At 37.6% G+C, this 124,347-nt stretch overlaps 1 protein-coding gene across 3 annotated transcripts; it reads right to left on the bottom strand.

The window, feature by feature from the left end:
• Positions 1–36,700: 36,700 nt before the first annotated feature.
• BCKDHB (branched chain keto acid dehydrogenase E1 subunit beta) lies at positions 36,701–106,738 on the bottom strand. 3 transcript variants are annotated; one of them, XR_015739838.1, is made up of 12 exons: positions 106,572–106,738; positions 104,601–104,678; positions 103,996–104,064; positions 102,840–102,973; positions 99,779–99,934; positions 98,275–98,383; positions 92,317–92,414; positions 91,864–91,974; positions 78,731–78,817; positions 64,117–64,264; positions 62,439–62,485; positions 37,222–37,802 (listed from the first exon to the last, which is right to left on the bottom strand). XR_015739838.1 is itself a non-coding variant. In XM_087914931.1 (11 exons), exons 1-10 carry the CDS (start codon positions 106,702–106,704, stop codon positions 64,124–64,126), a joined length of 1,116 nt encoding a protein of 371 aa, XP_087771057.1. In that variant the 5' UTR covers positions 106,705–106,738; the 3' UTR covers positions 36,701–37,802; positions 64,117–64,123. The 3 variants fall into 3 exon arrangements, 2 of the variants coding, with proteins under 2 accessions (XP_087771057.1, XP_026550900.1); XM_087914931.1 differs by lacking the exon at positions 62,439–62,485 and having other exon boundaries at positions 36,701–37,802; XM_026695115.2 differs by lacking the exons at positions 37,222–37,802; positions 62,439–62,485 and adding an exon at positions 54,261–57,733.
• Between the last annotated feature and the right edge of the window lie 17,609 nt (positions 106,739–124,347).

The raw sequence follows: 124,347 nt of genomic DNA on the forward strand, positions 1-124,347 counted from the left end.
AATTGGTGCCTCTGAGCCGTTTGGTAGAACATGGCTCAGGATGGCCCCCACCCCAAATGGTGAGGCATCACAAGTAACAGTCAAGAGGAGTGTCTTGTTATATTGAATTAGCACTGCATCAGAGGTAAGGAGGTCTTTTACTTGTTGGAAGGCTTGTTCCTCCCGACGTCCCCAAATCCAGGAGGCCCTTTTATCGAGTAGTCTATGAAGGGGCTCTGCAACAGTCGCCTTCTGGGGTAGGAAAATGTTATAAAAGTTAATAAGTCCCAGGAAGGCTTGGAGGTCAGTTTTGTCTTTAGGTCTTGGGGCATTTTTGATAGCTGCCAATTTCTTTTCTGTAGGGTGGATTGCTTGTTTGTCAAGAAGGTAGCCAAGAAACTCCACCCTTTCTGTGCATAGCTGGCACTTTTCCTTCTTAACCTTGAGGCCAGCATTTTTGAACCTCTGTAGGACTGTTCTGAGATGTTTTTCTAATTGGTTTTTTGTGGGTGCTGCTATTAATATGTCATCAAAATAGGGCACGACCCCTTTTATCCCTTGTAATAGTCTCTCCATCAGGCTTTGGAAGATGCCTGGGGCTACGCTTACACCAAACTGGAGCCTGTTACATTTGAATGCACCACGATGTGTGACTATAGTTTGGGCTTCTGCAGTCTCGGGATCAACTGGCAGCTGTTGATATGCTTGGGCCAGATCTAATTTTGCGAATATTCTGCCACCCCCAAGTGAATGCAAGAGATGCTGAACGACTGGTACTGGATAGGCGCTCTGCTGTAGTGCGTGATTGAGGGTGGCCTTGTAGTCACCACAGATTCTCAAGGACCCGTTAGGCTTTATGGGGGTGACAATTGGTGTCTCCCATCAGGCGTGGTCAATGGGCTCTAACACGCCTTGTGCAATTAATTTGTCCAGTTGCTCATCAATTTTGGGTTTGAGAGCAAAGGGAACTCGGCGTGGCTTTAGGCGAATGGGCGCAATGTCGGGGCGAAGATTAAACGAAATAAGGGACCCCTTGTACTTGCCTAAGTTTTCGCTGAACACTTCTCAGAAATCGTGGACGAGGGCTGCCTCCCAGTCATCGTCTTCAGTATGATGGATGCCAGCCATTCCGATTCCTAATGGCGTGAACCACTGAAGACCCAATAGACTTGGCCGGTCTCGGTCTACGATGGTGAGTGGTAGAATTGCCTTATGTCCCTTGAAAGAGACCTGGAAATGGTGGGTACCTGCAACTGGAATCCAGTTGCCTTGATAATCTTTCAGTATGAGTCTCTGACTGCTGAGGTCTTGGTGTCGGATGTTGGGAATCAGTTGCTTGAGTGTTTTCCAGGATACCATGGATAGTGAGGACCCAAAGTTGACTTCCATGATGCACGGTTTATTTTCAATGGTGATCTTTACACAGATTTTTTTAGCGTCAAGCAATGAAGCGTGGCCGATGGTGATGGTTTGATGAGCCTCTTCTCGTCTGGGTGTGCCGTTAAACCTTCGGGGTCTGCTGTACTGGTTCCACTGGTTCCTAGGGTGGTCCCTCTGTGTGGTCGAGTTGCCATCATTCCTTTTTGGGCTGCTCCCTCTCGGTCTGGGGCTGGAATTTCTTTTGTTTCTGCATACTTTCGCAATATGCCCTCGTTTTTCGCAAAAATGACACATGGCGTCTAAGAATCTGCATTCGGATCGAGGATGGTTTCCCCCACATCCGGCGCATTGGTAGTTGGGTTTACGACCCCGCTGGTCTTGTTGCTCACGTTCTGACCGGAATCTGTGGACTTCTTCCTCCTCGCTGTCTGAGGATGACTCGACATCTTCATGGTGGGTGGTCGATGTGTACTTGTCTGAAGGTTTCCCAGCATCATTGGTGGGTTGGCGGTTGTTTCCGCTGGTTCGACGCATTCGTGCTGCTGATTTATGAGTGGCTTCAGCTGCGGTGGCATCTGCTATGGAATCTGCAAGCGAGATGTCTCCCTTGGCCATGATCTTGCTCTGGACAGTTGGATCTCTAAGGCCAAGGACGATTTGGTCTCTCATGGCTTCTTCGAGATTGGCGAAGCCACATAAACCGCCCAGGTTCCTCAGGTCAGCCACAAAATCCCCAACGCTCTCACCTTCACGTTGGTTCCTCTGATAGAACTTGTGTCTGCGAATGAGAGTTGGTACTGCTGGGGCGTAATGGTTGCGCAGGATGGGAGCAAGGGTGTCCCAATCCATAGTTTTAACTTTAGCTGGTTTTGCTAAGGCTTTAGCCATCTTAAAAACGGCTGGTCCACAATGGGTTAGAAAAACAGCTCGTTTCTTGCTGGGCGTGGCATCTTTGAGGTTGTTGGACTCTAGGAACATTTGAAATCTGTCCATATATGAGTCCCAGTCCTCGCTAGCTGGATCGAATGGGGCAGGTGGTATAACGCTGCTGGCCATGTTGCCGTCGTTGCGCTCTGTCAGCCATGTGCTCCTTCAGCTAGCTCAGTTCTAGTAGACTTCGTTGCCTCCGCATCCCATTCTCATCGCCAGTGTTAGATCTGGGAGGATGGTTCAAGAACGGAGGCAAGACTCAGATAACAACAACAGCTCTTTATTAGTGACTTCAGATCTGAGCGAGCTATCCTGGCCGCAGCAGCCCCTTATATAGGGCTGGCTGCGGCTAGGCAGCCAATGAAAGCGATTTGAGTTTGCCTCTCTTGGCAGGGCCAATCGCAGCAGCCTGTTTACTAGCCAATCGCATCAGTCTGCGGTGACCAATCACGATCTGCTATTCGCGGGCCAATCAGAGTTGCAGGCTTTCGAGCCTGCTAGTCCGGAACAGAAAGAACCAGAAACACATTAGCAATGTATCTTTATATGCACATATTCTGAACCTCAAAATATTATTTTGGCCATGAAGGGAATTTCTCTTTCAGAGAGAATCAACTAAAAGGGTGAGATTTGTTCATCAGTTTCTTCTAATTTAATTAATTTTCAGAGATGTGTGTGTTGCCCACTAAAACATGAGTTGTGGTTGTTTTCATCCAAGTTGGGTTTCATTCTTGTTAGGGCTCATTTTTAAATTGCTCTCCCAAATGTAGGTATTATTTTGCAGTCCTAACTTCTGTTTCCATGATGAAGAAGCAAGAAGAGATGACAATGTCTAGCAATCAATGAAAGAAACATTTGTCCTATTTTAAATAAGAAGAAATCATTAGGAAAAAGGTGTTTAGAGATGTGATTAAGAAGTGCAAGGATTACTTATTTTCCAGCAGATATGAGTCCTAATATCCTCCTGGAGAGAAACCGTGCACTGAGAGATTATAACTGTTGTTTAGCAACTTAAAATCTCTACTGTAACCCAGTATGAAGCTAATTGGACCAAAGGTGTATCTTACCAAAACAGGAGTATTAAAAACAAGGTAAGCTGTGGAAACTATGGAATTGCTATCAATGTTAAAAATCCTTTAAGGCAAAACTGAGCCATGCTCAGGAATAAGGAGTACTGACTAACTTCTTCTGCTCATAGTGGCTTCAGGAACTAAAGTTCTTTCATGACTTGTTTAATTGTCCTATAAAATTCTTGTATCAATATTGCTCTTTCTATGTTTACCTGACTGCAGAAGACTGCAAAGCTTCTAGTCACACGGATAAATAGAAAAACTGGAAAGTGTATATAACAATTTGAGGTATGTCTGCAGGCCACTGGAAACAAACTATGAGGTTCTGAATAACACCACTGTGCGTAGGGCTGATACGTCTTTGGAAGAATTAAAATGTTCAACATGACGCTGGAAATATACAGCAGGCAATCTGAGAACATTAATTTCCAAAGCTGTTCTGATACGATAATACCATAGGGTTAATCAAATGAATTGTGTGTTTGGACGTTATGAAACATGCAGCAGGAAAACACATGCGTTCTTTCCTGGCACTTTAACACCATGTCATCCTTCTCACTGTATTTAATTCCAATTAAATATGTTGTTTCTGGCTCATCTCCCTAACATATATTGATTTTCATCTTGTACGCACAACAGGCACATAGCCAAGAGCATAATTACCAAATGAACCTCTCCAAGCCAGGGTATTTGGCAATCACCACATACAGGTATTGTACAATTTAATCTGTATGGGAAAATGCCTGGAGCACAATCTTCTATCCTACTTGTTAGGCACTAGCAAGTTGCAGAAGGAATTGATAATGTATAAAAAAAGGAAGGGGGAAAAGATAACGGATGATTGGAAATTTTTTGGTCATCCATCAAAAATCAGATCTGCATGGAATTTGATTCTTAGAAAAGTCTGCCCAGCAATGTTATATCACTTTACATATGACCTGATATACTATGCTAAGAGCCACAGTGGTGCAATGGTTAGAGCGCTATACTGCAGGCTACTTTTGCTGACTGCCAACTGCCTGCAATTTGGCAGTTCAAATTTCACCAGGCTCAAAGTTGACTCAGCCTTCCATCCTTCTGAGGTTGGTAAAATGAGGACCCAAATTGTTGGGGGCAATAGGCTGACTCTGTGAACTGCTTAGAGAGGGCTGTAAAGCACTGTGAAGTGGTATATAAGTCTTAAGAGCTATTGCTATTCCTATGCTAGAAAATGAATATGATATCATAGATGTACAGGGATGGAAGAGACCTGGAAGGTCTTCTAGTTCTTCCTACCATCCCAGATGAATGGTTATTCACCCTTTGCTTGAAAATCTTTAGTGTTGGAACACCCATGACTCCACTGATCAGGCTACGGAGGAATTATTGAGTCTATCATCTGCACCGCTATAACTGTCTGTTTTGGTTATGCAACCCAACAGGACAGACCAGACTTCAGAGGATAATTAGGACTGCAGAAAAAACAATTACTACCCACCTGCCTTCAATCAAGGACCTGTATACTGCACAGGTCAAAAAGAGGGCTGTGAAAATATTTACAGACCCCTCACATCCCAGACATAAACTGTTTCAACTCCTTCCCTCAAAACGACGCTGTAGAGCACTGCACACCAGAACAACTAGACACAAGTACAGTTTTTTCACGAAAGCCATCACTCTGCTAAACAAATAATTGTTTAGGGCAACACTGTTCAACTATTTACAAAGTGTGCACTACTATTACTGTTAATCTTCTCATCACTCCTTATCACCCTTCCCCTCCCGCTTGTGATTGTAGGATTGTAACTTTGTCGCTTGTATTCTTATGATTTATATTGACCATTTCCTAGTATGATTTGATTGTACCCTATGACTATCATTAAGTGTTGTACATTGTGATTCTTGATTCTTAACAAATGTATCTTTTCTTTATACTGAGACTATTTACACCAAGACAAATTCCTTGTGTGTCCAATCACACTTGGCCAATAAAGTATTCTATTCTATTCTATTCACTGGTCAGTAGGTCTCATGGTCAGGAAATCCCTCCTTATTTCAAGTATGAATTTCCCTTTAGAAATCTTTCAACCATGAATTCCTGTTCTACCCTTGGAGCTTTGTACATACACCTGTATCCTCTTCCCTATGAAAGCTCATCAAGTAATGGAAATGCTATCATGTCTCCCCTTAATCTTCTCTTTCTCTAAATATATCCAGCCCCTTTAATCATTGTTCATAAGATCAAGCCCCATATTATCTTTAACACTCTTTGTTGCATATAATATCTTGTGATGGCAGGTAGAGCAACTTCTATGTGTAATCCTTGGTGCTCTCTAAGCTTGGTTGTTTTCTTGCTGACATTTCATTATCCAATTATTTAAGATTTACCTAGATGATTAATGAAATGTCTGCAAGAAAACAATCAAGTTCACAGAGCACCAAGGATTCCATAGTTCAACTCTGATCTGCAATTATTCTCTTCTATGGATCAAACCTGCTACTAACTGCAACAAGGATGGAAAATAAGGTTCCTGCCTTTGTCTCTCCCCATCAGAGAGAAGACTCTTCAAGAGTGGCACAGGATTAGTCCCAATAGTAAGATGAAGAGCCTCTCTTGCTTTACCCTTTTGTTAAAGAAAACTACCATTACTACACTTGTGATAGCAGAAAACAGCAAAGGATTACATAATCCAATGCATAATGAAGGCCTTATTATGGAATTAATTTTGGGAAAACCTTTTAAGCTACTGGAATGTTGGGTTCTTGTGATCTTGCTGTTGCTTTTATTGCTATTTACGTTCCCTAGAGCCATGTATTCTTATGCTTTTGAAGCTTTCAGTATGTTTTTGGCATGTTGTGGATGCATAGAGTTTGCTATGGAAAATAGCACTGTTATTTCTACTTCTTTTTTTAAAGGAACATTTGGATAAAATTGTCCCAACCACAAATGGCTGTTGGAGTTCCTTAGAAAAGAGTTATTGTGTATGTAGTTGAAAGATTAATGTGTGGCAACAGATTTTACTAGAGGATCAAAGTAATTATTACAAAGAGATTTAAAATTGAGACTGCCGGGTTTTGACTTCTCATAACAAATCCATAGTAGCAGTATTACACAACCTGTCCAACCTAGCCAAATACACTCAGATCAAATACCCAGAACCATGAACCTCATCAGTCTCTGCCTCAGTACCTACTTTTAGTTTAATGGATAAATACATCAACAAATCAGAGGAATTCCTTGGGATCACCATTTTCAGGATTCATATCAAAGACTGTAATGAAGTGTCCGGAAACCACACATACAACCAAAAGTATGGACTGAGTATGTAGATGACACATCATATTTTTATTGTTTTAAAATGTTTTTAGCATTATGATTGTAAGATATTGTTTAATTGTAAGCTGTCCTGTGTCAGCTTACACATGAAGCAATCAACATCTTCAAAGAAATAAAATTTACAAGGGAAGACAGAAAGAACACTCTAATCCTCCATGATATCTTCATCAACAGAGACAACAATGGCAAATAAGAAATGCAAATCTATTGAAAAAATAAGCCGCATTAACCAAGAACTCCATAACCAAAAAAACAACCCAACCTTCCACAAGAAAGGGACATTATTTGGATGAATACAAATGCACTGCAGCAACCAGGAACACCAGAAAAAGGAAACAGACTGCTTATATAAAACTTTCCAATAAAATGGATACCCACTCAATTTTATCAAAAAGTATCTGACCACTCAACCCATTACAGCACAACCAACACAAACTATAAAAAACATCTCGGAAACAACCAACAGACTATTACAACCACACAGCATTACCATAGCACATAAACCAGCTAAAGTCTTTCAAAATATCTCAAACAAACCAAAAGATCCAGTAGGCCCAAAAAAAAATAATATGAATCATTTACAACATACAGTACAGTGGTTAAAGTTCAGGTTAGAAACCAGGAAACTATGAGTTCTAGTCCTGCCTTAGACATGAAAGCCAGCTAAATGGACTCCACAGTTCAAACCTGAGCAACATATATTCTATTCTATTGACTCTCATAATCTATTAGCTCCTCTCACAATTTTCAACTAGAGGAATATTTGAAAAAGTGAGAAAGCAGGGGGCCCTCCCTAATTCAGTCAGAAAAAAAACCTATGGCTGGAGCAACCTGCCATTTGTTCACAGATGATTGAATGAAAACATGCTGTTCTCAGAAGTATCGCATTATAGCTTTTGTGACACGTTGTTCAACTTTGTAGGTCACCAAGCTAAGAAAGATTATGACATATGTTTCTATATCCCAGAGAACCAGATTTATGGCCATCAAATATCAAATATGGTAAAGGCCAGGATGATATTTTTCTTGACTGTAAAATAAAAAAGTTATGAGCTTGAAGTGAAGGAATAAATGATACTGTCCCAGAAAGGCTAGCAATCCTTTCCTTTCCAGTCCATGCTTCCCAAGTCAAAATGCAAGATTTTCCTGTGTGTGTGTGTGCGTGTGTGTGTGCGTGTGTGTGACAGGAAAAGCTTCAACTATTAAATTTCTGCTTGTCACCCATCTGTAAAAAAAAAGTTTGTATTAACATACAACGGTTATAAATCTTATGAATCAGTCACACAACTGTGACAAGCTGTAGATCTGAACCAAGATAAACCCTTTCTAGAGCATCACCTTCTCCACAGTAATCTCGTTTGACACATAAATTACTCCTTGTGGCTATTAATCACATCCATTACATTTCACTAATATCTAATGCTTCAACCGAGTAAAAAGACTTTTCCAAGAAGTACCTTCATTCTTACTTTGTAACATACAATGTGCATCTCTAAAATATCATTGTGGGTCAATAATATTCAAGGATTAAAATAACAGGAACAATTACTTACTTGAAATAGAAAAACCTCAAAGTTACAGCATCCTTTATTTCTTCTACAAACTGTGACCTGAGCAGAGGAATTTGAGACAAGCGAAATATATTTTCTGTTCATCCAGGATTCATTGCTAAGTACTCCTATCAATTGTATTTCTCAAGTACAGACACAATTTAACGAAGTGTTTTTAGCGTGCTTAAATGCTGAGGGAGATCTTTGGTCTTTAACAGCAGAATCCAGCCCACATAAGGTTGTTTTGAAAGCTGATGGTTTTGTACAGGATCTTCTTCCCACAGAACTATATTGCATGAATTTTTCTGGCATGCGTGAATTATATTCCTGAACAAATTTATACTCTTTCTAATAACAGTAAATCAGGGATTGGGGGGCAACATGTGCCCCCCCCCAAATGTTGCTCAGTTGCATTTCTAACAATCCCTGCTACTAGCCTTTTGTCAACATTCAGAGAAGTTCTTTGGCTGATCTGAATAATTTTCCTTCTACTTCTGCATACCATGGTACATAATCACTTTTAACAACAGAAAAATAATACAAGCATATTTCCATCCATACTTTTTTCTTGGCAGTCCATTACTGAAAGGCGAGCAAATTTGCTTGAATGCTCCAAGCTTGGAATTCTCCAGCCTTTCCTAACAATTGTTCTATCTTTGCTGCTTATGTTTTGTTTTGTTTCTGCTGTTATGTTAATGTTTTGCCCTAGCTCACTGCAATCTGTATACATATCTTGATAGGGTATATATTCCATTGTCAATTCCAAAAAATGTTTGCAAATGAACCATAGCTGCAAGCAGAACACATATGGTCAGAAGATATTTAATTCGATGCTTTCTCATGTTCATTGTTTCATGAAGAAGAAACATGTTCAAGCCCTTTTCAAAAGGTATCAACAACCCTAATGAATTTGGGGATTCTAGAGACAAAGTTTGGTTTTCTTCAGAGCAAGGTCATGGGAGCATAAATGAATAGAATAGGAGACAGCCATAGCCAAGAAGCCCTTTGTGCAAGTTGACCTGTTCCAGGATCAGGATGGCTTTGAAACGGTCATATCTTGGTCCCCTTTCAATTGGATTATTTTAATGCATTCTACATGGGGTCTTGTGGACCACTCAGAGATTATGGCTCATCCAGAATACAGTAGAACAGATAGTGTTGCGGTATATGCATGTATCCCTGCTGCTTTGTGAACCACACTAGCTGCCAATGTGCTTCAGGGTGCAATTCAAGGCGTGTGCTATAACCTTCATGGCATAGGGCCTAGTTATTTGTGGAATCTCATGCCTCTGTAGGCTTCTATCTATCAATATGGTGAACTAGAGTAGTCATATTCCAGGGTTCCATGAGGTTCCCTGGGAACATACCATCCCAGTAAAATGATAATCTTTCCAGGGATTCCTACTGCTCCCGCCTTTGATCTTTTACAATTTACTTCTGCTACTTCAGATCTTGTTGTTTCCCTAGACCCTAAGATGCTTTTGGGCTTTGGGGGATTCTATCCTTGGTCACTTGTCTTCTTCTTTTTCTTTCTGTACTTTGTTTTCTTCTAGTCACTATGGATTCAGGTAGCTTCAAAATTAATTAAATAAATAGGTAAGTAAGTACGTTCAGCTATCATCCACAATGCTTTGAAGTTCATAATGAATGTTTCTTTTTATTGAAGCTTCTATTCATCATTAGCTGTGATTTTAGTAGTAACTTACCTTTATATAGGATGTGTAATAATGAATCAACTTTATAACAGACACCAACAGTCATTAAACTAAATAGAAAAGTTCACAACTGTCAAATTTCTGTTGCCAGATTTCAAATACTGAATTTTGAGGTGAAATAAAATCTGTTATTTTCCATGCAAATAGTTTTGATATGTTGCCAGATATGATTTAATATTTTACATTAAGTATCTAGAGGATACTGTGCAATGGTATCTTCTAAGGCAAGACCAAGAAGGTCTAGGACAACTCGCCATGGCCAATTCACTCCAGTCATCTGGTCCCAGCTGACTCTTGCTGACCAACTCTCCCTGGCCAATTTGCCCAGGACAACTCGATAACTCAAGAGAGGGACCAAGTGAGCAGTGGGCCCCATTACAGTGGGCCTTGTTTTTCTTTAAGCTTGGATCTTTTCAAGTTAGACATCATGGAGGCTGGGGTTAGCTACCATCCTACTTATATGTCTCTTAAGTTATCCCACATTGAATTGTCCTGTGATGAGTTGTCTCATGTCAAGTAAGCCATGACGAGTTGTCATATTCCAACACCCAGGATGCATTTCTGCCTCCTGGGATAGTACCATTTTCACCAACTAAGGAAGGAAGGTTTGATGTTGCTTTCACTGTAGCCTTTTTATCTATACAGATCTCGACTAGGCCTCAGAATAACAGAAAAAGCTGAAAGGACGACCAAAGGTTTAAAGACATATTAAAATAATATGTTGATAAATTTCAATAAAATGTTTTAAAAAGTAATAATTAAAATAATTAATAAATGTCATTGCTATCTGACTAAACTATTATTTTATATTTAATATACCAAACATGATCCGGGGGGCAGTTTTTACACATTTCTGCTTAATTCTTAAGCCATGTAACCTTATTGTGTTCAGTAATCTAAATAATATTAATAGGATATAAAATTACCAGTCCATTGGGATTCAAGCATATTTGTAAGCTGATTTTCTGCAATTAATTACATATGCTTCTAAGTGAGAACGCATAGAATTACAGGCTTAGATCTAATTTTTAAAAATAGCAGAGAGGAACATCTGATTTAGAACTTTTTAAATTCTAAAAATAAGCTTCTATTCTTATATTCAATATGAGGTGAACGAGGGATCTTAGTGCAAAAGGTTATGTGTAATGATTCATCCCAATGACTGTTTTCTCATGCAAATATACCAATCACACAAAAATGTGGGCTCTTGGAATGGTCGTTACGGCAGCATACTTTTAAATTGTCGTTAAACTTTGTCCTTGTAGTTTTAGAGAAAGCAATGCCTCTTTGTCTGACTGTCTTAGATTCAATATTCTTTAGTAAGTCTATCAGAAGATATGGATATATTTTCATAGTCTGAATTCTACATTGTTTGAAGCGTCAATCACTAATCAGAAGAATATAGGTCATAAGATATCAACAGGTGCCTCCACTATTTATTTCATTTCATTTTTATTTATTCTACTTTAGTATTCTCATAAAAGGGTGAAAATAGAATAGAGGAGGCCACATCCTCATTTGCTCCATAATAAAGAAATGTCCTGGAAAGTCCACCATCCATACTAATGAAAAATCATTTAAAGTTGAATGTCTATGGCAATTCTTAGTTATTCAGGCCATCCATGGTTGTCCAAAAACCTTTGGGATTTAAAGTTGAACCAAAATTTTGTCCCAAAGTGAGCCTTTAGTTGTTTTCTGAGGAATGTTTTGTGATATTCATGAATGAGGAACCATCAATAAATGATCATCCTGAACATATAATGCTGGATTAGAAAAATACAGGGGACACTTGGGCTATGTCATAATGAAATCATAACATTGTCAAATAAAAAACCCTAGATGGGTCAACATATAACTAAAATTACAGATAGGAAACTACCTAGGTGCAAATAATTAAATTGCATTTCTTCAAAGTGTTTCTGTGTGCATGAACCATATTTCAAGTAGTTCAGTAGAATCTGTCCTGGCGCATATCCTTAAAACATCTTGATGGCAGAGAATTATTGTTGGGTGTCTTGACAACAGGAAGATTTTAGTTATAGAGAAGTGGAGGGGGAAAAATCAATTGATCTCACTATCCCCAGCTGGGCTACTATGACATATGGGCTACTATAATACATAGAAATTATATGAGCTACATTTGTTGAAAAGTTGTCCAGGAAGAAAGACAAGAAACACTCTTGAACATTAAGATCAAAGTGCACGCACAGATGGAGAGCTGTGATGAATTTTCCTTCTTCTCTTAAGCTAGAGGTTAAGGAATAGGGAGTATTCTATTTGATAATGGTTTCCCAATTTGGAGCCTCTAAATGCCTATATCATTAACTTTGGCTGGTACTCAGTTGAGAAAAACTCTATTAGCCCAATAAGAAAAGCAATAGTTTGTATACCACTTTACAGTGCTTTACAGCCCTCTCCAAGTTGTTTACAGAGTCAGCCTATTGCCCTCAACAATCTGGGTCCTCATTTTACCAACCTCGGAAGGATGGAAGGCTGAGTCAAACTTGAGCCTGGTGAGATTTGAACTGCCAAATTGCAGGCAGTCAGCAATCAGCAGAACATTCTAACCACTGTGCTAGCATGGCTCTTGATAAAATAATATTCAAAACTAACATTGATAGAATCAAAATAACTATGCCCAATATAACTACGTTCATTATTCAGGAATATCAAGACACATATTTTCACTGTATATAGAAGGATTTGTATACATCCCATGATCATATAAACTTAACAATTAAACTTGCAGCATAGTTATTTGGGTTCATCAAAACAAAATTGTTACACTTACATATATTTAAAAAACAACAGTTCACTTTTATATGCTACAGAATTAGAATTCCACACATTTAGCATCATGGCGAACAACTAGCAGATGAAGTTCCATGTGGCATATTTCTAGATAATTAGGATGGCGATCCAAGAGACTGAAGTAACAATTTTGCTTTCCGTGATGAATTAATTTTATGAGTGATGGTAGATAGAATGTGAATAATAGGCTGTAAAGAGAAAGACTGTTAATACTGAAACAAGATAATGTACTGAAATAATTTGGAATACTCCAAAGCATTCAAATAATATTTGAGAACCTGTTTCTGTCTTCATGTTTAACTGTTACGAAATTTGTTACAGTATGTTTATAGTGAAAAGTGAGCGATAATTCCAGAGCTAAGTGTTCTGTTAAGTATATTTATTATACACAGGCTAGCAGATCTCCTCCTGTTCAGCTCTTGTTTATATAAATAGATTAAAGATTTCTGTCATTCTGTTGGCATTTAGCATTTACTGACTCTAACAGCAAATGTGTTCACACATGTGTGAATGAGCCATTACAGAGAGGTCTCAAAAGCAGACTATTTATATTCTTAGTTGTGAACTCAAACAAAATGGTATACAAAAAGCTCAGCTCACATTGTTATATTAATATCATCAGATGTTTAGTAATGAGGTGATGTTCATATATTTATCTAGTCTCCCCTGTGCACTGGTGTATAGGAGATAATGATTTGTTTTCAATAAAGTCCAACTATTTAAGCAGTAATACAAAATCTATGATTCATCACATTTTTTTTCCTCTGGCATTGAAAATGCATTCTTGGTGCAGATTTGTTTTTCCTTCTAATTTTGGGAGTTATTTACCTTGTTGCAAGTCTGGCTATAATTTTTAATCTTATGATTTCAGCTGTGCACACTTGAATGAAAAGGCAATTAAGTCAGTGAGGAAAAATGCACAAATAACACTAAAGTTGAGGTGCCAAACTCTGATTTGTAACTAATGCCATAAATAGATTAAACTCAAATTCATATCATTACGCTGCTCTGGGCTTCCTGGGAATTAACCAACCAATAAAAACAATGCCTATTTTAAGAAATATGCACTCTGTTTATGCTATTGTCTCAACATCTTCAACAGGCAAGAAAATTACAGGCAAGAAAACCCATTATTTCTTATTAAGTATATTCATAATTCATTATTATTAAATGTCCATAATACATGTGCGAACAATTAGGTATAATGTAAAAAATTCTATCCCAAAGAGGTGAGTCTAATTTTATACATATATCAAAAATATTAATAATGAAGGAATAAATATATGCATATTTTGATTGCTTCCTCTGTATAGTTCTGTTTTTAAATTTTAGGGTTTTTCTCCTACACTGGTTAAATTAACACAGAGCCAGGCCTTAAGCTGAACAGATCTTTGTCCAATTGCAAGGCCAAACCTACCTTAATGGCAGCCCCATACCAGGACATCAGTTCCACAAACTATCAGTTCCACTAGAACTATTTTTATTGGGATTGGCTATGATAACAGGACCTTGCAAATCTGATACCAAATATCCTCCCCCTTCTTATAGCACAGTAAATTAGAGAAATGTCTGCTGATCCACTTCTGAATATTATCTCCTTGCAATATGTAAGATCCATACATCAATAAAAACATTATTCTTTTCAATTAAGCAGACATAACTAGTTTTTGAAGGAACGAAATTCAGATGCCTTAAATTTTGTGTATTTATTGCGCTTTTCCAATCTGGCATTGCTGCCTCCCACAAATCATTTTCTGATTTGGAATTTTCCTATTTGTTTCAGAAATGTAAGTTAGTAGATGGGCCAATGAATGGTGCAACATTCAGAAACAACATAAAATAATCTTTATTGTTTAGCTTCAGATTCTCAACTGAACATTGCTGTCACTATATTGAATAAGCTAATACATTTGTTGTTGATAAAACAATGACAGCATGCATGTAGCTCTTAATTCTTTTGCAAAATCTTTACCAGACAAGCTTTTAGAAGATGTTGAGCTTTTCTTTGTGGGCATATGCTGAGGTCGAATTTATTTAGAATTTAAGTTATTTGAGGAAATTATTTTCTTGGCTTAACTAGCTGTAAGTTACTTAGTAACTTAAGCAACCTTTTGTTAGTAACTGTAACTTTTCTTCACTAAACTTTTTAGAGTGCAGTCACTTCAGGTTCTTCAGATTCACCATTTTGCAAGGATTGTTTGTCAATAACTGTTTCTTTGAGTTTTTAATGATCATGTATGATGGTATCTAGTCAGCTTGTCTTCTGTCAGCCACTTACTGATTGCCTTCAATTTTTCCAAACATCGGGGTCTTCTCCAGTGACTCCTGCCTTCTCATTTAATGTCCAAAATATTTCTGTTTTAGCTTTGTTATGAATGCTTCCAGTGAACAGTCATCTAGTTTTAAATGATTTGTTCTTCTGGTATTCCAAGTCAAGTAATTTTTCTCACACACAGCAGAAAGATCTAGGTTGCAGTTATTTGAACCTATGCCTTTGACATCTAGAAGAGATGCAAGGGTAAAGACACACTCCTTAACTCTGATACGTCCTTCCACCATAATCTCCTTATTCTCTCTCTTCCAGTTGATGTCTGAAGAATCACTGGGAACTCAGTCTGTGGTCCAAGAAGCAGTGGGGGGAGGGGGAAATGGTTCATTTAATGCTAGTTCCCTGATCCCACAAAGCGGATCTGTGGAATCAGAATATTGTCAGCTAAACCACTCTTTTCCCTTTGGTTGCTTTTGCCGGGGTTGGTAAGAGAACTGCCTGGCAAAGAAAAGAAGGAGCTGCTTTTGATATGTGCTGAGTGGTCTTCTGAATCTGAAAGACCATTGATTATGTATAAAAAGAAAAAGAAATATCCCAGCTCACAGGCAGCTCAAGCAACAGAGCAGTGCTAGGCTGAAATGGGAAGGTGTTCTCCATATACATTTGGGGAACTGTCTGACTTCACTTTATTATCCACTCTACTTTGTAAAAGTTTTTGTCGGGCTGGGCATTCTTAAACACATGTCTGGACAATTTGCACGAGGCTTTTAGTTTAGTGTGAATAGAAAGCCCCAACCGAAGACAACTCAGATGCCATGGCAATACTGGATGAAGCCAGAAAGAAATCTCATATGAAGAACTCCTTCCCATTTGGGCCAGTGCTGCTCTGCTCTTTGAACTGCCCCTCAATTGAGCCTTTCTAAATGTGTGTCTAGGTAGAACTGGTGTGTGTGTGTGTAAGAGAGAGAGGGAGGGAGGGAGGGAGGGAGGGAGGGAGAGAGAGAGAGAGAGAGAGAGAACTTGGATATGGTGGAAGCACAAATCTCTATAAAAGCTACAGTGGGTGCCCTATATTTTCTACTGTCAACATTTAAGAGCACGGAATGCTCTTCCCAATATGGAGGAAATGCTACATATATATGGGAAGTAAAACCCATATTGTCAATGTGGTATAGTGGTTAAAAGCACTGGATTAGAAACAGGGAAACTGTGGGTTCTAATCTTCCCAAATATGGGCCAATGATTCTCTCCCACCACAGAAAGAAGGTACTGGCATGTCATGTTCAGAAAATATTGCCAAGAAAATTATCTGGGCTTATTCCTGTAATCATCCAGAGTCAGGATTGACTTGAAGGACCATAATAACAAGGCCAGTAATATGAATATGCTATTCTGAGGTAATTGAGCCTAGCCTTGCCCTTCATAAACCACAAAACTTCCTTGACTTCCTTTATCAAAAATTTCCTTCATCCAAAATTTCTTGTCATCACACAGATTTTAGGGGTATACAACATAGCTCACTCAAAAATAAATTTTTGAAAAGTTCTGTTTAAAAAGGATATCATTGATATCCTTCATCCTGGTCAGATTACAAAATAATTTCTAAAGTTCAGAGGGTCCATTATATTTCCAGTTAAAAGACATTGTTGGGTATAACAATGATACACCAACTAAGTTTGGGTGAATAAATATATAAACCAAGGTTTGGGTGTTTGTAACTTGTAGCTTTAAGCACCAAACTGCATGTAATTAACTAATTAAGGGTGCAGTTACAAACGGCAATAAAAGGCAGTAAGAGAAACGTAATCTTTCTGCTTGATCTCTGCTTGATTTCTGCTTGCTACTGTTTGTTTGCTACTATTTGCTACAACTGTTTGAATACCTGAACGAAAGGACTACTTCATTGATGTGCTGATATCCTGTGAATACTCAGCGTTGTCTTCAAAAGGAAAGGTATCAGAGGAGAAGATATCTTTACAAGCAGATAAGGATATAGAACCCACTAGTACATGGACTAAGTTACTGAATGGATATATTTGTGAATGACATATGGACTGATTGACAATGTTTAAACTCGAATTGGATTAAACAACTATTTAAACTACAAACAGTGTTTGTCATCAGTGTGTGTAAACCCTAGGGCCCTTCCTCTCTCATTTGGCTGCCTGGCTTGACTGCTGCTGCACATTCTGTTTTTTGGGGGTTTGTCCCCAAACACTAACAGACATATGGTTTTAAAATGGAGAAGATTATTATTCATTAGAATAATGAATAAGTGGGAACATTTAACTAACTCTAAAAGACAGTGTTAAGAATGTAAGTCACCTAACAGCTATTTGGGTTGGAAATATATAAACCAGGATAGACATTTTAATACTGTATCTTTAAGAAAATGCAAAAAGTGTAATTGGGTGTGGTTTCTCAAACGTCCATAAGATGGAGCCAGAAACCTGGATTGTCTTAGTCTTAGTCTCAGAAGAAGTCTCAGTGAGTCTGTTTCCTTCTGTTGGAGAGTATTGCCATTCCTCCATTTTTCCTTCTAATTGACTGATATTCCTGGATTTTATGTAAGTCTGATACTGAACTGTTTTTGAACTGTTTTTGGAATTTGTTATTGGATTATCCCTGGATTGAAAACTGACTGATGTCAGCCTTCAAGATCTCTTCTATATCTCTTCTATATCTTATCTACTGCTATGCATCTTTCTCACTACTCTGCATCATCTTTCGGCTGTCATTAGTAATGGGGGGAGGGGGGGGTTGGAAGGGAAGAGAGTTGGAGGTGTTACATTCCTGTGTTGTAAATGAGAAGGGGGAGGGGGGAGTATAGAATTCTTCTTCTTAAGTTGCTATTTCCTTGCTCAACTGTCTTTCTACTGCGCAACTGCTAAATTTTATCAAAATATGTCAAGGTCAACAGACAGAAGCCTCATCACCACCTGCAGATGCCCACATGATCGCATCCAGAACTTTTTATTGGAGGAAGTTCTTGGACTTTGGGGGGGGTGGGATCAATTTCACCCCTTTGTATATGTGATCTGCGCGCCTAAATTCTTAGATTCAGAATCCTACCTGTTGCTTCCACTTTGAATTTCAGTAAGAGGAAAAACTTTGCTCTAATCTATGGAGTCTGAGTATTTCTTTCTTGGATTTTGAATGGAGCACAGACTGACAACTGATTTACCTGTGCATGACTTTGGACTGCTTATTTTGAATTTTGCTATTGAAAGTAAAAACCTACGTTTACTGTACAGTATATCTGTGTGCTGTGTGTATATTATTCAACACTTCTCTCACTACGTCTCCCTGTATGCGCTCATTCTCCTTACGGGGAATTACCTCAACAGACAGCATAAGCTTTCCTTCGTTTATTTTTCTTCCCTTCAGTTCCTCTTTTTATTGCTCTTTTTTTGTCAGTTCACATCCTACCCTCCTTCTATTTATACCAAATTCTTGAATGATGTGCCATCTTTGTAACTGGATCAGATTTAAATCTCAACTTCGTCCATTTGTGAATTTTGACAAATGGGTGATTCACTCTCAAAATCTTCTTGGATGAGCTAACAGATGGTCATTTAAGGTCACTCTTAATGTCGAGTTGACATTTATATGGCAGTTATGAGATTATTGTGCTTTTTTCTTTGATTGCCAAGTCTGTCAGGTACCAAGGAGAATGCTATTAAAAACAGTCTTTTCTTCCCACTCCCCAACAGCCTGTTATTGAAAAGATACTATGGTTTTGTGAAGGTTGTTTAAACCCTAAATACATGAGGGGTCCAGACTGTTTTGAAGTAATGGTAAAAATATGCAAAATCTCAAAGAAATGAAAGATAATTTGGCCATCAGCTCAATCTTGCTCTCCCTTCTCACACACATACCACTTAAAATGCATTTTACTTCTAGAAATAGAACAGTTTCCCCTTGTCAATTACGTTATATTAGTGGCTAGAGTTTTGGAAATTCTTCTCTGCATTTTCCAAAAATGAAAAAAATAAAATTATGTTTTGCATGACTCATCCATGTTATGGTCTTCAAAAATTGACATCATGACCAAAATAGGTTCCAAATTGCTGTGTAAATAACAAGATTTGAAAACACTGACTCCAAGGAATAGGATAATATGTTAGGTCAATGTGAGACTGGCTCTAATATGATGGCACAGCACAATCACACCATCAGCGGATGAAATTTCTGTGATGCTATATACCAACTTGAAGACATCTGACTTTGATACAGGCCCAGATGTGAAAATATTGCACTTTCATACAATATGAGGTTTTCATCCATTCATGGGAAAACAACCACAAATCATAATAAGACAGAACTTTATAGCATCTAGAAAAGTGGGCATTCCAAAATTATGGTACCAGAACTAATCCTCATACTTAGGACTGTTGCAGCATTCCCATGGTCATGTGATCAAAATTCAGGTGCTTGGCAACTGGTATGCATTTATGATTATTGCAGTGGGGTCATGTGATCACAATTTACAACATACCCAGCTGGCTTCTGCTGAGCAGAGTCAATGGGGGAAGCTGGATTCATTTAATAGCCATTAATAGCCAATTTAACAATTACACTTATTTGCTTAACAACTGAGTCAGTTTGATCTAATGGTTAAGGCACTAGGCTAGAAAACAGGAGAGTATGAGTTCTAGTCCCACTTTAGCCATGAAAGCCAGCTGGGTGACTTTGGGCCAGCCTCTCCCCACCCCCTCTATATCTATCTATCTATCTATCTCTCTATCTCTCTATCTCTCTATCTATCTCAGCACAATTCATCTCACAGGGTTGTTGTGGGGAAAATGGGAGCAGGAAAGTGTGTTGGATGTTTGTTGCCTTGAGTCATTCATAAAAATAATAAAAGTGGGATACAAACAAACAAACAAAACAGCTGGGCAAAAAGGTCATAAACTCAGTTGCAACTCACTGAACAGCCATCTTGCAGAGCAATAGAAATTTGGGGCCCACTTGTTGTTGTAAGGACTATGTGTAGTGTTATAAACCATAAGGAAGAACATGCATTATTAGCTAGTACTTACACTCCACATATACTCCACATACAGTATGTCTTAAATCCACCAGGCCAGTGATGTTCATAGATTATTAATCCATGATGCTGATTTAATGTCAGTATTTCCCCAACATTCTGAGGTGGGAAATATATTAAAACTATAGCAGATGCAAGAAAATAGGCTTTATATGCCTGGGGCTGATGGTGGAGGTGCTATTATTCTAAGTGTTGTTATAAGGGAAAATCAATTTAGGGGATTCATATATGAAAGTTGCTGTTTTTTAATTAATATCCCCAGGTTCATGTTTGCTAAACAAGTAGCTATGTGAACCAAGTAAACACTTTAAACTTCTTAATTCAGAAGACAAGGTGATTACCTAAGCAGGAGTTTGAGCATATATGAACCCAGAAGTGATAATTTGTGCCACCAATCAATTTATTTTTGACTACAGAATTATTGTTCTAAGTCACCTGTATAACATGAGAAATGACCACAATATCACAGATAACTATAATTGTGGAGCTGTTTTCCTCTCTGTGATTCTCTCTGATTTTCTGTTTCAAACTATCACATTTAGAAGCAAAGGATTGGAAACTGATTTTGCATGAGCTCAATAAAATAACTTACTCTAATTTGCATCAAATTGTAGTGCAGGTAAGAGGAAAACTAGACTTCCAGCCATTTTTTGTTGTCAAACAGCCACACTTACGTAATGTGGTGCCACTTTAGGGCAGAGCTCCATTGCTCCATTCATGATAATGAGGAAAGGATTCCTCAGATCCCAAAAGCATTGTTAGCTTACCGCATCTTACTCCATAAAGAACAATAGCATGCCAATAAAATATTGTTCAATGGCTACAAAAATATGTGTTTTAGAAGCTTCCAGAGTTTCTAAAAATACTTCAAGATTACATATTTTTGCAGCACATGATCCCTTTTTGATCTGCTTTGTTGTAAACATTCTGGGTTCTACATTTTGAAGAAAAAAAACGGAGTCACACTAGTGTAGCAAGACTAACTTCAGTCAATCTAAAATTATTTAACTGTATCACTGAACAATCTTTTTATTCTAGTCATATTAAATTTGACCTTCACTGATACTAGCAAGAGTCTTAGCAATCAGCAACATCTTTAACTGCTTATCTTTCTTCATTCCTTCAACAATGGGGTAAAGGTTTCCTGCCAAGAACAATGCATTCTGCTAATTAAAAGTCCTTTTCTCTCAAATATTGTAGTATAACCTCATTCTGCTTGTTTGTGATCAACATTCCTTTGTCGAACCTACTGTTAAATATTATTAAAATGTTCCCTTAAACTAGGCCAATTTGCTCTGTGAGATGCCTTCCTCTAGTTTCTATCTAACTCAAGAAACTTTTATGTACATTCTAAAATACCGGGAAACGATAACTTACATCCTTGTCTTGTTTCAATCTTAAGCAAATGGGCTAAAGAATATAAGTGTCGAAAGGCAGCTGTTTATGTTGGATTTAGCTGAGGAAAAGGATACAGGGGTTTCAAACACCGGAACAAAAGTAGGCTGAGTGTGTGGAAACAAATATGAACAGATTAAGAGAAAGGATTACACAGCAGGGGCAGATGTGAAAAATGGAAAGCCCAAGGAAGGAAAGTTGGGATGATTGAGTTTGAAATCTAAAAGGAAAAACAAAAATAACAATGGAAGATAGGATCCCACTATCTAAGCAATAGCTCTAATTCCATAAGTTAAAAAATGGTTACCCTGTGCATTGTGCTAGAATCCTTTTAAGGCTTCATATTGCTTTGTCCCTTTGTGTGGTGCTTCTCTCAGGAAAAAATATCTTCTGGCTATAGAATATGAGATGAAAAAAATCAAAGTAGCACCAGAGGAAAAAAAGAGAGCCAGGATCAAGTAAACATTCAACAGCTTTGGTAGGAAAAATTGGTGTGTGGCTGCCTTGAACATTATAGCTGGCAAATTTCAATCTAATGGGCTAAAACCTCTTTTGGTTTTTCACTAATTTTTTTTTGTTCCCAACAGATAGAGCTGTGTGGTAATAAAAGATATGTGCCCAAATCTCACATAAGCTGTATTCACTACTAAACCTATGAGATGCCACCCTCCAATACATAGGAAATCCTTGAAGTGTCCTTGTAAGAAAACATTCACAGCAAGCTTCAGTGACCCTGAGGGGTGACCAGGACAAGACTCAGTCAGGGACCTGTGGCCCAGTGAACCAAATTGTTTCTATTCATTAGCCTTATCTCAGAGATAGTATAGCCGACAGGCTGACCTAGCAAAAAGGGATAAGTAATGATTATAATAAAAGTCATACAGATGAGTTTATTTAAAATATTCTGATGTTGTACCTTGATTTCCACCCTATCTTTTTCATTGTCTTGCCTTTGCAATATAGCAAGCCAAAGGTATATGAGCCCTGGTTCTATTTTTTTCTCACAGTTGCTCAGCAAAGTATCCAAGCTTTCCTGGGTGTGGAGCATGAATTGTATTAACTGAATGCATGCAAATAAAATTATGTTGTATCTTCAGAGTGGTTTGTTTGTTTTAGATGAGGTTTTGACTACAACAGGTGGGAAAAGGTGATGTCTCTGCCTGTCTCTCTCTCTCTCTGTGTGTGTGTGTGTGTGTGTGTGTATGTGTGTGCATGCACAGTGAGGGTTGGGAGAAATACTCAAATATTTCTGAGCGTATGGTCAACTCAGAAATATGCTTTCAGAAGAAGAACCGAGATAACCTTCCCTTTGTGCATTGCATTTGTTTCTTTCAGCAGGTGATAGATTACTAAAATTGTTTATACTTCCTGGGATGAAGATGGGAAATCACACCTTTATAGATTTCTTTTTCTTTACTGTACTTTTTTTCTTTTTTTCTTTCTTTTTCTATTTCCCCCCTTTTCTTACTTATTTTCTGCATCTCCTATTCTTTCTTTGCTTCCTTCTATTTTGTTATTGTATTGGTTTTTATTGTTGTAATTACAATCTTTATAAAAATTACCATAAAAAAGGAAATTGAAGAAGCCAGAAGCATCCCCCACCTCCCTACCCAATTTTCAGGTGGCCCCAGTCCCTGTTAGTCTTTTATAGGGCATTGAAGAGCTGGCTGTTCCCCAAGCATTGGAGTCAATGGGAAGATGACCTCCGCTGGTGTTTTTTCTACAAGTGGGGTTACTGTTTTTCTTGATCAGGGTTATAACCTGGAATTGAAAAACTTCCTAACAGTGAGAATAATTAACCAGAGGAACAGCTTGCCTTCAGAGGTTGTTGGTGCGTCATCACTGGAGGTTTTAAGAAGAGACATGACAGTCACTTGTCTGAAATAGTATAGGATTTCCTGCTTGAGCAGGGGGATGGACTAGAAGACCTCCAAGGTTCCTTCCAGCTCTATTCTGATTCATCTTTTTTTTTCTCTGCTTTAATCTTTATTTATTTATTTATTTTATTTTATTTTATTTGTCAATCGCTTACAAGATAATAGGTATAAGTATAAACATGAGTAAGAATACAGGAAATGGGTACAAATAAATGGGGACAATAGGACAGGGATGGTAAGCACGATGGTGCACTTAAGCACGCCCCTTACAGACCTCTTAAGAATGGGGTGGGGTCAATAGTGGATAGTTTGAGGTTAAAGGAGTGGGGGTTATAGGATGTAACAACAGAGTCAAATAATGCATTCCAGGTATTGACCATTCTTTTGCTGAAGTTGTACTTTCTCCAATCAAGTTTGGAGCCATTTACATTGAGTTTGTATTTGTTGTGTGCTCTTGTATTGTTGTGGTTGAAGCTGAAGTAGTCATTGACTGGTAGGAAATTGTAGTAGGTAATTTTGTGTGCTACACTTAAGTCTAACTGTAGGAGGCGTAGTTCAAGGTTGTTCAAGCCCAAAATCTCAAGCCTGGTGATATAGGGTATTCTGTTGTGAGCAGAGGAGTATAGAACTCTTCTCGTGAAATACTTCTGGACTCGCTCAATTGTATTGTCTGATATGCAGTGTGGATTCCAGACTGATGAGCTATATTCGAGTATTGGTCTGGCAAAAGTTTTGTATGCTCCGGTTAGCAATTCGATATTTCCGGAGGAGAAGCTTTGTAAGATTAAATTTACAACTCTTAATGCCTTTTTGGCAATGCTGTTACAGTGAGCTCTGGCACTTAGGTCATTTGATATGAGAACTCTAAGGTCCTTGACAGAGTGAGGATCATAAATGAGGTCATATCTGCCTAGTTTGTATTTGGTATACGGATTTTTTTTACCAATGTGTAGGACAGAGCATTTGTTGGTCGAGATTTGGAGTTCCAGATGTTTGACCATTCAGACACATAATCAAGGTCACTTTGAAGGATAGTAGCATTGTCAGTGGTGTGGAATAGTTTTATGTCATCCGCAAAGAGGACACAGTTGCTTATAAGGTGATCGCAAAGGTCATTTATAGAGCATAAAGAGTGTGGGTCCTAGAACGCTACCTTGGGAGATACCACTGTTAACTGGAGCAGGGTTTGATATAGCGCTCCCTATTTTTACTATTTGTTGCCTGTTTGACAGAACACAGTAATCCACTTATGGAGGGATCCGGAAATGCCATAAGAATTTAGTTTTAACAGTAGTTTGTTGTGTACCACTGAATCAAAGACTTTGCGGAAGTCTATATAAATTGCGTCAATAGCTTTACTCTGGTCAAGTAGAGTAGTCCATATGTTTTTGCAGTGTAGGGGTTGTAGATTGCAGGACAATTTTTTCCTGAAACCAAATTGTTTTTTGGAGAGTAGGTTGTTTGACTCTAAGTGGAGAGTGATGAATTGGTTAATGATTGATTTCATAACTTTGCACGTGACACAACACAGTGAGATTGGTCTGTAGTTTTCAACCAGGCTGGGGTCACTTTTTTTGAAGATAAGGATGAAAGTAGCTAAGAACCATAGGTTTGGTAAGGAGCTCGTTCTGAATGATATATCATATATAATGTTTAGGGGTTCCTCTATGGCAGAGGAGAGCTTTTTAAAGTATGCACATAATCCATCGAGGCCAATAGATATTGATGGTTTTAGGTTTCGTAGTGCTTTTTCTACGTTATCTTCTGTAAAGTCAATATGTAGTAGGTCATTACAGTTAGTTGTGGTACGACTTGGAAATGTGGGGTATGAACCATTGCTGTTTACTTAGACTGAACTGAAGAATGTTATAATTCAACTAGAGTCACTTGTGGGAGATGGGCAGCTATATAAATCATATGAATAAATAAATAGATTTGGAATGGGAAAACAATACCTACGAATGGCCATTTCCTTTTAATGGCATCCTGGAAGAGACTGATGAAAGCCAAGGATCTTTGGCGCAAAACAATTTTTTAACAAGTTCCTACTCACCTCCACCTCACCCTCCCTTCAGGCAAAAATGTCTCTCAGGCCAGCATTGTTATTTGTGGGTTATGACTATCAGTAGTTCATAAGCTTAAATGTGAGTAATTATAGTTCCATACACTATTCCTAATGGAAGAAAGTGAGCAGAGCTTCTTTAAAATTAGGTTAAGATAAATCAGATGTCAGCCTACTTTAAGGATTACCTTCTGCAACCAGAATCAAACTTTCCCCTTAAAATTGCTCATAATTCACAGCAGAAGTATGCCCTGAATTTTAATTGTACTTCCAGACAATTTGGGTGCACACCATTTTATTTTATGGTTCTGATTTTTCACGCTGGAAACTAAAATAATTTTTGTTGTTCTCTGGACTTATAATTCAGGAAGGAAAAGTGGCTTATGAGCATGAAAACTGCATTTTATTTCATTTTTTGGGTTTGGGCAATATCATGTACAAAGCACCAAAATATTAATTATTGATTAATTTATGTTAGATTGCATGTGAAGAAAACAGCATCAGAACAGTCATTAAATATCTGGACCTGCTTTTGTTATTTTTCTCTTTTCTACAACTTGCTTCATCTAGCATGTGATCATTCCAGGATGCACCATGGTAGCGAAGAAAGCACACTGACGTTTGAGAAAAGGCCAAAAATGCTTTTTTGTCACCTTTGTCAGCAATTAGAACAGCAAATTACTTGTCATTATTGCAGTTCAAACTGGCAGCCTTTGTAGAACAATACTCTAGTCGGTGATTACATGGAAAGTGTAATAGCTATTCTTCAGAAATGTACTGTTTTTCCAAAAAATAAGCTGGATAAACTTTTCAGGAAAAATACTTCTTTTTTAAAGTTCCCTTGGGTTTAATATTCATATTATGGTATGATTCTGTAGCGCTGTTATAAAAGCAAAGCAAAACAAAGCAAAATGAATATAAGTACCATAGTGACATGTAATTATGACATTGAAAGGTTAGGAGTTAAGTAGATGTTTATATAAAGGATTTAAATTCCAAGCTAGTCACAAAAGTATAGCCTGAACAGACTCCTAAGAAACTGTCCACACCCAGAAAAAGCTTAATTTGACTTTTTTTCCCCTCTGCCAGAGAAGACTATACCATTGACTCTGTAAGATTTAAAGCTCTTTGTGGCATGGATCACAAGAACTTTGATTGCTGCTGGTATTTTGGGCCAAGGTCTCACCAAAATAACTAGTATAAAGTAAATTATCTTAAGAAAAACAAGATGTAAAAAAAAATATCAGAACATTCATGGTGAGATGTATCAGTCTTCTTTCTCCAAGCTGCTCCCCAAATGTTTTGGGATGACTCCTTTCAGATTGCTCAGCTGCCATGGAGACTGAAAATTTGGGAAGAACTATAGTACTAATCATTTTTAGCCAGACTAGAAAGCTGATATACCGTAAGTAGTATCTGAGAAGGCACTGGAGACAAATCAATCAGGACATGAAACTTAATTTTATTTTTGTTGCTCTATAAAAAAAAAAAGGAAGAAAAGCAAAAGCCACAGAAAGCCCTTTATTTTGTTAAGTGCCTCCTAGGGGCTAAATTATGTAATGATACTATCCACAAAACTAGTATAAATTATGGAAATTACATGCTTTGATACTATTTTCCAAAGATAGATTTTTTTTTCGTACTCTGCAGAACTGGAATGTTACTATTATGTCTTTTTCTCTTGTAACTGTCTATACTTATGAGAAAGCCAGACAAGGTGTGTGCACCTAAAGCAATAGGATGGTCAATTCATCTGTTTGATTGCTTTATTAGTATATTTTAATTATTAGAATTTAGATGAATTTAGTAGTTTGGACATTACTGTTTACATGGCCATAACTTGGAACTCAGGGGGCTGCCTTAACTTGGACTTATAAGTTATTTAAGCTAAGAGCAAGATTAGGACTGAAATACAACTAGCCATTCACATACTTTACTGTGACACATGGATTTTAATGACCAGGCGTGACTGCTATTCTTGTGGCACATAGAGTGAGCAGATTCACAAATTCTGGAATTGAAGAGCAGCTATTCAGTTAAGTGATGTGCTGACTTGGCTGCTAGCTGGAGCTGTTGTGGGAATATTTTATTGATTTGCTGATTTTATACATGTGTTTCCTGCCCATCTCACTGCAAGGTGAGATGTAGAAAGGGCAACCCCATTGGCTCAGACCGTTACACAAATGCTGGGGGTGAGAACTTGAGGGTGGGGGAGGACACACACCTCTTCAACTGATGGTGAAGGTGATGCCAATCTGACCAAAACTGGAGACAGAGAAAGAGAGGAGAGGAGAGAGAAAAGACTTGCAAAACAAAGTGGCTAGAGAGAAAAGTTGGTGTGTGAAGTTCTATGAGCCTGCAGGGCAGTTGCTGGTTCCTGGTCAGGAAGGGATAAGAAAGATCCATCAGTGGCTTCCCTGGAAGAAGGAAAGTGAAGATCTAGAGCAGGGGTCTTCAAACTTGGCAAGTTTAAGACTTGCGGACTTCAACTCCCAGAATTCCTCCTCCAGTCATGTTAGCTCAGGAATTCTGGGAATTGAAGTCCACAAGTCTTAAACTTGCCAAGTTTGAAGACCCTTGATCTAGAGAGACAAGTTTTTTTTATCCAAGACCCAAAAGAGGAAAGAGATATTTTCTGGGTGCAGAGAGCATCTTTACAAAGTTCCAAGATGGGAAGTAGGAATTATTGGTCATTGGCAAAGCCCTGGTCTCTGGGGAAAGATTAGGCAAAAGGCCCTGAGGGAGGTTCTTCCTCCAACAGAGAACCTTTCAGCTGAACAGATTCAAGAGAAAATCAAGCTGGGCTGACCACCCTGCAGTAAATCCAGGCAATTCCTTTCCTTTCACTCTCTCTAGACAAGCCAGAATCAGGGAGGAAGTCAGAATGAAAAGGGAGGACAAAGGTAGTGGTGGGATTCAAAAAAATTTACTACCGGTTCTGTGGGTGTGGTTTGGTGGGCATGGCATGACATGGCATGGCTTGGTGGCATGGCAGGGGAAGGATACTGTAAAATCCCATTCCCTCCCCAGTCCCCACCCCACTAACCTGCTTTCCATCTCTGTTCTCCTGTGCAGGGCAACAAAAGAAGACCCAGCCAATCAGCTGGGACTCGGGAGGCAGAGAATAGATAGGGGCGGGGCCAGTCAGAGGTGGTATTTGCCGGTTCTCCGAAGTACTCAAAATTTCCGCTACCAGTTCTCCAAAACTGGTCAGAACCTGCTGAATACCAGCTCTGGACAAAGGAGAGCTGGAAGGGATAGAGAGATTTGGGAGAAAACCTGACATCAAGTGAACATTTGAATTGTGATTTTATAAATCACTTTTCTGTAAATAGTTTTAAAAAACAATCTACTGTACAGGTTTTTGTCTTAGTTGCAACTCTTGCAAAACAAAATACATCTCCAGTTAAAAAGAAGCTCCATCACACTGTGACATTTACCATTGCATAAAACCATTTCCTCTTCTATATCCTTGCAATGGAATGATTGTAAACTATCCTCTAGTGCATGTTTTTGTGGAGAGAGTGACAGTTTTATCTCCATTCGTCTGACTAATAAAGCTAAATTTTTAGTGAAAAGGACCTAAGTTTGGTCAAAGAAAACATGTTTTATATTTTCCTTGGTTAATAAAGGAGAGAGTGTAATGGACTACAGTGAAGTGGCAGCTTCCCAGGAGGGAGGGAGAACATTCCAAGAAGAGTGGTGAAACAAGAGGCAACACAGCCCAGAGCTGAACAGGAAACAGAGAAAGAGAGTTAAAATACTCCCAGGGTATACCAAAAATAGGTCCACCAATTCCAGATCACAAAGGCACCACTCCAACGAGAACACCAAGCCAGGTGTTTGATCACTATTCCTAGTTGGGCCTTGGATGACCTGGGACAGGCCATGGAAGTTGTGGTTTCCATGATATCTCAAGCTATCTCCAATCCCACCTCTAGGGAAGGCAGGTTGAAGTCCCCCAGAACCATAATCCTGGGAAATCCCATTGCCAACCCTGTAGTCCAGGAGCGAAGGCAGTAGTAGGGAGACCGGTACAATAGCAGTAATCCCAAATGGTCCCTGGAAACCACTATAAGAAAAAGGATCTCACATCAGAGCAATTGTGGAGGTACACCTCTGATAGCAGTCAGACACTCTTGGATAACAATGACTATTGTGTAGTGGGCTTCAGTAGGCAAGAACCAGACCAGCATAGCTGTAACATCATTTATTGACTTAAAACTGGAACTGAGGAACTGTAGGCAAATTCCTGTAATTTATACTCTGGGCCCACGGGGCCTTAACCAATCATAATGCTTGAAAACCCCACCCAATTATAAATGTTCAAAGTTTCCCTTCAAAACAGTTGGAGTTAACAGTGATGGTCATCTAAACAGGGGTCATCAACCTTTTGGACCTCAGGGACCACCAAACTCATAATTTTAGATCCCGCAGCCCAGAGGCCCTGGGAAAATCCCAAAAGAAGTCTGCAGGAGAATTTCCCACCCAGTTTTCCTACCGATCAATCATTCTTTATTTGGGATTGCAGGATACCGTATCCAGCTCCGTTCTCGGGGGGAGAGGGAGGGAGGGAGGGAAAGAGAGAGAGAGAGAGAGAGAGAGAGGGACTTTTGGCTTCATGCAAGGAAAGCAGCAGAACTCTTTCTTTCTCTCCCCCAAACTCCACCAGAAATGAATCTTTGTGAGACTTGTCATGATGGTGCAGCCTCTTGGAGCAGGATGCTTTGCAGGGTTCCAAAGACTCATTTCTGGCGGAGTTTGGGGGAGAGAGAAAGACTTTTGCTGCTTTCCTTGCATGCAGCCAAAAGCAGAAGAAGAAAGAAGCAGAAAGAAGAAGCCCGGTGGCCAGACCAGTCACGTGGGGCATATGGGGCAACTTCCCCCCTCCACCCTTTCCCCCCCTCTCCTCACTACCTCGTGCTGTTCGCAATGCAAGAGATGAAAGCCTTGTGTTCCCGCAGGCCATGTGGGCGGCACAGCCTTGTGTTCCCGCACAGCCTGAATTAATTGCTTTGGAGGGTACTTTGGGGTGACATTTCTCTGCAGACCACCAAAATTTTCTTGTGGACCATCAGTGGTCACCGGCCCACTGGTTGGCAACCACTGATCTAAAGGTTAGTTTCACTTTAGGAGGCTTACACAACTATACCCATTCAATACCATACCACATCCCTTGCCCTGCAGTCTAGGCTGGTGCCACACCCGATACCCACCCGGGCTCATTTCTGAGAGGAGAACTTCTCTCTCTGGCTCCAGCCAAGCTGTTTTGGTACATGCCAAGTCCATCTTCTCTGCAGTGATCAAATCAGCAATAAGGAAGGTTTTATGCAGACTGATCTGGCAAGTCAATGAACATGAAAAAAGTAACTGAAAGAACTATAAAGAATGGAGAATGACTGCAATAAATCTACAAACTCTGTGCGTAAAAATATTAGAAGTTAATCTCAAAACAGAATGAATGGAAGGTGAACATAATGAAAGACAATGTAGAAGTTGTTTGTAAAGAATTATTTATAAATTATCAAATGACATAAAATGGTATCGGAAAAGGTGCTTGGTGGAATGATGAAGGGAAGGAGGTTATGGATGCACAAAAACATTCAAAAAGAACTCCAAACAAATGTGATGAGAGATTTTGCACAAAATGTTTGGAAAGCAAAGTAATCAAAGAGAACAAGTTACAGTTAAGATTAAAAGAGTTACTTTGATGGGAATAAAAAAGTATTTTGGAAAGAGGTGAAAAGAAACAAAGAGATTCTAGCAGGGTGGACAGAATCCAAAACAAAAACTAATGACATGATTTGGGATGAAACTAAAGTGAGAGAATGTTGAAAGTATTTCAGAGATATGTAAGGGAAAAATAATAATATATTCAAGAGTAAAATTAAAATGAACACCATAAATGTTGGTGTTCAAAAACCAGAAGGCTGAAAATGATGTTACTAATGCTATGACAATGTTGAAAAATGGAAGAAAGCAAGATATAGATGGTGTAAATTAAAATGATATAAAAAATATAGTTTACACACAGCATTCAGCTTGATTAATTTAGGGGATAAGACTGCATCTCTGGCTGGTATGCTATCATTGTTCCCTTATTCAAGGGGTAAAACAGTAAGAAAAAGTGGGGGGACGGGGGAGAACCCCATAAGGAAATTTCCTTTTGTCAACTGTGCCTGGGAAAGCATATGGCAAAATTCTGATCAAAGGGAATCAGAGGTGATAACAGCAAGCAAAATTTGGGAAGTGCACTGCAACTTTATGTCGGCCAAGGAATGCATTAATTTAAGCCCTTGTTCATTCTGTTTAACAGATGTCTGGGCGTCGATGGACTCGTACAGATGTGCTTGTCTGGCTCAATAAAAAATGTTCCCTAATCTAGACAGCACTAACAAGTCACTGTTCCCTTTGTCCAACATCTGCAAGATTAAAGGAGAATTGTGTGGGTGCTGGTCTAAGCAATATCCATGGAATTTAAGTATAGGTTAATATCTCTTGCCTCATCAGCATTGCTCTAGTTAAAATGCTATTTATCAAGCATGCCAGACATTCATCAGTATTTTATTATAATTTATTGCCACTCCTGAAAAACAGGAAGAGAAGATAGAACCAATGTAGAGAAAAGTAATTTGCAGTTGAGTTTTGGCCCTGAAGATCCTTTGGGTTCATATTGATGTATATGCTTTTGGTCATCTTAACCTTCTTTTACTGATTTTTGGATATTGTTTATTGGCTGTGCTATTTAGTTGTTTTTAATTATGTGAGCCACCCAGAATCACATAGGTGAAGTGAGTAGCTATCCAAATTGAAAAAATGAAAGAATATAATATAGCTGTGCTTTTGTTTTTCTCAATGGGGGCCAAACAACCCAGAAGAGAGACTTTTCAAAGCAGGCCAACATTAAGAGAGACAAAGAAAAGGTTCCTATTTTCACAGAATGGCTGGTTTTGTCCATGACCTTTCTCTGTTATCCTTCAGGAAGATAACAAGACTTAAAAATAATAATAATAATAACAGCCTGAATTTAATTAATCTGTTATGTTTCTGATATTTTTATCTACTGTTTTTACAATATTTATTTATTTATTTATTTATGGTTAATTATTGTATTTGTTATTAATTGTTGTTTGATTGCTAATTTTGGACTTTACTGTAGGCTATAATCCACTGTACAGAATTATCCCCCAAAGGATTACTAATCCTTGTATTTATTATTTATTATTATCGACACCAACCTCACTAAAAAAATTCAAATAAAGAAGGCTGTTCTACAAAACTAGCATTTTCAAGGAAGAAATATTTTCAAAAGTGTTATATTGCTTTCCTGGTGCACACAGGATTCCACTTTCCTTTTTTTTTTTTTCAAAATAAAAAGTAACTCAAATAATATCTGTGTTTTCATGAGCATGATTTCATGGCACAGTGGTTAGAATGTAGTATTGCAAGCTAACACTGCCTACTGTCAGGAGTTCGATCCTGACTGGCTCAAGATTGACTCAGCCTTCCATTTTTCCAAGGTCGGTAAAATGAGGACCCAGATTGTTGACCCTGCTGACTCTGATTCTGTAAACTGCTTAGAGAGGGCTGTAAACCATTATGAAGTGTTATATAAGTCTAAGTGCTATTGCTATTTCAGCCACTTTTATTCACAACTGTGAACTTTTTGTTCCTAGATCATATAATAGTGTTTGCTGCCCAGAAACATAACTAGTCAAGTCTTTTTTCCTTTTAGCAAATGTAGATTAAAAAAAAATTCAGAAATATGGAGATGCTATGCCATTATTAGATATTATTATCTATTATCTATTATTATTATTATCTATTATCTCTTATTATTTAGATATTTTGCCCTCAAATACCTATCCAACCTTGAACGGTATCCTAAAAAGTTTCCAATGGACAGATAGTAAGAAACAAATCAAGCAAAGGAAGAAGGATGTTGAAATTCTGTGCAATACAGATGTCAATATCTAAAGTACCTTAGATTTTCCCAATGTACGGGAAACTTTAGTGCTAGGAAATCAAGTTACATTAGTACTTTGATTGTTACCAAGTTACAGGAATGGATGGAATTTCTACTGAAATATGGCAAGCAGTAGAAGAAGAAGCTATCAAGGTTTTAACCAAACTATACCGCAAGGCTATGGAAATTATAAGCACCTTGAGTCCACCATTGAAATTGCTGAGGGACCAGCAATAGGGAAAGATCTAGTGGTGGTATTATACTGGTTCGGCCCAGTTCTATCGAGCCGGTAGAGGTGATGAGCATCAGAGACCGAACCAATTCTCTCTGCCACTGTTGGGCCCACCTGCCCGCCCAATTTCCCATATTCACCTTTATCCTCTGCTTATGAAGCGCAGCTGCTTTGCACGGCACAGCAAAGTGCCATGAGGTAGCTGCTGAAGCAACTGGGAGAGTGCAGGCTTGCAGGAGGTGAGTTGGAATGCCTTTGTACCTGCGCAAAGTATGTATTTGGCATGCATGCGCAGGCAAAGTGTGTGCACACGTGCAAAGCCACACCCACCAAACCAGTGGTAAAACATTTTGAATCCCACCACTGGAAAGATCATCATGGAGAAAATCTATCTCGGTCAGACCTGAACTCCAATTGCCCACAGGCCACATGCAGCCCTTTAGCTGTTTTTATGTGGCCTGAAGTAATGGCTTCAGTGGAGACAACCGCCCTATAAGTTGAGTCCTCCACAAAAGTCCCAGCTTCCCTTGTAACCCCGTGGGAAAATTAATTGCTCACCCCTGATCTTGATGATGGTTAGGAATAAACAACAACTTGACGGCATGTAATCAATCAGTTTATATCCATCTGATCCTAAAAGTGGCTTACAACAATAAGAAATACAAACTGTAAACAAAACAGCAATAACCCAAGTTGAAATCTGGATAAAAGCTAAAATATTAAAAGAGGCAAGGATTAAAAGCTTTTCTGTATGTCACAAAGTCAGCAGTGGGCGTTACTTCAGAAGGGCCTCTCCTATGAAACTGAGCAATTCGGTTCATGGTGAGAAAAGCTGCCCCACAGAAACTGTGCCTCCAAGCTGTTTATGGCATTGTGAGTATAGGCAACCACCTTGAATCGTGTCCAATAGTGAACAAGCAGTCTGTGTGAATATTTCAGTACAGGAATCTTATGATCCACGTACCATGCATCAGTCAGCGGCCCAACTGCTACAGTTTGTGCTAACTGCAATCTCCAGACATTTTCAAGGGTAACATTTTCAAGTCAGGACCTGCGCTGATCGCTGCTGCTGCTACTTTCGAAAAAGGACATGAATGGGTTACAATGGGTTAAAAGAAAGCCCTAGCTTGACCCACAAAAAGTCAAATGACTTTTTGTGGGTCAAGCTAGGGCTTTCTTTTCATAAAAGTTTTATAATAGCCTTCTTAAGACATACAGAACCTTGTCCTAGTCTTAAGGAGAAATTCATCTTGATTCTGAAGCCAGTTCCAGTTTGGCTGCTTTAATCAGCCAGCCAGAATAAGGGTCAAGAATTTGGTCAGTCCAAAAATGTGTTTGTAATATCAGACTGAGGTGAACATTCTTTTGTCCTAGTGATGTTTCTTCCTTTTGCTTCCAGCAGCTTGACAGAAAGAAGAAAAGTTTCTTATTATTGTATAAGCTACCGTGCAAATTCACCTCAAATCACCCAGAGAAGGACTCCATTACAAATGACATGTAAAGAATAGCAAGAGATCATACAATCATATGTATCAGATAAAGTCTGATCACAGCCAGTTTAGTCTAGAGAAGGGTGTCAAACTGGATTTCTTCAAGGGCCAGATCAGCATTGTAGTTCTCTGTGGGCTGGCTGGGGGATGGGGGTGGGGAGACAGGATGGACGCCTCCTGCAGCACTCTGCCAGTCAAAAGCAGGCTGGATAGAGGCACTGTGCACCCCTCCGCAGCCTGTTTTTGGCCTCCCTGGCCTCCAGTAGCACTCTGCCGGCTGAAAACGGACCACGTAGCAGCTCCACAAGGCCTCTGCATTGCCCATTTTCAGCCAGCAGAGTGCTGAAGAAAGCCATGGATGCTGAATATGGGCCATGGGTGTGTGTGTGCGCATGCGGCCACTCCATGGCCCATTTTGGCCAGCAGAAACACCATGGGCTGGTCTTTTGAAATTTTCAGGCCACCCCGCAGGCCAGATTTAAGCAACCTGGGGGCTGAATCCGGCCCATGGGCCTTGAATTTGACACCCCTGGCCTAGAGGTTAAGGCACCAGGCTATAAAGCAGGAGACTGTGTGTTCTAGCCCTGCCTATCTATGAAAGCCAGTGGGGTGATTTGGGGCCAGTTACGCTCCTCTAATCCAGCCCACCTCATAGGGCTGTTGTTGTGAGGAAAATGTGTTTGGATATGATTGCCACCCTGAATTATTTGAAAAAATAATAAAGGTGGCATACAAATTCAATAAACCAATAAAATACAGAACTGGAATGGATGTGAGAGGTAGTGATCAGAATCCTTGTTTTGGACAGTGAGAGACAAAATGATAACTTCCCTCATTCCATCCTGCTCCAAAAATAGTGTTGGTGGAGCCTATTTTCTCCACCATCCCTGAGACAATGAGGGTGGCTTGAGGAGAGAAAATCTAATCTGTGTAAATGAGGACAAGTGTCTGCCTTGTCCTGGCAATTTCCAACAGAAATAGCTGCTTCATATATTTTAGGATAGGAGATGGCTGGCTCTGCTGAAACAGATTTCTGCCTAACATTTCCTTGAGAAACTGTCTCTGGTCCCAGCAAGGCACCCATCTCTTTCTATAAAGTTGTACTATTTCTGATGTTTTATCTGAAAATCACATCCTGAGCATCCCATTCCCTGCAATGATGCTGAAGGTGATGAGGAAAACATGTGGCATTTTAATATGTTTGAAATGAGTCCAAAATGTGATTGTGAGTCAAAAATGTGACCATTAACACAAAGACATGGGGTGGTGATATAGAGAATTAGACACTTATTCCCATTAGAAAACCATCATCCTTCATTTAAATAAGATGTCATTATGATATACTGTATGCATATGTTGTTTAGCTCAATATGTCTGTTAATGGCTAATTTGGCTTCCAGGAATTATCTAGCATTTTTGGAGTGGACTTGGGCTATTGGTCAATTGTGTTTGTGCAATGTGTGTGTGAAAATTCTCTCAAAACAATGGAAAGTTTTTGGGAACTTCCTTAGTTTTTTAGAAATCACCCTGACCAGTAAAAAATTTAAATGTTTTTGCAGGCACACTACTACTGTAGGTAGAAAATGAAAAGAAAATCCTCATCATGCTCATTGGAACAGTCAAAGCAGCAGATTTTCTTTATTTGATTTTATCTTTTCATATACTTTCAAAGAGCCATGGTGACCCAGTGGTTAGAATGCTCTACTGCAAGCTACTTCTGCTGACTGCCAGCTGCCAGTGATCAGTAAAATGAGGACTCGGATTGTTGGTGGCAATATGCTGACTCTGTAAAGCACTTAGAGAGGGCTGTAAAGCACTGTGAAGTGGTATATAAGTTTAAGTGCTATTACTATTGCTAATTTTAGTGGGAAAGAACAAATTCCCTGTGATGTCACAAATGCTCTGTGGGTAAACAGATTTCATTAACAGATTTGAGTATCCTTAAGAATCAATAGTGTGTATGTAAAACAGAAGTGTGCATTAGTGTATAACTGGCCCATCATATAACTGAGTTGCTTGCACAGTAATACAATCTTGAATACAATATTAGCACTAGTAGTTTCTAAACATGCTGAATAATGAAATCTTTAGGTGACCACAAACTGTCAGGGACAATCCCACAATCCTTTATACTGATCAATTTATTGGGCACAACTAGCAGAAAGGAAAAAATATGTCAGCCCCCTCATCTGGATACATTTCTAATAGTGTTCTCCCCACCTGCTTCCTTTGTGACCATCCTTCTCCCATCTCTGAATCATAGTCTCTGCCATCCATCCAGGGCTCATGTTAATAGTAGATAGTAGAATAGTAGAATTCTTTATTGGTCAAGTGTGATTGTACACCCAAAGAATTTATCGTCGGTGCATAAGCTCTCAGTGTACATAAAAATATATTCATCAAGAATCATAATATACAACATTAAGTAATAGTCATAGGATACTAAATAAGGAATCAAAATCATAATAGGAAACTAAATAAAACAATATAAATCATAAAGATAGAAGGAACAAGGTTATTATAGTCATAAATAGAAGGAGATAGGTAATAGGAAGGATGAGAAGAATAATAGTAATAGCAAATTGACAGGGTTGTGGGAATTAGTTGTTTAGCAGAGTGATGGCATGCGGGGAAAAACTGTCCTTGTGTTTAGTTGTTCTGGTGTACAATGCTCCATAATGTCATTTTGAGGGTAGATGTTGATTCTCTTCTTCATACAGCAACACCGAGAGAGAGAAAAAGCATGATCATGAGATATACAGTATGTTAACCCAGCATTATTCTCATTCTAACTTGGTACAAGTAAAACAGTTTTTCACCAGCCTCATCTTTATCTTTTGTTAATTGTACTTTGGAGGATCTTTAACCTTTAATTGGAAGAAACAGCATCATAGATAAATGTTAGGAATGTGCTCATTAGTATAAATGTTGGACGTGAATGTCTGTTGAATTCTAAGCAGGGTAATTAGACATTTCTATTTGGCTGCCTGCAGAGCTTTGTTGAAAGAAAAATACTAATTGTAGAACTGGGAGACCTATCAGTAATTCCTCATTAGAATGTCTGTGTTCGCAGATGATTTGAATTAACTAATGTGCCATGCATACCCTTATGCAATAATTAATAATTATTTTCCATACAAAAATAACCTGTGTAACCCTTGTGTCTATGGAGATTCTCAGTCATCCAGGTCATGGTTGTGTAACCTTTTTTCCCCCAATTGTTGCCCTGTCAGCCACCTCTATAAAGAGAACTTAGTAGAAAATGTTTATTTCTATAAATATCAACAAAAGCAAACAGCCAACCTGACCATCATTCTAGTTTGGACAGTTAAAACAAGTAAGGAATCAATGAACAATGAATAACCAAAAGAAAATCAATCAATCTATCTATCTATCTATCTATCTATCTATCTATCTATCTATCTATCTATCTATCTATCTATCTATCATCTATTCATCCTGGCATCCATCATGGCATACTTATGGACTGCATATTTTATTAGTTTTTTAGTAGGTTTTCCTCAATTATCACTGAGGTATTTCATCACCTTATATTTGAAAATAAAATCTAAACCATCAGAGGATCCTTAGGACAACTATGTCAACCACCTGAATTGCACAAATCAACCAGAGCACCAACATAATTCATAATTTTAAGGAAGGAAAAAAGCCAGTGTTATCCTTCAGGATTCATCAGCATTATTAGAGCAAACTAATTTAATAGATTCACCATTCTTGCAAGATCATCCCAAATGTGCAGGTACGTTCATCCTAATGAGCAAAAAAAAAATCATTTCCTTGTTTCTTTGTTGGTCCACATAATCATTTATCATGATCACTCACATTAATTCACCCCATCTAAATCACGTTAGGATTCCATGGCAAGCAAGAAATCCAAAGCTGTGCAAAGTCAAGCTGTCCTAATATGATTGATGTAATACAGCAAGCAATCAGTGTAAGAAGCTACCACTGTCTAACAACTTCTATATAGTTTACCTGAGAATATAGTTGAGCAATAGAATGGTTTACAACCAGAGGTACACACTCAAATCTCAGGAGCTAGTGAAGAGAGCGCATTTCTATATAGGAGTGGGCACACTTACTAGTTCATATACAAGTCAAGCAATAGCTTTGAGGCTATTTGTAGTTGGATAATTGCTATTTTTTTCACACAATTTTTAACTTATAATATGTTCCTTATTTTAATATGCATATTAAAAACAAGCTACGCAGCCAATAAGCATGCTGGCACAAAGAAACACTACAGAGAAACAAGATACTCCTAATGAACAATACTTAAATGTATTACGAATCTGCCCAAAAAAGTTATTGCTGCCCCAAAGACCATATAGTCTTTCCTGTGCTTGTCCCAAAACAGAAACACAACTTGCAGCAAGCAGAATAGTCTCTCTTATAGTCACTAAAGGTGTACAGTACTGTTTCTGAGAAGTGATGAATTCCTAAGCTGCATTTCCAATGCATTATTTTCTAAGGAATCCCTAGAGAATTAATTTTGTTATGATTTGAAGATTCTCTTTTAGGTTTTGCTTTGAACTTTTTCTTTTGTCGTATAAAGTTATTTTAAAGTTTCTCTTTGATGTTTTTTCTGTTTACGACTTTTCCATTTTTTCTTTTTGATTCTTTAAAAATTGTCTCACTTAAATTCTTTTTTCTCTTAAAAATATGAGGATTGCAGTTTTTTATGTGCAGTGTTTCACTTATATCATCTTTATTGTTTCCTGGATTCTAAAAGGCTTTAGATGTCCTTCCAGGAGGATCTGGAGACTTGTTAAATTCAATAATTTAAAAACTGAATTTTGTTTGAGTTGTGTTTGTTCTTTTGCAAGAAACTTTCTGCCAGAAATACAAATTTTATCTAGAAAATGTTAAATAATATATTCATGGAACTATATAATCTGTTGTATCATAATTATGGCTACCAAATCTTCAAACTCAAACAAGAAGGAAACAAAATATTTTAATATTGTTATTAAACATGTTAATAATCACTTCTATTATGATTAAAAACAAGTCATGTAAGAGTGTGCTAAATGTATCATTACTAAATGATCCAATTTTATAAGAGATTAAACAAGATTTTGGGGGTATATATAGATAATTGGAATACTCATCGCTAATGATCTAAGTGCTAGCGCCCATTGTAACTACATAGCCAAAAAAGCGTTAAGAGTTGTTAACCTAATCTTACATAGCTTTTTCTCTGGTAATATTACACTAATAACTAGAGCATATAAAACATTTGCTAGACAAATACTCGAATACAGCTCATCGGTCTGGAACCCACATTACGTATCTGATATTAAAACAGTTGAGAAAGTCCAGAAATATTTCACAAGAAGAGTTCTCCACTCCTCTACTCGTTGCAGAATACCTTATGCCACCAGACTTGAAATAATAGACCTAGAAAACCTAGAACTATGCCGCCTTCGGTCTGATCTAAGTATAGTATATAAAATCATACATTGCAATGTCCTACCTGACAATGAATACTTCAGCTTCAACCATAACAACACAAGAGCAAACAATAAATACAAACTCAAGGTTAATTGCACCAAACTTGGTTGCAGGAAATACAACTTCAGCAACAGAGTGGTCGATGTCTAGAATACTCTACCGGACTCTGTGCTTTCTTCCTTAAACCCCCCAAACTTTAACCTTAGACTTTCTACTATTGACCTCACCCCTTTCCTAAGAGGTCTGTAGGGGGCATGCATAAGCACACCAATGTGCCTACCATCCCTGTCCTATTGTTTCTTTTATTTTTTTATATGTATCCATGTATTCATAACTATGTTTTTACTTATATGTATTATCTTGTAAGCAATTGACAACCCAAATAAAATAAAAATAAATAAATTCCTTGAATTACAATGACATTTGAGCCCAACATTTATGTTGTCAAGTGAAAAATTTGTTAAGTTAATTTTTCCCCATTTTTGACATTTCTTGCCTCAGTTATTAAATGAATTGCTGTAGGATAAGTTAGTAACCCAGTAGTTAAAGTGAACCTGGCTTCCCCATTGACTTTGCTTGTCAGAAGGTAGCAGAAGGTTGTTGTATCTTGGGATACAACAATGGTCATAAATATTGAGTCACCATGTGCAAATAGGTGACAGTATAAATTTACATACATACATACATACATACATACATACATACATACATACATACCATGTTTCTCATATAATAAAGACGAGTCTTTTTTTTTTTGAGCCCCCAAAAATGGCTAGGCCATCTTTTTGGGGGTGACTTAATTCCCTGCTCTTGCATCTTTGGGCAGGCGGGCAGGCGGCGACGGCTTGGATGTTGACCTCGGCATTGGTGGGGCACTTTGTATCGGGGTCAACGCAGGCAGCACCATATCCAGGTGTGCAACAAAAGTACTTCCTAACAGCAAGGCCTTCACTATTCCCTCCCATTTCACATGTTTTAATATAGGCCTTAATTTGAGGGGAGGGGCTTAATTTCATTTCATGCCTATAAAACATGCTGGGACTCCCTATTGGGGGAGGCCGTATTGTTGGAGAAACGGGGCACATATATACATACATACATGCAAATAAATAAATAAATACATATGAACCAGTTGCCAAGCATCTGAATTTTGATCACATGATCAGGGGAATGCTGGAAAAGTTGTACCTGTGAAAAACAGTCATAAGTCACTTTTTTCATTGCCATTGTAACTTTGAACAGTCGCTAAATGAACTATTTTAAGTCAAAGACTACCTATATACTCTTCATAGTCTTATTTCACACATATTCAAATCCAAAAGCTCCCAGTTATATGGGATTCTTTAAAAGCATATTATCTGCATGTGAAAAATAAAGATTTAAAACATTTGGAAGATACCTTTAAGGAGCTTTTGAGTACCTATGGAAAATAATATCCATCAGAATTACTGAAAACTCTAGAATAGAATAGAATAGAATAGAATAGAATAATAGAATAGAATACTTTTATTGGCCAAGTGTGATTGGAGAATAGAATAGAATAGAATAGAATACTTTTATTGGCCATGTGATTGGACACACAAGGAATTTGTCTTGGTGCAAATTCTCTCAGTATACATAAAGAAAAGATACATTAAGAATCAAGAATCATAAGGTACAACACTTAATGATAGTCATAGGGTACAATCAACAATCAAATCATACTAGGAAACAGTCAAAATAAATCGTAAGGATACAAGCGACAAAGGAATGGAGATTTTACAGTATCCTTCCCCTGCCACGCCCACAAAGCCACACCATGGCCACCAAGCCACGCCCACAGAACTGGTAGTAAAAAAACCTGAATCTCACCACTGCCAGATGCAGTTTTCAGCAAGTTCTAACCAGTTCTGGAGAACCGGTAGCGGAAATTGAACCAGCAAATACCACCTCTGACTGGAGATTTTACAGTATCTTTCCCTTGCCATGCTCACCAAGCCACGCCTACAGAATCAGTAATTTAAAAAAAAGGTATCCCACTACTGCTTTGAACATCCAGTTGATGGGAGCATACCTTAAATCTTAAACAGGATTCAGGGAGCCTGATATTAGCCTGACTTTCTGTAGTCAGTCAGTACATGGTAATGCCTGGAAGTTAAGATGAGGGCAGTGCTGTCAAGATCAGCATTGTCTTCCCATTTTCCGAAATTCCACAAAAAGATGCATTGCTGAAAATAAATTTGTCTCCCTCTTAGCTGAGACATACTTTTAACTACCTGCCACCCATTCTTTAGTTTTCGTAGTATGTGTCAGTAGCTAGTAGATGCATTGTAGAAATAGAGGTTATTATAAATCCTTCCACTACCATACTTAAGTATTTAAACCATTCAATCACCTTCCTGTTACTATCTGTGGTGTGTCTCCATTCTTTCAAGAGGCCTACAACAATTGCCAAGACATAAACATACAGTCTCACTTTTCCTTCCTGTTTAGAGCAAGGCAATCATTTGGAGCGAGGTCAGAGTTGTTTATTGTCTGACCTCCTTCAGGAACAAAAAAAAAATGCCTCTAATGTAATATTTTCAAGTACTGCATTACCTTGAACGCAGCAAGGAGAGACTAAAAGTAAATTAAAATTAATTCTTTCAGATCCTTGTTCTTTGTGAGAGTCTCATTTACAGTGAAATAGCTTACACGGGTTATAGATGTAGGAAAATAATGAAGGGATTCATAAAATATCTAGACAGTTTACTAGATAGTTATGAGATTAAAAAAAATAGAATTTCTTCACATTCACAATACTTCTAGGTAAAAGGTACCTGAAACTAAAAAAAAATTATTTTCCACTGTAAGCAATTAACAGAACTGTAAGCCATTATCAACACTTCAGGGTCCCTGAATTTGCAATGTTCCTGCTACGCAGCAGATAGGTCATATCTGAGTTGGCACTGTTGTTCAGTCTGGAAGCAACCTTACAGATCTTAATGCCAGTGTTTGTCAGCAACCAATATTTTATCCAGAGAACATGAAATACTTTCATAACACAACAGGATGCAAAAGATGAGGTAAAGTACCATAATATTGGCATACCTCTTGCTAGGTACCCTTATATTTACATAATGTATAGATCAAATCTCTATTTATTGCCCTACAAAATTGCCCCACATAATTTTAAAAGATGAATCCACTTTGAAATTTAAATAAAATCAAACATAACCAACAAATAGTATGGATGTGAAAGACGAAGCAAATGTGCAGGTGAAATTACCCAAAGATAGCACCCCAAACAGATGAAAGGTAAAATGTCCTTCAAGCCATGCTTGCTACTGTTACCATATCCAGCTCTGTAACCCACCAGAGCTCCCACTTCTGATACGAAGACCCCTGCTTGTACTACTGCAATTTGGTGTTGAAATTCAGTGGTGTTCATCGCCAACCTGCCATTGAAGAGCATCCATCTTTTCATTAGTGCTCCTTAATCAAGAGCCATGGTGTCACAGTGGTTAGAATGCAGTATTGCAGGCTATTTCTGCTGACTGCCAGCTGCCTGCAATTTGGCAGTTCGAATCTCACCAGGCTCAAGGTCAGGGGTGGGATTCAAATTTCTTAACAACCAGATCTGTGGGCTTGGCCTAATTTGTGGGTGTGGCTTACTGGCCACGTGACTGGCTGGGCATGGCTTGCTGGCTGGGAGTGGCTTGCTGGTCATGTGACTGGGTGGGTCAAAATAGAAATTCACTTTAACAATGCTCTTGGTGTGGAGTTGGACTAGATGACTTCTGAGGTCCCTTCCAGCCCTGGATTGCTGTACTGTTTCAAAGCATCCTCTGAAGCTGCATCTAGTGCCAGAGTTTGTGGTCCTTCCTTCCTCTCCTTTTTCTTTCCCTCCCTCCCTCCCTCCATCTATCCATCCGTCCATCCATCCATCTCATTCACATTCCTTTCCCTTCCCTTTCTCCCTTCCCTCCCTTTCTTTCTTTCTCCCATCCCTCCCTCTTTCTTTTTCTTCCTTTTTAGAGAAAGAAAGAAAGAAAGAAAGAAAGAAAGAAAGAAAGAAAGAAAGAAAGAAAGAAAGAAAGAAAGAAAGAAAGCATCTCTATGGTATTCATGGTATATTTTCAGCTGGAACCTCTTTCTACTTAAACCAGGGGTCCCCAAACTTGGCAACTTTAAGACTTGTGGACTTCAATTCCCAGAATTCTCCAGTCAGCAATGCTATATATAAGTGCTATTGCTATTAAATGTACAGTACTTAAAGGGTTGCGGAGGCAAAGTTTATTTTTCTCTGTGACCTTGCCTTTAGACCAAGGCAAACATGTCTGCTTTCTCATCAGTGAAGAAAATTTTAAACTGAATCTTCTGGTAAGGGCACAACCCTTGCGAAAACCAGGGACTGAAGATTGTCAAACACAATCACAGTATTCCATAGTACCTTCAATAAAGATCCAGGGTTTTGTCTTTTCTTTTCTCAAAAGCCATTAAATGAAATACTAGCCATCGGAGCACAGGTCATCTAACCTAAAGCAGCTAGCTGCTCCCAATCTTACAACAAAGGGACCAGGAAGGCATGCCTGGCATGCTAAGATAAAAAACAAACGTTTGGTTTGTGGTATCAAGGTTAACGTTTAACCGTGCAGCTCACCCCTGCACTTCACAACCCTCACAATTAACTTGCCGTTTGCAGATTGGAATCAAGGTCTTTCCATAGAACAGAAAGCAGGAAGCAGCCACTCCCCTGAAAGGGTGCTGCAAACAGGTTTAATCAGTGGTGGGATTCAATTTTTTTTACTACCGATTCTGTGGGCATGGCTTGGTGGGCGTGGCATGGCATGGTGGGTGTAGCAGGGGAAGGATACTGTAAAATCTCCATTCCCTCCCCACTCCACTAACCTGCTTTCCAGCTCCATTCTCCTGTGCAGCGCACCCAAAGAAGACCCAGCCGATCAGCTGGGACTCGGGGCCAGTCAGAGGTGGTATTTGCCAGTTCTCCGTACTATTCAAAATTTCCATTACTGGTTGTCCAGAACTGGTCAGAACCTGCTGAATACCACCTCTGGTTTTTAATAAATGAAGCCTTGAAAAGCCCTTTTTTCAAGAGATGCTTTGCTGTCAACTTTCCTTTGCAGACAGAGAATGCCCTGTTCAGTTTTAGTCCCGATTATAGGAAGAAAATAAATAAATAAAATAAACATACATCTGACACATACATCTCCAAAAAAAGAGAGAGAGCGCTCTAGCACATAGCTAAAATATTAGATCATGTCACCACACAGCCACCTTCTGTTTTATTTGCTGCACTTTAAATATGCATGACTCTGTTCAAATATTCAGCTTCATTGAAAAGAGAGGAGGAAAGAGACAGTTTCTTTTAAGACAAAACAAACATTTGTTTTAAGTTCCCTAATCATTGTTATTTCTCTGTTCTTAAAAAAAAAAAGCAGGGTAACTATGAAATTAAATGCTGCAGCAATACGTTGCAGTTTAGAGACACATCCTGCTTCCCTCTCTTACAACACTTCTCTCCATTCTAGCTTCATTCATCGTTTTCTCCTCCCTCCCTGCCTCCCTTCAATCAGTGTCCTATGGCTACCAAATTCACTTTTTAGGCTGTTCTAGGAAAGGTGTATACGTAGCTTTTAAATTAAAAGGACAAAGCAAGGTCTTTTTATACAAATATTGAGCAGCACTGACAATGTTACCTGGTTTGGGTAATGAAACATCTGTAAGAAAACAACCAAGCTCAGAGAACACCAAGGGGCTCCCTTATTTCCTTGGTGCCTATAAATATTCTCTTGTACACACAGGGGTGGGCTGCTGGGGGTTTGCAGGGGTTTGGGAGAACTCCTAACTAAGATTCTGCACAGTCTGGAGAATCCCACTCCTGGCTGGCCCCACCCACTCTACCCCAACCCTCCCAGGAGTCCCCACACGGCCCGTTTTGGGTGCAGGGCATGTGCAGAAGCTTGAGGGCGGAAAATGGTCCTCCCAGAAGTTTGGGAAGGTTGAAAATGGGCCCATTTCTGGCTTCCAGAGAGCCTCCGGAGTCCGTGGAAGCCATTTTTGCCCTCCCAGAGGCTTGAGGAAAGCCTCCTGAGCCTGGGGAGGGCAAAAAGCCCGCCCCCACTGTGATGCAGGAGGCCATGCTCCAACTAGGCCATGCCCACCATGGCCACACCCACCCAGCAACTAGGCAGAGAACCCCTTGCTAAAATTTTTGAAGCCCACCCCGGGGTACACAGATATTAATCCATTTAGACACCATACCCAATAGGATTTGGAATTTTAATAAGAAACAACCAATGGAAACATAGGCCATTCCAATGTGTTTCTAGAAGTAAGTTGTTTTTGTTGTTTTAAATTTGCTTTTAATTTTTCCGTTATTGCTTCATTGTCATGCTTCTAGCTACATTTCTGTTGATTGCTTCCAATGTGGGAACACATGCAATTAGATCTTATATACCAATGGCTTTCTTGTTACTCTCATTTACTCTCTTTAGTGAAAAAAATATGTTTCTCCTTTTTGAATTCTCTCCTTCATTTTTCTCGCTAATGATCACAATAAGTTTAGTCCTACAACTATGACAATAGCCCTACATTTATTTTAAAAAATGCTCTTCCTTTTTTAAAAAACAAAGAAACAAAAAAGCCCTGTTATTAGCTATTCATTTTCTCATTTTTCTTAACATTCCTGGACTGTTTTTAATTTTAAATGCAGCTGAACAGCAATATTTAAACACTATTTGGAACTTTGGAATCTTGATCGCTCCATTAGAGAAATAAATAATGTATTTCTCTTAATAGCTGTGAATTTGGAAGGCTTCAGTCAGCTGCCTCCCTTGAATTCCATTTGCCATTTTCTTCTAAAGAGTTCATAAATGGTACATCTCATTAATTGCCTTATTGCCACCTTTCTTAACGCTACCTTAGTTATAGTTACATGTAACAACTTCAATTGCAATATTTTAATCTATTTTAAAATGCAATGTATCATCTTATGCCATATTTTTACCATTTCCCCTATGCTTTCCCATATTTATCTTTGACTCAATTCAAAACAGAATACATTACTTGTTTCTTGTTTGATTCTGGCTTGGTAGTCAATCTGCATACAGGCTCACTGGAGCAAATTAAACTGCAAAGAGAAAACAGCCATCTTGTTGCCCCCCAGAAGAATTTTACCCACATCACTTTTAATTTCACATGCTCCAACTTTACTTTTAGAAAAATCACTCTAAGCACTCAAGAATTGTCACGATTAAAGGGGCGGGGGGAATGTAGCATTATACTGGAAAGTAATTTTAAATTCATGTTAGATTAGTATCCTGAGGGAATTAAACAGAATTCTTTTATATTACATATTTTATGTAGTAAATTCTACTGACTTTGGATTGCAGCATTATTTTATTGTAGCTTCCTTTTTATTTTTCTGCTTCCAGATATACAGGTAATATTATAAAAATTAACAATATTATTAGATTATAAGCATTGTGACTTAGTTTCTCCTGTTGGTCATATCCAGTGTCTGGATTAAGTGCCACTTTACTAACTATAACCAAACTGACAACCTATAAGATTATTGCATGATTTGTGGAGGGAAAAAAGAATGAAAATAATTGCAAGCTATACACTGAAAATGGACCAAATGGACCAACTTTTGACATAAACCCATCACGTTCTTGAGAAACATCAAAGCTGTAGACATAAAAGGCAAAGCAATAGATTGTAGGCAGTGGTGGGATTCACACTTTTTTACTACCGGTTCTGTGGGCGTGGCTTGGTGGCCGTGGCAGGTCAAATTCTATATAATTTCAGAGGTTACTTCCAAAATCCCTGATTTAAAATTATGCCTTTTTTTTCTGAATGAAACATTGTTTGTTGCAGGCCATGGAACCAATCAGATTTCTATCTGATCATTGGAAACTTCAAAATGACTCACCAACTTATATTTTCCTCCTTGGTTGCAGAATGATTACAGGATGTAGGGCTGAATTACTGTTCAGTCTACCTTCAAATGCATCCTTAATTTGATTAAACCAGACAGACATCAAAACAACAATAACCAGTATCCCTGGTATCTTCTTTCTACTATGCCAAGCTTGCATTCCCATTATTATAAAAAGAAAGACAAATAACCTGAAACTTAGATTATTACCATTTGACCACCTGCAATCTTAATATACCATTATGGAACTATCTTTGAAGATTATCCTAATTTTTGGTTATCTACTGTTTTATTTCGGAAATTGAAATGCTTGCCTTTAAGTGGGCCTAAAAATAATTTAATGAAATGTGCTTAGTAGTGTTTTTGAAAAGTTATTTGCCAATATTTGTATAACTATTGCTCAAACCTTGTAAAATCTGCTGCATTTGATTAGAGGCAACATTCAATGACAGCTATTCATTTAGATTTCTGCTGTAACTTTTTATGCCATAATTCCCTTTTAGAGTTTTCTGAAACCTATCAATCTCTTTTTTAGGAAAACCTGTGTTTAAATGAATAAAATACAATACATATACTTTATACATTATAAAGGAATCCAGATATGCTCAAAAACAGTTATCATGACATTAAAAAAGGTTGTAATCCAAATGGATGCCTCTTTATGTAGCCATTAAATCAATAATAAGACAGTTAGCTTTTTAAGGCTAATTTTAGATAGATTTATTAACTTGGCAAACATTTTTGGTCTACAGGCCATAAATTACTTTGGACATTATTGACTGAAAAGCTACACTTCTATTAGAGGTTAATGAAAATAAAGCTGTAATTTTTCCCCTGGTTAAGTTCACAGACCCCATAAATCTAACTACAAGACTCATGGATCCATGGAACACAGGTCAAGAACCCGTGATTTAAGTGCTGTTCCAAGACTTTCTTCAAAACATAATATATGCACGCTTGAAATATGATCTGCAATCTGAAATAGATTTGTGCTTGCTGTGTAACCTGCTCCCTTAAAATTCTAAAATGCAGAATTCCTTTTGAATAAACAGGAATACCTCTAAAGAAGTATTCTACCAGTAGGATCTGTAAGAGAAAAATATGAACCGAAGTTTAATTCATTCTTTGTTGTGTATATACTGTATGACTATAAATACAAAGTGGATTAAACAAATATGGTCGGGTCCTCCTGGACTCATGACTCCTGCTTGAAGAACAGATGGCAGATATGATTAGGAGGGCCTTTCACCGTTTTGTGTTGGATATCAGTTGTACCTGTTCCTGGATCAGAAGACTGCTCAGCCACTCATTTTTGGTCACTTCCCAATTGGACCACTATAAAACACTCCATATGCACCTGCTCTTGAAGACTATCCAGAAGCTTCAGCTGGTGCACAATGCAGAGGCGCAGTTTATGTGCGCCCCTAGAATGGCACATATTACACCTTCACTTTGTAAAATGCTTTGATTACCAGTTTGTTCTGGATGCAATTCGAAGTGCTGGTTAGGTTAAGATTAGGGTTACTGTCCTTTATAGCAGGAGGCCAAGTTATTTGAGTGGGTTATTTCCCAATTGTATATGCTTGTACCATCAAATCTGGCAGAAGTATGATGCGGATCCCATTTGTGAAAAAGTTGTATCTGCTGTGGCATTCATACTGAGATGAGATGGATCCCATCTCCGCCAACCTTGGGGAAATCCCTTAAAACTTGGTTGTGTCAAGAAGCCTGGGCATCACAAGGAAATAGTAATTTGATTAGATTTGACCAGTAATTCCATAGCTGATCACCTGATGCTCTTAAGTCTTTTTTTTTTATAATCTTCACTTTTTGTAGTTTTTAATGTTTTTAAGAATTTTATAGTTTGTATGCCACCCAAAATCACATTGCAAGTTGTGCGGCCATATACATGTAACTTGTTTTTCTACAATTATATTCTCCCAATAAAAATCCCATAATATGAGGGTAGATATCATATATGGCAAAACAATTGCTTCCAAAATTCTTATTTTAGCCACTTGACTTTCTAATGCAATTTGCAGCCTTCTTAAATTGAATTGTATCCTATCTGTTACTCCTTTTATTTTCTTCTTTAATATTAAAGAAGAAAGAAGGAAAGATGTGTGACTAGAAGATACAGAATGATCACTGAATTATCTCAAAATTATAGTAAGCTGACATCACGGCATTCATAATTCGTAATGGCTTGCTTATATTTTTTCCTTTCTGGCACAATTTTAAATGCCGTAATTTCCACCTACCTAAAAAAAGAGACGGCAAAAGAAGTGCAGTAAGCCAACAGAAAGCAAAGTTTAATGCCATGACTGAAGGTAGTGCTACGTCCAAAGTATTCCAGCTATGCTTGGCTATTGGGATTTTAAAAATCACCTGCCACCTTTACATCAAGAGGCAGCTCAGAGATTCTGGAACTCAGAGCCACAGCTCTTCTTTTTGTACTGCTTGCTGACAATATCAGACAACGGATGGATGGCCCCAGGAATTTCATGTAGTTAAATAAATTTCTTGGGGGGGGGGGGGAGAAGACTGAACTCTTGACACTTGAGGGTTTGAGCTCTTCTCCTGAAGCAAAACTAAATGGAGGGGTCTTCCATAAAGGACAGTGCCTCCAACCAGCAACATTTTTAGACACTCCAACGTGATCCTAAATGTCATCAAGAGATCTCATAGGATGAGAAGTGGTAGCTACCTCCCTCCAAGTCCCATCATAGGTCATCCAGAAGAGTAATCAATGTGGGTCTATGCCCTGTTATGAAGTTCAATTGCATCTGTTTTATTCATCAACCTGTTCAGCTGCTTTCTTAATAATCTTTCTAAGAAATGAGGTTGGGGAGTAGACAAGGCTATATCCAGAGATGGCTTAAGGAGGGTGTACAATGCTGAGTTCTTCAAAACAGGTGTCATTACCATCTCCAAGTGTCTTTCTGGCCATCCTTTTTATTCAAGAAAGGAAAAGGTCCATTTAGAATTTAGTTCATTCTGGAGAACTCTGTCAATTTCCTTAGTATCACAGATTTGAGAGTACCAGATAACCTCATAATGTGATACTTTTGTCTTTTTATGAAACTATTTATTGTGTATTCAGTTCAAAACTCCTCAAAGTATTAGCAAACTGTTCCCTGACCCAAAGACAATTTTATCAATTGCCCTGGCTGCCAACAGAGACAACTTATTTTCTATAAAACCTTAACTAGTTTCATTCCAAGACATCTGAAAAATCGTGTCTTCCAACTTACATTATTCTGCAATTTAAAATATGCTTTGTAGACTCCTTGTTCAGTATTTCACTACCCATATTGCTGAACACAAAGCATAGGACGTTCTTTCTGAAGCAACTCTACCTATGGACATTTCTTTTTACAAACTTGAGGTGAATTCTTTTTGTTTAATAAAGGCTTTTTTGTGTCAGTTTGTTTGGTCTTTTAAGTATCACTAATTACTGGCATTCAGTTCCGGGCAACAAATGATCTATTAGGCTTAAACTGAGCATACAAAACTATGCTCAAAATTATTCTAAATATAGTATATTATAGAAAAACTCAACCTAAAAGTGTTAACATTTAGTCATAGAATTCCTAGCACAGCTGAAAAAACAAATCTTCCTCAAATTGATTTTATATGAGTGGATACCATTACTGGGTCATTTAATTTGAAAAACTTAGAATGGTTATATGCATGAATAAATATCATTTTGACATTGGCTGACTGAAAAGTTTTCTATTCAAGACACTTCTCTTGCCATAAATCACAGGCATTAATCAAGAGATAAACTGTAGCACAAATATAATTCATTGCCCTAATGCAGCAAATAAAAACTTCAAATTATTTTTGAAAACTCATTAAAGCTTTCAAGTTATATCACAAAGTTACATCATAGTTGTTAGAAGCTATAACTATACTAATAAAATCATATGATCATTGATATATATGTATTGATATGTATTAGGAAATCACCAAATCCGGACATTTTTCCAATAATAGCACAGGAAAGGGCATAGGTTGGCCATAAAACATTAAAAACAAAAAAGCACATTATTTTTCTCTTAAATCATTTGCTGACCACTGGATTCCATATTAGGGGGAAACATTTTCATAACTATTTTAGCAATTGTGATTTGTGCCTATGTAAAAATTCCACTTTGCAATCCCTCCACATCCTTGGTCATCTTCTTTGCTAGACAAAAGGCAGTATCTTTTTAAAAAAAACATTCTGCAAAACAGAAGCTATCTGGGAATTGATGCCATACCACAGGATAGAAAATGAAATACTGTAATGGAAAAACTACCACAAATAATATTAAATACTATCTAGCAGAACTATAAAACTTTTGATTTATGGCAAACAGAAGGTTAGATGTTCTGTACGAGTTGTCAACATACTTTGTGGCAAATATTATTTTAAAAGTCATATTTGAGAAACTTCCATATTATCGGTCTCAGAGAAGCGTTAATGTTAGGGGGGGCTGCACTTTGATAGTACAACCAAAGTTTCTGTTAAAAAAAACACAGAAAATGTGGCATTTCTTTAATATGAAGGTAATGAAGGCCAAACCCAAACCAAATGGATCCTTTGCTCTTTTCTTCCTCTTAACTACCTCCCTAACTGTCACATATTCAAGAAGAACCAGGTTAGTCCAATCTTTTGGATTGTAAAAATACTTTCACTATTTTTAAAATCTCTTTATGTGCCCTAACATAGAGAAAACATGTTTCTACAAACAAGAAAATGATGGAGTAGATTTTCAATTTTAAAAAGTGCAATGACATAAAATTTTCATTTACAACCACTTTTTAAAAGTTGGATAAATAGCAGACCAGAATAAAACTATCATGTAAATATGTCAATTCTATAGCAATTAAAATAATATTGAGTTGTATTTAGTCAGAAACTATGAAAGGCTTTTTTTCTTTTCTTGATTTAAAGTGAATAAATTACTGATGATTGAAGTTTGAGACTGAGTTCAAAATTTCATCCATAAATCTATTTCTGCCCCTATTTTAAAAGTGTATATGGTGATCACTGCTCCATATTCTCTTGACTTATGAGTTGCAGGATAATAACTTTTAAGATATTGGTTGTACTCCAAACCAAAGTTTTCACCTCATGAACAAATAAAATCATGGGAAGGAATTTGGGCTTTTAAATTCTGATCTATAATTAAATAATCAATCATATTATACACAAGACAACCTAAAGAAACAATATATCCACAGTACCTTGAATACATATGGAAGTTTTCATTAACGGTTCCCACTTATACCGTATAGACAAAACTAAAGTGGACCTAAGCTGAATTCATATTTTCACAAATAGCTTTGCTCCTATATAGTAAATTATTAAAAAGAAAGATTACTCTAAAAAATTGAATTCTTACCCGACTATATGTAGACATAATATGGTCAATTCCAAATTCAGAGTAAAATATATATATTTGAACATATTGTTTAATGTTGGTCCACTGCCAGAATCAGTTATTTCACTGAATTGGTTTTTATACTTTCCAAATAACAAATCTGTAGCACTTATATCAAACGAAAACACATAAACTATAATGATTGTTAGTTTTTAACACAGAATGTTAAAATTATTATTTGTTCTTCGGTTTAGTTATGTTAAAAAGCTGACAACTTTTATTTTAGAGAAATGCAATTTTAAACTATGTTTTGCTAGTAGTTCCATATCTCCTGGCAAGCAATGTATCATTTTTACATCCACAAATAACTTGTTTGCACAATAAACTCACAAGGCATGTATCCTGCACAGCAAAGGCATTTATCCATAAATACAGGTCAAATAGATGTACAGTGCCATCTAGACAATATTTAGAGAGCAGCAGTCCTTCTGTGAATAAGTTGCAATAATCAAAGTAGTGCATCCAATTCTTATTATAAATGCATTAAAACATAGTAATGTATGTTCTTTGAACAGAAAGAGTATAGTAACATTCAATGTTTTAGACAGTAGAGAGACCCATGCCAAAAAAATTATATTTTTCTAGAGTTATTTAGTGTACAAGTAATTTATGTATTGTACTGTATCATGTGGTAATTAGAATAATTAATTTTCCAAGGTAACTTTTTGCATGACAAATCCTAATGAATTAATTTCAGACTCATCTGAAGAGACATTTACATAATTTAAAAACAAAAGTACTATTTATTAAAAATATTCAGACCCGCTCCTAAAAGAGAAATTGGGTTTTTAAAAAATACTTTTTAATTGCCCACATTTAAAATATCTCATAAACTGTCCAATAGTAATTTCAAGAATGCAATGAAACACTTTCATTTTAAGGAACAATATAGTGTTATGTGAAGATTTGATTCAGAGATTTAATCTCAAGAAAATTTAGTGGATACTTCTAACTGTTCACTTTCCCAACATTGAACATTCCAATCTTTTCTAAAATTTGATCCAAATTGGGGCTCAACTGCGTATTTCACTGGCTAGTTCAATATATATAGCATTGCTATTAAGATATACTACTACTGGGATATTGGGATATAATACTACTGAATATATTTCAGTTTATGTATAGCAATACAGGTATAGTAAGGAGGTGACATTTTTTGTAATAGTGTTGAAACATTATGGAACAATCCTCATCTGGAGATTAGAGAAGTTCTCACACTGGAATGCTTTGTCAAAATTTTTTTTAAAAAAATCACCCAACTTTCTATTTTGCTAGCTACTCTAATGATCCTTTATTTTAAACTTGCTGGCCTTATCTTTGTTACTGTTAGTATTACCCTAATATACGTCACTTGAGTATCATCAAATGAAAAACAGTTGCACATGATTTCTTTGATTTTAGGAAAAAAATAGTAATAATGTAATTTTATTTCAAAATGTGATGGAATAAAATGTGTTATCTCAATTTTCTAGTCAAGATCTAGCCAAGAACTTTTTCACCTAGTAATAACCAGATCAAAACGGAAATTCTACTAATGCTTTTGCTTTCAACCCAATGAACCTAGCTCTTTTTAATTCCATAAGGATATACTGCATACATTGCAAGTTTCAAATCTCCCCAAACAATCACAATTCCGGTTTTACAAATTTGAAAAACCTAATATGCTTTCACATATGTTCTATTCTGTATATTCTCACAAATACACATCAACACTGCCATGTTAACATCTGAATTGGCTAGAATCCATTAATTTTGCATTCATATTTTTGGTGTAAGACTGAGCTGTTCTGAATAGATTTAATTTTTTATCTAGCAATAAAATAGTACTCTGAACTGCTGTAAGCATATTCAGGTCTTGTCATAATTTTCAGGCAATTTAGAAAAGTAGAGGATAATGAAATGTCTAGAAAAACACAAAAAATCCCCTCAGGTTTTCTATGAAAGAAAAGTACTGAAATAAGGAAAGATAAAAGAAATTACATATTATGATTTATATGTGGCAGATCTAGTTCTAATTGCAGGGAATTATTTTATAAGTGATGTCATGTCGATGCCTGCTTGTTCAGTCTTCTCTCCCGCAAAGTATTTTAAAAAGGATTATAATAGCCATCAGATTGGGCTTGTGTTATCTTTCTCATGTCTTCCTAGGGTAGTTTCCTTCTTTTCCATTTAACCTTTTCCTGTCAATTTTCCTAAAATCCTTTTCCTTGTTTATTTAGCTTTTGTTTCAGCCTATATTTCTTGTTAAATGTAGTTCTACCTCAGAAATGTCATTTTTCATTCTCCCTTATTTGTCCCATGCTATTTTAGTTATAGTTACATAGATAACATTTCAATTTATGTTCAATTTTCTGTTCCAGACTGGTATAGTAATTTATGCTGTTCTAGGGGTTGAATATTCACTTTCAGCATCTGTCAACATTGGCCCCAATTCCTAAGAATGCTGCAAGTCCTAGTTTCATTAACCTTTGGAACAGGATTTCTCAATCTTGCTAACTTTAACACTCATGGACTTTAGCTCCCAGAATTCTCCAGCCAGCATGTTGCCAAAATAAAGAAACCCTGGTCTAGAATGTTCTTTAAATAATACACAAAGGCATTATTGAATACTTATTACATAATGCAAACTTTTAATTTACAAAAATTACCTAACCATTATAGACTTCTTTTTGAAATTGGGTACATTACTTACATAAGGAAGTGTTTGCATTTACAGGTTTCTAGGGGCAGAATGATAATCTCTGATGTCATTTAGTTTTCAGTACGAACAATGGAAAAAAGAACCAGAAAATGGATGTGTCTCCCCTATGAGTGATCTATGTGTCTGAAATGCCAAATGCTTTCTTTGCTAACAAGAGTTATTATTATGCATGCAGATTTCTTTCCATTCTGTTAAAAAGCTTAATAATTTATCGCCATTTTAAAATTCTGCAATGATAAACAGGGGAGGAAGTCTTAGACTGCAAAGTTACAAACCAAATCAAATGACGTAGCCTCTGAAGCGAGTTGACCTGACTTCTTACCAAATTGCTGATAAAGCCAGCCAGAATAAATCTAACCAATCAGTTTAATTTTCACACAAAATATTAGAGCCTCCAATTGTCTGCCGACAGAGAATTTGGATAAATGCTTCAAATATTTCCATGTATATCTATTACATTAATAATTTCTGTCTGTTCTTATTAATAAACATAATCCCGATATTTAAATTTTCCATCAAAACATCTTGTAGAATGCCACATTTCTTATAAAAGGGCCCAAATCAAGTATGTCTGGTTTTTTTATGACAAATTATTGGAATGATCACATCCAGCCTCTCAAAGAAGCAAAATGTTTACATGAAAGAATTTGTCTTACTCTCCTTATTAATGCACTATGATGTATTTGTCAATCTATACTAGAGGATCCTTCAAAGCTTCCAAGTGATTTCTGGAGATACAATAACCAATGATGATATGTACAATCTACTGTATTTAGGATCAATACATACATAACAAGTCTACTGTAAAAACTGTAACATACATTTGTCAATTAAGGCAAAAAAGCAGACCACAGGTCTCCTGATTACAATTTATTAAGTTCAACCTGTGCCTTGATTTTCACAATAAAACAAGTTAGTCTCATGTGCAAAATTGGGAAAGAATCAAAATAAATATTTTACATGGCCATATTACACTCCATATCTGACAGAATTTTGGCTTGATCCAGAAAAGAATCTTGAATGGTTATTCCTGATAAAGATAAAACAAAATAAGCCCAAGTTTAATGGCAACCATTCTGTAGATAGCAGTTTAATTTTCTTTCTTCTTTCACCTTTAAAGGAACAGAAATTGAATATGTTTTAGGTTTAAATATCATTTTAAGTGAACACTTTGAACTGCTTAGTTTGCTTTCCCAAGCATCCTTATTTAATAAGTGCTATTAAATACAATAACATGCAAAAGTTTAAACATCCCTAATCATACTGTAAGTTCAATAAATCCTTCAGTGAACGGAACCTGACACAATGTCTATGTGGTTGAAAGTTAAGCACAACTTCCTGCAACTTTTAATACCTGTTTATAAACCTCAATATCAGTGCACAATATCAGTTACCCATAAGCTGGATAATTAAATGTCTGTGAGGAAAACAGCCAAAATGTGAGGTGACATTTTAACCCTGAGCCATGAGTATTCTCTTCTACTGGCTCTTTACTTTATAAGGATGTTTACACTAAGTGAAGATGCCTTGTTTTCTGACATATAATATGGGGAGCAAATAAGAACATTATGTCCTCAAGCTTACAGTTACAAAGGTTCTGGTTTTTATGGTTTCATCTTCCTGTAAAATGACCAAGCAGACAACTATAAGCTACATAGCAATTTTTTTAAAAGCCTCATGTGATCAAAGAAACAAATGAACTATGTTTTGCTAAAGTAAACTGTGACATTCTATGCCCCCCTCCCCAAGATCAAGATCTCTGAGCTCCAAAGAAAACAAGGTACATAAAGCAAGCTAGCAATATTTACCCCAGGAGCAGGTTAAGTATTACTCATATCAAAAATAAATCTTGCTACTACTATTTTTGTAGCTTTTCACACCTTGTCCAAGCTTTAAAAATGACAAAGTAAATAAAGACATTTCAATTCCAGGGTTTTTCTGGATCCCCATAGTAAGTGGCATTTGTTCTGAAGAAACCCTGGAGTAGAGAGTTACATCAATCCAAATTTAAGTTTAATTATAAGGAAGGAAAGTAGCCATGCCTACTTTGGTAGATAATCTGCCTTAGCAAATATTTTATCTTTTTTTACAATATTAGAATTCTTAAGTTTCTACTACTGTTCTTTGGATGGGCCTGCTAAACATTACTCTGTAATATTTCCTTAAAGGTGAATTTCTTTTTTTTAAATGTCTTTTTGTTGAAGAAATGAAAAGTATATTGAGAAAAATTCAGAATGCAATTTGTTAATATATATCAAATTATCTTGACTTATATCACAAAGGCAGGAATAAAGTTCTAAAGTATTTAATAAACTTTTTTTCTAGCAGGGACCTTAATGACAATTACACAAAGCAAGTTCAAGCAAATCCCTTTATGCTGAGACACAATTGCTTTTCTCGTAACTGGCACGTCGGTGTGCATAGGCATATAAAAACATATATATTCTACAACAAACTTTAACTCATTCTAATAATTCTAATAATATTCAAACAACCCGTACAAAGTCTAAGGCATTCAAATGGGGAATTCCCCGTGTTACTATTTATCACAAAAGTTTGTGCGTATTTTGAAAACATTATAAATTCATAGTTGTACTGTAGCTTTCAATAGGTTCAGGGAAGGAGGTCACAAGGTAGACCCAAAATATTTGTTCTGCAAGAACAATTTTGAAAGAAACGGGAAGGCTGAACCCTTTCCATGACATTTACAGATATTAAACCACACATTTCAGTGAATAATAATTCTACTTTTCTCCAGCGTCTCATTGAACAGTTCAATTATTTTTCACTCTTTGTGCTACTATTTAACATGTTGGCTGCAGCAACAGAGAATGCAGTCTTTCCCTGCACTATGTAGTTATGACAGTTGAGAAAACAATCTACAATATAGCTGGAAATAGCTGAAGATATGTGATGTCTGAGTTCTCTTTTTATTTCATCACAATGCTTCATGCAATTGTTTATTACTCTGGTGCTTCATAACAAGAGTACCACCATGGTTTGCGGGGGGGAATCTTTATTCTTCTTCTTCTTCTTCTTTTTCTTCAGCGTTTGTCTCGCGCTCGGGCGAGGCCCGCTAATGTCTTTAAGTACTGCTTCCACATCTTTCTGTCTACCACGTATGTCGGGTCTGCCTTCGCAATCTCTAGATCGGCCTTGATCGTGTCCATCCAGCGTTGCTTAGGTCTACCACGCGGTCTCGCTCCTCCGACAGTCACCTTCATTGCAGATTTGATGATAGATTCTTCCTTGGCGCGGCTCACGTGGCCGAACCATCGTAGCCGGGACTGCCTCATGACCGTGGGGATGGGCACGACGTTGAACCGTCTACACACTTCTTCGTTCCTGACGCGATCGAGTAGGGTGAGGCCTGCCGACCATCGGAGCATTCGCATCTCCATTATCTGGAGTCTGCTTTCAACTTCTTTGGTCGCCGGCCAGCACTCTGCGCCGTAAATGGCCACGGGGCGCACCACAGAGTTATAGATTTTCGCCTTCAGGCGCATCGGCATCTTCTTGTCACAGAGGACGCCCGTGATGGACTTCCATTTGCCCCACGCTGCGTTGATCCTGGCTGCCACCTCAGTTTGTAATAGGCCTTCTTCCCCAAGAATAGTTCCCAGGTACTTGAAGGTGGAGGCGCGCGGTAGCTCCTGCCCGTTCACGTGGATGGAGCCTGTCATTTCATTGTCAGTGGTCAGGTATTCGGACTTCTTTAGGTTCAGCCGGAGCCCGAACTGCTCGAGGCGGTCGTGCCACTGTTGGACTAGGTGCTCGAGTTCAGCCTTGCACAGGTTAGCCAGGAACACATCATCGGCGTAGAGCAGCATCCATGGGGCGGGCGTGTACAGGTCGTGTGTAATTGTGTCCATCACCAGAATGAACAGCAGTGGTGAGAGAGCAGAGCCCTGGTGTACGCCGACGGTGATATTAAACTCTTCTGATATCCCAGCTGCCGCTTTTACACGGCTTTTGTGACATCTATATAGGAGTTGGACCCATTGTGCACGAGCAGCTCAGGCACGCCGTGATCTCGCAGTGCGTACCAGATGAGATCGTGCGGGACTCGGTCGAAGGCCTTTTCCAAGTCCAGGAAGGCGGTGTGGAGCGGGATTTTCTTCTCTCTGTGAGCCTCCATCAGCATCCGCACATCGAAGATGGCGTCGGTGGTGCCGCAGTTCTTGATAAATCCGGCCTGGTTGACGCTGATGTCGGCGATGTCCCGAATGCGCTTATCAAGGACACGTTCGAAGATCTTCATAGTGTGTGACAGTAACCTGATCGGTCTGTAGTTGGAGCAGTCCGCTGGGCTGCCCTTTCCTTCCAGATCGGAACAGTAGTGCTGCGGTACCAGTCGTGCGGCACTTTTCCCGTGGAGACAATGTTGTTGAACAGCTCGCACAGCCACAATGCCGAGCCCGGTAGTGCCTTTTTCCAGAAGTCGGCAGGGATGTCGTCTGGTCCTGTTGCCTTACCATTTTTCATGGCCTTGATGGCGTCGGTGACCTCGCTGGCATAAATGCCTGAGACTGGGCCTTCAACTGGGTCACCTCGCGGGGTTCGTGGGTGTGGGAACTCCTTGGTGGAGATCTTCTCGAGTATTGCCGCCACCTCTCGGCAGCGTCTCTGGGGTTCACGATTAAATTTCCCCTTTCGTCGTTGATCCCATGAAACTGGTCAATGTCCAGGGTCTTCCTGTGTCTGCTTTTGGCTAGGCGGTAGATCTCATTCTCGCCTTCTCGCGTGTTCAGCTTCTCATAGATGTCATCGTAGTGGGAGCTTCTGGCTGTCGCTACTGCTTTCTTGGCTGCCTTTTTGGCCGCCTTATATTCGCAGAGCTTCTCGCTGGTCTTGTCCTGAAGAAAGGCCTTGTAGAGCCGTTTCTTCAGGTGTACGGCATCTTGTACTTCCGGTGTCCAGAGCCATGTATCTCGTTCGATGCGTCTCCGTCCTGGCTTGGTGCAACCAAGATGTTGGCAGCCGGCAGTGTGAACAGTGCTCTTCAACATGGACCACGCTTCCTGTGGCCCGTCGACCATCTGCAGGAACTGCTCCAGTTTGATGAGGGGTCCCGCCATCTTCTTCTGGTTCCACCACTTGATTCGTGGCTGGTCTGCGTTTCTTTTGTCAATCTTGGTCTTGGGCTTGCTGATCCTTTATTGAGTTCAAATAACCCTTCAGTCTAAAGTGTCTGTAGTGTATGATTCTGGTGACCCTTTCTTCATAATATTAGGAAAATTGGAAGTATAGGAGCAGTAATGGTTAAGAACATAAGACAAATAATTAAGTTAAATTGAAAAGACTGAATAGAAAGGGAGGGAGGGAGAGACAGAGAGAGAAAGAATAGGATTGGTCTTTTAGGAAGTTCTAAATTATCCAACCACTTGTCCCAAAGGTGCTTTTTTCAAGAGGCAACTGAACTTTCTGGTTTTTCTTTGAAGACATTTCGCTTCTCATCCAAGAAGCTTCTTCAGCTCTGACTGGATGGTGGGGGTGGAAGGATTTATACTCCTTGCAGACAGCTGGCCGTTTGCATTCTTTTAGTGAGTTGTTAAGCTCACCTGGAGGTTTATCTCACTAAAAGAATGCAAATGACCAGCTGTCTGGAGGGAGTATAAATCCTTCTACCCCCCACTATCCAGTCAGAGCTGAAGAAGCTTCTTGGACGAAAAGCAAAACGTCTTCAAAGAAAAACCAGAAAGTCCATTGCCTCTTGAAAAAGAACCTTTGGGACAACCATGACCTGGATGACTGAGAATATCCACTGACATTTACCCCAACCACTCTGCTCACAAAGCTGGGCCCAAGTGGACTTACCTTCTTCCGTAAAAAATAAGCTAGTGATGAACTTGTCAACTCAGAAACTAAGGACACCCAGGTCATGCAGAGAAATATCAGAAAAAAACAGAAGTAAGCCACACCATCCTTAATTTTAATATGAAGTATACTGCCCTACTACAAAAGAAAGCAAAAGGGGTGACATGAGAAAAATCAGAAGAAAGCAAGGCTAAGGAAAGGTTATTTTCAGGGAAAGGTACTTGAGAGGAACCGAAACTTTGCTGAACCCATTAAATCAGGGCTTGGATATTTTAGACCAACTCACATGGGAGATTCTCCACTGAAACTATTTCTATGACAGCTTTATCTTGAAAATGCTGCATGAATGATTGTTCCCCAGAATAAACCCAACAGTTATGACTAAGTCTACTGTGAAACGTGACTACTGTACTCAAGAGTGTTTTTTGGGAGCTGTGCCGGTGCTACTGCCTGACCTCTTGCAACCAATATGAAGGATTAGATCCTGATTTATGGTTTTATGAGCAAGAATAACTGTTGAGTGGTTTTCCTGATTTATGACTGCTGCTTGCCTTCCATTTAGGTTATGAAAGACAGTCTAGGAATAAAGATAGTTTTTCTTTCTAGAAAGGTTCTTATATACCAGCCTCCACACCTTATTTTCAACAAGGAGATATGTACTTATGTATTTTTATTAAAGAGAGGTAGACAACCTGTGGTACTTCGGATGTGGCTGTATTGACAAATTCCAAGAGAGTCTGCCATATGTTCAATCATGAGAGATGCTAAGACCTCTATCAGAGATATCTGGAAAGCTGAAATTCACTTGAACCTTGGGTCAAGACCATAATCTGTTCCAGGACTTCGGTTGCAACCCAATTTGGTCATGGACAGAACAAACAAGACTGACTGCGCATGTGCAGACAAAAAAATGGTGTGGAAGTGGAAATCACTGCGGCTCTGTTTGATTGCCACCCAAGGATTTGTTCATGACCAGAGTTGAACATTTTGTGGATGTTTTGGTCGGCACCCAGTTTGGTCGTGGACAGAAGCATTCGTGATCCGAGGTTCCACTGTACTTTTCTTATAAATAAGGCACTTCCAGCTATACTTCTTCCTATATTTGGTGTTAAACAACATAGCATCTACTAACTGTGTACACTACATTTCTAATGTGAGTTTAATAACACATACAACTCAGATCAGATTTAAGTTTGAAACCTGAGATCTCACTTCATTTTCCCCTATTGAAATTAAGGGTGAAAATGAAAAGTAAAATAACACCCCAAATACCTGATCCTCCTGCATCCAAACCACCGCCTGAAATGATGCTCTGGATCTTTCAGTGCTATTTCCACTCTTAAAATTCCCCTCCAAAAACACTCCAATGCACCTCCCCCTTAATCATCATCATCTTTTTGGTGACATGTTTACAGATTTTCCGGACCTTTGGAGTAACAAGTTGCAGCCATCAATCTCGGGGAAATTGCTCAAACTTGTCCTAAGTTTTTATTGTAAACCTATGAATTGTGCTTACAATTTACTCTCTAAATCAACAATCAAAAATTTACCATTTTTCCTATACGTAGTTCAGCCACATCAGTTAAATTTATTCCATAGAAAACATTGTGATATTTCTAGATTAGCCTGTTATTCTAATGTTTTAGGCTCAAGTTGCTTTCGGAAGTTTTTTTCTCACCTGAACATCAATAATTAATCATTTTCCGAACTGCATCATAGCACTTCCATTTGTCTGGGATATAGAATGGTTCAAAGATGTGAGGAAATGGGGTGTCATAACCACATACTCTTGTAATAGGAGCTTCCAGATTTAAGAAACATTCCTCCTGTTAAAATAAAACAGTAAGAAAATGAGTGAAGTCTATAAGATCATTCTTCACATTTTAATACTTGCTAAAATATACCACATTGACATTCCTGAAATTCAAGATATAACCCCTAGGAGAAAATTAAATCTTCATGGAAAATCCATTGAAGTTATCTAAAAACAGACCATGCATATGCAAAGCAACACACACACACACACACACGAGAGAGAGAGAGAGAGAGAGAGAGAGAGAGAGAGAGAGAGAGGTGGGATCACTAGATATTAAAAACAAACAGAATGACAATGGCTATGTGTTTTCTAAGGACATATGAAAAAGATTCTGCTAAAGACAAAATGCTGACCAGCAGCTAATATTTTTTTTCCTAGAAAGACAATTTCACATTCTTCATTTGATCTATATCCGTGATGGCAAACCTATGGAACGCGTACCAGGGATGGTACCAGAGCCCTCTCTATGGACATCGCCCCAGGTCAGCTGTGCTGTGCATGCATGGGAGCCTCCTGCCTACCAGCGGGTGTCTGCTGTGCGTGCAAGGGGGGGCGGGGCACATGTGCTGGAGACGTATGTGCGCATGCACATGGCACGCAAGCACATGCACTTGCACGGGAGGTGGGGTGCATGCACGGGGAACATGCGTGCATGCATGAGGAACATGCATGAATTGGGCTTTGGGGATGTACACATGTGCGCTTTGGGCACTCGGTGCCAAAAAGGTTAACCATCATTGATCTATACCATATTGATCTAAATATAAATTTTATTTTAAAAACTCAGATAACCTGTTGTGAAACAAATTTTAGGAATAGTTTACATTGCTTATGTGACATAGATACAATAAATCAATATCTGTGAAATCTGCACAGATTAGAGAACAGAACTTCAGGTAATGGAAGCAAAGGAGTGAAAATGCAGATGTACAAGTAATTTTCAATTATAGGATGCTCAATTGCATCTGAATGCATGCACTAAAAATTAAAACTGATTATTCTACTAATTTGCTCATTCAAAATGAGTTTGAACAGAAGATGTTAAACCTTGTTCTAATTATGAATATGTCTCATTTTCCTACTAGCTGAGTTAAACAACTGCCTTGATTAAAATTCACATGTGGAATGTCCAGGATCTAATCTCAAATTGCCTTATTCATTTCTGTCTCTGACAGCTAAACTAGTTTATAGAGGTCATCATTAAGATGGGAACTGTCCTAATGTCCCTGGATAAATAAAGGGATATAAATTAAATATGTTCATAAAATTCTTGTTTTCTGTTGTTTTTAACCTTCAATAAACAGAAAACAAACAAATGCTTAAAATCTAAATTTTATTGTTTAAATCTAACTCTCTTTTGAGCATCAGAAATGTACTATCAAATTCAACAATCCATTTTTTTCCTGGTTCATGTAAGAAATACTCAAATTTAATTTCAATATTTTTGTAATGTTGTATGTTATTTTATTAGTTTAGATCAATATGAATTTCTGCAGAATCTTAATATAACTGAACTGTAGAATTCTATTCATTTTATGTTTCGGTACCTTATAATTTATAATAATGTGCTTATTATCAAACAATTGTAAGTATATAGAATAAGCACAGAAACAGCATATTATATTCCCAGAAAACACCAATATTTTTTATTATAGTATCTATTTTCTCTCTGTGAATGTATTAGAAGTGAGCAAATTGCTCCAGGGCTGAAATGTTCCAGTCCCAAACATTTGTTTTGATCTTGGACACCTGTTCTAAGGTAAAATTCCTAGAGAACTTCTGGAAGACTACCAGATGCTCCTTCAACTTTGAAATGAAGCATTCCTTATGAGAGTTTTGCAAGTCTAGTATAATTCCAACAAAATCCTATGCTATTGGATAGGCTATTTCTGCTTATCTGCTTTTCTCATATAACATCACTGTAACCGTTGCAGGACAAATTAGCCAGCTGAAAACTGGCTATATATTTTACAAACTAAACACAGACTTACAGTGAAATGTCAATAGAAGAGCACAGTTTACAGGCATACTGCAACAGGCTTGTCGGTTTAAACTGCAGACAGTGGCATAAATATTTCACTTTTTTTTCCAAATGCATTTTCAACCCGAGTACACGTAAAAGAAAGGTTGTTTTTTAATATATAAAATGCACACACGACATTCTAACATGCATATTTTTAAAATGAAACGTGATACTAGCCTCTTTTTAATAATACACCATTCAGTGCTAGCCACCCAAGGGGCCTTCCAGGAATGAAATGCAGAAACTTGGGCTTGTAGATAGCTCCTTTGTGTGACAATACCGAACAGGAAAAGTTTGGTTGCATGTGGATGAGCAGCCAAACTTTACATATTTAGGATTCATATGTTTCAGCTTTCCAATAAAAGCATGGAGCTTTCAAATTATTTTCTTTTTTTCAAGTTCATCATCTGAGTTGTCCTTGGACTATCTGTATGCAAGCTGTTTCTTGTATTCTATTTGGACTGCACTAACACTGTATTTTAGCTTTCCTGATCTAATAAATTATAACTCTCCCCACTTGAATTAAGGTGAACAATTAAAATAAAATGAAAACTTTAAAATACTTTTCAAGTACATATTTATTGCTTTCAGTAATATTTTTTAAATTTCTCACTGTGGAATGAGGATGCATTCAGTTTTTTGTTTTGCTTAATTTTTTTCTTTAGCATAACCTACATTTATTTTTCTAGAAGAGATATTTTTAAATATGTGCAATTTTATATATTCATTAATTATCTGAATTCATTTGTAAAACTATTGCAATTTCTTAAGAGAAAAATACAGATTATATAAGATTAAATATGTATCAATAAAGGAGAATTAAATATGCATTTGTGTTTAGAGAGCATATAGAGACAAATCCCTAACCTTTATTCTCTCCATAGGTGAATATTCCATTTCATGTTGATAGATACAATACATAATTATAGAATAGCAATTTCAACTGATAATATATATTGAATCTTTGGTAAAACAGTGAGGTTTCTACTTAAATGTATGCATTTTAAAATATAGAATAACATTTTGCTGTGTTAGTTTCCAGAAGCAGAAAAGAAATGCTTAAAGAAAAAGTGATAATCCCTTTAGGAATTATTTATATCTACAACGTTTGTTACAAAACACTTGATTTAATCCAATTAATTCTTAGCACGTTATTTAAATTCAAAGATGATTTAAATTTTAAGAAATATTTGATATTGTCTTACTGTTAACAATTCAAAACTGGGATGATAGTTAACTGCACATGAAAAAAAATCCTTCTTATATTCCAAACGTAGTATAAATTTATCGTTAACGGTGAGCTTATTTTTAAAAGAACGCAATGGGGGAATAAGAAAGGAAAAAGAAAAACATCTGTGCTTATACAGCTAGTACTGAATTACAAAGTACCCTTCCAGGACTAAGGATTCCCTTTTTATTAACATGTGGTGAAAAGTAAAATCCTACACTAAAATGTGTTTCCTACTACGGATTCAGACAAACCAAATAGGGTATCAGGAATACTGTAAATACAAAATAATTTCTGAAATACACTGGGCTTGATACATTTAATCCCACAATCAAATATGCTGGAAATACCCCTTTTAGGGCTTAAAAACATGTCAACCTCCAGCTCAAATTGTAGCAGATAATACAAAAATATATGTTCTTAATCAATTTCATGAAGACAAAATATCGGATTGTTGCAGATATTTTAGAAGCTAAGTTAGTGGCAGTTGGCACTGGATAAGAACAAATTAGGTACAAAAATAGCACATGGTTTGTTCAGCTAGCAATGATTAATAATACTGGTTGTTCTATTTGCATCTATAGCAAATCATCAAACACTGTTCTAGATGGTTTAGATTATGGTAATCCGTGAAACAGCCCTGATATTAATGCAATGATCTTCAAAAGGATCTATAAATTCTAAAGCCTTACCTTACTGTTAATTAAAGGCCTGGGACATTACACATACTAAAAGTATAAAATAAAGGAGAAAAAACACTGAACATTTTCTTTAGAACATATTGAAGTATTAGCCTCCATATGAATTTAAACCATATTTATTTAGACTTAATTTCTATTGTCATTAATTAGTTTTCTCCACTTAGTTGCTTCTCCACTTCACTTCTTTGATATTACTATAATATACAGCAACCAGTAATATCAGTAAGCTACATTGGCAAAAATGATCTTTAATAAGAAAACTTACCCTTTTCAAATGCACTTTCTTAAAATGTATACAACTGATCAATTTTAAGAACTTGATTTCAAACTGTTTACAAATGCCAATTATGAAAAACATTTGAAAATTGTAAGTACAAATTTGAACCAATATGAAAAAAGCTTGTTATTTACCATAAAACTAATGCAAGCATACAGCATAGCCAAGGGCAATTTAAGATGATTTAATATTAACTAAACAGAAACTCATAACAAAGGAAAAATCTAGACTGTATTTAAAAATGTGTTTAAACAATACAACTTATTTTATTGCAAAAGCAAACTTAATAGCTAATAATATCAAAGTCAAAATGTACACTCTCTTGAACTAAAATGAATCTTTAAGTGTTGAATTTAAATTATCTGGCAAAGCCATTAATTTTGAACTGTGTGTGTGTGTGTGTGTGTGTGTGTGTGTGTGTGTGTAATTTTTAGAGCCTGGCTTAATAAAAATGTTTTGCACATATGTTCTAATGCATCACATAAACTACTATGTTGGTGGAGAAGGATTTCATTTCTGAAAAGTTTCTACAAAGTTCTCTGTGACAAAGGTAGAATTTTGTATCTATTTGTTTGTTAGGTTGGGGCAATTTCAATACATTTAATATTCTTACTAAATCTGCAGCTAAGGTTTCTAAAAATGTATATAAATCAGAGAAATTATTAAACAAAGGTACTACTTCCATAAAAATAGATATGCATATTATTACCAGCACATTTGCTTTACTAAGCATTAAAGCTATTGATGCAAAATTGTTATATTTCTAGTAATATAGAACCTACACTAATAGCTTCAAATTACTCTTTCAGTTATTTGTAACACTGCAGGAAGTTAAATAATTCAGCAAGTTGGTGAAAATAAGATATAACACTTTAAACTTACAGATTTCCACAAAGTTTAGTATACTATTCTATAACAACTGAGCAGCTACATCAAAATACATGAGCTCCTATGGCGTATCATAATCATTCTCCTTTAGAAAAATGCAGTATTAATTTAGTTTTCAATAAGTACAAGTAAAATAAAATGTTAACTTTTAGATTTATTTTTGCTTAATTAATATAACTTACATTTTAATAAAGTTAAAAGAGCAGTTATCTTAAAACACAGCAGACCCAAAAATACAAAATAGTATATTTAATATACTAATATATTTAGTATATATCAGTTTTAAAAATCAAATCCAATAAAATACATATTTTCAAAAAAATAATCTTGGCAGCTGTTGCGATTTGTATCCTTACTTTGGGGAAGGTGCAATATCATTTTTAATAGGTGCTTCCTTACTTTGGAGAAAGTGCAATATCACTTTTGAATGAAAAATATTGATCATATGTTTTAATGCGTGAAATAATTCAATTCCCAGGATGTTCTTAAAATATTGTATGTTTCACAAATTATTTTCTGTCAACATCCTGATTATAGACTTACGCAGTTCAAGGATTGTTGGATTTTTGCAAATTTTATGCAAAACTTTTCTAGCTATGAACAGTTAATGTCAGCTTGCCAGGGATCACAGGTATATAGTATCAATTCAAAATAGAACAGAATAACAGAATTAGTAGAGGGTACAAGAAATGCCCAAAACATTGTTTAAATGTCTATAAAATTATTCAGAAAATTATGAAAGTGTACTAACTAAACGAACCTTGTTCTGTTTTTATATTTTACTTTCTAGGAAATGTTATGGTAAAACTTAATTCTTAATCAAATTAACATGTTGTTCACTAAATAAATAAGTATTCTTCAGACAAACACCCACCTGATGAAATGTAGAACATGGAAAACTTGCTATTTTTTCTAGATTGATGTATCTCAAAACTATTTTAACTATATATCTAAATATGAAATGAGTGACACAATGATTTCTAGTAATACAGAACTTTCACCAAGCTCCAAATTACTATTTCAGCTATTGGTTAACACTGCAGGAATTTAAATATTTCAGCAAGTTGGTGAAAATATGATATAACAATTTAAACTTACACATTTCCACAAAGTTTAGAATACTATTCTATAACAATTGAGCAGCTATATAAAATTACTTTCTAAAAAACAGTATAGACTAGTTCCTGTGAACATTTTAGAGTTAATAAAAGCTTCGCTAGAGTCCATATGATTTGGTTCTTCACACTACAAACCTATATATTTCGAACCACTTGAAGAACTTAAAATCAACTACATCTCTAAGAGATTAATTGATTACATCTCTAAGAGATTAATTGAAGTAAAAGATCATTATTCGTATTTTACTCATTCCTTTTCTTGGCCTAAAAACAATGTATCTTTTCCATGAACTAAACGTTACTGAACTTTTCCATACTCAGATATGCTTTTGAGTTCTTTGAAAGCTCTCTTTAAAGAAAAAAAAGTAATATTTTTTCTTTTAAAAATCAACTACTTTTATATAATGATTATGTACAGTATTTAAATATTTGTCATTTGTCAAATATTACCATTATTATGAATATTAACAATATTTCCAAGCTTTTATTCGGGCTAAAATAAATTTAGTAGTTTCCTTCCTTTACTCACCTCCTCCAACTCTAAGCAAAATATATATATTTGTATATATGTTTGTATATTTGTTCCCAACAGCAAACTTTTCCCAGGGATAAAACTGCCCTGAAATTCCCTACAAATAAAAGTTTTGTTACCAAACAGTACAGCTAGCTGTTTACATGTAATAAAATGATAGGGTAAACTTTCCAAACTGATAATAATGTTAAAATTAGAGGTAATGTGACGATGATAGAAAATAGTAAATAAGGTCACACCTACAACTAGTCTGAAATCAACAAAAATGACTTTAAAACAATTGAAATTCAAGCTGACACATCAGGACAGAGGTCACCTTGAAGTTAAATTATCAATGCGTTCATGCATTTATTCAAAGTGTAATTATTATTACACTGAATTGTATCTTTCAACAATTATCCTCCATTGGAGACAGTTAAGTTCTCTCCAATTCCCTTTTAGAATATTGCTATGAAAGAAATACTAAAAGATAATTAAAGAGATGGCTGGAGATATTAGAGAGAGTGGAAATTTCCTGCAAGTTTGAATACATTCATATATATCATTTTATTTGGGAGATTTGGGAATAAACACTTTATCTGAAATCAGTTGGCCTGCCCCCTCTGGCATGCAGTTACCTCTAAATGTTGAGGAGAAAATTGCTGAAAAATTGAAAGACTATACAAGTTTAAAAGATTGTAGATCAGTGGTCTGCATAAAATAAGGAAAATCCATAAGGAAAAAAATAGGTTAAAATTGTGCTCATTGTATGTTTGTTTTATTTAATTAGTTATCCCATTTCAAGACTGCCCAACTCCTTAGGTGGCTTACAAATAATGTTACTTTTCAAGCTAATTTAAACAAGTCTTGAAAGCAGTTTCTGTATTATCAAAACTTAAAACATATAAGCTAAGAAAAGTATAGCACAACACAAATACCATCAGCTAGCAAACCATGCTTTCACATTTTGATACATTAAGCATGTATACATTTTTCAACTGAATATTCCTAGTTTCCTTTTGCGAGAACCGAAAGCATGACTGAAAAATATGGTTGAACTAATCATGAGGGTTTTTACCTCAGGAACAAAAAATCTATAACTGAAAATTAGAAGAAATTGTGGTTTAAATCTATTCATTATTTCTAAAACATTACAGCACTGCATATGTTAGCCTTATATTTTGTACTAAATCAATTTCTTCTGCTAAAAATAGGTAATAAGTGTTTTCTTTGTAAAAGAATACATGATAATCTCTCAAATAAAATATCCCCATTCAATGCAGAAAATATAGCCATTTCAGTCATTTGATCACATAGTACTCTAATCTTCCTCGAACTTTTCCTATCAGACATATAGGACATATTAATTTCCTGTTTCCTTCCTAAATACTAAGTAAGTATTTAACCACATCCACCGACAGAATGAGTAGATGACTATGTCATCACATCAAGTATTCAGAAGGTAGTCCTCAATGGAACTATATCTACATGGAGTGAAGCATGCAGTGGGGTGCCTCTAGGTTTGATCTCTTCAACAAAAACGGCTAGGCCGTCTTTTCGGGGATGACTTAATTCCCCCCCTTGCATCCTCATCTAGAGCGCCACGCAGGCAGCCTCGCCACCAGCCGCTCCTAACGGGTGATCATGGCGAAGTGCAGAGAGCTCCCTACTCCCACCAAACACCTTTGCTGCAGACCCAAGACTTTGGCACCCGCCACTGTTGCTTTCCCTTCTGCCCATTCTGCTGCGTTTGGAGCTGCCGCTTCCATGTTTGGAGTGCCACTGCCATTTGGAGTGCCACCGCCATTTGGAGCACTGCTGCCACGTTTGGAGCTGCCGCTTCCGTGTTTGGAGTGCCACCACCATCTGGAGTGCCGCCGCCATTTGGAGCACCGCCGCCACGTTTGGAGCTGCCGCTTCCGTGTTTGGAGTGGCGCTGCCATTTGGAGTGCCGCCACCATTTGGAGCACCACCGTCATGTTTGGAGCTGCCACTTCCACGTTTGGAGCTGCCGTGTTTGGAGTGGCGGCGGCGCTCCAAATGGCGGTGGTGCTCCAAACAGCGGCAGTGCTCCAAATGCGGAAGCGGCAGCTCCAAACGCAGCGGCAGCTCCAAATGCAGAAGTGACAGCTCCAAACAGCAGCGGTGCTCCAAACAGCAGTGGTACTCCAAACGTGGAAGTGTCAGCTCCAAACGCGGTGGCGGCATGGGCAGAAGGGAAATCAACAGCGGTGGGCGCTGAAGGTCTTGGGTCTGCCGCAAAGGTGCTTGGCAGGAGTAGGGAGCTCTCTGCGCTTTGCCATGATCACCCATTATGAGCAGCTGGTGGCGAGGAATTGCTACCTGTGGGGCGCTCCTAACGGCAAGTCCCCCCGCCCTTCCCCCCATTTTGCATGTTTTAAAATAGGCATAAATTTGGGGGGAGGGGCTTAATTTCATTTTATGCCCAGAAAAAATGCTGGGTCTTCCTATTGGGGGAGGTCGTATTGTTGGAGAAACACGGTAGTGCATCTCAAATTTGATCCTTCAAACTCTGTGTCGTTCAAAGTGTATAATTAACAATCAATATGTCAGCCCTATTCAACTGCTTCAGGTTTTAATTTTCTCCACATAAAAGGGAGAACTCCTCATAAAAGGAAATCAAGAACTGTGGCTGACATCTAGCATCTGCATATAAATGCTGTGTGAATATTTCTTGCTCTAATGCACAAACATACAGGATGTATGCAAGTATGCATCATATCCAGACCCAAGAGTTCACTTTTTTATAGCATTGTAATTTCAGCCTTTGTTATAGCTTGCAGAAGCATAAGTATGAACCATCTCTAGTCAATATGGAAAGAACGGTGACAAGGCAAGAGAAAATGCCTCAGCCAATAAAAAAATGTTAAGTCACATGCAATTTCACAAATATGAGATCCCACTGCTTAAATTCATGCACACTGCACTCAAAACTAAAACATGACATCAAAGTATCAAATAAAATTGTTTCTCTTTTTCATATTACTTAAGAAGAAAAAACAATTGGAAGACACATAAAACATAATTCTCCTCCTGTTTCAAACAACTACAACCCTGAACAAAATCTTCTTTCATTAATTATATTGACAGAAAAGATAAAACAAAAAAGACTATAAGTTGACCTCAATGCTATATAATTTAACCTAAGAATAGTTAGTCATTTTGAAATTCTATCCCAGGCCAGTAGCTCTTGTGAATTCTCCTGTATAGTGCAGTGTGGGTGAGGTTTTGGGGGTTTCGGTTCAATGTGTGGAGTGTGAAGGATGTGTGTTTGTGTTTATTTTCATGGTCATGATGTGCACTGAAGATGCTGTTTGATTTCGTTGTAGGAGGTGCAATGACAATTAAGTAAACTAAACCAAACTAAATAAAGATAAAATGGACAGTCTCTGGTCAGACAAAATACACATTGATTATATGGTGATATTCAACACAAGCATGTATATAAAATATAAACCAATAATATTCATATGGTAAACTGTAAATTGTAATTTAGTTTCATCCTTCAAAATAAGGATGCCTTACTTCTTCCTCACAAACTGGATAACATAATGATACAAAAATGTATAATATACTTTAACTGGACTTGATATAAGTTTTATTAATTCCATATGCAAAAAAAGAAAAAGAAAAGAAAAAACAATTTCAATCGCGGAGGCTTTCTGGCTTTCTTACTATGCATTTCATCCAGAAAAATGGTTTTTATAACTGTTTTTCTTTTATATTCATGACACAACATGTCTAACACTGAAACCTTACTTTCACAGTCAACTAAATATATGTTAGAAATTAATAAGATCAGTTCTTCTGCATGCCTAAAGCAACATTCCTCTGTGGATACACTTCATAAATCACACATCAAACATATCTTACTTTTATATACTGTATGAAAAATGACAGATTTATCTATAGGAGGGGGAGAAACTATAAGATGAAATAAATAAAATTTGAAACAGGAAACACCATTTCCTAAACTCTTATGATTTAAGACTTTGTAAATCTTTAATTTTTTAAAAAAGATACTTCATAATACATAGGCATACATCTAAGGGACCTCTTTATCCAGACTTCCACAGAAAATTTAGGAACTGCTCTCAGCTATCTTTAGAGATTTGAACATGAATAGCCACTCCACTTTGCATTTTTCTCAGCAAAGCACTTATCTTTTCAGGATTATTATAGACACTCTTGTTCTGCTTTTTTTTTTTTTAATCGAAGCATCTTGTCTGAAGGATTTCCAAAACTCTATTCTGAACCTGACACTAAGCAAGAAACAAAATGAGTGGATATTTTTCATGGTATTCTACAGTGGTGGGTTTCAAAGGTTTACCACCGGTTCAGTGGGCGTGGCTTGGTGGGCACACTTTGTGAGCATGTGTGCACACTTTGTGCACATGCAGAGACTTTTCTACTCACCTCCTGCAATCCCTGTAGCTTCAACAGCTGATGCGCGGCAATCTGCTGTGCCGTGCACAGCAGCTGAGCTTCAAAAGCAGGAAAAAAGAGGTCAGTATGGGGGCCCAGGCAGGAGGGTGGGCCCAACAGCAGCTTGTCAGACAACCAGTTCTGTTTCAGCTGATCTTTGGTGCTACCGGTATGCCAGAACAGAGCTGAACCGGTAGAATACCACCACTGGTATTCTACCTCTTGACCATTTGACATAAGTGGGGAAAAAAAATCAATATTGCTAACTGCAGAGCTGGTATTGTTCCTGGCCCTTATTGGGCCAAGTCAGGGAGTAAGGAATCATATGATTCCCAGAAACTCCTGGACCACGTGATTCCTAACCTCACTGCGGCCTGGGTAAGGAAATCTGCAGGACTTCTGCCACTGCATTTGGTAGAGTCCCCCCAACCCACACACACACAGAAAGACATTTTTGACAAAACAGCATTTCTACCACTACCACAGAATGCTATAAAAAACAGATGTAGTAAATTTAGGATTGTAACCTAAAGCTTATAAACACTATGAAGCCAAATGCACAATAAATTCCCAAAGACATTTTTTTTCATAATTATCAGAGCAGAACAGTGGGGGTTTTTTCCCCTACAGGATGAGATGATCTTGAAAAACAATCATGACCGATATAATCAATCAGTAAAAAAAACCGTAGCAAAAATAACATTGAGAAAGTTTTTCTCCAACTTTTCTATTTGCCAACATTGTTGGATGAAGAATGACACTGAAAGATTATTCCCTATCTTCCAAATACTTGTTGTGTAGCAACCACTTACAAATATCTATTTGTTTATTTAGATAATTTATATGCATGTATATGCATTTCACAGTAGGTGGTATGCCAAGATATAAAAAAATTAAAAACAATAGCTCATGACACCCGAGGTAAATGATATTTTCTGGTCCTAAAATCCCAGGCAAGACAGAACTTGCCTAACTTCACCCAGGCCTTCAGAGTTTTATGAAAGGCTAATAGAGTCAGGGCCGGATTAACCATTGGTCTTCTCTATTTTTACTATTAAGGTCTATGATGTTTGAATGTAACTTTATATAAATAATATATAATTTATACTGTGATACAAGTTAGTTTACAATTAAATACAGACTCTCAGTGTATGCTACACTGAACAAAAGACAATGTATTCTTTGGCTTTCTCAATTATTCAGTATACAGCAGCACTGAAAAAAGTGACTTATGACCATTTTTCACACTTATGACCTTTGTAGCATCCCCATGTGATCAAAATTCAGATGCTTGGCAATGGGTTTGTATTTAAGACATTAGCTGCGTTCCAGGCTCATGTGATCACGTTTTTGGAGACCTTCTGACAATCAAAGTCAATGGGGAAGCCAGATTTACTTAACAATCAGACTGCTAAGTTATCAACTGCAGAGATTCACTTAGCAACTGTCGCATGAAAAGTCGTAAAATGGGGCAAAATTCACTTAACAAATGTCTGACTTAACAACAGACATTTGGGGCTCAATTGTGCTTCTAAGTCAAGGAGTACCACACTATAAAAAAGATGTTGAGACTCTAGAAACGTATAGAGAAGAGCAACCAGGATGATTAGGGAACTGGAAGCTAAAACACATGAAGAACGGTTACAGGAACTGGGCTTGGCTAGTCTAGTAAAAAGAAGGACCAAGGGAGACATGATAGCAGTCTTCCAATACTTGAGGGGCTGCCACAGAGAGGAAGGTCAAGCTATTTTCTAAAGCACTCGAAGGCCAGACAAGGAACAATGGATGGAAACTTAACACGAAGAGATTTAACCTGGAAATAAGGAGAAACTTTCTGACAGTGAGAACGATCAACCAATGGAACAGCTTGCCCTTGGAAGTTGTGAGAGCACCATCACCTTCAACAAGAGATTGGATTGATTAGAGATGTGTCAGAAATGGTGTAGGGTCTCCTGCTTGGGCAAGGGGTTGGACTAGATGACCTACAAGGTCCCTTCCAATTCTGATCATCTGTTATGTGTTATCTGAGTACCTGTATTTTGCTAGCATGTGAAATCAAAGTACTATGCACATCCTATTAAGCTTCCTTTCTTTGGCTTTAGTACATAAACTGATCATTTTCAAGCCACTGTTTGCAAGTTTTGCTGTTTAGAACTGTTTGGGTTTTTTTTTTTTTTTGGGGGGGTCAGCTGCTTCCCTTTACTCTACAGATATTCCATCAATTCCTGTAGCTTTCCAACTTGCCAATAACCGTTATGATCTACTTTTAAGTTCTAGTACTAAGGATGCTTGTAAGGAAATATTTTGGATAATAAGTATCTTGGATGCTGCCATTTCCACCATGCAGCATTTCACTTTACTCCTTCCATCTTTCATTTCTGAATCAGTTGCAATGTGTTCAATCAATAACCATATTAAAAGAGGGTCCTCAAAGTCTCTTTGATAATATTTGTTCATTGACTGCGTTAAACCCAATATTACTATTTTCCTCTTGACTATGGGAGAAACACTATCTATTGTTTATCTCCTAAACAATAAACAGCATGGAAGTATCTAATTCCAGTAAAGTTCAATGTGCTGAAACTGAAGATAGTAATATGTAGTTGATTTATTTCATCTTCAACTCTGCTGAGCTTTCCCATGCTCATGCTTCTTACACTCTATGTTCCCATGTGATTCTCTTTGCAGAATAGATTTTCTTTCCCAGAATGGCAGTATTGGCAGCTATATGCCAAAGATCTTTAATCTAGTCATGTCTTAAATGCTGGGAGGATCCTCAATCCTCAGTAGCATGTTGTGGATCTTCCCAAAGCACTAATGGCATTTATGACAAGGATCCCATCATCTGACACAACATCACTGATCACTTTATCTTGTCTACCCATGTGGGTTTTGTTGCTTTCTCCCACGCCCTATTAAATGATGCCTTAACCTTGTCATTCAAATGTTCATCTGCTTGCAGTTTAGTTCTATATCGCTGCTCCCTGATATAGGTACCTGCTTACTTTTAGCTGGGTAGCTGAGATTACCTTGATGTCTTGGTTGAATTGGTGATGAGTATTTACTCTTGATATACACTCCTGGCTTTTTTCATCCTTTCTTCCAGGAGTACCCCCATTTCATCAAAATGAAGCAGTGCTGTAGGTCTTGGGGAGGAAATATGATTTACCTCCCCATAAATATGTATCTTTAAACGTATTCTTTTCACTTGTGAAAATCCACTCAATAACCAACTTGAGTTTCTTCTGAAAAGAGCTTAACAAATTTAGTACTTCAGGAATTACCTGCACCGTGGAGCTAATTTCAGATGCAAAACCTCCAGTAACAGGGGCTTCGTGAGTGATGAGTAATCGTCCAGTCTTTGCCACTGACTAAAAAAAAAAAGAGGAAAAAGAAAGATTTTTAAGATTTATTTATAAAGACACTTTCTATAACTAAAAAGTGGCATAATACAGGTAATCTTTGAGTTATGACAGTTCACTTAGCGACTGTTCAAAGTTATGACATAACCACCCCAAGTATTTACAGTACAGCCCCGAAGTTACGAATGTTGTTGCAGCACAAGAGTCGTTCCCACTTATGAACGACCGCAGAGGCATTGCAACATTTGCCCTGCACACACCAGATCCACTGGCACTGGGCCTTTGAAGATTCATTTACGTTGTGGTGATCTAGCGAGCCCTCAGTTCCTTTGCCTACTTCGGTGCATTCACTGAGAACAGAGGCCTAAAGTAGTTCGAGATCACGCAAAATCAGTAGTGTAAGATCTTACACTACTCTTTTCTCTCCACAAGATCTTTTGCCTCCACAAGATCTGTGGCAAAAGGCTTTGCAAACGGAGAGGCCTTACCTCCATTTGCAAAGCCTTCTGCCATGGATCTGGTACAAGCCTTGGTATGCAGAAAACAGAGGCCTAAAGTACTCTAGCGCAAGATCACGTGAGATCACGGGCCCCAGAAGCTTCCAGTCTCAGCACGAAAACTGTATAAAAGCCAATGGGAGGCTTCAAGCAACGCAATTTTGCTGCCCCAAAGTTTCATTGGCTTGCAAACGTTTTTCATGCCGAGACTGCAAGAAGACAAAGAAATTACGGCAGAGAGGCTGGAGAAGAGATAGCTTGCTAGATCTTCAGAAGATAAATTACCCAGTGTGGCAGGATGGGGGGGAACAATTTTGGGGATCCTAGGGGAGGGAGCATGAGGTACCTGACTGGGTCGGGGGGAGCCTTGGGTGGACTAAAGCAGATGGCCTGTTTCTTCGCCAGCCCTCCCACATGACCTTCCCCACCGAGATAGCTCATGTGCACTCAACGACCCGCGCATTCGATTAGCGAATGTATGAGATAGCTCATGTACGGGCAAAAGCAAAGAGAAATCACATTTGTTTCATGTGATTCACTTCAATGAATCCTTGGGTTATGAATGTAATTTGCAGGCTCCATTACTTTCATTACTCGAGGATTACCTATATTTGCCTCTTAAAGGCACACTTAAGTTATTCTGAAGTCCTGGCAATCCAAATTGATGACAGTAACTATAGAAAGTATCTGGGTTGGGAACAAATTGTTTAGCAAGCCATGATATCAGTTATACACATTTTATTAATATAATGAGATAAATAATAATTTAATAACTATTCAACTTTTCAGAAGCAATGTGTGCAACGTTTTTTGAGTTCTATGTTATACTGTTTATATTTTGAAAATACTAATACATTAAACAAGTTTTTAATGCCAAATAAAAGATAAAAATATTATCATTAGAATATTAATATACACCAAATACTTTTAGATTATGAAAACTCATGCTTACATTATTGTATATATGTATATACAGTATATATGTATGTGTGTGTGTGTGTGTGTGTGTGTGTGTGCGCACACGCGCGTGCGCAGGTCTAGGTGTGTTCAGGTCTTTTCCCATGTAAGATTATGGGAAAAGATAATCTTACACACGAAAAGACATGAACACACCGAGACCTACATACCTGTACCTGTGAAAATCTACGAAAACAAATATATATGTGTGTGTGTGTGTGTGTGTGTGTGTGTGTGTGTGTGTTTTCTTAAGTTTTTGTGGGTATTTATATGTATGGTATTCAGTTTTGTTCGGGTATTTTCCCACGTCATTATAGTTGTGCTTTTCAAGTTGTAGCGATGTTTCGGCAGAATCTCATCTGCCATCATCAGGCTTGTGTATGGGTTCGTCTGTGTGTTAGGCCCTACATAAGAGGTACTACAGAAAAAATCAGTAAGATACTACACAGGCATCACATCAAGACTGCCTTCAAAACAGACAGAAAAATAGCAGCCATCCTAAGAAACCCCAAAGATAAAATTGACCTGGAAAACCTAGGCGTATATGAAGTCCCCTGCACATCATGCCCTGCCACATACATCAGACAGACCAATAGCAGAATAAGTACCCGCCTGGATGAACACCAAAATGCAGTAAAAAAGCTGGAACGTACTTCCTCACTAGTCCAACACATGAAAGCCACATGAAGTCATAGTATCGACTTCAATGGCACCAAAACCCTAGCCACTATAGAGAACCCCAGCCACAGAATTATCAGAGAAGCCATAAAGATTGAAAAAAGACCTGAAAGCATGAATAGAAGAGATGACTCAACCAGACCGTCAATTATCTGGAAGCCTGCACTCACAAAAAATCTCCACACCACAAACCAAGCAAACACCTGGGCAGAAACACAGCCCCCCCCGATATCTCCAGCCCAAACACACCCCAACCAGCCACCCAGATGAAACCTAGCTTCCTAATAAACGATAGCCAGCCATTCACCTGAAGCCAAGACACACTAAAAGCCCCCAATACACGAAACACAATGTTGCCAGCCAATCAAGATTAAAAAAAACGCTACAAAACACCAATCAAGCAGAACACAGCAAACTCCAAGACCAATAAACACAGACCAAGACTCCCAACCAATCAGGATGAAGAAAAAAACATTCTGGCACAGCAATAGGCTATCTGCAAATTTAAAACAGAAACAGCTGTGAAAGCCTGACACACAGACGAACCCAATACACAAGCCTAATGATGGCAGATGAGATTCTGTCAAAACGTCGCTACAACTTTAAAAGCACAACTATAATGACATGGGAAAATACCCGAACAAAGCTGAATACCATACACACATGCGAGCGCACACACACACACACGTATATAAACTATTATATAAAGGACTTGATCAACACAATTTGCCCAATGCTAATAGTATTTATTTTCACATAATCAAATATTATTTTATTATTATTTTTAAAGTGCTCCAAAGCTCTTAAAACTAAAGCCAAAAGGCTCTATATTATTTACTTATTTTTTTAAAAAGCGTTTTTCCATAGCAACTTACAACAATCTAAACGCACATAAAACATTGAAACAGTATGAATATACAGTATAAGACAATAAAACAATAAAAAAACAGCCAAAATGAATATTTCTAGACAACAGTGTGTTCAAAATCAACACAATGATTTAAATGCTCACCCAGGCGGGGGCTTTTGTCAGTAAAAGGCATTTCAGGGGCAGGCAAATGAGACAGGAAAAGCCCATTCTCTGATAGCTGCTGTCCTCATCTCAGTATAGGTAGACACCCAGAGAAGGTGAAGATTATGTTAGATTGCCGATAAGAACACACTGTCAAATATTATAGTAGTCCTAAGCAGTAAAGGGCTTTATAGATTAATACAACCACTCTAACAAAAGCCAGAAATGAAATGGAAGCCAATGAAGAATGTTCAAGACTAGAGTAATATATTCACCATATGCAGTTTTAGTTAAATAATTCATAAGCAGAATCTAAAATTGGCCGTGTTTGAACACAAGTCTCAATGGTTCTTTTTAACAAAAAAAGAAACAAAAACATTCAAACATGTGTTTTATCTGGCTTTTTATAATGGAACAGATAGGCCCACATACAGCTCTTTCCAGGTGTGATGTCCTTATCAGATGTTCAACAACATATAGATGATTCTACTGCTTAAGATTAAGCGAAGAAAATTAATTCCAAATTGCATTAAGCAATTTTGTGCGTGCAAGAACTAAAGTGACACATTATATCTTTCATTGTAGAAGAGTTCAAATATTCTAAAATAGTTATAGTTACAACCTTTTCTTCAAATTCATTGGAACATATTAAATTCCTCCCTAACCCATATGTATGTCTAGAAATAGCATATCTGGAAGACCAAGCATCTCATTTCAACTAACTACAAAATAATAAAGTGTATATTGCAAGGATAAAGACTCCCTCAAGTCAAATTCAACTCCTGTTGAGTGCATATACAACACATTAATCTTATTCTCAAGTTGGAGCACTGACAAGTTCAAAGCTCTGACTGGCAATAAACTGGCTGGACCAGAAGATAAAAGAATTAGTCTCCTGTTTTATGTTTTATTTGGTAACCTCGCCAGCCAAGCAACTGGTAATTTTCCTCCTGATGGAACGTATGGATAGAAGTTAGAAGCTATATAGAGCTACCTTCTGGAAAGTTGGGAAATTGAAATTTATTATTTCACAAAGCAAGATTCAGAATGTTGCAACTACAGATTTTGCTTTTGACTAATTTTGCCTTACTCAATATGTCTTGATAGACTTAACAGATTTAAACATGCAACTGTTACAATGTGGCAACTAACCACACATTATGGGCAGTTTATGAATGATAAAACATTCCTGTCCTCTAGAGGAAAAATACCTTTCCAAGTCATGAAAAACAGCATGTAAATTGTGTGTATGTGGGAAGGGAGAATTTAACCTAGACTTCATAAGATTCAGAAGTTCGTGTTTTTTTTCCCTCATCACAGACTGGCATTTATAGAATTAGTTTTAAATATTCACACATTCCCTCAATGTTTATAAAAAAAACCAAGTCTAAATCTATAACTTGTTCAATAGAGAGAAACAGTATAATTTATTCAATAAAAATGTAAAAATTGTCCCAAAATCAGATATTAAAGTAATTGCCTACAGCAATCTGAACCTAATCCTTATGCTGCAATTCTTAACACATTCACTTGAGATTAACCTCCAGTGAACTCTAGAGTTTACTTCTGAAAAGCACAGATAACACCAGTTTGTCAGAACTTGCAAAGCACGCCCCAAAAGAGTTAAATTATATGTATGATTTAAATATAGCCAGGAATTAATGGGCAACCAGAACAGAGGTGCAAGTTAATTTCATTAATACTATTTCTTAATATCAAACCATCCACCCATCCAACAGAATTAGGAATCCCAGCACCCATATTACCTCAATGATTACAATTCTAAGTAATAATATACACAGAAAAATTTATAAGGAAAAATTTGCACTCATAGTTCATGAATTGGAATGTAATCCAATCCTTTGAAGTTCTATAGATTGTTAGCCCAAAGAAACACGAAAGTCAAATACAAGAATACAGCCATTCTCTCTTCCTGCAACTTCATTTTAACACTATCTAGGTTAAAAGTAGAAGTAGAAGAAATTGTTAGCTGTCAATTCTGCAATAATGTCATGGCTATTCTCTAAGTGATGCCTCATATTCTTGAGCAATCATTAAGGAAGCTAATTATTAATATGGATACATTTTTTTCTTCATATCCTACTTATTACTGAATAGAGCTAATTATTTGAATGCCATTCTGTAAAGGAAAAAAAAATCCAGTGCTTTATAAATTAACTTGGAAGGAGCAAGGGATTTGCTTTTAAATAATTTCCTTTCCTAAGGTTCAAAAATTAAGGAGCAGATTTTTTTTTTTAAAAGGTGGTGAGCTACTTAAATATTGTCTCATGGCACGGACAGCTTTATAGGCTTTGAACTTGCACATGGAAGCAAATCAGGAATTAGTGCAGCACAGAGCAGCAATATAACATGGGCCATTCTAGGCCCCCCAAAGAATGCTTGTGCTACCACACTCTGCATTAGCTGAAGCTTCTGAATGCATTTCAATGGTAACCACATGTACAGCACATTGCGGTAGTCCAGACAAGAGGGGATTATGGTTTGAGTGACTGGACGCAGGGAGCCCTGATTCAGGAAATATTTATATTTATAAAATTGTTAGTCATATTTGTTTATACTTTACAACAGAATGATTTTCAGTATTGTTCCTTTGATAACCTAAAGTTTATTATGAGCAATTTACTAGAAAAGAGGTTTACAATTCTTACTAGTATTATTCCAATTTTACAAGGTCTATTCTCATACTCTCTTCTTAAATCTTGAAACATTACTATTCTGTTTTTGTTTTCCCTGTAAGGCTTTGTGGGCTTCACTTTATCCTCCTCTTTCTGCACCATGTTACCATTCTTCATTTAAATGCTTCTGCTAAAGGTCAAAAAAGGATAGGAACTACTATTCCCATTATATTTTAGGTGCAATCATTGTCCTCACAATTTCCATTCTCCTTTACACTATTCTTAATTATAGCAATTCCTACATCTCCCTTTTCAAATTCTTTTCTGTAAATGTAAATTTTTACTGCAGTTAAACACTTTTCTCTTTAATTGCTGATTTCTTCTTTTTCTATAGTCTTTATTGATACTGGATAGTTATTTTTTCTTCCTCCAGATAACTTCAGTTTTCTTAAAAGTGTCTCTCACGTTCTAGTGTCTTCCATACACTTAATTTTCCTTTTGATTATCCAACTTAATCCTCTCCTCTTATTTTTTGTTGGCAACCTCTGTGAGAATCAAGCTCTCACTTAAGGATTTTTTTATTGTTTTAGTATTTTAACCCAAGCATTGCAAATCTAACTTAAATACTACACATACATTTTGTCTAGCAACATAATGAACTATAAACCAATATACTTGTTCATCCGATTTATGTACTTCGTTTTCTTGGAGAATCCATTTTTTCACAATGGACTCCAAGACATGTTATTCAAGTATATACAAGCCTAGAAAGATATGGGTAATAACTTAATTCCTTGGCATGACAGACAAAAAAAAAGAATTGCATCATCTAGAAGAGTGGCCCCCAACCTTTTGGGTACAAGGGACTGGTTGCCTGGAGAGAGGTTTTTCCACAGATGGGAGGGGGCGTTGTATCTCATGCTGCCTGTATCCGGTGGATGGGGCTTCACTTGTTTATGCAGCCTGGTGTTGGTCCACAGACTGGGGATTGGGAACCCCTAATCCAGGACAATGATATGTGGCTGCAAATATTCAGGCAACAGATAGGAAGAAGCAAAGAAGTCGGTTTTGTGACTATTTTGCCATCTAGTCCAGAAAAATGGTAGCTCTATGAGGGAGGCGGTGATGATGATGAGGGTAGTGATGAATTTGCGATCTGTGGTTGCAAAGCAGTTGCAAAGCAACTATATTGGGCAATATATATTCATTATGAATATTTTCATAATCACTGAAGCTTTGAGTCTGATCAACGCCTTGCCTGAACAGTGTTTCAAAATCTCAAATGTCAACAACGTATCCGAGATTGATGTTCACAAATCCCTCAAAATACAGGCTGATGGAAAAAATATATTTCATGATAGTTCAGAGGCTAAAACCCACTTTATTATGATACACACACGCACACCACTCCAGCCCATTTCAGGTTTCTTTAGGCACATGAAGGTTTATATTGACATTTGCTCCCTCTTTAGGAAGCTATTGCTAGATCCAACAATTTTTATCCAGTCTCTAATCTTCCCTTTTTAAGATACGATTGTTGAGAAGGTGGTTATGCATCCTTGCTCTTTTCTTCTCAGAGGCTTTCAATATTGTCAACCACCTTTGGAATCAACTCCGAGAGTTGGGGTGGGGGGCGGTACAGAATTGTGCTGGTTTTTTTCCTTCCTTCAGTGTCAGTTCCAATGAGTATTGAGTATTGAGGAGAGGTCCTGCCTTTGGTCCTGCTTTGCAGGATGTCACACAGTTTGGTACTTTCTCCTCTCATTTAATATTGACATGGGTGAGGTTACCTGAAAGCAAAGGATGAGTTATTCTCAGTATGCCAATGATACCCAGCTTTGTATCTCCACCCTGGGCAAATCAATTGATGCTACGGAGGTCCTGTCCTCTGGAGGTAGTGATCGGTTAGATCAGGGGTAGGGAAACTTGGCTCTTCTATCACTTATGGACTTCAACTCCCACAATTCCTGAGTGAGCCATAAAAGGTTCCCCATCCTTGGCCTACTGGTTTTTCAGTTGTGGGGGAAATCAATTTTTGACTTGAATGGGACTGTTTTAATATACAAATGGGACTGTTTAATATACAAATGTAGGACATATGTCCTACATTTTCCCATTCAAGTCAAAAATTGATTTCCCCCACAACTGAAAAACAAGTAGGCCAGGGATGGGGAAACTTTTATGGCTCACTCAGGTATTCTGGGAATTTAAGTCCATAAGTGATAGAAGAGCCAAGTTTCCTTACCCCTGAGTTAGATGAAGAACAGGGTTCAGTTCAAACCAAGCAAGACTAAACGGCTTTAAGTACTGGATCCTCATGGAATTTGGGACCTTCCATCTCTTTTTCAGGATGGGATACTAGTCCAACAAGACCCGTGTAAGATCTGGGGGTCTTCCTGGACTCACTGCTCCTGTTTGAAGAATAGTAGCAACTGTGGTCAGGACAACCCTTGCACACTCACTACTGTATGTGTCCATTCCTAGACCAAGAGGCTCTGCTGACTGTCATTCATGTCTCATATGGATTACTGCAATGCATTCTACAAGGGTCTGGCCTTGAAGACTATTCAGAAGCTACAACTGGTTCAAAATGCAGCCATGTGACAGTTATATGTGCTCCATGATCTGCACACATTATACCTTTTTGCTCCAGAAGCTGCACTGGCTGCCAGTTTGTTTCTGAGTTTAATTCAGTAACTATAATGATCTTTAAAGTCCCACATGGCATGGGACCAGGTTACTTGAGGGACTGCCTCAATCCAATTACACTTACCCATCCCATCAAGTCTGGCAGGAAAGGCATATTTGGGTACCATCAGTCAAAGAGTGTTGCCTGGTGGACTCGGGAAGTGCGCTGATTCTGCTGTGCCACCTGCTTTGTGGAACAGGATTCCCTGGAGATGAGATTGGCCTTGAGCCTGCCGTTTTATTGTAAGACAAGGTTTTACCAACAGGAGTGTAATGGAGTCGGTACAGTGGTTGTATTGATTGTTTTAAAGAATGGGTTTATCTTAGCTGTTTTATAGATTTTATTATGTTTTAATATGCTTTTATATTTTTTCCTCATTTTTAAATTGTATTGTTCTTTTTGTTGCTTTCATTTTTGATTTAATTTTTTGTAAGTTGTTCAGAAACCTATATATGAGGTAGGTGGCTATATAAATTTAGGTAATATATAAACTGATGCACACCTAAACAGTTTAAGAACAGTTCCTTTGCTTTGAGAATAAAAAGGGTATTGATATATGAAATTATATAAATGAAAAAGAATAGAAATTATTGTATATAATCCTATATTTCTCTGCATAATTAATGTACATCTCATTTTTTCAGTCTCAGTACTAGAGGTTTCCAAAGGAAAGAAAAGCAAAAATTTGATTTTTTATTGCTAGAAGAGAGGATGCAATTAGCAACTAATCTTGCTTTCCCCATTGATTTTTGGGATAATTAATCAAAAAAGTGTTCAGAGAGTGTACAACAAACACATAGAAGATTACCAAATTACTTTCAGCTACACAAATTCTTCTCCCTTTCTATAGTTTTACATATGCCTAGATTAAGGGGAAAAACTCAACTCTTTCCACAAAAAAAAATATGCATAATATTTGGTAGGAAAAATGTCACAATAATTATCTCACCTTCTCATATATAAGTTTGTTACAATACTTATCTTATTTATACTGCATGTATGTTTAGTAAATACTACACTTTAAGATCATTAATGTTTTCTCAAAAATTGCAAGTAGCTCTGTAAAATAAAACAAGTAACAAAAACAAAAATACTATCGTTACATTTACAATTCAAAAATATTATACCAGAATAAATTTGCAAAAATATTACATTTGTATTGATTTTGTGGAAAGTTATCCATGCCCTGAACTATAACAGTTAAAATAATATCTCTTCATTCTGCAATACGTTTTCCAATTCCCACAAATCAACACAGACTCAGCAAAGCTTAAATTGTGTTTAGCTTATTTATGTCCATGAATTCTCTTACAAAAAAGTATAACTCGTGCCAGTGGAATCACAAGCTGAAATGGAGAACCGGGAACAAGAAAAAGTTGGTTTCACCACCATCATTTACAAAGAAAAAAAGTCTCAAATGTAAATGTTATCCCAATTCAACTTTTTTTTTAAAAAAAGCAAAGAACCTCTTCCTACCCTTAATCATACATTTTTAAAGGGTTTTAAGAAGCTGCCATCATCTAGTGTTTTTGGAATACAGCAAACTTTGGCATGTGATTAAATTGTGGCAGGCACCTGCCAATTTTTGTTCACCATAATTCAACATTTGACCGACTGTTACATGTATCTCTATCAAATTAAAAAAAATGACTTGTGTAGAAAAATCTGGAAGAAAATGACAACTTGAGCTGGATGCAGACATGCTTTTATAGAACTAAATTATAGAATTACTGTGTTTTCCCTTTTCATTCTTCAGAGAAACCTAGAATTAAGAATATAATTATAACTACAAAACAGGCTAAGAATTTCAACTAATATGCTCTGAGTAATCTTGAGCTATGGGTTCGGAAGCCTTTTGATGACAGAGATGCTCCACTTTTTGACTCCAGACAATGTGACACTTCTCCATGAAGAAGTGGTTTCTAACTTGAGGAATCCTCTGGGCTCAGAGGACCAACTTGAAAAGCAGGTGGCAATTGTGGCTTGGGAAAATCATCTTCTTCTGCTCCGGTTAGAGCCTTTCCTATATGAGGAGCTCTGCTTATAGCCACAAACAATTTAATCAGCTCTTGCTAGGATTACTGCTACTAAGCTCTTAAAAGAACCTTACCTAGTCTAAAATGCAATGCCTCATCAAGTGATGGGAGCTTCTACATCATCTTAGGGAGCATAGGGACAAGCCCTCTCATCCACTTTCTTCCTTTTGGTGGAATACAGTTTCCCCTAATATCATGCTTGTTCCCATTCCAAGCCAAAATATGAAATCCAGACTTTTGATTAGTGCATTCTGTGAGCTCAGCCAGCCTTGTTTGTGAATCAGGGCTACAGATTAGCATTATATACATCATATATCCTTGGGTACAACAGCACCTGAGATCCAGATTGTTGTCACTAAACATTGTAGTTGTAAAGCAAGGTATCACATGGCTTAGCAAAGGCAATCCAGGCAGTCCCAGTTGTCATTCTAACTCCAGGACACATTAAGTGGGAAAGAAAGAGAATCCCAGGCAAGGAGTCCCCCATCCCCCTTTGCAACAGGGATGTGGGGGAGGCCCCGGGAGGCCCAGCACAGGCTATGTGCGAATTGGGGGTGGGGGTGATGCAATTTAGCACAGGTTCAGGAAGCCTGGGGTAAGAAAATGTGGGCTGCATGTGTTCATGTGTGGAAATGCAGGGGGAGCCCAGAAAATAGGGCACCGGATGCTTATGTGCAAGTGCAGGGAGGCCAAGGGTGACGGTGCTGTTGGATGCATGTATTTGTGTAAGTGGAGGAAGGCCCAAGGAAGGAGGATGCTGGTGGATGTATGTGCATGAAAAGAGAGCACTTGCAGGAAGCCAGCAGGGAAGGTCGGCAACAGCAATCATGTGACTGTCAATGCTGCAACTGGTCATAAGTGTGGGCTGGTTGCCAAGTATATGAATTTTGGTCATGTCACTGCGAGGGGTACTGCAATAGCCAGAACTTTGAGAATCAGTTGTAAGTGTCTTTGTTCCAGGGGTGAGATTCTACCAGTTCACACCTATTTGCTAGAACTGTTGTTAACATTGTAAGCAGTTTGGAGAACCGGTTGTTAGAAGAAATTACTGGCCTAATCCTGTAAGGAAGGCAGGAAGGAAACTTTCTGGTGTTGCCTACAGAAACTGCCTCACCGTTAGCCCTTATTACATTCTTGGCAGGACTAGACTTCCTGTCTCAGGAACCTCTCTGGAGTTTTTTTCCCCTTCTTTGCTGGTACTTTGCTTGTGTGGAGTGACCATTCAAAGTTACAATGGCACTGAAAAAAGTGACTTATGACCATTTTTCACACTTATGACTGTTGCAGCATCCCCACAGTCATGAGGCCAGGCGAGGAGATGCATGCCTCGATGTGAGTGATACTGAGTTGGCCACACCCAGCCAATAACATGACCACCAAGCCATGTCCACCAACTAAGCCATGCCCACAGAACCAGTTAAAAAATTTGAATTTTGTTCAGTGTCATCATAACTTCAAACAATCCCCTGAACAAATGGTTGTAATTCAAGGACTACCTCTTAAGTTTGGAGTTGGATTTCATATTTATTCAAACACAATTAAGGAAATCATGGCTAGCACTACAACTGGATCCAGCCCCTTATTTATCTCTATTGAAAAAGAAAATACATTTCTAAATCAACAGTACTGACTTATTTCATCTGACGAGGACATTTCTTATTACAAAGAATTTCAAACAAGTTTTCTTAGATAGTAAAATAAGTGGAAGCAATCTGTTATGGTACAGAATACAAGAATAAATAAAGTTTAAATTTACTGAAATAAAATGTAATATAACTTTGCTCAAATTAATACTCAGTACAGATGGATAGCTATCAGTTTGAGTGCACTCATGATCTACTGGTGGCCTATTCATCCTTATCTTGAGATTTGATAATATATTACTAACATCAAATTATTGCAAAAACAGTTCAAATTATGAAACAGAGATTAAATACTCAAATTATTTTGAAAAAAAAAAAATAGAGCCAGCTTTTAGAAAATAATACTCAGTAAAACATATCTAAAACTCAGATTAATTGATGTAACAGAGACCTCTAGTGGTAGGAACATGATTATACTATTTGCAATGTTAGAAGGAAAAAACTGTAACAAATATCTGGAGATTCTCAGTCATCCAGGTCAAGTTTCTCCCAAGGGTGTTTTTTTCAAGAGGCAACTGGACTTTCTGGTTTTTCTTTGAAGATGTTTCGCTTCTCGTCCAAGATGCTTCTCCACATTCCCAAAGGCCCAGTCTACATTCTTTCATATTTGGGACTGAAATAAACCCAACCTCCCTATAGATAACTGTTCACAGGCCAGAAACAGCACTTGCAACTCTTGTTGGGGGGGGGGGGGGGTGTAATTAAAGGCTCAAAATCCCTCTTCAAAAGCCACATTTAATATTTTTCCTAAGAATTTGGTTTCCTTGGACCATAGATTTCCATATACAAACAACAAAGATTTGTTCAACACGTTTTGTATCAATCTTATATATTACTATCGTATAATAATCAGATCATTATAAATGAGTTCGATTAAATGATATGTGGACGTGATATGTATACTTACCTTGCAGACAGTCTCTGCATCCCAAGGCAAAATCGTCTTCAAATCTATTATTTCACAAGAGACACCTAATTTTTCTTGTGCCATAACTGCTACTTCTTTTATAACATGAACCTAAGTTATTAGGAGAAAGCAGGGAATAAACTTTAGATCTCATGAATTTCAACAAGACCCTCACTAATGTTCTGGTTCTAATCCTATCTATTTGGGTCTTATTTAATTTTCATCACTTTCATTAGAAGAATATTCTAGAATATTTACATACACGCATAATGGAGGACCAAACGAAACATAAATATCTGTTGAAGTGATTGCTTCAAATAGCAACACTATCCAGATGAACACTCCAATAAAGTGATAATGGTAAAGTAAGTTTTAGGAAGTAATAGTAAGAACTAGTAAGAAATATTGGGGGGGGGGGGGTTTCTTCCTCAAATCCTAACAAAACTTACTCACCTGAGTACCCCAAGCCACCAAAGTTACATCACTTCCATCCTGAAGCACTTCTGCTTGAGACAAAGGAATGGAATAAGGCTCCACAGGGACTTGTTCCACTGAGTAAAAGGAAAGCAATGAAGTTTATAGTAGAGCAAAGATACGGAACTACAACTTCTAGCAGCTGCAATCAGCACGTGTGAAGTTGAAAGAATGCTCGCAAAACCTGAAGGGACAGCATGTTCCCCATCCCTGTTGCAAGATGGCTAAATTCAGAGCCATAGCTATAATAGAACTCACTAGGAAAGTTCCATTCTGAAGAATCAGAAATCCAGAGGCAATGTATGAAGATAACAATTAATTCACTTGTGTCATTGTGCAATTTATTACCAGTTTGAAACTATGAGTGCAAAAAATAAATCCCAGGGATATAATTTAGGGATTTCCCTTGAAATCAGAAAACTACTTCTAGTAGAACAGCATAAAATTTATTGAAAAACTTAACCACACTTAAAAGTTGGATGAAATCCAAGTTTTTTGGGGAAAGGAAGCAACAACTAAACCCACTACAAATTTAGCAGGCAGATAAATGCCTTTATAAACCAAAAAAAAAAAAAAAACTGTTTGTGTTCACAATTATTCAGATATAGTGCAGTAATAACCAAACAAAAATATAGAAATAATCCAACAAGATCCCATTTTTGCAAGCATAATTGGCCATCTCTATAACTGTATTATAGTTCAGCCTGAATAACAGGGTGTCACAATAACAAGAAATTAAGTATATGCATCGGACTTCCGGTTTGAAGTTTCTTCGGCGACAGACAGAAATCCGCGATCGTGCATGGTTTCTGTCTGCGCTCAACACTGGAGCGCTCCAAGCTGGCTGGTTTCGGGGCTAAGCCACCCCGTAGAGGTGGTGAAGAGGGGGGAGACTGCCAGCAGGGTCGAGGAGAGCCGCATCTCTCCTCCTCAGCTGGCCATTACTCTCTTTCCCGAAGGCGATTGCAGCGGTGGTCAGAAATGGCCACCACAAAGAAGAACTCGACCAGAAAAGAATGTGCAGGAGGAAGATAAGAAGTAAAAGTTTTGGCTGACCGGGTTAAATTGTAAAAGCAACAACTAAGGTACCCTGGAATTTAAACTTACAAAAAATAACATTGCTCCCAAAGAAGAGTCGGAAGCAGCGAAGGAAAGTGAAAAGGGAAAGGTTTGGCTTTTTTTTCTTCTTTCTCCTTCCCTATACTGACAACTAAGAGACTTAAATAAGAAATCGGAAAAATCCGCTTTGACATTAATAGGCAATTAAGCTGAAAATAAAACAAGATGCCAAAGGGATAATAAAGATTTCTGGACATTAATTTTTTTTCTTTTTCATAAGCAGGAAGGGAGAGAAAAAGAATAAGGGCAGGATCTGGGAGGAGATTGCCTGGAATTAAAAAGAATCTACAGTAAAACTTCAACAAGACTTCTAAAAGATACATTTTAACTGAAACTTTGTAACTAAATAGTAACCCCAGAAAGAGAAAGTGAAAAAAAGAGCAAAAAGAAACCTCTTGTGTTTTTGGATTATTTGGTGATCTTTGGATTCTTGGTTATTATATTTGAATGACTAAAATCAATCGGGTGGTTGTTTAAAAATTTATACAATGGCACTACTTCCGGATGAATTGAAAATGGAACTTAAAAAGTACAAAGAAGATGCATAAGAAGGGAAGGGTTCTTTTGGCTTCGTTTTTCAATTCTTAGAAACTGAGATTTGGAAGTATGAGAAACAACAAGAAACAACTGCAAAACAAGAAGACTGGGACAAAGAAGAAGCCATCTTTAATGAACAAGTAACTCTATGTGGGGAAGAAAAAGGAAAGGGGAGGAAAGAGAATGGAGAATTTAAGACTTAAAAAAACAACCAAAGAAAAGAAAAATAATTCAAAAAATAAGTATAATACTGGAAAGCTACAGAAAAGGGGAATACAGAAGAGAGAAATAGAGGTAGAGAGACAAGGGGGTAAAAAGGGGAGAGAGAAGAAGAGAGGGAAGAAGGAAAGGAAACGAAGTTACAAAGGACTGGAGCAAGATATAGAGAAACAGGACCTATTTAGAGATAATGAGTGAAAATCTAACTGAAAAAGGGATTCTTTAAAGGTACATAAGATTGTATTGTTATATTAGTAATAGAAATAACTTTAGAAAATTGGAAACAATGTATGATTAAAATGAGGGATAAAATAGTTAGTGTAATTTAGTGAAATGTTTGTGAATAAAATAAGTGAAATAAAATAAATGAGAAAATTAAATTAGGAAGGAACGGGAACATTTTAATTAGTCAATGTTTTATAAAATATAAGTGAAGAGGGGGGGAATTAATTATGGAAAGCTTATAATTGTTCCCCTAGAAGTATGATATTTAATTGAAAAGTAATGTTAAAGACTTTAATGAATATTAATATTAATGATAGAATTGAATTGGAATGGAATGTTGTTTTAATTGTATACATTTATAATTTTTTCTTTTTTTAAGAATACAGTGTGTATTTTAAGAATGTACCAAGCAGAATCCGAATGGAAATTATGTATTATATTGAACGTTATAACTTTAGGGAAAAGATATAAAGGTGTCATACTCCAATCAGTAACTACAGGAGAAATTTTGTTTAATGAGAAAAGATAATAAATAATTGAAACAGGACAGACAAAAAATATAAATACAATGATTTCAATTGAGATGAGATAATTAAAATAAAATTGAGAAAATTAAAAGAGGGGAGAAGCTATGCAGAAAATGTAAAATAGTAATAAGATATGTAATAGAATATAAAAATGAGCATGAACCTGAATTTATGTCTGTACGAAGAAATGTAACCTGGGATTACACTACTTTCAAAAAAGATGTTTTATTTGTATTTTTTTTCTTTTTGTGAAAACTCAAATAAAATTTACACACAAAAAAAGAAATTAAGTATATGCATGATGTATACTAATATTACAATTTATGAATGGGGGTACAGATCTAACAGAAATGGCAGAAAGCCAGCAGCAATGAAAGAACTGTCTAACATAATGCCCTATGAGCCATGGTGGCGCAGTGCTTAGAGTGCAGTACTGCAGGCTATTTCTGCTGACTGCCAGCTGACTGCAATTTGGCAGTTCAAATCTCACCACACTCAAGGTTGACTCATCCTTCCATCCTTCCAAGGTCAGTAAAATGAGGACCCAGATTCTTGGGGGTAATATGCTGACTCTGTAAACCACTTAGAGAGGGCTATAAAGCACTGCAAAACAGTATAAAAGTCTAAGTGCTTTTGCTATTTCTGATTATTTATCTGCTGAATGTTTATGTGCATGCGAGAGATGGATACATTTTCAGAAAGACAAGGCACCCACTAACTTTCCCTCTTCTCAAGGCTACTGCTTCCAATTGATATTTTTTTAAAAGCCAATGCCAACTGTCAACTGAATGTTTTTATTTCCCCTCCTCTCAACTTCATTCTGCTATAGAAGAGGTATTCCTCCAACCAGTTGTTTCTTGGGGCTCACCTACTAAACTTTCTCAGTCAAAACATTTTATGGCAATCTCCTAATCTTTGGAGGTGTCTTTCAAGGATGCAAACTTTGGAACAAATTTTCACTGAACCACCATACTCCATTTACTATTCAGGAACAAAAACTAGTTTAGCTTAGGGTGAGAGTACAAAAATTCAGAAATTAAGGAAAATGACGTCAAGATTTTATATTTTATCTAGTACAGTCTACAAAGATTGTGCTTATTCTTTGTATGTCATAAGAAGTTTACAAATTGAAGTCCCTGTAGTCACAATCTGCATCCTTCTTTCAAGTCAATCTTGGGCTTGGAGGGACATATCCAGTCAGACTTCAAGAAGTGAATTTCCCAAATCCCTTGATAGAATTCCCTGATGAGATTATGCCTTCTTGCATAATTGCATTTTATGGAAGTGCATAAGAGTTGGCACACCATTCCCTATAATTGTACAATTCATCCACAATTCATCCCTACCTTAATCATACTGAGTTCATATAGTATAAGGCCACTATGAAGCATACTGATGTATGTCCCAATATTCTAACACTTATGCTATCACAGTAAATCCGTAGACAACTTATTTCTTTGCTGAGAGAAGCATTAAGAATGTAATTGTCACTCAGTCTCTTGATACAGTAAAGCTATAGGAGACGATCTAATAATCTTTGAAAAAGAGTCTATTCATATATTGAAGAAAATGTCCTGTTTAAAAAATATTAAATTGGCAATATATTATAAAAAGACAACCATTGCGAGATTCTAGTTCTCACTATGGAAAGTTTTTAGTAAATGTACTAGCTTGCTAGCTGGTTTTAGAACATTTAGGAAAAGTCAATTTTTTCTAACCTTCACATAATTATCTTAAGTCTTTTCAATTATTTTACGCTTGCTATTTTTCTTAAATTTGTTTGCTTTGTATATTTTGTGTATCTTCCATTTAGAATAACATTCTCATCATTTGGAAACATTATAAAGGTTTCATTTATAATTGTCATTTTCATTCAGGTCTTTAAATATTTTGTGAAAACTTAATTATAAATATATGTTATATTTCATTTATATGTTAATAAATGTTATTATCAGACACATACATCTTTATCCTGATAAGTTAAGATATTCATTCACAGATACTTAGATAAGGACAGCTGCCAATTCAAACGTGTTGCAGTATATGAGTTTTAATTCTATTAAGCCTTAATTGTAGTAGGAAAACATGTGTAGATCTTGTGACAGGACATTTTGAACACTGATTGAAAAACTGGTTGTTTTTAATCTTACTTGCCATATCACTATAACAACCACTGATGCAAATCACTTATTTCTATACTATTTATGTCATATAAGGTGGAATTAAATGAAGCTGAAAAGGTCATAAGAACAAATTCTCCACAAGAAATTTAAACCTGATAATGTCAAGATGACTCATTTTTTCCTCTGAATACCACTATTTGCTTTTGAATCATTGAACAATTCATTTGAAAACCCTCTGTTATTTAATTTCTGAAAAAGAATTGTCAAGTTTGAGCAGAACAGTTTCTTAATACCCCAAATTTGTGTTATAACTACTAAAATCATAAGAATGTCCTTATAATGTAAGTCCCCTGTCTTGCATAAATCAGTACTGTTCAACAATAAAATCGCACAGCTATTTAAAGAGGTCACAAATATATGCTTCTTGCAATACATTTTATACCTCACAAGCTAGGGAAAGAATTTTGGATGAATGCAGATTCAACCAAATGTCAATTGGATTAAGCTGAATGCAAATTCAACTTAACTCAATGAAACTAACTGCAAATTATCAGCCATGACTACATGACCTATTATAATTTTGGGAGGATTCAGTTTTATTTTCTCCTTTCATTTGACAGAAGTTAGGGATTTGTTGAACATTCCAAACATGAACCTTTCCATGCACAGAATAGCTATTTTTGGGTAGTCAATAACCAACCAAAAGTGGAGTGGAATGGTTTTGTTCATGCATTGAACAAAACAATTTTAATTTTGACAGAAAAGGTATGGGAAGAAGACAAGGAGAAAACAGCAAAGTCATCAGAAGTTGAGGGGAGACACAGGAAAAAGGGAAGTTGCTTAGAATGTTGGGGAGCTGGTGGGATATGTTGCACTGGACACTGAAGGGGACAGATCATATCAGAATTTCACACTTGTTTGTAGCTCACAATACAACAATGACTTTATAATACTAGAAAATGCACTGCACTGTTTGACCAATACTAAATACAGTGAGAAGAAATCTTCAATCAGCGAGATGCTCAATTATTAGAGATGGTTAGTAATTCTGCACTGAGCAAACGATTGAACTAGATGATATCCTGTATAAGGCCTGTTCAACTCATACATCCTATGTTTCTACCATCATGTGAGTAAATAAGATGTAGGTTATTTTTTTTGTCTTGAATATAATGAGAATAATTTACCTGCTGCTCTGTACATTATTTTAGGTTCAAAGAATATGCAAGGGTTTTTATCTTCTATACATGACAATAACAGTCCCTTTGCTTCAATAGGTCCTCTTGGAACAACAATCTTCAAGAAAATGAATACACAAAGAAGTTAGAGATTATCTTGACTAGGAAAAATATCAAGAGCAAAAAAATAAACATTGTTCCGCGGGATAATTTCCTATTTCAAATTATCCCAATAAGACTCAGTGAAAAGATGCCAAATGAATGGAAAAGGCAAATAATTTTATCTGGTTAAATAAATGACCAGGCATTAAAGAGTTTTTAAACTGAATAAGAAAAAGGGAGATTGGTGGCACCAAGTTACATTATCAGGGTAATTATGGTATTCAATCTGGATCATAGACTCAAATATAGATGGACTGCATCTATGGAAGAAGTAGTATGCATATCTGTCTGTCTGTCTGTCTGTCTGTCTATCTATCTATCTATCTATCTATCTATCTATCTATCTATCTATCTAGTACGTATATCAATCAGCTCCTATTAAAATATGATTCAGAGATCAAACATGTCAATGCCTGTATGATTAAATGGATGCAGAATTTAAGCAGGCTAACTGATATGCAAAAATGGGAATATCAATGAAAATGAAAATCAACTTTTGAATAATATACTTGGAGAAAACAGGTACAAAATGTTCTATTGTTCCAATGATGATTACTAAACTAGATAATGAATATTGAAATAAAATATGGAAATGTATAAAATCAAGATGGAATCATAAATCATATCTGGTGTCAAAAAACTCAATTGCACTGCAAAATAAACTAGTATAGGATGCAACAAGTCATAAAGGTTGCTTTTCCTTTTCCATTGGTCATTTTTTCATTATTAGCAAACATTATATACTTACAAATTACACTGAGATGATTTTATATATGAAAACTGGTATCAGAAAACTGGTATCAGTTTTCTTACTGGAAATCACATCTATTCTTTCATTAGAGGGCAGCTGAAACTATGGGAACACCAATATGAAAAATAACTTCATATATGAATAAAAAATACCCAAGTCTGATCATAATTTTAATTTAACAGGGAAATCATTTATGAATTATTCTGCACATAGATTGCCGCCACATCCAATACTTGAGTTTCCTTAAAATAAGGTTTTTCATCTCTTTAACCAGGGTTATTTACTACATAGCTATTATTTAACATGACATTAAAAATAGCTTTGAAGGTATTAAGCTGACACAAAATTATATTTGTTGTAATCCAAGTTGATACCTAAGCATAAAACAGAGATTGTTTTTTCTTCCAAGGGGATTATTTTATAAATACATACATTTAATTTTACTTTGTGATGTATTGTTCTGCAAATTTTCCTGTGTAATATTTGTATCCTATAATTTCCTTGCATCTTTTTTAATATAAAAACATTTTATATGTAACCTTTTATATTTAAGAAGATTAGAACACTCTAAAGATTATCTAATAAATGATTACTCGATACCTTCAGTCCTGGACAGTGAGCAAAAAAGGATTCTGGGGACTGAGAGTGATACAATGCACCATGACCAACACATCCCCAAGGTGCTCTTATTGTAAGGCTTCCACAGTTAAAGAGATCTCCAGAACGATATCGATACTTTGCTGCCTCATTAACAATCTGAAGGAATATACAAAGATATATTTAAAATTACACATGGTTATCAAGACATATTTATGCAGTTAAAAGCACATTCATATTCTACTAGAGCTCTGGTGACGCAGTGGCTAGAATGCAGTACTTCAGGCTACTTCTGCTGACTTCGGCAGTTCGAGTCTCACCGGCTCCAGGTTCACTCAGTCTTCCATCTTTCTGAGATCAATAAAATGAGGACCCAGATGTTGGGGGAATTATGCTGACACTGAAAACTGCTTAGAGAAGGCTGTAAAGCACTGTGAAATGGCATATAAGTTTAAGTGCTACTGCTATTATAGATTATGCAGCAACAAGAGGCAATTATACCTCGAATTTGAAATTAGGGTTACTATCAACAGAAGTGTAAAGAAACTAAAATGAAGCCAAAGCATTATGTGCACAGCTTGGAGTTGTACAAAATAAAGGAAGGGAATCAAAATAATGATAATAATATGCAAATTAGAGCCCCACATGGAAAAAAATGTCAGATGTACAAACTAGATGTAGAAAAGGAACACAAGCCATGGTTTCTGGTGCAATCTGGATAATTGAGAAAGCCAAAGAATATTAAAAAAGAAGTCACTGCTTCATCGATCACAGAAAGTCCTTTAATTATGTTGATAACATCAAGCTGTGGAATGTAGTTAGAAAAAATGGAAATCCCAGAGCATCTCCTTGCTCACTCTTCTGATAGCCAAAAAAATACAAAGGATTTGTAAGAAATATGATAGTGAAAAAAATAGTACTAAAATTAAATATAAAGAAGACCAAACTAACAACAAGTGGTAGAACAAAATCAGGATTGACAAAGAAGATACTGAAGTGGAAGATAGCTTTTGTCTTTTAGGCTCAACCATCCCAGAAAAGGAACAAGCCGTCAAGAAAAACACTGCTGGCAATTATTCTATACCGCAGATACACAGATACCATGATGTGCTTACATCTGCAAAGACCAGAATTGTGCAAGCCATAGTATTTTTTATGGCACACTATGGAATGGAAAGTTGGACTTTGAAAAAAGCAGGATAGGAAGAATGTTGAAGTTTTTTAAGGGGAATGCTGAAAATATTGAAAAATCTTGAAAATATTGTATTTATTGTATTGTATCATCCAGAGTCACTTGGCTGAACTGGACGACCATAGAAACTGAATAAATAAATAAAAACCGTAAGAACAACAGACCATGAACTAGCATGAAACATGTTATTATGAAAAACATAAGATGAAAACAAATAAAAAAGATGAAAACAAACAAATCCTAGACCATATCAATCCACTCAAGGGAAGGGACAAATAACCAAGCTCACATACAGGTAGTCCTCCACTTGCAACAGTTCAATTAGCGGCCGTTGGAAGTTACAATGGCACTGAAAAAAGTGACTTTATGACCATTTTTAACTCTTATGACCATGGTCACGTGATTTACATTCAGATGCTTGACAACTGACTCACATTTATGATGGTTGCAATGTCCCACAGTCATGCGGTCCCCTTTTGCAACCTTCTGACAAAGTCAATGGGAAAACTCAATTCACTTAACAACCAGGTTACTATTTTAAGAACTGCAGTGATTCACTTAACAACCGTGGTGAGAAAAGTCATAAAAGGGGGCAAAACTCACTTAACAAATTTCTCACTTAACAACATACATTTTGGGGTCAATTGTGGTTGGAAGTTGAGGACCACCTGTATTTTAGATATATTACACAAAGGCCTAACTCTCTGAAGAAGTCTGTAAGGCTGGGCAATGTAGAAGGAAAGAAGAGGATGACTAGCAGCCAGGTGGATTTCCTCGGTTATAGTGGCAATGAAGTGCATTGTTAGAAGATATGAAAGATCAGGTCAGGAACAGATCCTCATGAAGAATATCTATAGATAGTCCTTGACATTTGACCAGTTGCTTAATGATGATTCAAACTTACAACAGCCTCAGAAAGGGTGCTTTGCAGCTTTTAAAGCAATTCCAGCTATCACAGAATACCATACCAACATCATCCCTGCAGTCAAATGATTGTAATCTGGGCACGTGGCAAATTGTTAGCACTGACAACCAGCTGACAAATGCTCAGTGATCAGGTGATTGCCATTTGCAATCTTCCCTGCTGGCTTCCCCAGAAAGTTTTCTAGTTTGGCAACCCCCTCTCCCATTTGCAGCCACCTCATGCAGTCCACATGTTCAATGAATCAGCCTAAACATTTGGGGGTGTTAGGTAATGTACATGTTTTTCATTGAGTTCAGGAATTCACATATACCTTCTACTGGTATAACTTCATTTAATCAAATAAATATTGTTTCCCACATCAAGCTATTGTTCTAGTTACTGAAGTATTTAGAGACACTTTCTCTTTATTTGAGCCAACCACAAATATAAAATTGATTTTTAAGTCTTGGAAGTTACCTGGGGTTCTCAAATGTGATAATGCAGCTCATTTTATCAAGCAACAGACAATTCCAATCAGAGATGTACCAGTGCCCAACTATGAGTCTATTTCTTACTATGGGACCCCTTCCCATTACAAGAAGAAAAATATAGACTGGTGCTTCTGACATTACTTGTTCTAAAAGCATTACTTCATAAAAGAATTTTATTTTCCTCAAGAAGAACAAATGCAGGATTTTCAACTGTCCATAGCAGAAGTGCCAATTCTCTTTTTACACGTTAATTGAAACAGCAAGCTCTTCTCAACATCTTCTCACAACTATTTTTGTTCCTTTTGTAACATACAAAATGGCAAAGATTCTTCAAGAATTCTAAATCATATTCATGAAGATCCTTTCAACTGTCACCCCTAATCTCTCTCTCCAGTCACATTATCATTGTTTTAAAAAGATTAATGAAACATCCGTAAATTTCCTTCTAATTTTCGATGTCTTAAAATACGCTCTAACCTGATCAAAGGCGGGGTAAATATAGTCAGCAAACTGGATTTCGGCGATAGCTGTAGCACCAGTGACTGCAATTCCAATGCCAAATCCCACAATTCCTTGTTCACATAAAGGAGTATTGAACACTCTGTCTTTACCTATAAGAAATTTTTATTAATAACTTTTAAATGAATGTATACAAACTAGGAAAAATATTTTAATACATGATATCCGAATGGAATGAAAAGAGCTTACACTGTTTGTGTTTTTTTTAAATTATCCTTTAACTAAAAGTAGAACTAAAAATAGTGTTGGAAAGGGCTATTTTGGCCAGTATCTCCAATCCTCTTTTCTATAGAGGAATCAGAATTAAAACACTTGAGACCGATTGGAAGTCCATTACTTCTCTGGGTACTTGGCACCACCACTGACCTGCTCTTGCAGTCTCAAAGCTTTTTCTAGCTGAAATCTGTCTTCCTGTTACTTAAAACCTTTAATCCATGTTATACACACTGGATTCCATGTACTTCAGACATTTTAACAGTGGGGTTATATTTCCCTTCAATATCTTCCCATGGCTAACTATTCATAGCTTTTCTTCTAACTTTCTAAATTTTCCTCAATAATCTACGCAATAATAATATCAAGAGTAGATTGCTCTAATTTATTTCATGTAAAACTATGCTAGTGCAGCTAGATTCCTCATAGAACTCCATACCATGCACGTATGAGCAATGTATCATTAACAAGATCTTAAACTTGACACCATACTATTTTGTTATATTCTTCTGAGAACACTTCACATACTTCAGTGCCAACACCCATTATATGTAATGATCTCCCCACCTAGATCAGGTGCACTCCCAATCTAGGCTTGTAATTGTTTTCATCAATAATTAGAACATTTATCAATTATTTGTTCAATTAGATTTAGATACCATTCAAAGTGGCTCTGGATGGCAAAATAGTACCCATTTGCAAGGACATTTTCCCTAATTCATGATGGCCATTCCAGTAATTGCTCTAAAGTTATATAAAATTACAATGATGTCCATTTTTTATTATTGCTAATTATGTTTATTTATTGTACAATAGTGAGACCTTTATCAAAATGAAAAGCAGTTTTATGAAAATAATAATGTAACATGAGATATGATGAATTATCAAATTGTGAACTTACCAAATTTATCTCTCAAGCCAACAGTACATCTGAAAACACCACCAAAGGATACATCTTCACCAAATATTACTGTGTATATTAGAAATCAAGGAAATAGTTGTTCAGAAAGGAAACTGGATTATTAAAATTGAAAGTCACCTTCATCTAACTTTTTTCTATCTACTGTGTGTGCTTTTCTTTATATAACATTAATTTGATGAGTGATAAGAACCAAGACCTTGCATAAACAATACTGGAGACGAAAGGGACTAGCCAATTTACACAAACCATGAAAGAAATGTCTTTCCATTAAAGCTGTACCTTTTCAACTTACTTTGTTTCCTAATTTTTAGCAACAAAGGCTATCTTCATTTTTTTCCATATATTAATTTAGCAGCATACAACACTGACATAAGCTTCAAACTTCCAACAGAAACTTTATTTAGGAGCAAATTCAAAGCCTGCATAGAATCGTTTTCCCACCCAAAAATGACATGAGGGAGAAAATATGCTGATTAAGCATCTTCAGAGTAACATAATTAGGTTTGCCTTGTGTAGTAGTGAGTATTCTCAATTGAAGAGGCCCTAAGTAAGTTTCTCTTAAATGGCAAAGCATAAAAACTTACCTGCAGTTGGATCTCTAGATAAGGCATTATCCAAGGCACTTGTTATAGACTGGAAAAGGTTCATTTTTTGTGTCTGGCCTGTGAAAAGATTATTTGGTTAAACAAGGCCAACCACTGAACTGATTGCTAAAATAGCACCATATAAATTTCTAAATAGCTTTATATAAAACACCAAGATCTATTTGGAAAGCTTTAAGACTTGTAAGAATCCAATACTTTCATCTTTTTTTCAATATAGGTATCACTAATGTATGTACTCAATGATTATGTTTGTTGAACAATGAGTAACAATTTGTGGGAATAGGAGGGGAAATCCACAAAAATCCTCCTTTTGGTTGGTTAGCCAGTAAATAAAAATTGTCCCAGATTAAAAGTTTTTTAAAAAAGCATCCTTTCCATTTGTTAAAAGATCTTACTGATTCACCTGTGGCCCACGTTTACAAAATTCTATTATAATTATGATTTAATTCTTTAATTTTTCTGAGATCATAGAATTCTCAAGTCTATGGCTTGGTTAGCACAACAAGACTGGTTAAAGTTGTGGTTTACACTTGAAAAGGAGATGAAGGGGAATTTCATCAGAACCAAACAGCCCTCTGCAATACACAGTCTTAGCTGGAAGGATCAGTAATAGATTAAAGTCCTAGACCAGGAATTATGACATTTTAAAAGTGACCTCAATTAGTATATATCATACTAATTGGTCTGGCACAAGGAATTTACTTTCACTCCTACTTAAAGGGGGCTCTTCAATATCACCCCTGCTCTTTCTATATTCAAAAGGACAATGAAGGGCAGATCTTTTGTCAAAATGAAACATCGACATGCCATGATGAGGACAGCAAATGAACAGACAAGACAGAATGGCATAAGAGTGTAGCTGTCTGTATTTACAAAGGCAAACACTGCGATACTCTGCAGAAGGGGCCAGGCCTCGGGCTAGGAATGAGAAAGTGTATCTACAGGTAGTCCTCAACTTACAATAGTTCATTTAGTGGCAGTTTGAAGTTATAACATCACTTAAAAAAGTGATTTACGATCGTTTTTCACACTTACAACGGTTGCAGCATCCCCATGATTTACATTCGGATGCTTGATAACCGAGTCACATTTATGATGGCTGCAATGTCCCGGAGTCACGTGATCCCCTTTTGTGACCTTCTGACAAGGAAAAGTCAATGTGGAAGCTAGATTCACTTAACAACCAGGTTATTAATTTAACAGCTTTAGTGATTCATTTAACAACTGTAGCAAGAAAAGTCGTCAAGTGGGGCAAAACTCACTTAAGAAATGTCTCCCTTAACAACTAAACTAGTGGTGGTTGAGCACTACTACTGGCTGCACTCAACAGTTTCTTCTTCTATAAAATTCTTCATGGAAGTCCTTCATCTCTCTCTCTCTCCCTCTAACTTTAAATAAGGGAAAGGAACAACCTGCATCATAACTTTAAATAAGGGAAAGGGACAACTTCCATCATAACCAGGCACTTGGTAAGTTGCCATTGGCTTTGGTGTGTTGTCATCCCACACAATTTCCCACACAATCATAGCTTGTGTGTACTATACCAAATCAGTGGCTGCATCTGCACAGGTGATGGACACTTCGTTTTAGGCTGCAGGTGGAGGTGGAGGAGGAGGAAGTGCTTTCTGACTCGCCTGCAGGACTTTTTTACAGGCACAAAACAACACAGCGGGGTCGCCGTTTTCATAAAAGACCCCGGCTTAGCCTATTGCGCCCCAAAGGCTTTCGAAAAAGCCAGTCTCCAGTTTGCAGGTATGCCAGTTTTCCCATCCCACCATCTCAGCCAGATGGATTGGGGGGAGGGGGGGAGTCAGAGCAAAGGGAGTTGGAGGAAACGGACTCCCTCCGACTCCGGCAAGGGAGTGCAAAGGGGTCGGAAGGCAGAGGAGCGGCGTCCGCTCCCAACGACGGTAGCACGGACCCGTGGCCAAAGACGATTAAAATGCTCACCATATTGGGTGGGCTCCGGGTCCGGCTGGAAAGCGAAATGGGCCGCGCGCCTGCGGGGTGGAGACCCCGTAGCCAGACAGAGCCGAAGAGCGGAGACCGCCGCTCTCCGGAACCCGAGACCGGCGAGCGCCATTTCGACCACAGGGTTGGGGGGCGGGCCCTGTCCCAGGGACTAGCGCGAGCACGTTGCGGAGGAGGCGGGGACCCACGCCTGCTCCTCTCATTGGTAGCGGCGCCAATGGTAAACAAACCAATCGGAGCCCTGCCAGCTGGGGCGGTGCGTTTTTGTTTTTTTTTAAAGCCGCAGAGCCTTCCTTTTCGGACGAGCGACGCTTTATTTTACGCGTGCGCAGAGGGCGAGCGTTGATACGCCGATGGGCTAAAACACGGTTGAGAGAGGAGTGTGAATGTTTGGGCGGAGCTTCTTGTAGGGGAAAGAATTTGTTGTAGATTTACACTTCGGGTTCGAGTTTGGTAGGTAGTGGTTGCGGTAGCATAAGGTCGTAAAGGCGGCATGTTTTCCTTTGCCTGGAGACTATGGAAAAAGCAAGCGTCATACTCCAGTGTTATGGGGTTCGCAGCACCTTGGTAGCAATGATGTGGGCCTTCCAATCGCCCTATCCGAAAGGGAAGGCAAATTGAGCATCCTGCCCCCACGCTTTTTATCTTTCTTGGTGACTTCAATCTACCTCATATTAACTGGACCCTTAACGAATGTACAACTGAACCCACGCATGCAACCTTCTACAATGCAGTAACAAATCTGGGACTAGAACAACTAGTGACCAACAACACTAGAGTTAACAACTGCCTCAATCTCAACTTCTGCAACAGTTTGAATTCAATTTATGGAATACAAATTAAAGAATCCTTTTCCAACAGTGACCACAACATGATTGACTTTTGTCTCAACATACGTCCACACAAAAATCATCACGATGGAATCCCCAATTATAACTTCAAAAAAGGCAACTATGATCTTATAAACAACGATCTCTCATTCCTTGATTGGCAATTTCTATTCTCTGGATGCAATACTGTAGAAGACCACGACAACATATTTTTACTTGAAGTCAAAAGAGTCATCAAACTATATGTACCAATAACAACTCCCAAAACCAGAGAAAAACAAATTACCCAAAACAATAAGGAAGCTTCAATCCAAAAAAAAATCACTTTGGCAGAAAAACAAATCTGGTCACGTTGCTAACTTTAAAAGCCGATACAAAGATTTGAATGCAAAACTGAATAAAAACTGAATGCACCAATTATCACATTAAACAAGAAGAAAACCTACGCATCAATTCCACCCACGCTTTTTACAATTTTGTAAACAACAAACCAAAAGACACAAGGTCCATCCCACCCCTCATAGGACCTAATGGTAAAGACTGCAATGACAACACCATTAAAGCCAACCGCTTTAACACATTCTTTGGCTTAGTATTTGTAAACAGCAATGGATCATGCCAAGTATTTCCTAGCCGAACCACAGAAAACTACAATGATCTAATACATATCAATTTTACAGAAGACATTGTTGAAAAAGCACTGCTCCATCTAAAACCATCTCTATCTATTGGACCGGACGGAATATGTGCCTACTTCTTTAAAAAGCTACCCACTGCCATACCAGAACCTCTAAGCATAATCTTTGAAAAATCTTTCAGGACCAGCTCCTTGCCAAAACTATGGTCACAAGCCACGGTCATCCCCATCTTCAAAAAGGGAGACCCCAGCCTAGTTGAAAATTACAGACCAATCTCTTTATGCTGCGTCGCCTGTAAAGTCATGGAATCAATTATTAACCAATCCATCATCATCCACTTAGAAACAAACAACCTACTCTCTAATAAACAGTTTGGTTTTAGGAAAAAACTATCATGTAATCTGCAACTCTTACACGGCAAAAACATATGGACTACACAACTCGATAAGGGCAAATCAATAGACGCAATCTACATAGACTTCTGTAAAGCCTTTGATTCAGTGATACACGATAAACTACTACTAAAACTAAAATCTTATGGTATCTCTGGACACCTGCATAACTGGATAGAAGCATTCCTGTCAAACAGACAACAAATGGTCAAAATTGGGAGTGTCCTATCAAATTCTGTACCTGTCAACAGTAGTGTTCCCCAAGGTAGTGTTCTAGGACCAACTCTTTTCATACTCTACATAAATGACCTCTGTGATCATATCAAGAGCAACTGCGTTCTCTTTGCTGATGATGTAAAGCTATTCAACACCACAGACAATACTGCTACCCTTCAAAAAGACCTTGACTATGTATCAGAATGGTCAAACAAATGGCAACTTCAAATCTCAACAAATAAATGCTCTGTGTTACATATTGGCAAAAAAAAACCAGAAAATAAAATACAGGCTGAATAGTCAAGACCTTGTTGATGACCCAAACTCTGTCAAGGATCTTGGAGTACTCATCTGTAATGATTTAAGTGCTAGAGCCCACTGTAACTACATAGCCAAAAAGACGTTAAGAGTTGTTAACCTAATCTTACGTAGCTTTTTCTCTGGTAATATTACACTAATAACTAGAGCATACAAAACATTTGCTAGATCAATACTCAAATACAGCTTATCAATCTGGAACCCACATTACGTATCTGATATTAACACAGTTGAGAAAGTCCAGAAATATTTCACAAGAAGAGTTCTCCACTCCTCTACTCATTGCAGAATACCTTATGCCACCAGACTCGAAATTCTAGACCTAGAAAACCTAGAACTACGCCACCTTCGGTTCGATCTAAGTATAGTATATAAAATCATATGTTGCAATGTCCTACCTGTCAATGAATACTTCAGCTTCAACCAGAACAACACTAGAGCAAATAATAGATATAAACTCAAGGTTAATCGCACCAAACTTGATTGCAGGAAATACGACTTCAGCAACAGAGTGGTCAATGTCTGGAATACTCTACCTGACTCTGTGGTTTTTTTCCTCAAACCCCAAAAACTTTAACCTTAGACTGTCTACTATTGACCTCACCCCTTTCATAAGAGGTCTGTAGGGGGCATGCATAAGCTCACCAACGTGCCTACCGTCCCTGTCCTATTGTTTCTTTTATTTTTCTTATATGTATCCATGTATTTATAACTATGTTTTTACTTATATCTATTATCTTGTAAGCAAGTGACAAATAAAAATAAATAAATAAATGATCTTCACAAATTGTCTTGGTCTTAAAAGCACACACACACATGCAAAAGGGTTGATTTAATTGTACTGTGCATGGAAAATATTCTTTAGAATACAAAGAAAAGAGCGAATCTTCCCACAGCGGAGCATGTGCTTTTCATGCAAAAGGTGTCAAACTCTGGAGAAAACAGAAAACCCTGATGGCCAGTCATGGCTCAGTCAATTCGGTGAGCTGCAATGTTGTTTGGGTTACTGCAATGTGTAGATTCACATTGCCACGTGTGTGTTTGTTGTGTAACATAATCCAGGCAATGTGTTGGTGCAGATCTTGGATGGTGATCCGATTTACTTTGCTATATACTTTAATTATATGCTTATGCTGTACTTATAAGTATATGTTAACCTATTCCCATGACTAGGTTACCCAAGGTTTACAACTGGGTTCACACAGAATATCAAGCCATAAACTAGTGACATACAGCAACATCTACAACAAACTGCAATGATGCCAGAAATATATGTGCAATGTTGTCATCGGGTAAATGCCACCTTTACATACGGTACTTGTGTTCTGACATCTTACATAAATCATTGCATTTATATAAAAATGTATTTTCTCATCCCCCCTTGTCCATTGGATTGAACGATGTGTTAAATTAAAGCAGGGCATGGTTAATCTGCATAACATGTAATTGTTGGAGAAGTAAATAGAGTAATTATTAATTGCTACAGAGGCTGATAAGAGATGTATATCACCTAGACCAAAGTAATGTTGTAATTTTGGAAGATGGGATCGGGATTGCATTATTGGTTTAAATAACCTAGATTAATTGTCAAATTTCTACACTGCTCATCTCACCTGGGTGACTGGTTTATAAATAAAAACAATTAAAAACAAAAGTTAAAAATTAAGGGGGTAAAAATGTTAGAGTCAGAAGAAATGCACTCCAGTGACCCATCCACTTCCCTCAGGGTTGCATATCATTCCTAGAGTCCCATGCCAATTGGCAGTGCCAGATCTTTACCCTCTTCTGGAACTCCACTCTTGTCCCAGCTTTAAAGGAAATAATCAACACTGTGACTGGCACTTAATGCAGTTCATGCAGCAGAGAAGTTATATGCACACCCCAGGAGCGCTCAAAAGTGCTTACGCCACCGCATTCTATACCAGTTGCAGTTCCCAGATACTCTTCAAGGATTGCTCCATGAAGAGCGTATTCCACTTATCCATACAGAAGAGGACGAGGATAAGAGTGGCTGAAAGAAGGGCTTCGGAGAAGGGTGTATAACAGGCACACAACATGAAATTGAACCAAGGCCCTCTTAGCAATAATTGCCATCTTCTCCAGCAGGAGTTGTGAGTCCATGAAGAGTCCAGATTACACATCAGGTTCATCTGGGCAGCACAACCCCGTTCAAGAACAAAGATGGTAAGCCCCCAGATACAGGAGATCCATTATTCTTCCATTGCACAGATTATTTCTTGTGGTAAAATCACAGCCCAGACCACTTTTGTTATCCTGTGTTATTCCATAGTAAAGAAATATCTCAACCATTCTCTTCTCCATGCTATTTACCTCTATATGAAACCTCTAAAAGAGATCATACATCAGCTTGCAGTGAGACATCGTCAGCACACCTGATTCACTTTTCAATACATTCCCATATTGATATTAATATACCTACCCCACAGAAATAAAGGTAGAAGTTTAACAAAGGTAGAAGTCAAGATGTTGAAGCAGAAAAGTATGTATTGGGTGATTATGTAAAAAACAGCTGAAAAATGATTTGTAAGTTAAAATTGCAACGTATTCATCTTTTATTTCCTATACATTTCATATCAAAATAATGTAATAAAAATACAAACAAAATACTGGCAAGAAAAGCTAGTATTTGGTCAATTTCTACAAAAGGTTGAGGGGAAAGTTGATAAAGATAAAAACTAGCTATTGGTTTCTTGGACAGCACTTAGAAAATCTGCACATTGACAGAATTTCCATTTGTGAATTATAAAAGGCTAAAACTGTTTGGATTTGCACATATACTGCACCGATACATTACAACATTGTAGGTTCTTGAGAAGAATTTGTTACGTATGAAGGCCAACACCAGCTAAATTGACTTCACATTTTTGTGAACAGATACTAAACTGAGCCAGGTAAACCTCCTGAGTCACAAGGAGCCCTGCATCATGTGACAAGACTTCTCACTCAGTCAGTGCCCAGGGGCACCAAATAATCTTTGTTGCTGCAGCTTTGCAGTGGTAACCAAAGCTGAGGACAATTTATCCTGCACAATATCTTTGTGGTCACTAAAATTCAACACTGACCTGATAGCAAATATTTAAACTAATAAAGCTCAAATGCAGGTCTTCCTTTAACACTTCCCCTTTTCCTTCCTCAAGTCTAAATTTCTTTATACACAGTACCTGAAATCTTAAAAGGATAACTATTCTCAGGTAAGGTTGATTGCCAAAGGATCTAAGCTGCAATCAGCAATTATGTGGATCAGTAATTGACAGTTGTATAAATGGGGCAATGCTGTGCTAAGGTAGATTAGAGAGTCTGAAGTAATATCCAGAGTAAAAGATGCTTGGGAACAGAACACCATGTTTGAATTGCATGCAGATCACGTTTAAGGATTCTTGAAATTTCTTCATTATACCTTTTATAACCTTTGATCTCCAGTGACTTTCAGTGGCCTTTAATCCTGCCTCTGTCATTTGTCAGTGCCTTGCTAAGTCCTAGGTGGAGCAAGTCAAATGTAGGATGCATTGTGAAAACACAGATTGTCAATGAAAACATTAGAGGGAGTGTGTTAATACTTAAGTGATCAGTTGAAACATTATGCATCTGAAGAAGCAAGCGGCAGCTCATGAAAAAAAAAATGGTTTGTTAGTCAGAAAAGGCTCTAGACAGAAGGAAGAGCTGCAGCTTAGACAATTTTGACTTGTTAGGATTCAAAATAAAAAATTGTCCTAAGGAGGACAGGTGGCAAAAAGCTCTCAGAAGGTATCCTCCCTAGATTTTGGGGTAGTAAAAGTGAAAGAAGGAAGGGGTCCTTTCAGACTTGCAAGATTCTGTTAATATAACTTTGCAATAAAGATAGATCTAATACTAGTTGTGCTTATCTGGACTACCACGTAATGCTTCCTGACTCATACATATAGATAATTACAAAAACAATCTATAATTTTACAGTTTATAAACTCAGTGTGATATTTTCTCTTCAACATTGCTTGACTCTTAAAATCCCTTACCCCTTTGAATAAGAATTTGGCCTGAAAGGAAATTAGCCTCACAAGACAATGTGGATTTTTGATATATTTGATATACTGTATATATACTGTTTCTCACAAAATAAGGCTGGGCCTTTTTTTTTTTGACCCCCCCCTTGAAAAAATGGCTAGGCCATCTTTTGGGGGGTGACTTAATTTCCTCCCCCACCTAGAATGGCCCATGCGCATGTACATCTCCACCAGGCCGTTTCTATTGGTTGACGAAAGCTCCCCAAAGGCAGAGTCCCCAGCCGTTTTGGGGCAAGGCATGGTTGCCCATGTCACCTCGCCATTAGGCAGTGTCTTTTGGGCAATGGAAGCTCCCCAAGGGCAGTCACCAGCCACTTCGATCGGCCAGTAGAATCGGCCTCGAGGTGAGTGCCCACGCACACTCCCCTTGCTGCGAGGCCACTTCTACCAGTCGAAGTGGCTGGTGACTTCTGCCTTCGAGGAGCTTTCATCGGCCGATAGAAATGGCCTCGTGGAGCAGGGATTGTGTGTGGGCACTCGCCCTGAGGCCGCTTCTACCGGCCGATTGAAGCGGCTGGTGACACTGCCTTTGGGGAGCTTCTATCGGCTGATGTTCTATCAGTGGTAGATCGGGGTATTCTAGCCTAGGCTACCTGCAGGGCACCCCCACCCTTCCCACCCATTTCTCTTCACCTCGTGTAGTTCTAATGAACAATGTGAGAAATGGCGGGGAAACACATTGTTTAAATAGGCCTAAATTTGGGGGGTGGGGCTTAATTTCACCTCATGCCTAGAAATCATGCTGGGCCTTCCTATTGGTGGAGGCCATATTGTTGGAGAAACATGGTATATCTAGGTGAATTACCTAAAAAATAAATTCCACTTTATCTAAGGCATCCTCAAGAAGTCAGTTTAATATGGCAGCCTTTTTATGAGAGCTGTCCAGGTCATATAAAAGGGCTGACAAAATTCCTTTGGATCTCTTTCAATATCATTTCAGGCTACTTTGAAATTTAGTAATGGTTGCAGAGCCGCTTTAACACAAATTGCTGATTTGGTTTCGAAAATTGATTCAGTTTGATTATTTCAATTCATTTTGTAAATCAATATGAATTGCTAAATTGGATCAACTTAGTCTGGATTTCTAAAACGCCTGTTTCTACACATGACTAAGTAAAAAAGGTTCAAAAGTATCTCTTTTATCCAACATTTTGGTTTGACTTTGTTTTCAGAATATCAAATCCATTTGTGGAATTTATCAAACTACCTTCACATTACATTTCTAAATTGAAGGATTGTAAATTCTTAAATATGTAAGCATTCTCAGCTTCAAAGTGATGCAGAATAAATACATAAGCTTTAATATGACAGTTTACATAAATGACAACCATTAAAATATTAACCTACTTGCAATGATGAAAGCTACTTGTCCTGTTCTAAACTAAGTAACCTCACAGTAGCAAGATACAACTGATTTAATGATGGGATTGTAATTCAAACAACTGAGAAGGCAAACAAAATGATCAACTATGCCATCATATATGAGCTCCAGAAAAAAAAACAGGTGTTTTTCAAGGTAACATCAAGTAGTCAGGAGGGCTAATACCAGTTACAGCCAAGAGTCCCAAAGGGGCTTTTCCAAAAGGCAAAGTGGACTTCTTTGGGTTTTTTTTTAATGTTTCATTTCTTACCCCCAGTGTAATTACTTGCTTCGCTCATTGCAGCAATACCTTACTAAGGCCTTAGATTAGCTTTGCAAATTCGGTATATCAAGATTTAATCAATGTATCATGGTTAAATAAATCATCACTTATTCACTGCCAGTAGAGCCCTATTTGCATTTACACCAATGAATCAATAGCTACAGAAGGTTACAAGAGGTTCTAACCACATAGCAAAACTATGATTCCTATTACATCAACAGAGAAAAACTTTGATGTTATTGCTCTGAATATCGATGGAATTCCATCTATATTAGGATATATTCATTTTTAAAAACACAATGGCTATAGACTGCCTTTTACATAAATTGGTCAAGATGATGATGTCTCCTTTCATGGGAAAAAAAAAAGAAGGGGCAAGAAAAATCACAATTGTAACACTGAAATTAAGACTAACTGAAGTATGGGAAGAAGAAAAAAAGGAAAAAATCACAGGTAGTCCTCAACTTACGGCCAGTTGTTTACCAATTGTTCAAAGTTACAATAGACTCACCAAAGGTATTTATGACCCAGTTCTCCCCTTCTCCTTGTGGTCACTTGATCACATTTTTGGTGCTTGGCAACTAGCCCACCATTTGCAGCGTACTACAGTCACATTACCAATTTACATTTTTGCCAAAACCAGCATTTATTTCCAGTTTGAATTGCAGTAACGATCAAGTACAAAATAAAAGTCTAGTTACAGCACGAGATTAACTTGTTAAGCTAAACAGGACTACCTCTGAACACACAATTCTGATTCAGAATTTCTTTTCAACATCAAAACTAGATGAACTCAGTTTGCACAAAAATATTCACCATTTTATCCCCAAGCTTTGTGGATTAATGTATTGAAGGAGGGGAAAGATATGTTACTGCTACAATTAGACAATTAGGAGTCAAAAATACCGGCAGATCTCAGATCTAAGAAAATAACCCAGGATATAACGGTGATATTAATCTGCCTTCTGCCCATGCCTGTTGTAAATGGCAGTAGCTTATAATTGAATCAAAACTCAAACTGCAAAATTAGCTTGGCTATATAGTTTTGAAAATTCATACTTCTCGTTCGATATGTTTGTTCCCAAGTGTTATATCTGGGAGGACGGTTCAAGAACGGAGGCAAGACTCAGATAGTAACTAAAGCTCTTTATTTGTGACTTCAGATCTGAGCAACTAACCCCAGCCGCAGCAGCCCCTTATATAGGGCTGGCTGCGGCTAGGCAGCCAATGAAGGCGATTTGAGTTTGCCGCTCTTGGCAGGGCTAATCGGGGCAGCCCGTTTACTGGCCAATCGCATCAGTCTATGGCAACCAATCACGATCGGCTTTCAGCGGGCCAATCAGATTTGCAGGCTACGGGCCTGCTAGTCCAGAACACCACAGTATCACATGAAAGGACACAATTGACCTATTTGTGGCTCAAACATAGCTTGGGATCTGCTTTGTGCCAAGCAGAGTTCATAAAATGGTTTCACAGTCAACTTGCTACACTTTCACATAATGTCAGTATTCAATCTGAAATCAATATCACACACTCTCTCTTGGTTTGGGCCCTAATTTTTAATTTTCAAAAAAGTGGCCCAGAAACAAATCAGTGCTCATGCACCTAATTCTACAAGGATATTTAATATTCATTCATTCACCTCTGCACATTCAGAGCAAATGTTGAGCTGCCATTGCCTAAATCTTAGAGTAGCTAGGACAAATTTGCATTCAGGTGTGTATGAAAATGTTATTCCTCTTTTGCTGGTGAAATGTTTTCCATCAGCTGAAATGGAAGATCACAGTTCTTTTCCTTTCTCCCCTTATAAACCCATTATGCCACAACCTGTTTCTATTCCCCTACAAAAATGATTATAAGAAAGAAGGGCAACTACTATTTTTGCCTCCAAAAGCTCCAGTAACTAGACAGATAGATTTTGTGGTTTTCTTTGATTTTCCCTTGCATGTTCATACCATTATGTCTTGTTAAAGATAATTCTCAACTTAATGACTGGAACTGAGCCCAAATGTTCTGTTAAGCAGGACATTTCTTAAGTGAGTTTTGCCCCATTTTACAACCTTTCTTGCCACAGCTAAGTGAATCAGTGCAGTCGCTAAATTAGTAACATAGTTGCTAAATGAATCTGGTTTCTCCATTGACTTTGCTTCTCAGGTGGTCACAAAAGCTGATCACTTGTCCCCAGGACACTGCAACCGTCATAAATGCATGCCAGTTGCCTGATGTCCAAATTTTGATCAGATGACTATACGGATGCTGCAAGAGTCATGAGTGTGAAAAATGGTCATAAGTCACTTTGTTCAATCCCGCTGTAACATTGAACAGCCACTAAATGAAAAGATTAAGTCAAGGATTACCTGTAGAAGGTAGCACAAAACAGTCTCTCTTTTTTTTGGTTTTGCAGTTGGCTGCAGCAATCCTGAAAGTAGCTTCATTCAATACAGCATTGTAAAGAAAGGCTTAGTACAGGGGTCCCCAAACTTAGCAACTTTAAGACTTGTGGACTTCAACTCCCAGAATTCTCCAGCCAGCTATGTTAGATAGACTGATTAAGAAACATGTTTATTGGGCCACAATTTTCACTTTCACTAGTAAGGGTATCAATTTTAGCAATAGGTATGCTTACAGTAATAGAATTATAAATAGTTTATGGAGAAACTAAACGTATTCTTTACATGTAATTTTTTTTAAAAAAAAATCCTTAAGATGAAATTGAGGAGAAAAATGCCACCAATCAGACCTGAATAAATAGAAAACAGACTCATACAGGAAATTTCAACCTAATGCTTGATAGAATTAAGTGGCTAGATTGGAAATAGTTGGTGGCTAGATTGGAAATAGTTTTCAGCATGTTGTCTGAAGCATGTTGATCCAATAATCTGCCTTGTCCATTTGATAAAATAGTAACACAAGGAACAATAACTTTACAGATTACAGGTGAAACTCAAAAAATTAGAATACCATGCAAAAGTTCATTTATTTCAGTAATGCAACTTAAAAGGTGAAACTAATATATGAGATAGACTCATTATATACAAAGCAAGATAGCTCAAGCCATGATTTGTCATAATCGTGATGATTATGGTTTACAGCTCAAGAAAATCCCAAATCCACAATCTCTGAAAATTAGAATATTACATGTAATCAATAAAACAAGGATTGTACATAGAACAATATCGGACCTCTGAAAAGTATAAGCATGCATATGTACTCAGTACTTGGTTTGGGCCCCTTTTGCAGCAATTACTGCCTCAATGCAACGTGGCATGGAAGCTATCAGCCTGTGGCACTGCTGAGGTGTTATGGAAGACCAGGATGCTTCAGTAGTGGCCTTCAGCTTTTCTGCATTGTTCGGTCTCATGTCTCTCATATTTGTCTTGGTAATGCCCCCTAGTTTCTCTATGGGGTTCAGGTCAGGCGAGTTTGCTGGCCAATCAAGCACAGTAATCCCACAGTCATTGAACCAGGTTTTGGTGCTTTTGGCAGTGTGGGCAGGTGCCCAGTCCTGCTGGAAAATGAAGTCAGCCTCCCCATAAAGCTCATCTGCAGAAGGAAGCATGAAGTGCTCCAAAATCTCCTGGAAGGTGGCTGAGTTGACCCTGGACTTAATGAAGCACAGCAGATGACATGGCTCCCCAAATCAACACAGACTGTGGAAACTTCACACTGGACTTCAAGCATCTTGCAGTGTGTGCCTCTCCATTCTTCCTCCAGGCTCTGGGTCCTTGATTTCCAAATGAGATGCAAAAGTTGCTCTCATCAGAAAAGAGGACTTTGGACCACTGAGCAACAGACCAGGTCTTTTTTTCTTTAGCCCAGGTAAGACGCTTCTGACATTGTTTGTTGTTCAGGAGCAGCTTGACAAGAAGAATACGACATTTGAAGCCCATGTCCAGGATCCGTCTGTGTGTGGTGGCTCTTGATGCACTGCCTCCAGCCTCAGTCCACTCCTTGTAAAAGTCCCCAACACTTTTGAATGGCCTTTTCCTGACAATCTTCTCTAGGCTACAGTCATCCCTGCTGCTTGTGCACCTTTTTCTTCCACACTTTTTCCTTCCACATAACTTTATTAATGTGCTTTGATACAGCACTTTGGGAACATCCAACTTCTTTTGCAATTACCTTTTGAGGCTTTCCCTCCTTATGGGGGGTATCAATGATGGTTTTCTGCACAACTGTCAGGTCAGCAGTCTTTCCCATGATTGTGCTTCCTACTGAACCAGACTGAGAGATCATTTAAAGGCTCAGGAACCCTTTGTAGGTGTTATGGCTTAATTGGCTGATTAGAGTGGGACACTTTGAGCCTAGAATATTGAACCTTTTCACAATATTCTAATTTTCTGAGATTGTGGATTTGGGGTTTTCATAACCATAATCATCCATATTTCAGCCATAATCATCACAATTATGACAAATCACAGCTTCAACTATCTTGCTTTGCATGTAATGAGTCTATCTCATATATTAGTTTCACCTTTTAAGTTGCATTACTGAAATAAATGAACTTTTGCATGGTATTCTAATTTTTTGAATTTCACCTGTAAGTTGACTTCATTTACTGAATGAAGGAAAGGGGACACCGTCGATGTTGATATAGTGATGCAAACTTTTAAAAGAATGAACCACTACAGGTGAGAGATTCACAATAAGATATGCTTTTGTGTGCATCACTGGACTTGATGTTCTCTTCCAGTCTCTTCTTTGGGCAGACTATGTACAAAAACTCCCTTTTCTCTCTGCTGTATTTTCCCTAAAGCAGATGCACCTGTGGTAGTATAGATTTGTTTCCTTTTGTTGCAAAGCTGGCGGTTGCTTCTTTCTTGGTTGTTTAGGAAGATCCATTAGGCACCGTTAGGGGGACTTCTAACTTATCCCATCTCTCCCCAGAAAAGAGTGATAGGAGTACAATTTGTCTAAAGTATGTACATATAGTTGTATAGGTTTAGGAGGAAATTTTAAAAAATACTAGGGCAATTATATTAAGCCAAAATCAAACAAACGCTATTAGGGTAGCATATTGTATAGTATATAATTTAAATAGAAACCTGCTTATATTTCTAAAATGGACCTTGGTGTTAAAAGAAACTTGTTTCTTTAAACAAATCTAAGATTTCTAACAGCCTAGGGAATTTTGGACCAAGATTCAACTAAAGTTGATGCACACCCCTAATATATATGCATCCATATGTATTTCCTTTGTGGTTTGTTTCATTGTGTATTCAAATGAAGCAAAATTAGACTTCACAGATGAAGAAACTGATAAGAATATTCAGACATTTTCGAGAGAATGTTAACAGCACAATCCTATGCTTTCTTTTTTCCTGTTGTCATGTCCAATTCTCGGAAATGGCCTGGATAGGTCCCTGCAGTGTCCTTGGCAAGGTCTTTCAGAAGTGCTTTGCCACCAACTTCTTCCTATGGCTGAGAGAAAGTGGCTGTCCCAAGGTCATCCAGTTGGCTTTGTGCCTAAGGGAGGATTAAAAGTCACAGCCTGTTTCCACCTTGATACCTTAACCACTATACCAAACCGACTCTTATCTACTCTGAAGTACCGGTAATACAATTAGCTAGGCTCACACATTGCACTAAGCCTTGTCTGATTTTGGCTGATCTCAAAAGGTTAAACAGGATAGACCTACTTAGCGTATAGGTGGGAAATCAAAGGAATAGCAGGGTTGGAGCTTAGCTTGGAAATCTGGAGAATCGTCTTGGAAGAAAGCAATAACAACCAGTGCCCATTTTGTAGCCAAAACAGAGCATCTGGTCGTGTGGTCCTGAGGATACACGCCTGACCAAAAGAGACTGTACATTTTCTGACTTAGACTTAGAATAACTTTGTTGTCACTTAGAAGGTACACTAATTGGCATACATTAAAATGAAATTTCGTTGCATACAGCTCTCAAAGGGTCACCACCTCCAATATACACTACATAAACTTGACAGAATAAATACAAAATGATATGAATTTATAATATGAACCCATCACTATGATATTAAAACCATGGTTCATTCCTACCATTCAGCTTTGATTTATCCAGCACACTATGGATATAAGTAAAATATGGTGTTACCTAATGTGTGGACCTAGAATATAATTTATTTCAAGAAAGCCAAGTGTTTGGGTCATTGACTCAAATGTCATACACTTTTAAATAGGGCACCTCTTCTAGCACAAGCGCCACCCTGATTTTAGTAATCCATCCAATTGGAATCATGATTGTATCATGATTGCAGCATTCTTACTGTTCTCTCAGCCAGCAGGAGGTATTGAGGTAACGAGTCAGATTGTAGCTCATATGTAATCCCTCCCAAGAAATCCCTGACAAATACACTGCTTCCATCACCTCTTAGCATTTGGGATTCAAATTTAATTGTCATTAATAAAGAATATTTGTAGCTCAGGGTTGAAATGAGGGGTCCTTGGTGCTCTCTGAGCTTGGTGGTTTTCTTGCAGAAAGCAGTGATGATGTTACCTAGTTTGGGTAATGAAATGTCTGCAAAAAAACAACCAAGCTCAGAGAGCAACAAGGACCCCCATCCTAGCTGGCTATTTATGTGCCTATGTGACTGCAGTGGCTCAGTGGCTAAGACGCTGAGCTTGTCAGTCAGAAAGGTCAGCAGTTCGAACCCCTAGCACTGCGTAATGGAGTGAGCTCCTATTACTTGTCCCAGCTTCTGCCAACATTCGAAAGCATGTAAAAATGCAAGTAGAAAAATAGGGACCACTTGGGTGGGAAAGTAACAGCATTCCGTGCGCCTTCGGCATTTAGTCATGCTGACCACATGACCATGGAGATGTCTTCAGACAGTGATGGCTCTTCAGCTTTGTAACAGAAATGGAAATGGAAAGCCCTAGAGACAGAAACAACTAGCATGTATGTGCAAGGGGAACTTTTACCTTTTACCTTTATGTGACTGAACATTAGAGAACATCTCTTTTGTGTTTGCTCCTTCAGTGAACCATTTCTCATTATGTGACTTGCGATTAAATATCAGACAAATACAATATGTAGACCAATGTCTGTCAACTTTGGCAACTTTAAAGATATGTGGACCTCAGGTTGCAAGGTTGAGAAACAGAGACGTAAACTATTCACTGGCTTATTTTGAATTGGGAGCTTAGTATTCCCTGTGAGATCTCATAAGTCTTCTGTATACTCCAACTATAATTTGTACACAAAAAATGTAAGGTTTTTTTTTCTTGGAGAACATGAGAAAGAAAAGTGATGATGTTTTCTATGTTTAGTATTTGCATCACTTTGTTTACCATAAAAGAACATACACACCTTGTACAAACTGAAAAACTGCACATCTAGGCTAACTGTGTTCTCTTATCTCATTCACTAAATAATGTGAAACTATTATGCATATAGTAGAGATAGTCTCAACTTACAATGATAATTGAGCCTGGCAATTATGGTCCTAAGTCATGATAATTATAAAGTGAGTTGCCATGAGTGATGACCCGGAACAAGATACAAAGGCCACACAGCCAGTTGAGAGTTCAAACTCCCCTTTAATGCTCCAACTTTCCCCCAAACGCTCCTATGTTCATGGCAAGTCCCAAAGAAAAGTGCTCACACACACACACACACACACACACACACACACATATATACACACAACAGTCTCTGGCTGTGAGAAGTCCAACAAAGCAAAGGAACAGGGAAATGAATCCACAAAGCAAGGAACAAGGCATAGTCCACAAAGCAAGGAAGAAGCAATGAGTCCACGAAGCAAGGAACAAGGCACTAAGTCCATGAAGTAGGGAAGAAGGCAAGCAGTCCTGCAAAAGCCAGATGTCTGCAACAACACACAAAACTCCACTAATTCAGTGTCTGTTCCCTCCAAACACCCCTCCCCACAGGGTCTCCTTAAATCTCAGTCCCAGGTGTGCCTTGTAAAGAGGCGCAGGGCGCTCTCCTTCCAAGTCGTTGGTACGGCCTGTGCTGTTCCCGCCTTCTCTCCACTCTCTGTGCTCAGGGAACAGGAGGAGGCAGTCCTTGTTCACTGTCTGAACTTGATCGCTCATTTCCATGGCTTGCCCTCTCTGTCATGCTGCCCCCGTTCCTCCCTGGTAGCAAGCTGTCCCATTCCCGAGGGACCCTGGGATGCCTTGTCCTGCTCTTCCCCGCATTCCTCCGAAGCTAACAAAGTTGCCTCCTTGATCTCTGTCGGCTACAGCTCTGGCTCTGGCTCCTCCTCCTCCTCCTCCACAGATTCAGGTTGACAGAGGCCATGATACCATTCAACTGGACCCGGTTTTATGATCTGATTTGTGGCAGCTGTTAAGCGAATCCATTGTTCACTTTAAGCTGGTTCCTGCCAGAAACCAGAAGTAAATGCAGGTTTCCAGCAAAACAGTTGTACATCATGGTCATGTCACCATGGGCCACTACAAACAGACACAATTGCAGGCCTGTTGCAGAGTGCCCCAAATGCAGTCAGAAGCTGAGCACCCTAATTGGGGCCCTGATGTTGAAAATTCAAAACCACTTTGTAAGTAGTTGGGGTGTGTGTGTTTCGATCATAACTTTTGAATGGTCGCTAAGTAACCAATTGTAAGTCAAGACTCACTTGTACTACTATGTCTGAGTGTTCATTATAAGTTGGAGCATTTTTAAATTAAGAGTCAAATGTGCTAAAAATATTTACAGGCTTTCAGCAAAAATGCTGTAATACTCAACCTATGCACATTAGAAGCATGTCCCACTGAATTCAGTGAAAGGGAAATCACACTAATCTAAATGCACATTGTACATGTTTTACTACAATGTGAATTATTACATTAATTTTATGAGGCTACCTCTTTCCATAAAAATCTAAGACTGTATCCAGTTTTGTCCATCGGTCGATCTTTATAAATGACATCTTAACGTGCATATGTATATCAGTATATCTGAAAAGATCTGACAAATATCTGGCTAATTGTTTGATTTGAAGGGCAACAAATTCAGAATGTGGGAATGTAACTATTATGAATTCAGGAAAAAAAACTTGTCTAAAGCAAGTATGAGTTGATGCTCTATGTTGAAATACCAACATTTCCAGAAATAAACTGGGGAGGATGTGTTGCCTAAAAACTCTAAAGAATTGCTGTTATTCATACCTCATGATAAAATATTTAATCATAGTTTACTGAATAAATTACAGTCAAATAATTTACACATGAGAGCACATCACCAGTGAATTAAATGTCAATTTTTGTCTCTTTATCTAACTTCAGAAGTAACCAGTCCTTCTAAGTACTTAGATGGGAAATCACTAAAAAAAATCCATGGTTGTAGACTGGACTGGGAACATGGGGGACGGACAGGGGACCTCACATAATTATAGAAAAAAGATAATGGCAAACTGTTCTATAATATTTCCAAGACGTCCATGAATAGGAGGCTTTTTTTTTTTTCAAATGAATGCAACGGATCAAATCTGCTTAAAAAAAGAGAAACTGTAGAAGAAGAGGCTAGACTAGTTTTGTCAATCTACCATCTCTTATTTGCGTAAGTGCTTATCCAGTTCCCAAACCATCCCTTTGTGACTCCTCCTGTGATGCCTCAGAACTGGAGGATTCTGCCTGTCTTCTTCTACACCCATTCCTTGGAAAGGGAGTGGCATCCCCAAGGATTTCTGAGACCATAAAATATTTTAGAGGAATC

This window comes from Pseudonaja textilis, chromosome 1 (genome assembly GCF_049901715.1).
Source record: "Pseudonaja textilis isolate UNSWEBS1 chromosome 1, rPseTex1.2, whole genome shotgun sequence".
Lineage (NCBI taxonomy): Eukaryota > Metazoa > Chordata > Lepidosauria > Squamata > Elapidae > Pseudonaja > Pseudonaja textilis.

Coding starts and splice junctions, on each gene's coding strand:
- BCKDHB (XM_087914931.1), bottom strand. CDS start 106,704: ATGGCGCTCGCCGGTCTCGGGTTCCGGAGAGCGGCGGTCTCCGCTCTT. Junction 98,384..99,778: donor CTCACTGTCCAGGACTGAAG/GTATCGAGTAAT, acceptor ATTTTCTTGAAG/ATTGTTGTTCCAAGAGGACC. Junction 92,415..98,274: donor AATAATGTACAGAGCAGCAG/GTAAATTATTCT, acceptor CCTTTTACTCAG/TGGAACAAGTCCCTGTGGAG.